Source organism: Hirsutella rhossiliensis, assembly GCF_020360975.1.
Source record: "Hirsutella rhossiliensis strain HR02 chromosome Unknown scaffold00004, whole genome shotgun sequence".
Taxonomy (NCBI): domain Eukaryota; kingdom Fungi; phylum Ascomycota; class Sordariomycetes; order Hypocreales; family Ophiocordycipitaceae; genus Hirsutella; species Hirsutella rhossiliensis.
The window spans coordinates 632,457-776,635 of NW_025408670.1; the positions used below are offsets into that span (position 1 = coordinate 632,457).

At 36.9% G+C, this 144,179-nt stretch overlaps 8 protein-coding genes across 8 annotated transcripts; 4 read left to right on the forward strand and 4 right to left on the reverse strand.

Annotated features, from left to right (window-relative positions):
* Positions 1 to 59,607: 59,607 nt before the first annotated feature.
* HRG_04239 (protein-arginine deiminase (PAD) domain-containing protein) lies at positions 59,608 to 60,759 on the reverse strand (the record flags this gene model as incomplete). Its single annotated transcript, XM_044862710.1, has 2 exons — positions 59,608 to 59,832; positions 60,649 to 60,759. The coding sequence occupies 2 exons, from the start codon at positions 60,757 to 60,759 to the stop codon at positions 59,608 to 59,610; spliced, it is 336 nt and encodes a 111-aa protein (XP_044721324.1).
* Positions 60,760 to 62,364: 1,605 nt separating this feature from the next.
* On the forward strand, positions 62,365 to 64,407 carry HRG_04240 (acyl-CoA dehydrogenase, middle domain-containing protein; the record flags this gene model as incomplete). The annotated part of the gene is made up of 3 exons (XM_044862711.1): positions 62,365 to 62,461; positions 62,539 to 62,755; positions 62,814 to 64,407. The coding sequence occupies 3 exons, from the start codon at positions 62,365 to 62,367 to the stop codon at positions 64,405 to 64,407; spliced, it is 1,908 nt and encodes a 635-aa protein (XP_044721325.1).
* Positions 64,408 to 68,696: 4,289 nt separating this feature from the next.
* HRG_04241 (nmrA-like family domain-containing protein) lies at positions 68,697 to 69,984 on the forward strand (the record flags this gene model as incomplete). The annotated part of the gene is made up of 3 exons (XM_044862712.1): positions 68,697 to 68,741; positions 69,021 to 69,687; positions 69,749 to 69,984. The coding sequence occupies 3 exons, from the start codon at positions 68,697 to 68,699 to the stop codon at positions 69,982 to 69,984; spliced, it is 948 nt and encodes a 315-aa protein (XP_044721326.1).
* An 812-nt stretch (positions 69,985 to 70,796) lies between these two features.
* Positions 70,797 to 72,623, reverse strand: HRG_04242 (adenosine/AMP deaminase domain-containing protein; the record flags this gene model as incomplete). The annotated part of the gene is made up of 2 exons (XM_044862713.1): positions 70,797 to 71,751; positions 71,809 to 72,623. The coding sequence occupies 2 exons, from the start codon at positions 72,621 to 72,623 to the stop codon at positions 70,797 to 70,799; spliced, it is 1,770 nt and encodes a 589-aa protein (XP_044721327.1).
* A 3,866-nt stretch (positions 72,624 to 76,489) lies between these two features.
* Positions 76,490 to 76,897, forward strand: HRG_04243 (uncharacterized protein; the record flags this gene model as incomplete). Its single annotated transcript, XM_044862714.1, has 1 exon — positions 76,490 to 76,897. The coding sequence occupies one exon, from the start codon at positions 76,490 to 76,492 to the stop codon at positions 76,895 to 76,897; it is 408 nt and encodes a 135-aa protein (XP_044721328.1).
* A 386-nt stretch (positions 76,898 to 77,283) lies between these two features.
* Positions 77,284 to 81,490, reverse strand: HRG_04244 (hydantoinase b/oxoprolinase domain-containing protein; the record flags this gene model as incomplete). Its single annotated transcript, XM_044862715.1, has 2 exons — positions 77,284 to 79,087; positions 79,203 to 81,490. The coding sequence occupies 2 exons, from the start codon at positions 81,488 to 81,490 to the stop codon at positions 77,284 to 77,286; spliced, it is 4,092 nt and encodes a 1,363-aa protein (XP_044721329.1).
* Positions 81,491 to 83,273: 1,783 nt separating this feature from the next.
* On the forward strand, positions 83,274 to 83,819 carry HRG_04245 (membrane-associating domain-containing protein; the record flags this gene model as incomplete). Its single annotated transcript, XM_044862716.1, has 2 exons — positions 83,274 to 83,546; positions 83,610 to 83,819. 2 exons carry the CDS (start codon positions 83,274 to 83,276, stop codon positions 83,817 to 83,819), a joined length of 483 nt encoding a protein of 160 aa, XP_044721330.1.
* Positions 83,820 to 86,328: 2,509 nt separating this feature from the next.
* Positions 86,329 to 87,153, reverse strand: HRG_04246 (uncharacterized protein; the record flags this gene model as incomplete). The annotated part of the gene is made up of 2 exons (XM_044862717.1): positions 86,329 to 86,815; positions 86,912 to 87,153. 2 exons carry the CDS (start codon positions 87,151 to 87,153, stop codon positions 86,329 to 86,331), a joined length of 729 nt encoding a protein of 242 aa, XP_044721331.1.
* Positions 87,154 to 144,179: the final 57,026 nt, after the last annotated feature.

Genomic DNA, 144,179 nt, shown 5'->3' on the forward strand with positions numbered 1-144,179 from the left:
CTAGCTTTATAAACTACTTTGCCTTTAAAAGGTTATAAAGCGTATCTAAGATTAAGGGTAAAAGGTAGCGGTCTAGCCTTATAATTATATTTAGAGCCCTATAGTTATAATAAAACTATATCCCGCCCCTTAGTTTATATATAAATAAGACCGGCGCTCTTACTTTAGAGCTACTTACTTAAATAAAACCCTTATTTAGGAGGTCCCTTAGTATCTTCTTTAATACTAATAGCTCCGCGTATAATATACTATATAGCGGTCTAAACGGTATAAGTAGTTTTTACCCCTTTTTATTAATATAGAGTACGATCTTATAGTCTACCCTTAGCTTATATAGGTTAAGCTTATCCGCTTCCTAGGACTTAAATAGTAGTAGGAGGTCGTAAAAGCGCTCTAGTATCTACTACTATAGCTTAAAGGGCGACTTTAGCTTCTTTATCTAAAGGGCCTTATCGATATCCGCTAAGCTAACTATATAGACCGCTACGTTAGCCGCTGCCTAGCCTTGCCCCCGCTCTACTTATTATATAGTTCTTATAAAGATAAAGGTAAGGACTTCTTATACTAAGTATAAAGCTCGCACGCTTAGTCCTATGCTTATAGAACTATCGTTATAGCGGACCTATTATTATATAAGCCTAAACTATAGCTTCCTTTAGTATAAAACTAAGTATAACTCTATATATAATAACTAAGGTTTCCTAAAGATTAAGGGAAATTCTAGTTAAGGGATTATATAGGCTATAATAAGCTTATAGTAACTATCGACCTCTATAGCTAGCTATATAATGCCCTTAATTACCGCACCCTCTATCGCGCTTAAGGCGCCCTTTACTTACCTTAAGGCGATCTTTTCTACTAGTACTTATATCTCTTATATAAGCGCCTCGTTAACTACGGCGTAGTACTAATAGCCCTCGTTTATAAGGGCAGTAATAAGTAAGGAGTTATTAATTATAACTTATATTAAAGTAGGCTCCTCTTTTATATAGGCGGATAATTCCTCCTTCTCCCTTACTAGTGCTAGTAATTAAGGCTCTAGAGCCTATCTTTGCTCTAGAGCTACTTTTTTTCCTCTAAGCTTAAGGGGGCGGAGTCCTCCTTATCGTCTAAGGCAAGGAGCGGTTCTATCTTTGCTACTTAAACCGCTATAGGCCGCTTAGCTAAAAGGAAGGGGCATTTTAATATAAAGTATATAAATACTCTATAACGTAGGCAGCGGCCGTTAGCCTTTTTCTTCTTAATTTCCTCGCTTATTACCTACTTCGCCTACTACTTAAATTACGGGGCAGTATAAAGGGTAGTCGACGGCGTCTTCTTACCGCGTTTAGCCCGGTCTATATAGGTAGCTAATATTAAGGTATCCCTATCTATATCGATAGCTAGTTATTTATCTTATAGAGGGGCGGTAATCTTATCGCCGCTATATAGCGTGCGCTTATAGAGCTTTTAGAAACGCGGCGTCTATTTATAGCCCTAAGCTACCTTTATTAACCGGCTTATATACTTACTATAGTTAGTAGGTATAATTATAGGAATAAGTAGCTCCTATAAGGCTAGCGTAATTAAATTCTATAGCTATATAAGCTTCGCGCTATCTTCCTATACTATAGTCCCCGCTACTTATAAGAGCGTCTCTTTAAAATTAAGAAGGAATTCGCTAAAGGTTTATCCGTCTCTTTACTTAAGGGTCTATAGCCTATCTTATATCTTCTCCCGCTCTTATACGTTGCCGAATATATATATAAGGTATTAAAAGAAGTCTTATAGGTCGCGTTTACCCCTAAGGCTACCCTTATCCTAGAATCCGGAGATCCGCTATCTAAGGCTCCGGTAGCATATAGAGGAGCGAATACTATACTATATCGCGATAGCTATTTAGGCCCTATTTCTTATCGGTTATAAACTTCGTCTATAGCCGGCTAAGGAAGAAGTAAAAGGACTCTAGCTTACCGTCCTAAGTTAGCTAAGGGAGCGGCTTCCGCGTTAGTAGTATCGCCGCTATAACTAGCGTTATAGAGGCTATAGGGGTAAGAGCTAGTCTCGTAGACGGCTCCCTTAGTATAGCGAGAACCTCGTCTTTCTCGCTAGCCGTCGCGCTTTTTATTGCTTCTAGGATAGCTACGATACTTCCTATCTATCTAGGGAAGGGCGGAGTACTTCCTTAAAGGGGAGGCGCCCTCTTTAGAGAGATATTTATTAGATCTATTAATAGATAGCTTATACTATTACGGAGTAGGCAGAGGTATAGGCGTAGGTGCCGTCTATAGGATAATATTAATAAGCTATATAGAGCTCTTTTATACGCGGCTAGCCCGCCCTTATACTTATAGGATCTAGCCCTCCGTACGTAACTATATAGCTTAAGCCGCGGCCTAAGCCTATTACCTATAATAGTTAAAGACTCTTATACCTTAATAATTAATATCCTAAGGAAATAAAGAATAGGATTTAAGGTTAGGTAATTTACTATTAGCGCCTAGGTAGTCTAGACCCTATCTATAGGATTATTACTTAAACAAGATTTCTTAGTATTAAACGAAGTTAATATCTTAAACTCTAAGGGAATAATATTTATTAGCTTATATAGTAACTTAATAGTTATAGCTTACTTAACTTAATAGGGCTACGCGATTTATTATTAGGTTATATACTAAGCTAATATTAACGTCCTTATATATAAGATAGAACGCCTACTAGTATAGATTAAGGATATACTAAGGGATTATAACTTAGTATTTTTTCTAAGAGACTTATTATTAGCTTATAACTTAATCTAAGGTATAACTCTAGTTATAGTAGTTAATACTACCGCTCGCCTCGTTAGATTTAAGAAAGGATATTACTTAGGAATATTAATAGACTTTAGCAACGAAACATAGTTTTTAGAGATCGACCTACTTAAGGTAACCCTAGCTAAGGTAACTCTAACTAAAGAGCCGGCTATATAAAAGACTATAAAGTATAGCGACCTATACTAAGATACTAACCTATTAGTAGAAACCTTAGAAGAAGGAAGTCCTAAGTCTACTAAAAGGGAACTCCCTTTATAAACGTATAAATAGACTCTAAACTATAAGATTAGGATTTTATAAGACTATAGCCTCTTAAAAATAACTACTTTAAAGGATATTAAAATCTATAATTAAGACCCTATATTTATAGAAAAGATCTAACGTATAGTCGCTTCCTTCTTAACCCTATAAAAGGACTAAGGTACTATTAAGGTTTACTTAAATTACTATATATATATTCCGCTAATAGAAAATTAATACTTATATAAACTAGCGTTTAAGGCTTACCTACTTAGCTAAAAGGATAAGGTATTAATTAACTAAACCTACGAGGACCTATACTAAAAGGGGCGTATAGAATAAGCTATAAAGGCAACCCTATTTACTTACCTTATATTTATAGTCTAAAGAACTATATATAGTAATAAAAAGGGCTAAATAGTAATAGACCTATACGCTCTTAATACTATAGCTATCTTAGACGCCTACCTAATACTGCTTTAGGAAGATATAATTTAAAAGCTATAAGGGAAACGCTTTGTTTCCGCTATAGACGCTCGGTCTTTCTTTTATTAGTTCCTTATTTATAAGGAGTATTAAGAAAGGTTTACGGTAATTAGCTATAGAGGCTTAAAATAAGTAATAGTAGCCTTAATAAGATATAAGAACTTACCTATATATATTTAAAGATTTATAGACTAAATCGTCTAAGAATATATAGAATATTCCTCTAAGTATATCGATAATATTATAATATACTTAGATATAGAAGATAACTACGTTTATTACCTTTAAGCTATCTTTTAACTCTTCGTAGACTATAACCTAGCCCTAGCTAGATCGAAATTATTCCTAAGCTACCTATCTATAGAACTATTAGGATTTCGAGTTAATAGTATCGGCCTAATAAATACTAAAGAATAAGTATAAGTATTATAGGATATAGAGTTTCTAAATACCCTATAAGTACTAGAAAAGTAGCTCGGCTTAGTTAACTAGCTATAGTACTTAGTAGCTTACTTCTCTTAAAGGGTAAAGGCGCTCTAGGTTTGGAAAACGGCGATACTTAAGGAAGTATAAGATAGTTAAGCGCTACTTAAAGGATCGGTAAGGAATAGATATACCTCTAAGGTAATATACTAACCTTTCTTAGTAAAGGAATAAGCCTTCTAAGATATTATAAACGCTCTTATAAAACTAACGCGGCTATACTATTTCGACCTATAATAGCTATTATTCCTATAAATTAACGCTAGCCGTAAGGTAGGCTTTACGGTAGTAGCCTTCTACCTTATACTAAGGGTAAACTAGAACCTAAGAAGGACCCCGCCCTAAACGAGTATCTAGCTAATCCTTTACCTTAGTAAACGCCTAACTAGCGGAGAACCTAGATACTAGCCTACTAAACTTAAAGTCGCTTATCTTTCTTAGGTATATCGGAAGCTCTAGTTATATATTATCTCTACCTTACTACTAAAGGTCGTTATACTAACTAACTACGCCGCTACTAGCGTAATCCTAAAGTAAATATCGCTATTTACTATTTATAAGGAACGGTATTCCTACTATAAATAAAGCAGCTATAATATACTCTCCCGATTATATAAGCTAATAAGTAGTATATTAATTATAGATAAAATCTTATCCTATAGAGTAAGAATCGCTCGTTATTTTATATGTTATTATATATTAAACGGGTTACCGGTTATTATATAATTAGGAATCGAAGGAATAGAGCTAGCTTAGAATGCTAGCTAAGACCTCTTAAGAATACCGGCACGACTAACCTCCTTTAAACACGAATATTAGTAGAACTAAGACACTTTTAGATTTACTCGAGGTATCACGGAATTCCCTAGTCTTAGGGCTATACGGCAGCTTAAATCTAGTCCTAAAAGGTTCTTCTATTTAGCTATAATAATCTATATAAAACAGTATATCTACTAGTAGATAGATAGAGAATTATTAACTTTAATACCTCTTTTATATACTAATATATTACTAATAAATTCTATTAAAAATCCTACCTTATACTCCTTCTTCCCCTCTATTACGTAGTCTTACGTAATTCCTTAATTTCCTAAAATTCCGCTTTTGCTTATATACCTTAAGAGGTTATAAGCCCGGCTTACTCTTTTTAAGCTAGGAAATTAACTTATACCTTTGAAATTCCTTGTCGAAATACCCGATTAAAATTCCTTTCGAAAATCCCCTTATCGACTTCTTCTACCTTCCTATGCTCTTAAACTCCCGCCTAGACTTCTCGATCCCTATAAACGAAATAATACCGAATTTATATAAAATAGGTAGATAGAAAGAATATAAATTCTCTAGACTTAAGGGAAATTTAAATTATACTCTTTAAACTATAAGGATAAGAGCTATCCTTACTAAGGAAAAGCTTATTACTACCTTAGAGTAAGAAAATTATATAAAGACTATAGAAGCTTTATCCTAGATTTTTCTTTAAGTTAAAGATAGCCCTTTAATATAAATTAAGCATTTAATAAATACTAAAACTACTTAGGATAAGCTTATAAAGCTATATAATCCGTCGAATTTCTCGTCGAATTATTTACTTATAAAGCAGCTCTTTAATCTTAGTCCCTTAGGCTCTAATTTAGAGAAATACCTTTATAAGGTAAAAGAAATCTATAAGGATTTAAAATCCCGTAATATAGAAATTCTAGAAGTTATCCTTATAGCATAGATTCTTAATTGCCTTAATAAGGAATTTAGAAGCTATATTATAAATATTACGTAGAGCCTTAGGTATAATTCTACGGCGTTTACCCTCGAATCCCTAATAGCTAGTCTTTTAGATAAAGCTAGAAGAATAGAGGATATAGATAAATCTTCGGAGAAAGCCTTCCTAATACGAAGGAAGCCTTAGAAATCCTATAGAAATTCTATAGATACTCCTTATTATAAGGAATATAAAAATCTAGGGCATTTTATAGTAAATTGCTATAAATTATACCTAAATAAGGCTCCTACTTATTAGGTTTTAAATAAAGGAAAAAAGGATAATAGGACTCGAATTTCTAAGAAGAGAAAATCTTCTTCTTTATCTTCTTCTTCTAGGAAGAAATCCCCTTTTAGTAGTGTTTCTACTACTAATAAAAGAAGGAAGGCTCGAATTATAGAGTTAGAGTCTAATTTAGACGATAGTAGTAAGGTCTTAAATATAGCTTCGTAAGAAAATATAGACCTAGATATCGACCTTATAGACCTTTCTAGGGCTCCGACCCCTATATAAACGTCTAAGGATTTAAAGGTAATTTTAACCTCTATAAATATCCCTATAGTAGAAGCTAATAAAGACTCTCTTTTAGGACCTCTAAAAGCCTCGATTCCTAGAATAAAGGAATTAGTTTTAAAGGTAAGAGAAGGAGGATTTCTTAGTTATAAGAATAAAAGGATCTTTAATTTTATTTATAATACTAAAGCTACTAGGTATATAGTATCAAGTAAAGATTTCCTTATTAACTATAAAGAAATTAAGTCTTAAGTTTACTAGGGAAAAGCTTCTTTTATATTAGTAAAAGGAAAGAGGGACTTAGTATTTAAGTTCCTATATAATAGTAAAAGGTATATCCTTTAAGACTTCTTTTATATACCTAAATTAAGGGTAAATATACTATCCTAATCTTATTTTAATAATACCTATGCCTTAATAAGAGGAAATAAAGTCCTTTTATTAGATAATAAGGCTAAGGTCCTTACTAAAGGATTTCTTAGAAATAAATTATATTATATTCTTATAAAACCTTTATTAGAAAGCTAATTAATCCTTATTACGTCTTTAAATATAAATAATATAGAGTTTTATACTTAGTACTTACGCTTAGGGCATATAAATAGTAGGGCGATTTTAGAAATATTAAAAAGAAATAATAAGGATATAAAAATACCTTTAAAAGAGGAAAATAAAATAAGGTAATACGAAATATATATTAGAGCTAAAGCAACGAATAAGGTTAATAAACAACCTTCGTATAAGTCTTATACCTTTTTAGAAAAAATAGTATTAGATATTTAAGGGCTAATTAAAGTGCCTACTTATAATAAATATTACTATTATATTTCTTTCCTAGACGTAGGAACCCGATATTTAAAAATATACCTTCTTCGAAAAAAGGGGGAAGCTTTAGATAGGTTCCTAGAATTTAAAAATAGGGTAGAAAATAACTATAAAAATACTAGGATTAGAGAAGTATTTTCTAATAATACTAAAGAATTTATATATAAAATAAAGCTCTATTACGAAAAAAAAGGGATTACCTTTAATTCTAGTCCTCCTAGGACGCCGGAATCTAGCGGTAGAATAAAAAGAATAATTCGTACTATATTTAAAAAAGTACGAGCTCTTTTATTTATTGCTAGGCTTCTTAAGTATCTATAGGGAGACGCTGTTTTAATAGCTACCTATTTATATAATAGATTACTGTATTCTACGATAGGATTTAAAAGTCCTATAAAAAAGAGGGATAATATAATACTACCCTTTAAGACCTTAAATAAAATTAAGACTTTTAGAAGCCTTATATATTATAAGAATAAAGACCCTAAAAATAAGCTAGATAATAGAGCTTTTAAAGGAATAATATTAAGCTATTTAGAAAATGCATATAAAATCTAGGATTTTTCTAAGAGAAAGATTACTATCTCTAGAGATATTACTATACTAGAAAATAAATTTATAAAAAATCTAGAAATCTCTAGTAGTAATAATACCTTCAATTTTAATTCTATTCTAAATAAAGATAAGCTAGAAAGCTATATCCCTATAGAGGAAGCTACTAAAGAACCTAGAGATAAAAGTCCCTCGCCCTCTATAAAAGAAGAGTCTCTAAATAACGATCCTATTCCTACTACTAGTAAAATAGTAGTAGAATTACCTAAGAAGCTAGAAGGGTTCGATTCTAACTATATCGAATACCCTAACGTTAATTTATTTCTAAACTACGATTTTATAAAGTTAATTCTAGCTAGTATAGAAAATTAGGATCTAAAAATTCTAAAGACCTATAAATAGGCAATAAATAGCCTTAAAGTAGTATTTTAGAAAGAAGCTATAATTAAGGAAATTAGCTTACTAATTAAATATAAAACTTAGGAATTTTCCTACCTCCCTAGGGATAGGGAGGCTATAGGAGGCCGCTAGGTCTATACTATTAAGAAGGATAGTTAAAATAATATAATAAAATATAAAGCCCGTTTCGTAATATAGGGATTTAAGTAGATCTATAGCTTAGATTTCCTAGATACCTTCTTAACTATAGCTAGACCTAAATCTATTAGAATTCTACTTATTTTAGCTATTATCTACGAATTTAAAGCTTTATAGATAGATATAATAAATGCCTTTATATATACCGATATAGATAGCGAAGTATATATTAATCTTCTTATAGGCTACGAAGAATACGCTCTTAAAGAATATTATTTAAAATATAGATTAGCTTATAGAGCTAAAGGAATTAAATTAACTAAATTCCTAGACCTATATAAAACCGGTTAAATTAAAGCAAAGCTAAAGAAAGCATTATATAGCCTAAAAAAAAGTCCTAAGCTCTAGTATAATCATTTAAAAATTATACTAAATAATCTCGGATTTCTTCCTCTTTTAATAGATAAAGGAGTATTTATAAATAAGGACTATAGTATAGCCTTAGTAATTTACATCGACGACTTTCTTATAAGAGGGACCTTTAAATCTATAATAAAAGAAAGAATATTTAAAGAATTATCTAAATTCCTAGATTTTACTATCTTAGGAGATATAAAAGACTTCTTAGGTCTAAATATTATAATAAACCGAGAAAATAAAGAGCTATATATATCCTAAGAAAATTATACCTTAAATAAATTAAAGGAATTTAATAAAGAAGGTTTAGGAACTTTAAATTTACTTACTATAGTAGGCTTTAAGCTTATAAAAGCAAAGGAATTACCTTTTAAGGAAGATATATTATAATTTTAGAAAGAAATAGGATCTCTATTATACTTAGCCTTATTTACTAGGCTAGATATCTTATATTCTATAATTTCCTACGCTAGATTCGCGGCTAAGCCTAACTAGACGTATTTTAAGGCTTTAAATATAATTTAGAAATATTTAAATAAATTCCCTAGCCTAAAGATTAAATATAATTATAATATCCCTTTTACCTATCTATATATAAAGGGTTTTACCGACTCTAGCTAGGCGTCGGATTTAATAGACGGAAAATCTTTTTCTAGTTACTGTTTTTATATATATAATAATATAATAAGCTAGGCTTGCTCTAAGTAGAAAGCCGTTGCCCTCTATACCTACGAAGCAGAGTATATTAGCCTTAAGGAGGCAAATAAAGAAGCTGTTTATTTAAATATACTTTTTAAAAATATTACTAAGGATCTATCTATTAAGATTCCTAATACTATACCTCCTATTTTAACGGTATAAGAAGGTATAAGCAATAAGCATAGAATCAGGTAATCGATAACGTAAGCGGAAAGATCGGTCGAAGGAGTATAGGGTAGGATTTCGTCCGGATTTTATAACGAATATATAAGGGGCTGAATAATATATTAAAAGAATAGCGTTGCAAAAGATATATATAAACTTACTTATTCTATCTACTACTCCTAGGGAAATCCTTCGTCTTTTATAGACTATTGCTCGCCTACTAGTAGACCAATTAATTAGCTTTCTAGTATATTCTATAGTGCTTAAAAAGCTCTATCTCTAGGATATCTTCCTAACTTAGTAGGTGGTCTAATTATAGCGTGATAGTTAACGTAAGACTATAGGTTCTAGTATAAGTAGTAGATTTAACTAGAATGTTCTATGCCCTACCTATTCTCGTATCGCGGATATCGTCGGAACCGCTAGGCTAAAATAGGCAATAGGGTATCCGTTCTGCTCGTAATTAACTTATGCAATTTATGCATATTTCTATTTATAAGGATAGGCTTAACCTAACCCGCCTTTCCTAGAGGAAGGTATAGATATCTAGTAGAGGTCTTTATCTTTTAAGGGTTATTTCCTTAGACTATATTATAGAGCCTCTTTTTACTAGCTTATTCTATAAAGCCTCCCTATGGCTATTATTTCTTTATAATAGTAAAATAGGAATATAAGGGTATATTCTTATAAATAGATAATACTACTACTATTAAATTAATAGAAAATCTAGAATTTTATAAAAGGTCTAAGTATATAAGATTAGCCTATTACTATACTAGAACTAGTATAAGAGAAGGGGAAATTAGAGGTTTTTATATTAAATTAAAAGATAATATAGCTAATATTTTTATAAAGGAATTAAGACCTAGATTACTCTATAAATTTAAAGACGGTCTATCCTTAATATAAGTTCCTAAGTAATTAAAAGGGGTTTTTAGATATTTCTTATACTTTCTATATCTTTCCCTTACTAGGTTTTTCCTTTTTAGGTTTCCTAGAGAAATATTTACTAGGTTTTTATCTATTAAGATTTTCCTAGTAATAATAGGTTTTACCTTATATAAGGTTATCTTATAAATAATTATTATAACTATAGATTTTTCCTACTATAGGTTTTTCTATTAGTATATACCTAAGGATATCTTTTCCTAAGAAAGAATAGGTTTTTATATATCCTATTAAGGTATAAGAATGGTTTTCCTAAATTAGTTTTTTACCCTATATATATACTACTATAAATAAATTAGTTAAGAGTATATAAATCTACTCTTTAAAGGAGGCTATAAGGAACGGTGTTCCTACTATAAATAAAGTAGCTATAATATACTCTCCCGATTATATAAGCTAATAAGTAGTATATTAATTATAAATAAAATCTTATCCTATAAAGAAAGAATCGCTCGTTATTTTATATGTTATTATGCATTAAACGGGTTGCCGGTTATCGTATAATCGGGAATCGAAGGAATAAAGCTAGCTTAGAATACTAGCTAAGACCTCTTAAGAACACCGGCACGACTAACCTCCTTTAAATACGAATATTAGTAGAACTAAGATACTTCTAGATTTACTTAAGGTATTACGGAATTTCCTAGTCTTAAGGCTATACGGCAGCCTAAATCTAGTCCTAAAAGGTTCTTTTATTTAGCTATAATTATCTATATAAGATAGTATATTTACTAATAAATTAATAGAGAATTATTAACTTTAATACCTCTTCTATATACTAATATATTACTAATAAATTCTATTAAAAATCCTACCTTATACTCCTTCTTCCCTTTTATTATATAGTCTTACGTAATTCCTTAATTTCCTAAAATTCCGCTTTTACTTATATACCTTAAGACTATTAGTATAAAGTCTAATAATTAGCTCGTACTCGCTTTATAGTACCTTAGCTAGTTTCCCTTAGAGGTCTACTATATTCCTAGAACCGCTAATATCCTTATTAATATACTATCTCGACTACTATCTATAATACCTAGGAAATATAAACCTAGGGAATTAGACCGCGTTTAAGAAGATAAAGCGCTAGTCGAATACGTATATATAGTTATAGAATCTTTTATTTAACTTAACCTACGCTAGAAGATCTAAGAAGTATACGTAGAAGAACTAAGGTAGGCCGGTATACTAAAGTAGCTTAGAAATAATAAATCCTAGGTCGGTCTCTTATTTATTTAGCGGAATAGGTTACTTTACTTAGTTAAGTCTAAAGGTCGTTATTAGCTTTATATCCCTACTATCTACGCTAAGGAAATTATCGCCGACGATTATATATATAAATTTTACCTTAGATAGTAAAGGATATAAAAGGAGTTATCCTCTATATTCGCTATTACTAGCCTTAAGAAACTTATTAATAGCTTTATCGATAAGTATAACGCTTACTATAAGAACTAAACTAACTAGTTAAAGGCCCTTAGTAAGTTAGTTCCGATTACGTTCCTAGCCTTACCTTTTTATATAATTACTATAGATTTTATTATAAGACTCTTAAACGTCCTTATAGACCGAACTCTATAGATACTACTTATTAGGGTCTATTATAATATACTACTAATAATAACCGATAAGTTCTTAAAAATAAGGCTCCTTATCCTAGGCTATAATTAGTTTACTATAGAAGACTAAGCTAAGGTACTATTTACTAAGTTAATACGCTATAACTAAGGGATTTATACTTAAATTATCTCTAACTAAGACCCTAAGTTCCTTTTAGTATTTTAGAAAGGACTATAGATAGCGTATAGGTCTAAGTTACTAGTATTTATAGCTTAGTATCCTTAGACTAATAGCTTATCGGAATAATATAACTAAGTAGTTAAAACCGCGCTTTAGTTATTTATAACTAACTTCCTATCCTATTAATAGGTTAATACGTTACTACTACTTTAATTTACCTTTAATAACTCTTACTCCGCGGTAATTAATACTTTTCTAAGTAAGCTATAAACTAGGATATAGATAGACGATAGTAAGCGATACCTTAGAGAAGGCCCTTTATAAATAGATAAAGAGATACTCTAGGACTAAGCTAGGATCTCGATCGCTTTAGCTTAAGTAGGAATAAAAAAGCGGTATAACGTAAAGTACTAAGTACTAGAGTTTAAACTTAGAGACTAGGTATAGCTCTAGCTAGGGAAAGGATATAGTATAGCCGATAGATAGGTAGTAAAGTTAAAGGAGCGCTATATAAGACCGTTTAAAGTCCTTAAGCGGATTAGCTATTTAGCCTACTACCTCGACCTAGCCGGATCCCTAAATATTTATAACGTCGTTTCTATTATATAGCTATAGCCGGCTAAACGACTAGACGCTTAACCTAGCCTAGAACCTAATACTAACTACTAGGAAGTTAAAAGAATCCTTAACTCTAGAACTTATAAATATAACTAAGGGACTACTTATATAGAATACCTTATTAGCTAGAAAGGCTAGCTAAGTAGCTATAATTCCTAGGTAGCCGCTAAGGATATCGTTACTAAAGACCTTATTAAAGAATTTACTATATAGTAAGGAGTATTATAAGGTCGTATTACCTATACCTAGAAGCTTTACGCGCGCGCTATATAATAGTACGAGCCGCTATAGCTAAGGGAGAAATAATAGTATATAGTACGCGCCGTTATTATTTATTCTCTTAAAAGTCTAAGGATAGGTTAACTAGCTAATAAGTATTAATAGGCCGCCTATAGCGAATAGTAACTTAATTTTATATTTACCTATATTTATTTTTATTTTAAGAACCCGATTTCCCTATCCTTTTACGCTCCTTTTTTTATACTAAACCGCGCTCCTTTTATACTTATATTTAAGGTTCCCGCTATCTAAGGCTATAAGTATTATAGTAAGGACCTAGTATTTCGCTAGTATTTCTCTAACTAAATCTACTACTAACCGCTACGCTTAAGCCTTAAAGGATTCCGCTAAGTAGTTTAATTATATAGGAATAAAGCAGAGCTCCTCTATAACCTTAAGTTTAATATAGCTATATTTACTAAGTAGAAATAGGATAATTATAGTATATATATTAACTACTATAACCTCCTTATAAGAGATAGGTACGATCTTAACGTAAGCTTAGTAAAAAATAGTATATACTATACCCCTCTATCCCTTTCCTTAGCTAAAGCCCGTAATCTATATAAACGTAACTAACTATACTTCTCTATACTTTATAGTATCGCCGCCCGTTATATTACTACTATAACTCTTATAACTACCTAAACTAAGGTAAACGTAATATTAACTATCTAACTATAGTAGGTCGGCGCTTCCTATTACCCTATTCTTAGTACTTTATTATATATTTACTTTAATAACCGTGCCCTATCGCTATTAAGCCTTAGTAATTCGTTTAGCGACTCGCTACCCTTAGTTTTAGGTATTATAGGGAAAACCCCTAGTACCCCTTAAAACGCCCGCGGGTAGTTTACCCTATCGTTTAATAAGGACGAGCTTCTTCCCTTATTACTATACGACCTAAATAGAGCTATCTTCCCTAATAAAACTAAGAGGATAACTAGCGCCCTTAGAACCGTATAGATTACTACTATCTTAGCTAACGTTATTAATAAGCTCCTATTTTAATAGGTAGCCTTTATAGACGCCGAGATACTTAAGATCGTCGCTACTATTACTAGTATAAAATGCCTCCCCGCTTATCTTAAGATATTCGAGGCCGCCGCTATAGAGGAGCGTAAGGCCTCTAGTATACTAAGAACTTATAAGTTTAAAGAGACCCTTAAGCGTACCCTAGCTAAGACTAAAGGATCTAGTATAGTAGACCTTATATTTAACGAGCTATTAAGGAGCCCGTTTACTAGATACCTACTTACCGCCGCCGCGGCCCTGCCTTTTACTCCCTCTTAGCGGGCGAACCTATTCGCCGAGGAATAGGCCCCGATACTAGTCTAATAGAAGCTTAACCCCTTCTAAGTTCTAAGCCGCGGAAAGCCTAGACTATTCCCTATTATACCTTTCGTAGTATACTATAATAACTTAGGCGATACTAATAGCTATATAGGTATTATCTACTCTAGGTTAGAAGCGCTAGTTTATAAAGCTCTAAACGCGGCCGTAATCTAAGTAAATCTATTCGCCGCTATATATAAGGAGGCTAACGCTAACCTCTCGCTTAGCTAGTACGCTGCCCTTACTAAAGTGCCCGCTAGCTTTATTTATTAGTTTACGTTCGCCGCTTACCTCTTAAACGACTCGCCTAAGCTCGCTATAGCTTATTAGAGAGCCGCCTATATTAGCCCCCTATATATGCTAGCCGCGGCCCGCCCTTATATAGCTAACGTAATAGCCTATTTTAACTTATTAAACTAGAAGTTTACTAATATATACCTAGGCGGATTCTAGAACCTAGGCTTAACTATATAGGCATTAGTAGTAGTAATCTATAACTAAATTCTAGCCTCTTATAATAGACTAGCTATAATGCTCCTAGTAAAACTAGCCCTAAATAACGCCTATAGCGTGCTTATTTATAGAGCCTCCGATATATAGGATACCCCGGCCGATATACTAATAGGCCTTAAGGAACTAATAGAGGAGGAGGCTAAGGAGGAAATCCCTTGCCCTACCCTTACCCCCGCGGTATAAGACGGTCGGTTACCGGGTTAGCCTTATAGTATCCCTAGCCCTATTTATTTTATTACCGGCTTAGCTATAGAGCGCCTTTAGTTATAATTAGTTTTCCCTAGCTTAGCTATATTATACCCCTAGCCCTACTTATTTATTGCCTTAGTTTAGCTACTTAGCGCCCTTAGTCTTAGTAGTATTTTACTCTTAGCTTAGCTGCCTCGCGCCCTTAATATTAGTTATACTAGGTTATATTCTAGATAAAAGACGAGTTATTCCCTATACTAACCTTAGAAATCTATATAACTCTACTATAATTCCCTATCGGCGCGACTCCCGCTTAAATACCGCGGGAGATTAATAAGGACGTTAGTTAATTCTTTCGCCCTAGGTATTTATTATAGGATACCTTATAGTCGATAATCTAGGTACTTATAACGATATCGGCCTCCCTCCTTAAGGCTCCCCGTAAAAGAAGGAACTTAAAAGCTATTAGGTAAACTCTAGGAAATTACCTAGAAATCCTAGAAATAATAACTAAGTAGATTATATAGATATTTTATAGAGATTTCCCTTAAGGATATATTATATAGGAAATATACTACGATTTCCTAAGTAATAATAGTTCCTTAAGGATTATATTAATATTTCCCTAAGAAGTTACTATAAGGATATAGTAGGGAAATTATAGAGAAATACCTATACTTACCTAAGGAAAATACTAGGAAATACCGCTAATATACTATACTACTATTATATAATTATAAGGTTAAGATATTACTTAGTTAAAGCCCTAAGTAAGGTCTTACGCTCGCTATAGTATATATAGAAGATAGAGAACCTATTAAATCTTAGGCGGGTAGAGAAAAATATAGATAGTTATTACTACTCTTACTTTAATCTTATAAGACTAGTAGCTAGTCTGTATTTAATATATATAATAATATATAGTAGCTAGTTTATATAATACGTTTAATTATATATAGTAGCTAGTTTATTTAATTACCCGTTAAACTTATACTAGATCTAGGTAAACGGTAAGGTTAACGTACTAGCCCTATACTAAGGGACTAGTATATAATAGCTAGGGCCTTAGAAAGGGTCTTAGCTAAGGCTTTTACTAGAGCCTTAGCTAGGGCCTTAGCTAGGGCCTTAGGCGCTTTCTTTATAGTAACCTTAGCTTACGAGCTCGCTTAAAGGTTTCCTTAGGTAGCCCTAGGCTACTAAGCGGCCTTAAGCTAGTATAAGGGCTATTATAAGGGCTGTTAGCGGTCTAGGGTCCTTATAGCTGCCTTCTTAAGCCCTTTTATAAGGGTCTTATAAAAGGGTTCGATTTTTTAAGCTTCCTTAAAGGCCTAGAGGGCCTACTAAAGGAAGCCCTAGGCCCGGTCCCTAAGAAAAGGGTACTAAGGCTAGGGCTAGGTCTATTATAAGCGTTAGAATATAGGTTAAATAAGTATAGGGCTAATAAGGCTATTAAGCGTAGCTCTCTTTTACCCCTTTACTTACTTTAAGGGATAGTTAAGCTAAAAGTAGCTAGCTTAAAGTAAGGCTAGACTAGGCCTAAAAAGGCTAGTCTTTAATATAAGCTAGGTATTATCTTTTATCTTAATATCCTTTAAGTCTTAGTCTTAGGTCCTAGGCCTTTCTTCTAAGGTCCTTAGAAGGTATTAGCTTTTTAAAGCTTCTTTTAAGTAGGCCCTAGCCTTTAAGGTACTTATTTTAACCCTTAAGTTAAGGGGGGGGGGGGTTAAAGTTAAAGGGGCCCTCTTTATATTTAGGCTAGGGTCCTAATTTAGGTCTAAGCTTAGTCCTATTAGCGGGGAGGGTATATACCTTTAGTTAGTAAAGGTAAAGAAGAGTTTTCTACTTATATAAAGGAGAACCTTACTTAATTTATAATCTTTAGTAGTATATTATATACCTACTAGTAGCTATATAAGGCTATACTTAGGGGGGCGTAATACGCTATTTATAACGGTTCTAAGTATATGCTTTTTCTATATTTTAAGCTTAGTTTCGAAAAGTTAGCTAAGAAGATATAATAATACTTTTTTCTATAATTATTAAGTAGCTCTAAGGTTATCTTCTTTAACTTTTATTATTAAAGCCTAAAGTTTTTTCTTAGGAGCTAGGTAGCTATTTCCTATATAGTCTCCTTAAGCTTTAATCTTTTATATATATCTTTATTAACTATTAAGGTCGTAGTTTAAAAGGATTTTACTATATTAACCTTATTTAAAAGCTCTTATTTAATAGCTCCTACTACTAGTATAACTACTTAAATAGTACCGATTTAATATTTAACCTATATATCGCTATTCCTTAAAGAATAATTAAATAATATATACGCGGCTTTAATAAATAATATACTTAGGATAAAGGGAACTAAGACTCTATTTAACGTAATATAAAGATAGATTAGTATCTAGGCTATACTTAGATAAAGATTAGTCTTTACCTCCTTAACTATATCTATAAAGGACCTAGTATATACCGTTATTAATACTCTTATTAATAGGATTTTAAGCTTATATACGTTTATATATCTTTTAATAATAAGGTTTCCTTTAAACTTAGTATTAATTAAAGTGCTTAGAACTTTAGCTTTCTAGCTACTAAGCTATACTTAAATGTAAGGTAGGTTTTATATATACTTAAGCGAGTAGAAAGGTATAAGGACCGTATTTATATATATTATAGGAATCGCTATAAGGTTCTTTAAAGTTATCTCTTAGTATCTTATTAAGAGTACTACTTTCTATATAATAAATTTATCTTTCTTTAGTCTTATTACCTCTAGAGTTTATTAATTAGATAGTCCTTAAGCTAGTTACGTTATACTAATCGTATTAGTTATAAACCTAACTTCCTTTAATACTTATTAGACTTTAAGGCACTTATAATTTAATTCTTTATAAGTAAGGTAAGTAAGCTTAATTAGTTTAACTTAGTATTCTTTATCTTATTCTTTAACTTATACTAAAGCTACTATAAGTTTTCCTTATAGATATTTAAGGAAGAGTAAACTACTCTTTATATTATCTTTAGCTACTTTTATAACTATTATTATAGCTTTATAAGGTCTTATATTACTCTTTACTTTCTTTAAGGTCTAGAATTTAGTGTTTTCTATACCTTAGGCTATATTTATATATCTCGTACTAAGTCTCTTACTTAGTTAGGGAATAAAGTTAATTAAGTAATTTAAAGGGATTAGGATTCTTTTATATATAATCTCTTTAACGATTTTATTTATAAGTCTATCGAACTTTTTATCTAAATCTACTTTATATCTATAATATATAAGGATAATCTTTAAGCTAGTTTTTATTATTCTTATTATCTTAATTTCCTTTATATTCTTTTTAACTCTTTATCTTTTCCCCTTATAAGTATTAATCCCTATTATAGTTATATAAATTATCTAATTATATATATCGCTTTATTATATATTATCTATAATTATAATAACCGATATCCTTCTTACTTTTTTTCTTATATTACTTACTTTTAGATTCCTTAGCCTTTACTTATATAGGCTTCTATATCTTTAAAACTAGTCTAAGGAACTAAATTCTCTTTTACTAGTAGCTTTATTTAAGTAAGATAGTATAACTATAGCTTTAACCTATTTTATAAGTAATAATATAAAGGAGTTTAGCTATATATCTACCTAGTATATAATAAGCCTTTAAATATATATACCTATTTAAGAAAACCTATTAGTAAGTACTAAGGGAATTACGCTTTTATTATCTTTTCTTTTAAGGTAAAGAGTCTTATTTACTACTTTATATATTATAAATCCGATCTTATAGTCTTAAGAGTATACCTTATACTTATTAAAGTAGTATCCTTCTTTTTTATAATAAAAGTATCTCTTAGGCCGGTTAAAAGCATTAACCTAAAACTATATATATTAATTAGATAGGTATTAAAATCCGATAGTATTTACGCTACCTCCTTATCTATAACTTAAAGAGTAGCCTCTACTACTAACGCGTTTTTATTCCTTATTAAGCTAGTTAAATATCTACTTTTACTAGTAAGTAAGGTTAATCTATTATAACTATAGTTAGCGGGCTATAGGAGAGCTAGCTATATTTATATAATAAGGCGGCTTAGAATAATAGTTAGGATAAGAAGTTACTTAAGCTTAGCTTACCTAGAATATATATAAGCTAAGTAAGCTTTATATAGATAGATTACTACTTAGGAGTATAGCTTATAAGTAAGCTATAGTAAGCTATAAAGGGGATTATAGCTAGGACCGTAATCTAAGGATAGTCTTTATAGGTATATATAGCTACCTACTTTTACTCCTTTAAATAGATAGCTCTCTAGCTTTTAATATAGATCTTTATTATAATTCTATCTTTAATTCTAATTACCTAGTTATAGTCTATAGTCTATAACCTCTAACTTATTACTAACGTAATATATATATTATTACTTAGACCACGCCCTATTATATCTACTAATATAAACCCCTTAATAGGTTTATCCCTTAAGAATAATACCGGTCGTTATATAATCTTTATATCTTTTACTAGCTATCTAGGTTTCTTATTTATTTTCTTTAACTCTTTAAGAAGTTTTTCTTTACCCTTATTAGATTTAGCTTCTTTTATTACTTTATTAATTTCCTTAAAAAGCTAGTCTTTCTTTAAGTTCTTAAGCTTTTAATTATAGACTTTAAATACTATATTTTATTACTTAATATCTTAGCGAGGTACTAAGTAGTTATTAATTATATAGATAAGGCTTTTATATAAGAGTTTTAAGATAACTTTAGATATCTTCTTATTTCTCTTTATAACGTTAATAATAAGCTCCTTTAGTATTATATAGTAGATAAAGTATAACTAAACTATAGATTCTTCCTAGCTATTAAGTTATACTTTATACTATAGGTATAAGTAAAAACTAAGCTATTTTATAACTTTTATAATAGTCTTAGGCTTTTTAGTATTATAATAGTTTAAGCGGTTATTAATACCCTTATAGTATAATAGTTATATACCTAGGAAGCCTACTAGCTATAACGCTAGAGTCGGTTTAAATCCGGCCGGGGGCATAATTAATTTTTAGTCGGACTAGTAAACTACGCTAACCTACTTATTAATTAGCTAATTAGCGCTTCTAGAAGCGCTTATAAATATACTAGTAGTCTAGCCCTACTATAAGTAGGCCGGCCTAGACCTTACCTACCTAGACCTAGCAACGAATTCGTTAAGACCTCCCCTTAACCCTAGTCCGGGCCCCCTAACTAGGAAAATAAAAACCCGGGGCCGATACTAGTAACTCGATAAGTATAGCGCGAAGCCGGTACGATAACCCGACTATCGGCCCGGCTAAAGGCTGGTATTAATAAAAAATAGCCCGCTAAGCCTTACGGCGGAAAAAAAATAAGGTAGAGCCTAAGAAGATATTATTATAAGATAAGGTTAGAGATAATTATATAATTAACCGTTAACTAAAAACGCTCGTACTACTAATTAACGCTATATACCCAGCGTATATAAAGGAGTTACTTTCTAAGGTTACTTTATAGCGGGGCTAATATAATTCCGACTAACTATAACGATACCTAAGATAGCCGGTATAAGATTCCTATATATTATAACCGCGACCTAGTATAAGAGCGGACTAGCTATAAAAGAAGAAAGGGTTTTCCTTTAAGTACTTTAGTTTTTCCCTCCTATTTTAACGTTAAAGTTCTAAATACCTCTAGATAGGTTACTAGTATAATCTTAATAATAATAATAATAAGCGGTTATTAATAGTTTCTAGTTATTTAATATTATATATATAGTAGTATTAAAGGAGTCTCTTCTTTACTTCTTCTTAAGTAAGTCTATTTATAAGAATTTTAATAGTAGGGGCTTATATAAAGGAGATATAGACTTTAAGCTAGTTTATTTTATCCTTATTATAAATATAGTTAATATATATTTCTTATTCGAACTTCTTAAGGAATTTAGTTATATTTTTAGCGTTAAATTTACTAATAAGTAAGAGTTATAGTTAGTAGAGTCTTCCTATAAAGTTATCTTAGCTTCTAGTAAGTATATCTTTAAGTTTATTAGTAATCTTATTAATATCTACCTTAATTTTCTTTATATCGCTAGTAGTAAGATTAAATAATCCCTCTTAATAGCTAGCGTTTTAGATATAGTATACTTATAGATTATAAGGTTACGAAATTTAAAGTTAGAGTTTTTAGAGTTAAAGGATATCTTATTATAACTATCTTATTACTTACTTTCTTATTTATTAGTAAGAGGTAAGCGTTCTTTATAAGGTACTATATAAAAGAAAGCTAAGGTTAAGGTTATTAAGGTATCCCTTATTAATATCTATATTAGTATTATTAGTATATATATAAGTAAGAGGTCTTAGTAAGGTTCTAGAATAGTTTAAATTATACTATTATCGTTATTTATATCTTTTAAAGTATTATATAAAGATTATAGTTTCTTAACTAAGTCGCTAGTATTAAGGGTTATAAGGCTAATAATAAGAGCTTAAGGTTTTTTAGTATTAGCTTATTACTTTTCCTTTACTACTAGTAAAGGTATTATCTAATTATTTATTTCTTAGTAAGTCTATTACCTTATTAAGTCCTTAACTCTAGCTATTAAGGTAGTTACTACTTTAATTATTAAATCCTTAGATTTTATTTTTTTCTAAATAGTACTATTATCCTTAAAGTATTCTTAGCTTTATAAAGCTACTTATCGCTATATAAATAAAATAGAATAATAAGTTTATACCTTAGAGACTAGTTTTAATAAAAATAAGGGTATATACTTTAATAAGGATAAGGGTATATACCTAAAGCATTAATTTTTTATAGCTAAGGATTAATAGAGTAATTAACTATATAATTATCTAATTATCCATCCTATATATAGCTTTAAGGGCCTTAGGTTATAAATATAAGTCTTAGAGATTTCTCTACTTTATACCTCTTTATCTTTATTAGAGTCGCGTAACTAGCGGTATTTACTTTAAAAGGGAAAAACAAAAATTTAAATTAACTATAGTTAAGGAAGATACTTAATTAGATAATCGAGGTCTTTATAACGCCTTTAAGTATACTTAAAAATAAGTTAAAAGGGGAGTACTAAGGGTCTTATCCCTCTAATAGGCTAATATCTATAAGGGGTACGATCTTACTTATTAAACTCCTTCTTAGTAACTTTCTAACCTAAGATATTAATAGAAAGGGCGCGATAATAATAAGTAAGGCTCTCTTCTTAAGTATATAAGTAAGTAAATAAACTATTAATAGAACTTTTCTCCTTTACTATAATCCTTTCCCTTTATATCCTTTATTCCTCCCTTTACCTATAAGCTACTTATTTAGCTCTTTCCTATTTTTACTCGCGTACTTCTTTCTTTAGATAATTATCTACTACCCCCTATATACGCTCCTAAGTATTCGCGCTTATTATTCCTAAGGGCGTTAGGGAAATAAAGTAGTTATTATCTTTACTAGTCTATAGCTTTAGGTATAGCTAGATTAAATAAGCTATAAAGTCTTATAAGCTAATTATTATTACGTTATTAGTAGTCTTATATAAATATATAGAATTATAGTCGTTAATATCTAAGTAGTAGTTTTAATATATTCCTAGGTTTTTAACTCCTTTAACCTAAGAGGGTTTAAAACCTAGTATAAACCTTATAAGGACTATAGCTAGAAAGGCTATTACTATACTTCGTTTCTAAGGAGTAATAGGGCGTACTATAAGCGTTACTAAAGTCTTTAGCCTTAGGGAAATTAACCGAGCGCCTAGTAATTTTAGAGTCCTAGGGCGAGTTAGTAGTCGGGCTATCTACCTTTCTTCCCTACTAGCTTCTTATTAAATTATCGGCGGGGGTATAGTTATAAGTCTTTCGCTCCTTTATACGTTTAGAGGAGTCGTTAATAGTAGGCGAGGTATAGGCCTAATTAGCTATATATTAAAAGGGGAGAATAAAAGCATCGTTTCTATATAGATAAAGGGACTAGTAAGGGCGCTTAGCTCTCTCCTTTATAGGCTTTAAGGTAAGGATCCTATCTTAAGGTTACTTAAGGAAAAGCTACTTAGTTTAGATAAGGAGCTCGATTCGGTTAACGCTTAAGGTAATAAAGGACTAGGTCTATTCTCGATTCCTATTAGCGTAATTAGATAGTTAGGGGTCTTTTTAAGGAGGAGTTTTATAAAGAAACCCTATATAGCTTAAGCGATTAGGTTAGGTTGCTCTATAAGGGTAGTAAGCGTAAATAGCTCCTTTCTCGCTTTCTTTACTATATAAGCTAGTTTTATATCTCTTTAAAGTAGTAGTCTCTATTTAATAGGCTTATTTAGGAGGTTAACTACCTCTAAGACTTCCTAAAAGTCTTATTCTTCTTAGTCTCCTAAGATAATATAGTTATATTAGTAAATCCGCTTACTCCTAGGAATCCTTATAGGAAAGACTCCGCTAAAGGTTATTAAACTATAATTAAATAGTATTCTTTATAGCCGTTTAACCCCGCTATTAAACTACTAGGAAACTCTACCGCCCTATAATATCGCTTATATATAATTAAGCTCGTTCGCTATAATAGCTTAGATTCTATATATTAGCTTATTAACGTAGCCTTTTATACTTATCCTCTTATCTAGCTTAAAGAAATACTAGTCTTAGTATAAGATCTTATCTATTTATAAGGCTTCTTACGTTACCCTATACCTTTACTCTAGAATTACTTTAACTTTTAAGTATTACTGTTTAATTATCTTAAGGTATAGCTTAACTATACCTTTAACTTAGTATTAGATTATTATTAAGGCTAAGTAGCTATATTCCTACCTTTCTTACTAAGCGGTATAAGGAACTAGCGTATAGGTAAAGTTATAAGGAACTTAGAGGATATGAAGAAACTACTACTATACTTATAAGAATATATAGAGTTTAGCGTATTATCCCTTTTTCTAAGTATTAAAAACGATAAGGTTTCCTTCTCTATAGTCTTAAAGGAACGCCCCTTAATAAAGTCCCCCTTTATTTATACCTACTAAAAAGTTAATAACTCTAGTTATATACCTTTATTTATATATAAAGCGATTAAGGTTAAAGGTAAGAGCGGTAAACTTAATTAGATACTCCTTATTATTTAGGCATTTATAGTACTTTTTATATCTATCTTCTATATCTTTAATAGGTTCCCCTTAGTAGTCGGTATAAACCGATAGTAAGTAAGGTAAAGGGTATACTATATTCTTAATACCTCTTATTATAATTTTAATTATCGCGCTAAGGCTAAAGCTTATAGCTTATTATTTATCGATAGCTCTATAGAGAAATTTATATATATCGACGATATACTCTTCTTAGTAGGCCTTATTTCTAGTAAATCCGTTTATCTTTTTAACGCTCTTATATATTATCTAAGTATCTTTAAGGGTAATATCCCGCCGATTAATAGGGCCCGTTAGTATTAAGTACTAACGATCTCTATAAATATACTAAGGAGGTTACTTCTACCTATAAATATCTTATTAGTCTTAGTCTATAAACCTTTCTTTATCTTTAGCGTAAAAGCGCCCTTCGCCGCTTTTTACTTTAACTTTACTATAGTAAGTAAGCAAAATAAAGCTCTTACTCTTAAATAGTAGTATGCTAAAGAAGATAGCGGTATTCTTAGGGAGGACTATAGCTAGGCCTAGGATACTATTTAGGTTCGCCGCTATATCTTAGGAAAGGGTAGAGTAAGTAAAAGAAAGGGAGAAGCTAAGATTAGATAGTTAAGGTAAGTAGTTTTAAGTTATAACGCTAAAAGGCTAAGAGGGTATTATATATATATATAGGAGTTATATTAGTAAAAGGGAACGTTATAAGTAAGGAAGCGTATAGAGTATATATATATATATAAAAGGAAGAAGAAGGAAGGAAGAAAGAGGGTATAGTAAGAGGAATAAATAGTTATTAAAGCACGCGGTTATTAGTTACTTTAGCCGGCCTCTATAGTAGTAAGGTCTTAGGCGTATTTAAGAGTTATACTTAAATAGCTTCTTTTACTAGTTATCGATTAAGGAGCTATTTAATCTCCGCCCCTTTCTTCTCCTTTTTACTCTTTTTATTCCTCTTCTTCCTCTTCTCTCCTTTATCTTCTTTATTTCTCTAGACTACTACCTCTTATCTTCTCCTTTTACGACTACTTCTTCTTCCTTATTATATCTTATAAGACCGCTAAACTTAAAACTAAAGAGCTACTAAATATTATTAACCTCTCTTTAACTACTCTTCTACGACCTTCCCTTATTACTACTACTCTTCTTACTTAGAATTATCGTACTAAGGTCTTTCCTCTTTATATAAAGTACTTTTAAGTAATAACTATCTAACGTATTTAATCTCGCTTAGCTTATTCTAACTATCTTTTTCTATAGATCTATAGTTACTTTAAGACCTAGGTCTATAATAGAAATAATATCGGTTATTAAGGGTTTCTAATTTATATAGAAATTACCTTTTAGTTATAGGTTCCGTTAAAAGCTCTTAATATTATTAGGATTAAAGCGCGCGGTCGCTCTCTTCTCTCTTACTTTCTTAAGAGTATACTAGGTTAATATAATTAAATTATCTTCTATACTCTTTATTATAAACGTCGGCTAGTAACTTATATCCCTATAGAAATCGCTTATCTATATAAATACTCTTTTTCTTAGCTTAGTTTAAGGTAGTAAGAATACTCTTAAGTAGTCTTAATTACTTTATATAGAACTTATAATCCTTGCCTTTATTAAGGGTATATTTAAACTTATTAAATAACTATAACTTCTATTTATAAGTATATTATATTTCCTTTTTATAAGTATATCTTTCTTTTAAGCACTATTAGTTCTCGTAAAGAGAGATATAAGAAGTATATATAAAATATATAAAGGTAAAATTAAAAGTAAGGGGTCCGATAGGTAGGGCAGAGAGTTTTAATTCTTATAAAAGCAGTAATAAATATAGGGGAGTAATTATTATATTGCCTTAATTATCCTTCTTTCCTCTATCTAACGTCCCTCTTTATACCCGTTTAGTATCTCGATTAATAAAGAAGATCCTACTTAAAGAAGCTACTAATATCCTTTCGACTACTAAGCTTTTTACCGGTTTTTCCCCTCCTTTCTAGCCGTTACTAGTATATCCGTCTTATCTCTCGCTACCTCTATAAGAAGCTATCGCTACTTCTACTTCCCCTCTTACCCCTACCCTCCTCTCTATACCTCCTTTTAGCTCCTTCCTTAAAACCTATTTTTTAGCTTCCTAGGTCCCTTATACTAAGGGATATCTCTAAGAACTACGAAATCAAGCTACGCTTCGCGACACACCCCCTTAGCTATAGCCTGCCCTTATAGAAAGGGTAAAGCTAAATACCTAGGCCGGTAAGCGTATAGAGGAGGTCTTAGTCTATACTTATCCCCTACTCGAGAAATCCGGGTTTTAGCCCCGGGCTCTTTTAGACCTACTTTAGGAAAAGGGGCCTTAAGGAGGAAATTAAGTCCTATAAGAAAGGGGGGCTTCTCTAAGGATAAGTCCTTAAAAGGGGGCCTTTAAGAAGAATAAGTCCTAATTAAGCTAGGGGCCCTCCTTTAGGATAAGTCCTAATTCCTCTCTTTAGCTATAGACGTCTCCTTCCTCCTATATGCTATTAGCTCCTCTCGTAGACTCTTAAGGCGGGTTTCTAAGGACAGCTTCTCTTAAACGTCTTCTAGCCTAATTTACTATAAAAAGATAGCTAGCTTCTACTTCGGTAGGGGCTTCGTAAGACCGTCGGCTTTTATTAATACCGTTAGAACCTAATAGACGGAAATAAGTCCCCTTTAGACCTCTTAGCGTAACTAATGCTAGTAAATATCGATATACTATAGCTAGGTCGATAACTTACTATTTTCCGTAAGAATTTATATAGTCTATGTGTTATCGTATTCTATAGCTAATAGGGTTGGAATTTATAGTTGTAGAGATATTAGTAGCCGGCTAAGGAAAATCGCTTCTTTTAACGCTTCTAAAAGAGCTAGTAGCTCTGCCTCTATACTAGAAGTCGTAACGGTAGCTTGCTTCGAAGCTCTCTAAGCAATAGTTCCTCTAAAAAGGGATATAATATACCCTTATAAGCTCTTTCTATCTAAGGAATTATCCGTAAAGGACGAATCGCTCGAATAAAGGAAGATTTCGGCAGCTAATTTCCTTCCCTACCCTCCTAAGCATAGACTATATAATCTCGTTAAATAGAGATAAAGGATAGCTCTATCTGCTACTTCTTAATGCCTAGGGCTAGGATTCTAGTTATGCCTAGCTAGCCGGGAGACCGTAAAAGAGATATCCGGTCTAGTAGAAATAGCTAAAAAAAGCAGGGCGCCTACCTTCTATTAATATTAGTGTTTCTCTTACTCCCTAGCTTAAAAGGACAGATTAGGTAAAAGCTCTTCGTCTAATATAGGCGTAGAAGGAAGCTTCTTATCGAGGGAATTAGGGAGGAATTTATAAGCGACCTTATCGATATAGGCGTCCTAGGTAAGCTAGATAGTCCGTTAGGACCTATTCTAAAGGATTCGTATCCCTAGGAACTACTTTAGCTCCCTTAGCCTAGTTATCTTATACCTTTCTTATAGGCCTTTTATAGCCTCCCTAGTAGTTACTTCTTCCTCTTTTAAGTAGGCCTAGATAATATCGTCGACGTAGAAGAAGACCGTGATTTTACCCTTCTATACTATATACGGTTCCTAAGGGACTTTCTTAAAGCCTAGGGCTTCGAGGGAACCTATTAAATACTATTGCTAAAGAAAGGGTAATCTTTATAGTCCGTATAGAGCTTTCCTAAGCCGTAGAACCTTTCCTAGCTATTAGAAACTAGGAGGAAGTCGTATATAGATAACTTCTTTTTCCTCGAGAGGGCAGTTAACGAAGGCGTTAACTATATCTATCTAATCGAGCTCGAGGTCGAATTCTACTACTATAGCTATAAGGGTCCGAAAAGACATCCCTGCTAGGGTGGTTGCCCTAGTAGGTAGATCCCCTTTTTCCTATTAATTCCTATAGATAACTAGCTAGGCTTTATACTTTTAAAGGAAGCTATGTTTATTAGTCTTATAGATAAAGACCTACTTATAGCTAAGGACCTATTTTCCCCTTGCCTTTTCCTTAAGGACCTCTTCGAAAGACCCTATTTCCTCGTATAAGGTTAGGTAGTCTTTCTAGGCCTAGAAAAACTAGTCTCTAAAGGGGTGTTTTTCTAGCTGCTCTTAGTTTGCTAGTAGGTCCGGGAGGTCTCTTTTATATACCTTCCTTACTAATAGCTATAGCTTAAAGAGCCGGCCTACTATAAATGCTCTATAGGAACCGTCTTCTATAGGCGTTAGATAGAAGTCGGAAAAACGATCGAAATAGGGGAGTAGTTAGTCTTCTTTAGTATCCGTATCGGGCCCTATACCTTCCTTTGCTTCTCGAAGCAGGGATAAAAAGGCAGCCGGGTAATCCTTCGAGAGAGGTGCCTTTCCTACCCCCTTAGGGGTCGAGACGGGAAGACTAACTAAAAAAGCTACTTTTAGATCTTCTTCTTATTCCGTAAGAGGAGGCGTAGGGAGGTAGGCGTATTCTAGCTCTACTACTTTCCTATAGTCTCCTTCTTCGTCTAGATCATCTAATCTAGTGGCTTCCTCTTCTTCTTCGAAGTCGGCGTTGTCCTTAACTACTTCGACGTCGGTTTCTTCTTCCGTTTCTTTATCTAGGACCTCTTCTTAAGACTATTAGGAAGGGGGGATTTAAATCTTCTAAATTAGCTAACGTTAAGAGAGTAAGAAGGGCTATTAATCCCTCTTTCTATCGAAGAAGCTAGATTCGTCGAAAATTATATCCCTAGTCGAAATAACCTTCTATAGAAAAGGAATCTAGATCCGGAAGATATTTATAGAATTATAACTAACGAGGTAACTAATAAAGGCTCTCGGATTAAGCTTTCTTTTCTTCTTCCTTTTTAGCTATACATCGGTAGTTATTATATATGCCTTATAGCCGTAGGCACGAAGGTAGGCTAGCGAGGCCCTCTTCTTCGTAAAGAGCTCGAGGGGGGATTTCTAGTCTATTCCTTAGTTTAGTTCCCTAGGGTCCTTAGGGTCCCTAGGGGTCCGGTTCTAAAGGTAATAGGCGGTCTTAACGACTTCCCTTTAAAGGTTATATAGAAGCCTTATAGTAAGTCTTATCGTACGGGCCCTTTCTATTATAGCACCCCCTAATCTTTCTGCCCCTCCGTTCTAGGCCTAGGTATTCGGTGCTAACGGGAGGGGTAAAATGCCCCTTTTTCGAAGCTAATTTAAGATATCCTTCGTAAATAGCTCTCCGTTAGACCGTATCTTCTTTACCTCGTAGCTAAAGTAGGATTTTATCTAGTTAACGAAGTCCTAGAGGGCAGACTAGTTATACTTACTTAAGTAGGTCCGTAAGAAATAGGGGAAAACTATCCCTAAAAAGGCATCTATAAAAAACATTACCCTAACGAAGCTTTCCTAATCCCTAGAGACGTCGGTCTAGTCGACCTAAATTTCCTTATACGGCTAGTCCGGCCGTATTAGGGTCTGTCTAGAAATTCGTCTCTTAGTCTTCCCTTAGCCGTAGTATTCGCATTCGACGGTCTTTAGGCCCCTTATTCGTACGCCCTATTATTGTCCTAGCTTATATAAAGCTAGGGGGCCCGGGTAACTAAGTCGTGCGTGCTAAAGAAGACCGTCTCCTTAGGCTGCCGGAAGAGGGTCCTTTAAACCTACCCTCCTTTAAGCAGGGAAAGCTAACTTCTCGAGAGATTCCTTCCTAAGGATAGGTCGGAATTCGAGAATAAATTAACCGAATTTCTCCTCGATAAGCCTAATAGTCTAATTCTTCTAGACTAGCCTCGTAGGCTTAGACGTCGTATCCTAGAAGATCCCTTCCTTTCGAAGAAGGTAGAAGGAAATTAGGCTCGTTAAAAATCGAGGGTAAAAAGCTGCCCTTTTTCGTCGAAGAATTTATATAGTCCCGTTAGGTAATTTTATCGTAAAATTTACCCTTCTATACCCCTCTATCCGTATAGTTAATTCCCCGGCAATAAGGTATTCCCTCTATACCTTCTTAAAGGACCGGAATCGTAAAAGTATATTATAGATATCGAGGGAAGCACTAGAGTTAAGGATAGCTAATTTTCGTAGGGGATAGTCGGAGGGTCCTAACGGTTAGTCTTAGCCTTATTAATCTATAGGGAAGACGAAGGCCGGATTTACTATACTAACGATTTTTCCTCGAATTTACGGTAGCGGCGTTAGTTACTATTTCTTAGTAACCCGAATCTCGTCTATCTTCTTCTATAGCGAGGGGTCCTCCTTAAGAGACTATTATATCGTTTCTTATAGCCTCTTTAAAGGGTTAAATCCTTTAGGTCGGTTTTTCTCGAAGACCTACTAGTATTATAATAATCGATGGCCTAGGGATTTATAGGCTAGGCAGCCGTTTCGCCTAGTCTTTCGTTTCTTCGAGGAATCCTCGTCTCGATCCGGAAGGTCTGCTTAAAAACCTCCCCTTTTTACCCTTTATTGCTAATTTTAACGAAGAGGTTCGATTTCGACTAGTTCCTTAATTTTTCGACTAACGGACTAAAAGGTCTATTAGGGGACTAGTCGGGCCGGTCTAACTAACGGGACCGGGGACGGGCCCGGAGTAAGATGCGGAGCCGGGGCCGGGGCCGCAGCTATAGTTAACGACGGCGTTAAGGCTCTCGAGGGAAGAGGAGCCGAAGGAGCAACAGCCGCAACAGCAGCAGCGGGGGCCGCAGCAACAAGGGCTATAGCAGCTATAGGTCGAGCCGTCTAGGTCGAGTGCTAGCCGCGAAGGAATAAGACTGCTTACTGTTATACTCTAGCAGCCTCTTTATTTAGTTCCCGGCTAGCTTCTCGAAAGATAGTCGAGTAACCGTTACTAATAGGCTTTATTAGCAGAGATATATCCTATAGCTACTAGCCGGAAAGAGCTTCTATAAGGAAGTATTAGTTAGCTTCCTTAAGGATTTCTTCCTACTTAGCTAGCTATAAAGAAGCTAGTAGGTTCCTAGTAGAAAAAGCTCCTAGGTAGGCCGTATAGGTCTTCCTAATACGGTTAGTTATATAACCTCTCGAGGGAGCTATTAAGGTCTCGAGCTTTAAAAGCTACTACCTAGGAGTCTCTTCCTCTCGAAGAGTGATTAGCTTTGCTGCACTAACGGATTCCGTTATTACCGTGCGTATAGTAGTTAGTAGCTTCGTCTCGTAAAGGTATTCCTTACGGTGACTCTCGTAGTTACCTAAGGTAGCAGAAAAAGCTCTCTGCTATACGGAGGTTAGCTCGGAGAAGAGGGATGCTCCCTCTATAAATTCCGTTGCCTTAGGACGAAGAGGGGGCTCGAGAGGGTCCTGCTTATTAGAGAAGACCAAATTATAGATAGTTCTATCTATACGAGCCCGTAGCTCCTTTACCTACTTATCTTAATCTTAGGGCTCTATAAGAATCGTCCTACGGACTATAAGGACGGTAGAGGAGTCGGTTTTCGTTATTATTACGGGGAAAGGTAGAAAAGTCGGTTAAAAATCGGCTTTTCTAGTAAGAGGGGTAAAAGGAAGCTATGAGGGATATAAGAAAGGTGCCTTTTATAGCAGCCGGAAGGTATAGGAATTCTATTCCTCCCGGGCTTATAACTCTCGCGAAGAGAGATACGAGAAGTATATATAAAATATATAAAGGTAAAATTAGAAGTAAGGGGTCGGATAGGTAGGGCAGAGAGTTTTAATTCTTACGGAAGTAGTAATAAAGGTAGGGGAGTAATTATTATATTGCCTTAATTGTCCTTCTTTCCTCTATCTAACGTCCCTCTTTATACCCGTCTATTATCTCGATTAATAAAGAAGATCCTGCTTAAAGAAGCTACTAATGTCCTTTCGACTACCGAGCTTTTTACCGGTTTTTCCCTTCCTTTCTAGCCGTTGCCGGTATATCCGTCTTATCTCTCGCTACCTCTATAGGAAGCTATCGCTACTTCTGCTTCCCCTCTTGCCCCTACCCTCCTCTCTGCACCTCCTTTTAGCTCCTTCCTTAAAACCTGTTTTTTAGCTTCCTAGGTCCCTTATGCTAAGGGATATCTCCGAGAACTACGAAATCAGGCCACGCTTCGCGATATTAGTAGCTCTTATACTAACTACGTTTAGGATTTAACTAAGGCACCTATTTATAAATAGCGGTACTTCCCTAGATACTATAAAGCTACTTATAACCTTAATAGATTCGCTAACTATATATACGGTTATAATTTCTATACTAACCTTAAGACTAATAAATTTTATAACGAGTATATTAGTAATAAGACCGCCCCTTATCTACTTCGTAATATCCTTAATCCTTTTAGTCCTACTAAGGATTTAAAGGAAGGGGAGGAAATTAACCTTATGCCTATTTTACTTAGAAAGAGATTATATAAGTTTAATAAACTCTCTCTTAAGTAATAATTAGATAGTTTTTAAGTTCGCTTTATAGTAGTCTATAATAGGTTTACTAAGAGTAAGTAGTCTTACTTAATCGCTATCTTTAGCGGTAAAAGTTTTTTCTCTTAAGGTTATATATATTTAATTTAGTAAGTCGAAAATATATTAAAATTTATCTTATAAGCGCGTTTATTTTCGCTATAGTAGGTCTCCCTCTTTATAATAAAGAATAGACGTCCCTATCTATAAAGTAAAAAATCCTATTTTTAAAGGAGGTAGGTAATAAGAATATTTATTTTCTTACTTTATTATTTAATTATATCTCTATTTATCTTCTTTAAGGTAGTAGAGGGTAGGTTATTATTAAGGAAAGGTAGGAAATATTATCTTTATTTACTTAGGGAGCTTTAAGTAGAAAATTTAAAATAATAAGGTAGTTAGTAAAGCGCTTATAAATATCTTAGGTACTATAGTCGTCCTTTAATTAAATAGTTAGACGGTGCTTTAGTTACTAGTTAGGTTCTAGTATACTTCTTATAATAGTTATAGATTTTTATCTTTACCGCCTCTTCCTCCTTAGCTCTTTTTTACCTTCTCCTTTTCTTATTAGATTAGCGTTTTTAGGGCTCCTATATAAAGGTCCTTTTTTACTTTACTAAATTATAGTAGCCGAACCTCGATTATATACCTTAGGCCTTTCTTAGGTATCTATAGTTACTCTTCTTCTTCTTCCTAGCTTTAATCCTTCTAAGGTTTATTAAGGAGTCGTTATAACTATAATACTATTTAATCTAAGGCTTCTTTACTTAGTAAGAGTAGTAAATTATCTACTTTATCCGTTATTTCTTCCTTCTTCCTCTTATCGAGAGTAATCTTATCTTAGAGTAACTAGTCGTCCTTAGTAAAGCACTACTAACCTTCCTTATCCTTTTTAAACTTCTTTAAATACTCTCCTAAGATTATCTTATTAAGTACGATTCTATCTAAAGTCTTAATCTAATATACCTTAAGCTACTCTAAGCGCGATACTACTTAAAAGGGACCGTTCTACCTTATTTAATACTAAGCTTACCTCCCTAGATTATTTAATCGTCTTATATCGAATAGTAAGATAAGGTCTCTAGGTTATAAGCTTTCTTTCCTTATTATATACTTATTAGCTTTATCCGTCCTCTTTATTAATCGATTTTAATATCTTATTACTCTTTTCTTAGCTTCTTTTATATCTTTTTGTTTCTTTTTTAAAACTTATACTTATACTTTAAATAATTCTTCTCTTATCTTTACTTTATCTTAGTTAATTAGTCGCTAAGTTAAGTATTCTACCTTAAGAGGTAGTACCGGTTCCTATTTATATAATAAGTAGAAAGCTAATATTCTATAAGTCTCGCGAAGAGAGATGCAAGAAGTATATAAAAATGCACGAAGGTGAAATTAGAAGTAAGGGGTCGGATAGGCAGGGCAGAGAGATTTGATTCTTACGGGAGCAGCAATTACGGCAGGGGAGTGATTATTATATTGCCTTAATTATCCTTCTTTCCTCTATCTAACGCCCCTCTTTATACCCTTCTAGCATCTTAATTAATAAAGAAGATCCTGCTTAAAGAAGCTACTAATATCCCTTTAACTACCGAGCTTTTTGCCGGTTTTTCTCCTCCTTTCTAGCCGTTGCCGCCATATCCGTCTTATCTCTCGCTACCTCTATAGGAAGCTATCGCCACTTCTGCTTCCCCTTATGCCCCTACCCTCCTCTCTGCACCTCCTTTTAGCTCCTTCCTTAAAACCTGTTTTTTAGCTTCCTAGGTCCCTCGTGCTAAGGGATATCTCCGAGAACTGCGAAATTAGGCCACGCTTCGCAACACACCCCCTTAGCTATGGCCTGCCCCTTAAGGGCATAGCTAATACGGCTTCGGGCTAGTGAGCGTATAGAGGAGGTTCTTAGCTCTGCACTTCTCCCTTTACTCGAGGAAAGCAGGGGCCCTTTCGGGTCCCTAGGCTCTTTTAGACCTACTTAAGGAAAAGGGGCCTAAAGAGGGGAAAGTCCTATAAGAAAGGGGGAAAAACCTAATTAAAATAGGGGGCCCTCTAAAGGGAAAAACCTCTTCCTTTTCTTCGGCTATAGACGTTACCTTCTCGTACGGGCCATTAGCTCCTCTCGTAGACTCTTAAGGCGGGCCTCTAAGGACAGCTTCTCTCGAACGTCTTCTAGCCTAATTTGCTATAAGAAGACAGCTAGCTTCTGCTTCGGTAGGGGCTTCGTAAGACCGTCGGCTTTCATCGATGCCGTTAGAACCTAACGGACGGAAATAAGTCCCCTTTAGACCTCTTAGCGTAACTAATGCTAGTAGATATCGATATACTATAGCCGGGTCGATAACTTGCTGTTTTCCGTAAGAATTCGTATAGTCTGCGTGTTATCGCATTCTATAGCTAATAGGGTCGGAATTTACAGTCGTAACGCTATTAGCAGCCGGCTAAGGAAAATCGCTTCTTTTAACGCTTCTAAAAGAGCTAGTAGCTCTGCCTCCGTACTAGAGTCGTAACGGTAGCCTGCTTCGAAGCTCTCTAAGCAATAGTTCCTCTAAAAAGGGACATAATATACCCTTATAAGCTCTTTCTATCTAAGGAATTATCCGTAAAGGACGAATCGCTCGAATAAAGGAAGATTTCGGCAGCTTGTTTCCTTCCCTGCCCTCCTAGGCGTAGACTATATAATCTCGTTAAATAGAGATAAAGGATAGCTCTATCTGCTGCTTCTTAATGCCTAGGGCTAGGATTCTAGTTATACCTAGCTAGCCGGGAGACCGTAAAAGAGATATCCGGTCTAGTAGAAATAGCTAAAAAGGCAGGAGCCTACCTTCTATTAATATTAGTGTTTCTCTTGCTCCTAGCTTAAAAGGACGGATTAGGCAAAAGCTCTTCGTCTAATATAGGCGTAGAGGGAAGCTTCTTATCGAGGGATTTAAGGAGGAATTTATAAGCGACCTTATCGATATAGGCGTCCTAGGTAAGCTAGATAGTCCGTTAGGACCTATTCTAAAGGATTCGTATCCCTAGGAACTACTTTAGCTCCCCTAGCCTTATTATCTTATACCTTTATTATAGGCCTCGTATAGCCTCCCTAGCAGCAGCTTCTTCCTCTTTCGGGTACGCCTAGATAATGTCGTCGACGTAGAAGAAGACCGTGATTTTACCCTTCTATATTATACACTGTTCCTAAGGGACTTTCGTAAAGCCTAGGGCTTCGAGGGAACCTATTAAATGCTATTGCTAAAGAAGGGGTGATCTTCGTAGTCCGTATAGAGCTTTCCTAAGCCGTAGAACCTTTCCTAGCTGTTAGAAGCCTAGTAGAAGGCGTATATAGACAACTTCTTCTTCCTCGAGTAAGCAGTTAACAAAGGCGTTGACTATATCTATCTAATCGAGCTCGAGGTCGAATTCTACTACTATAGCTATAAGGGTCCGAAAAGACATCCTTGCTAGGGTAGTTGCCCTAGTAGGAAGATCCCCTTTTTCCTATTAATTCCTATAGATAACTAGCCGGGCTTTGCACTTTTAAAGGAAGCCGTGTTTATTAGTCTTATAGATAAAGACCTACTTATAGCTAAGGACCTATTTTCCTCTTGCCTTTTCCTTAAGGACCTCTTCGAAAGACCCTATCTCTTCGTATAAGGCTAGGTGGTCTTTCTAGGCCTAGAAAAACTGGTCTCTAAAGGGGTGTTTTTCTAGCTGCTTCTAGTTTACTGGTAGGTCCGTGAGGTCTCTTTTATATACCTTCCTTGCTAATAGCTGTGGCTTAAAGAGCCGGCCTGCTATAAACGCTCCGTGGGAACCGTCTTCTATTAGCGTTAGGTAGAAGTCGGAAAAACGATCGAAATAGGGGAGAAACTAGTCTTCTTTCGTATCGGGCCCTATACCTTCCTTTACTTCTCGAAGCAGGGATAAAAAGGCAGCCGGGTAATCCTTCGAGAGAGATGCCTTTCCCACCCCCTTAGGGTTCGAGACGGGAAGACTAACTAAAAAAGCTGCTTCTAGATCTTCTTCTTATTCCGTAAGAGGAGGCGTAGGGAGGTAGGCGTATTCTAGCTCTACCGCTTTCCTATAGTCTCCTTCTTCGTCTAGATCATTTGATCTAGCAGCTTCCTCTTCGAAGTCGGCGTTATCCTCGACTACTTCGACGTCGGTTTCTTCTTCCGTTTCCTCGTCTAGGACCTCTTCTTAAGACTATTAGGAAGGGGGGATTTAAATCTTCTAAATTAGCTAACGTTAAGAGAGTAAGAGGGGCTGTTGATCCCTCTTTCCGTCGAAGAAGCTAGATTCGTCGAAAATTACATCCCTAGTCGAAATAACCTTCCGTAGAAGAGGAATCTAGATCCGGAAGATATTCGTAGAATTATAACTAACGAGGTAACTAATAAAGGCTCTAGGATTAAGCTTTCTTTTCTTCTTCCTTTTTAGCTATACATCGGTAGTTATTATATATGCCTTATAGCCGTAGGCACGAAGGTAGGCTAGCGAGGCCCTCTTCTTCGTAAAGAGCTTAAGGGGGGATTTCTAGTCTGTTCCTTAGGTCCTTAGGGTCCGGTTCCGAAGGTAATAGGCGGTCTCAACGACTTCCCTCTAAAGGTCGTAGGGAAGCCTCGCAGTAAGTCTCATTGTATGGGCCCTTTCTATCACAGCACCCCCTGATCTTTCTGCCCCTCCGTTCTAGGCCTAGGTATTCGGTGCTAACGGGAGGGGTAAAATGCCCCTTTTTCGAAGCTAATTTAAGATATCCTTCGTAAATAGCTCTCCGTTAGACCGTATCTTCTTTACCTCGTAGCCAGTAGGATTTTATCTAGTTAACAGAAGTCCCTAAGGCAGACTAGTTATACTTACTTAGGTAGGTCCGTAAGAAATAGGGGAAAACCATCCCTAAAAAGGCGTCTATGAAAAACATTACCCTAACGAAGCTTTCCTAATCCCTAGAGACGTCGGTCTAGTCGACCTAAATTTCCTTATACGGCTGGTCCGGCCGTATTAGGGTCCGTCTAGAAATTCGTCTCCTAGTCTTCCCTTAGCCGTAGTATTCGCATTCGACGGTCTTTAGTCCCCTTATTCGTACGCCCTATTGTTGTCCTAGCTTATATAAAGCTAAGGGGCCTAGGTAACCTAGTCGTGCGTGCTAAAGAATGCCGTCTCCTTGGGCTGCTGGAAGAGGGTCCTTTGTGGTAGACCTATTCCTCCTAGCAGGGAAAGCTGACTTCTCGAGAGGTTCCTTCCTAGAGATAGGTCGGAATTCGAGAATAAATTAACCGAATTTTTCCTCGATAAGCCCGATAGTCTGATTCTTCTAGACTAGCCTCGTAGGCTTAAACGTTGTATCCTAGAAGATTCCTTCCTCTCGAAGAAGGCGGAAGGAAATTAGGCTCGTTAAAAATCGAGGGCAAAAAGCTACCCTTTTTCTTCGAAGAATTCGTATAGATCCGTTAGGTAATTTCATCGTGAAATTCACCCTTCCGTATCCCTCTATCCGTACGGTTAATTCCCCGGCAATAATATTCCCTTCGTGCCTTCTTAAAGGACCGGAATCGTGAGAGTGTATTATATATATCGAGGGAAGCACTAGAGTTAAGGATAGCTGATTTTCGTAGGGGATAGTCGGAGGGTTCTAACGGTTGGTCTTGGCCTTGTTGATCCGTAGGGAAGACGAAGGCCGGATTTGCTATACTAACGATTTTTCCTCGAATTTGCGGTAGCGGCGTTATTAGTTGCTATTTCTTAGCAACCCGAATCTCGTCTATCTTCTTCTGCAACGAGGGGTCCTCCTTAAGAGACTATTGTACTATTTCTCGTAGCCTCTTTAAAGGGTTGATTCCTTCGGGTCGGTTTTCCTCGAAGACCTGCCAGCAGTCCTCTAGCCGATGGGGCTTTTTGCACGCTTAGTAGGTAGGTCGATTCCTCCTCGTACGTTGTTTCTTCGAGGAATCCTCGTCTCGGTCCGGAAGGTCTGCTTAAAAACCCCCCCTTTTTACCCCTTATTGCTGATTTTGACGAGGTTCGATTTCGACTAGTTCCCTGATTTTTCGACTAACGGACTGAAAGGTCTATTGGGGACTAGTCTGGCCGGTCTAACTAACGGGACCGGGGCCGGGCCCGGAGCAAGATGCGTAGCCGGGGCCGGGGCCGCAGCTGCAGTTAACGACGGCGTTGAGGCTCTCGAGGGAGGAGGAGCCGAAGGAGCAACAGCCGCAGCAGCAGCAGCGGGAGCCGTAGCAACAGGGGCTACAGCAGCTGCAGGGGCAGCAGGTCGAGCCGTCTAGGTCGAGTGCTGGCCACGAAGGAATAAGACTGCTTGCTGTTGTACTCTAGCAGCTTCTTCGTCTAGTTCCCGGCTAGCCTCTCGAAAGATAGTTAAGTAACCGTTACTAATAGGCTTTATTAGCAGAGATATATCCCGTAGCCACTGGCCGGAAAGAGCTTCTATGAGGAAGTATTAGTTAGCTTCCTCGAGGATTTCTTCCTACTTAGCTAGCCACGAAGAAGCTAGCAGGTTCCTAGCAGAAAAGGCTCCTAGGTGTGCCGTATAGGTCTTCCTAATACGGTTAGTTATATAACCTCTCGAGGAGCTGTCGAGGTCTTGAGCTTTAAAGCCACTGCCTAGAGTCTCTTCTTCTCGAAGAGATTAGCTTTACGGCACTAACGGATTCCGTTATCGCCGTACGAGCAGCCGTTAGTAGCTTCGTTTCGTAGAGGTATTCCTTCCGGTGACTCTCGTAGTCGCCTAAGGCAGTAGAAAAAGCTCTCTATTATGTAGAGGTTAGCTCGGAGAAGAGGGTAGCTCCCTCTATAAAGTCCGTCGCCCTAGGACGAAGAGGGGGCTTAAGAGGGTCCTGCTTGTCAGAGAAGACCAAATTATAGATGGTTCTGTCTATACGAGCCCGTAGCTCCTTTACCTACTTATCCTAATCTTAGGGCTCTGCAAGAATCGTCCTACGGACCGTCGGGACGGCAGAGGAGTCGATTTTCGTTATCGTTGCGAAAGAAGAGGGGGGGCAGAAAAGTCGGTTAAAAATCGGCTTTTCTAGTAAGAAGGGTAAAATAAAGCTACGAGGGATATAAGAAAGGTGCCTTTTGCAGCAGCCGGAAGGTATAGGAATACTATTCCTCCCGGGCTTATAACTCTCGCGAAGAGAGATGCGAGAAGTGCATAAAAATGCACGAAGGTGAAATTAGAAGTAAGGGGTCGGATAGGCAAGGCAGAGAGATTTGATTCTTGCGGGAGCAGCAATTGCGGCAGGGGAGTAATTATTATATTGCCTTAATTGTCCTTCTTTCCTCTATCCAACGCCCCTCTTTATACCCTTCTAGCATCTTAATTGATAAAGAAGATCCTGCTTAAAGAAGCCACTAATATCCCTTTAACTACCGAGCTTTTTGCCGGTTTTTCTCCTCCTTTCTAGCCGTTGCCGGTATATCCGTCTTATCTCTCGCTACCTCTATAGGAAGCTATCGCTACTTCTGCTTCCCCTTATGCCCCTACCCTCCTCTCTGCACCTCCTTTTAGCTCCTTCCTTAAAACCTGTTTTTTAGCTTCCTAGGTCCCTCGTGCTAAGGGATATCTCCGAGAACTACGAAATCAGGCCACGCTTCGCGATAATAAGACTCTTTAACTACTATTTAGTTTATAAGGATTACTTAGTTAAGGTATTTAATCTACTTACCCTTTTTCTCTGCTATTTTTATAAGTACTATTATTAACCTTTAGTACCCTTATTTTACTACTATATTTACCTTTAAATTATATACTAAAGTTTAAATAACCTTAACGCCTATATCTTCTAAGATATACTTAAAGTCTTTCTTTATTTTAGGCCCTCTATTAATTATAGTATATAGTATTACGCTATACTTATAAATAATAAAGAGTATAAATTTAGTTATAGCTCTTATAGTAATTTCTTTAACTAGGGTTACTTTTACCTATTTAGTAAGGTCGTCTTATACTTTTATAAGGTATAAATACCTATAATTAGATAGTATATACTAGCTATCGAAGTAAATCTTACTTATAGGGTAGCTAAGCGCGGTCGCGGTTATAACTTCTTAGGGTCTCTTAGTCGTAAAGTATTAGTATTCTTTATAGGAAGAGATTATACCGTAAATATTATTTTAAAGGCTAGCCTACTAATACTTATTCTTTATAAACGTATATATAACTTATTATCCTTTATATCCTATTTACGCGTAGTACTTTACGATAATCCTTTTCCGTTCTTTTAGGTCGTCTACGATAAGTATAGGTCCCCTTTCTTCCTTCCTAGGGAGTCGCTAAAGCTTTTAATCTTTAACGTAGAAATTTAGACTCTTTAAATATAGCTTCTTATAGTCTTATTTAAAAAGGCCCTCCGGCCGTTTTAACGTTTAAAGGAAGTCCGTAATTATCCTTAATTCCTTTAAGTAGTCCCTTTATAGCTTAGTCCCTTATACTACGTTTAAGTAGAAGTCTATAAATTCTTTAATATCGCCTTCTATTTCCCTATTTAATATATTAAAAGGTCCTTTAAGCTTTCCTAAGAGTCCGTTAGCTATACTATTCTTCTTACCTTTAATATATTATATAGTAAAGTTAAAGAGGAGAATATAGCTTATCTAGTAAGTTACTATAGCTTTAAAGACGTCTTTAAGGGCACCTTTTAGTTAATTAACTAAGACTTATACGTTAGTTTCTAAGATAAAATATATACTATATAGGTATATTCTTAGTCTCTTAAGCGTACTTAATATAGCCCTATACTCCCTCTTTATTATATTATATTTAGTTTCTACTAGTAACTACGTTTTACTTTCGAACCTTATAGGGCGCCTCTTTCTATTAACGATTTATATTAAGACTACCCCTTAGCCGAGTAAACTAGTATTATATATTAAAATAAGATCTCCTTTTCCTAGGCTAACGTTAAGGGATACTAGAAAGACTAGATTAGTAATAGCTTCCTTAAAGGTAGCTATCGCTTTTATTTATTTATCTCCTTATTCTTAATAGACTTCTTTCTTTAATAGGTCTATAAGGGGTTTTACTAAGATAGCGAACTATTTAATCTAGATTTAATAGTATCCTATAATACTAAGGAAAGCTTTAATATACGTTATATTAAGGCATCTTATTTATTCCTTAATTTTAATAACTTTAGCTTTTATAGAGCACCTTTTATTTATTTTATAAATATAACTAATAACTTTAGTTACTTACTAGTAGAATTTTAATTTAGCCCTTATAATTATATAACTAAAGAGTTCGATATTAACTAGGACTTTATCGAGGTTAATAAGGTATTTAAAGATAAATCTCCTTACTCTTAGCGCTACCTCTTTATTATTATACGTTATATTAGGCCCCTTAATACCTATATTATTAAGGAAATTCCTATAGATATTTAGTATAAGGTTTTATAGGATTCTTTATATTATCCTTATAAATTAGCTAACTAAGTTTATAGCCCCTTAAGGAAGTATATATATATATAAGAGGCTAATAGGTATTACGAATATTATTAAGTTATAGCTTTTAATATTAAGAGGGATCTAATTATAGCTTAAAAAAGGGTCTAGGAGGGAAAGGATCTTATATATTAAGAAGTAGTCGCTAAACTTATTTATATTTAATAGTAGGTTTATATCTCTTATTATAATAGTATTTATATATATAGCGGAGTTAATTAAGCGTAGTCCTTTATCTTTCTTTACTACTAAGAAAAAAGGGTTCTTATAGGGCTTATACCCTTCTTTAAGGACTCCTATTTTTAGTTTAAATTTAAGGATATTAATAACTTTCTACTTTATCGCTTTTAAGATTAGGATTAAGGCTACTTACTATACCTTATATTTTATTATCTTAATAACCTATAGTAAGGCTATAGCTAGGTCGACTTTACCTCTTTTTATAAAGTCCTAGGATAATACTACTTCCTTATTAAATAGAATACTATTAAAGATCCGGATTTCTACTTTTATAAGAAAGCCCTTAAATTATTTATAAATTACTTTAAGTCTTTCTTATATTAGCCGCTTTCCTTTCTATATACTTAAGAATTTTCCTATTAAGTATTCTAGGTAGGGTCTAAGCTATATCTTATCTTTAATAGTATTTTATTTAGTCTTCTTTTAGTTAAGGTCCCCTTTTAGTATTAAGCCGTTTAATAGAGTATTATTAATAGGGTTAATCTTATTTACTTTTCTTTTAAAGAGAGTATTAACTCTTAGATTATATAAACTAATAGGTTATTTCCTCCCTATCTTAACTTTAACCTTCTAGATCTTTTTAAACTTCTTTCTAGCTTTAATAATGTTTTTCTTAAATTCTCCTATAGCCTCTATAACTATAACTTTAATAATCTCTTTTACTATCTTAAATCTAATAGCTAGAATCGCTTTATCTCCTTTATCTATAATTAATTATTATTATACTAGTGCTATTAAGGGCTTATTTACGCTAGTATAGGCTAGGTTAAGGACTTAGTTAGTACCTCCTCTATAACTAAGGATCTTACCTCTTAGTAAGAGAATCTTAGCCGTTAGGGTATCTATAAGGGGTTCTCTCTATAATTATTAGGTAGCTCTTAGGTTATCTTCTTTAACTTCTATTACTAAAGCTTAAAAAGAATTTCTTAGGAGCTAGGTAGCTATTTCCTATATAGCCTTCTTAAGCTTTAGTCTTTTATATATATCTTTATTAACTATTAAGGTTATAGCTTAAAAGGATTTTACTATATCGACCTTATCTAAAAGCTCTTATTTAAAAGCTCCTACCGCTAGTATAACTACTTAGATAGTACCGATCTAATATTTAACCTATATATCGCCGTTCCTTAGGGAATAATTAAATAATATACGTATAGCTCTAATAAATAGTATACTTAGGATAAAGGGGACTAAGACTTTATTTAGTATAATATAAAGATAGATTAGTATCTAAGCTATACTTAGATAAAGATTAGTCTCTACCTCCCTAACTATATCTATAGGGGACCTAGTATACGCTATTATTAATACTCTTATTAGTAGGATTTTAAGCCTATATATATTTATATATCTTTTAGTAATAAGGTTTCCTTTAGACCTAGTATCGATTAAGGCGCTTAGAACTTTAGCTTTCTAGCTACTAAGCTATACTTAAATATAGGGTAGGTCTTCTATATACTTAAGCGAGCGGAAAGATATAAGGACTATATTTATACGTATTATAGGAATCGCTATAAGGTCTTTTAAAGTTATTTCTTAGTATCTTATTAAGAGTACTACTTCTTATATAATAAATTCGTCTTTCTTTAGTCTTATTACCTCTAGAGTTTATTAATTAAATAGTCCTTAGGCTAGTTATATTACGCTAATTATATTAGTTATAAACCTAACTTCCTTTAATACTTATTAGACTTTAAGGTACTTATAATCTAATTCTTTATAAATAAGGTAAGTAAGTTTAATTAGTTCGACCTAGTATTCTTTATCTTATTCTTTAACTTATATTAAAGCTACCGCGAGTTTTCCTTATAGATATTTAAGGAGGAGTAAACTACTCTTTATATTATCTTTAGCTACTTTTATAACTATTATTATAGCTTTATAGGGTCTTATATTACTCTTTACTTTCTCTAGGGTCTAGAATTTAGTATTTTCTATACCTTAGGCTATATCTATATATCTTATACTAAGTCTCTTACTTAGTTAGGGAATAAAGTTAATTAAGTAATTTAAAGGGATTAGGATTCTTTTATATATAATTTCTCTAACGATTTTATCTATAAGTCTATTAAACTTCTTATTTAGATCTACTCTATATCTATAGTATATAGAGATAATCTTTAAGCTAGTTTTTACTATTCTTATTATCTTAATTTCTTCTATATCCTCTTTAACTTTTTATCTTTTCCCCTTATAGGTATTAATCCCTATTATAGTTATATAGATTATCTAATTATATATATTACTTTATTATATATTATCTATAATTATAATAACTGATATCCTTCTTACTTCTTTTCTTATATCGCTTACTTTTAGATTCCTTAGCTTTTATTTATATAGGCTTTTATATCTCTAGAACTAGTCTAAGAAACCAGATTCTCTTTTACTAGTATCTTAATTTAGGTAAGATAGTATAACTATAGCTTTAACTTATTTTATAAGTAGTAATATAAAGGAGTCTAGCTATATATCTACCTAGTATATAATAAGCCTTTAAATATATATACCTATTTAAGAAAACCTATTAGTAAGTACTAAGGGAATTACGCTTCTATTATCTTTTCTTTTAAGGTAAAGAGTCCTATTTACTACTTTATATATTATAAATCCGATCTTATAGTCCTAAGAGTATACCTTATACTTATTAAGGTAGTATCCTTCTTTACTATAATAAAAGTATCTCCTAGGCCGGTTAAAAGTATTAACCTAAAACTATATATATTAATTAAATAGGTAGTAAAATCTAATAGTATTTATACTACCTCCTTATCTATAACTTAAAAAGTAGCTTTTACTATTAATACGTTTCTATTCCCTATTAAGCTAGTTAAATATCTACTCTTACTAGCGAGTAAGGTTAATCTTTATATCTTTAAAGGCTTTTATTAGGTCTAAGATCTCCTTTATAGGCTATCTAGGTTTCTTATTTCTTTCTTTAACTCTTTAGGAAGTTTTTCGTTACCCTTATTAAATTTAGCTTCCTTTATTACTTTATTAATTTCCCTAAAGAGCTAGTCTTTCTTTAGGTTCTTAAGCTTCTAATTATAGACTTTAGATACTATATCTCGTCGCTTAACGTCCTAGTAAGGTACTAAGTAGTTATTAATTATATAGATAAGGCTTTTATATAGGAGTTTTAAGATAACTTTAAATATCTTCCTATTTCTCTCTATAACGTTAATAATAAGCTCTTTTAGTATTATATAGTAGATAAAGTATAACTAGACTATAGATTCTTCCTAGCTATTAGGTTATACCTTACGCTATAAGTATAAGTAAAGACTAAGCTATTCTATAACTTCTATAATAGTCTTAGGCTTTTTAGTATTATAATAGTCTAAGCGGTTATTAGTAGTTTTTAGTTATTTAATATTATATATATAGTAGTATTAAAGGAGTCTCTTTTTTACTTCTTCTTAGATAAGTCTATCTATAAGAATTTTAATAGTAAGGGCTTATATAAAGGAGATATAGACTTCGAGCTAGTCTATTTTATCTTTATCGTAAATATAGTTAATGCGTATCTCTTATTTAAACTTCTTAAGGAATTTAGTTATGTTTTTACTATTAAATTTACTAATAAGTAGGAGTCGTAGTTAGTAGAGTCTTCCTATAAGGTTATCTTAGCTTCTAGCGAGTATATCTCTAAGTCTATTAGTAATCTTATTAATATCTACCTTAATTTTCTTTATATCGCTAGTAATAGGATTAGATAATCCCTTTTAATAGCTAGCGTTTCTAGATATAGTATGCCTATAGATTATAAGGTTACGAAATTTAAAGTTAGAGTTAAAGGAGTTAAAGGATATCTTATTATAACTATCTTATTACTTACTTTCTTATCTATTAGCGGGAGGTAGGCGTTCTTTATAAGCTACCGCGTAGAAAAGAGCTAAGGTTAAGGTTATTAAGGTATTCCTTATTAATACTTATATTAGTATTATTAGTACGTATATAAGTAAGAGGTCTTAGTAGGGTTTTAAAATAGTCTAGATTACGCTATTACTATTATTCGTATCTTTTAAAGTATTATATAAGGATCGTAGTTTCTTAACTAAGTTACTAGTATTAAGGGTTATAGGGCTAATAATAGGAGCTTAGGGTTTTTTAGTATTAGCTTATTACTTTTCCTTTACTATTAGCGAAGGTATTATTTAATTATTTATTTCCTAGTAAGTCTATTGCCTTATTAGGTCCCTAACTCTAGCTATTAAGGTAGTTACTACTTTAATTATTAAATCCCTAGATTTTATTTTTTCTAAATAGTACCGTCGTCCTCTAAGTATTCTCGGCTTCGTAAAGCTACTCGTCGCTATATAAATAAAACGGAATAACGAGTTTACGCCCTAGAGACTAGTTTTAATAGGAACGAGGGTATATACCTAAAGCACGTATAGTATATAGCTAAGGATTAGTAGAGTAATTAACTATATAATTATCTAATTATCGGTCCTATATATAGCTCTAAGGGCCTTAAGTTATAAATATTAGTCTTAGAGATTTCTTTACTTTATACCTTTTTATCTTTATTAAAGTCGCGTAACTAGCGGTCTTTACTTTAAAGGGGAAAAATAAAAATTTAAATTAACTATAATTAAGAAAGATACTTAATTAGATAATCGAGGTCTTTATAACGCCTTTAAGTATACTTAAAAGTAAGTTAAAAGGGGAGTGCTAAGGGTCTTATCCCTTTAATAGGCTAATATTTATAGGGGTACGATCTTACCTATTAAACTAGCCTTAAGAAACTTATCGATAGCTTTATTAATAAGTATAACGCTTACTATAAGAACTAAACTAACTAGTTAAAGGCCCTTAGCGAGTTAGTTTTAATTACTTCCTTAGCTTTACCTTTCTATATAATTATTATAGATTTCGTTATAAGACTCTTAGATATCCTTATAGACCGAACTTTATAGATACTACTTATTAAGGTCTATTATAATATACTACTAATAGTAACTAATAAGTTCTTAAAAATAAGGATCCTTATCTTAGGCTATAACTAGTTTACCGCGGAAGACTAAGCTAAGGTACTATTTACTAAGCTAATATACTATAACTAAGGGATTCCTACTTAGATTATCTCTAACTAGGACCCTAAGTTCCTTTTAGCGTTTTAGAAAGAACTATAGATAGCGTATAGGTCTAAGTTACTAGTATCTATAGCTTAGTATCCCTAGACTAATAGCTTATCGGAACGATATAATAAAGTAGTTAAAACTATACTTTAGTTCTTTATAACTAACTTCCTATCCTATCGATAGGTTAACGCGTTACTACTACTTTAATTTACCCTTAATAACTCTTACTCCTTAGTAATCGGTACCTCTTTAAATAAGCTACTAACTAGAATATAAATAAATAATAGTAAACGATACCTTAGAAAAAGCCCTTTATAGATAAATAGGGAGATACTCTAAGACTAAGCTAAGATCTTAATTACTCTAGCTTAGGTAGGAATAAAAAAGTAGTATAACGTAAAGTACTAAGTACTAAAGTTTAAGCCTAGAGACTAAGTATAGCTCTAGCTAGGGAAAGGATATAACGTAGCTAATAGATAGGTAGTAAAGTTAAAGGAATACTATATAAGACCGTTTAAAGTTCTTAAATAGATCGGCTATTTAGCCTACCGCCTTAACTTAGCTAGATCCTTAAATATCTATAACGTTATTTCTATCGTATAGCTATAGCTAGCTAAACGACTAAACGCCCGACCTAGCCTAGAACTTAATACTAACTACTAAGAAGTTAAAAGAATCCTTAACTCTAGAACTTATAGATATAGCTAAGGGACCGCTTATATAGAATACCTTATTAGCTAAAAAGGCTAGCTAAGTAGCTATAATTCCTAGGTAGCCACTAAGGATATCGTTATTAAAGACCTTATTAAAGAATTTACTATATAGTAAGGAGTATTATAAAGTTATATTACTTATACCTAAAAGCTTTACGCGCGCGTTATATAATAGTACGAGCCGCTATAGTTAAGAGAGAAATAATAGTATATAGTATATACTATTACTATTCGTTCTCTTAAAAGTTTAAGGATAGGTTAACTAGCTAATAAGTATTAATAGGCCGCCTATAGTAAATAGTAACTTAATTCCTATATTTATTTTTTATTTTAAGAACCTAATTTCCTTACCCTTTTACGCTCCCTTTTTTATACTAAACCGCGCTCCTCTTATACTTATATTTAAGGTTCTTACTATCTAAGGCTATAAATATCGTAGTAAGGACCTAGTATTTCGCTAGTATTTCTCTAACTAAATCTACCGCCGACCGCCGCGCTTAAGCCTTAAGGGTTTCCGCTAAGTAGTCTAATTATATAGGAATAAAGTAAAGCTCCTTTATAACCTTAAGTTTAATATAGTTATATTTACTAAGTAAAAATAAGATAATTATAGTATATATACTAACTACCGCGACCTCCTTACTAAAAAAGGGTATAATCTCGATATAGGCTTAGTAGAAAACGGTATATACTATACCCTTTTATCTCTTCCCTTATTTAAAGCCTATAATCTACGCGAAGGTAACTAGCTATACTTCTTTACGCTTTATAATACCGCCGCCTATTATATTACTACTATAACTCTTATAACTACCTAAACTAATAGAAACGCGATATTAACTATCTAACTATAATAGGTCGACGCTTCTTATTACCTTATTCCTAGTACTCTATTATACGTTTACTTTAACGACTATACCTTCTTACTATTAAGCTATAAGGAACGGTATTCCTACTATAAATAAAGCAGCTATAATATACTCTCCCGATTATATAAGCTAATAAGTAGTATATTAACTATAGATAAAATCCTATATTATAGAGTAAGAATCGCTCGTTATTTTATATACTATTATATATTAAACGGGTTGCCGGTTATTATATAATCGGGAATCTAAGAAATAGAGCTAGCTTAGAATACTAGCTAAGACCTCTTAAGAATACTAGCACGACTAACCTCCTTTAAATATAAATATTAGTAGAATTAAGACACTTCTTAATATACTTAAGGTATTACTAAATTCCTTAGTCTTAGGGCTATATAGCAGCTTAAATCTAGTCCCGAAAGGTTCTTCCGTTTAGCTATAATTATCTATATAAGATAGTATGTCCGCTAGTAAATAGAGGGAGGATTATTAACTTTAATACCTCTTCTTATCGCGAAGACTATTGCGCTACGTAAGTAAAAGTAGAACGCGCGCTCCGATAAGTACGCTGCAATTAATATATATAACTAATAACTGCGTTTTCCGATACTTTTATATACTAATATATTACTAATAAATTCTATTATAAATCCTACCTTATACTCCTTCTTCCCTTATATTACGTAGTCTTACGTAATTCCTTAATTTCCTAAAATTCCGCTTTTACTTATATACCTTAAGATAAGCTTTAGTAATTTATTTAGTAACTCGCTACCCTTAGTTTTAAGCATTATAAGGAAAACCCTAGGCACCCCCTAAAACGCCTATAAGTAGTTTGCCCCTTTATTTAATAAGGATAAGCTTCTTCCCTTATTACTACGCGACCTAGATAGGGCTATCTTCCTTAATAAAACTAAGATAATAACTAGCGTCCTTAGGCTTATATAGATCGCTACTATCCTAGCCGACGTCGTTAATAAGCTCCTATTTAAATAGGTAGCCTTTATAGACGCCGAGATACTAAAGATCGTCGCTACAATTACTAATATAAAGTACCTCCCTACCTATTTAAAGATATTTAAGGCTACCGCTATAGAGGAGCGTAAGGCTACTAGTATACTAGGAACTTATAAGTTTAAAGAGAACCTTAAGCGTACCCCGGCTAGAACTAAAGGAACTAGTATAGTAGACCTTACCTTCGACGAGCTATTAAGGAACCTATTCGCTAAACGCTTACTTACCGCCGCCGCGGCCTTACCCTTTACTCCCTTTAAGTAGGCTAACTTATTTACTAAGGAATAAGCCCTAATACTAGTTTAATAAAAGCTTAACCCCTTCTAGGTTCTAAGCTATAGAAAGCCTAAACTATTCCCTATTATACCTTTAATAGTATATTATAATAACCTAGGCGATATAAACGGCTATATAGGTATTATTTACTCTAGGTTAAAAGCGCTAGTTTATAGAGCCTTAAACGCGGCCGTAATTTAAGTAAATCTATTTACCGCTATCTATAAGGACGCCGACGCTAACCTCTTACTTAGCTAGTACGCCGCCCTTACTAGAGTGCTTACTAGCTTTATCTATTAGTTTACTTTCGCCGCTTACCTCCTAGATAACTCGCTTAAGCTCGCTACGGTATATTAAAGAGCCGCTTATATTAGCCCCCTATATACGCTAGTAGTAGCCCGCCCTTATACGGCTAACGTAATAGCCTAATTTAACTTATTAAACTAAAAGTTTACTAACGTATACTTAAGCGGATTCTAGAACCTAGGCCTAACTATATAAGTACTAGTAGTAGTAATCTATAATTAAACTCTAGCTTCTTATAACGGACTAGTTATAATACTCTTAGTAGAACTAGCCCTAAATAACGCCTATAGAGTACCTATCTATAAAGCCTCCGATATATAAGATACCTTAGCTAACGTACTAGTAGGCCCTAAGGAACTAATAAAAGAGGAAGCTAAGGAGGAGATCCCTTACCCTACCCTTACCTTTATAGCGTAAGATAGTCGGTTACTAGGTTAGCTTTATTATATCCCTAGCCCTATTTATTTTATTACTAGCTTAGCTATAGAGCGCCCTTAGTTATAATTAGTTTTCCCTAGCTTAGCTATATTATACCCTCGGCCTTACTTATTTATTACCTTAGTCTAGCTACTTAGCGCCCTTAGTCCTTAGTAGTATTTTACTCTTAGCTTAGCCGCCTCGCGCCCTTAATATTAGTCGTACTAAGATATATTCTAAATAAGATATAAGTTATTTTTTATACTAACCTTAGAAATCTATATAACTTTACTACGATTCCCTATTAGTATAACTCCCGCTTAAATACTATAGGAAACTAATAAGGATATTAGTTAACTCTTTCGCCTTAGGTATTTATTATAGGATACCCTATAGCTAATAATCTAGGTACTTATAACGATATTTACTTCTTTTAAGGAAGTTACCCTTAACTCCTTAAAGCTCCTTATAAAAAAAGGAACTTAGAAGCTACTAAGTAAACTCTAGGAAATTACCTAGAAATCCTAGAAATAATAATTAAGCGGATTATATAGATATTTTACGGAGATTTCCCCTAGGGATATATTATATAGGGAATATACTATAATTTCCTAAGTAATAATAGCTCTTTAAGGACTATACTAAGATTTCCCTAAGAAGTTACTATATCTTAAGGTATATAAGCAAAAGCGGAATTTTAGGAAATTAAGGAATTACGTAAGATTACGTAATAGAGGGGAAGAAGGAGTATAAGGTAGGATTTTTAACGGAATTTATTAGTAGTATATTAGTATATAGAAGAGGTGTTAAAGTTAATAATTCTCTATCTATCTACTAGCGGACATACTATCTTATATAGACAATTATAGCTAAACGGAAGAACCTTTTAGGACTAGATTTAGGCTGCCGTATAGCCCTAAGACTAGGGAATTCCGTAATGCCTCGAGTAAATCTAGAAGTATCTTAGTTCTACTAATATTCGTGTTTAAAGGAGGTTAGTCGTGCCGGTATTCTTAAGAGGTCTTAGCTAGTATTCTAAGCTAGCTCTATTCCTTCGATTCCCGATTATACGATAACCGGCAACCCGTTTAATATATAATAATATATAAAATAACGAGCGATTCTTACTTTATAGGATAAGATTTTATCTATAATTAATATACTACTTATTAGCTTATATAATCGGGAGAGTATATTATAGCTACTTTATTTATAGTAGGAACACCGTTCCTTATAGCCTCCCTTAAAGAGTAGATTTATATACTCTTTACTAATTTATTTATAGTAGTATATATATAGGTAAAAACTAATTTAGGAAAACTATTCTTATACCTTAATAGGATATATAAAACCTATTCTTTCTTAAGAAAAAAGAATCCTTAGGTATATACTAATAAAAACCTATAGTAGGAAAAATCTATAGTTATAATAATTATTTATAGGATAACCTTATATAAGGTAAAACCTATTATTGCTAGGAAAATCTTAATAGATAAAAACCTAGTAAATATTTCTCTAGGAAACCTAAAAAGGAAAAACCTAGTAAGGGAAAGATATAGAAAGTATAAGAAATATTTAAAAACCCTTTTTAATTGCTTAGGAACTTATATTAAGGATAGACCGTCTTTAAATTTATAGAGTAATCTAAGTCTTAATTCCTTTATAAATATATTAGCTATATTATCTTCTAATTTAATATAAAAAACTCTAATTTCCCCTTCTCTTATACTAGTTCTAGTATAGTAATAGGCTAATCTTATATACTTAGACCGTTTATAAAATTCCGGATTTTCTACTAATTTAATAGTAGTAGTATTATCCGTTAAAATAGGAGGTATAGTATTAAGAATCTTAATAGATAGATCCTTAGTAATATTTTTATAAAGCATATTTAAATAAACAGCTTCTTTATTTGCCTCCCTAAGGCTAATATACTCTACTTCGTAGGTAGAAAGGGTAACGGCTTTCTACTTAGAGTAAGCCTAGCTTATTATATTATTATATATATAAAAACAGTAACCGGAAAAGGATTTTCCGTCCGTTAAATCCGACGCCTAGCTAGAGTCGGTAAAACCCTTTATATATAGATAGGTAAAAGGGATATTATAATTATATTTAATCTTTAGGCTAGGAAATTTATTTAAATATTTCTAAATTATATTTAAAGCCTTAAAATACGTCTAGTCGGGCTTAGCCGCGAATCTAGCGTAGGAAATTATAGAATATAAGATATCTAGCCTAGTAAATAAGGCTAAGTATAATAGCGATCCTATTTCTTTCTAAAATTATAATATATCTTCCTTAAAAGGTAATTCCTTTACTTTTATAAGCTTAAAGCCTACTATAGCGGGTAAATTCGAAGTTCCTAAACCTTCTTTATTAAATTCCTTTAATTTATTTAAGGTATAATTTTCTTAGGATATATATAGCTCTTTATTTTCTCGGTTTATTATAATATTTAGACCTAAGAAGTCTTTTATATCTCCTAAGATAGTAAAATCTAGGAATTTAGATAATTCTTTAAATAATCTTTCTTTTATTATAGATTTAAAGGGCCCTACTATAAGAAAGTCGTCGACGTAAATTGCTAAGGCTATACTATAGTCCTTATTTATAAATACTCCTTTATCTATTAAAAGAGGAAGAAATCCGAGATTATTTAGTATAATTTTTAAATAATTATACTAGAGCTTAGGACTTTATTTTAGGCTATATAATGCTTTCTTTAGCTTTGCTTTAATATAACCGGTTTTATATAGGTCTAGGAATTTAGTTAATTTAATTCCTTTAGCTCTATAAGCTAATCTATATTTTAAATAATATTCTTTAAGAGCGTATTCTTCGTAGCCTATAGGAAGATCGATATATACTTCGCTATCTATATCGGTATATATAAAGACATTTATTATATCTATTTATAAAGCTTCGAATTCGTTAATAGAGGCTAAAACAAGTAGAATTCTAATAGATTTAGGTCTAGCTATAGTTAAGAAGGTATCTAGGAAATCTAAGCTATAGATCTACTTAAATCCCTATATTACGAAACGGGCTTTATATTTTATTATATTATTTTAACTATCCTTCTTAATAGTATAGACCTAGCGGCCTCCTATAGCCTCCTATCCCTAGGAGGTAGGAAAATTCCTAAGTTTTATATTTAATTAGTAAGCTAATTTCCTTAATTATAGCTTCTTTCTAAAATACTACTTTAAGGCTATTTATTGCCTATTTATAGGTCTTTAGAATTTTTAGATCCTAATTTTCTATACTAGCTAGAATTAACTTTATAAAATCGTAGTTTAGAAATAAATTAACGTTAGGTATTCGATATAGTTAGAATCGAACCCTTCTAGCTTCTTAGGTAATTCTACTACTATTTTACTAGTAGTAGGAATAGGATCGTTATTTAGAGACTCTTCCTTTATAGAGGGCGAGGACTTTTATCTCTAGGTTCTTTAGTAGCTTCCTCTATAGGGATATAGCTTTCTAGCTTATCTTTATTTAGAATAGAATTAAAATTAAAGGTATTATTACTACTAGAGATTTCTAGATTTTTTATAAATTTATTTTCTAGTATAGTAATATCTCTAGAGATAGTAATCTTTCTCTTAGAAAAATCCTAGATTTTATATATATTTTCTAAATAGCCTACTATTATTCCCTTAAAAGCTCTATTATCTAGCGTATCTTTAAGGTCTTTATTCTTATAATATATAAGGCTTCCGAAGGTCTTAATTTTATTTAAGGTCTCGAAGGGTAGTATTATATTATCCCTCTTTTTTATAGGACTTTTAAATCCTATCGTAGAATGCGGTAATCTATTATATAAATAGGTAGCTATTAAAATAGCTTCTCCCTATAGATATTTAAGAAGCCTAGTAGTAAATAAAAGAGCTTATACTCTTTCTAATATAGTACGATTTATTCTTTCTATTCTACCGTTAGATTCTAGCGTCCTAGGAGGACTAGAATTAAAGGTAATTCCTTCTTTTTCGCAATAGAGCTTTATTTTATATATAAATTCTTTAGCATTATTAGAAAATGCTTCTCTAATCCTAGTATTTTTAGGGTTATTTTCTACCCTATTTTTAAATTCTAGGAACCTATCTAGAGCTTCTCCCTTTTTTCAAAGAAGGTATATTTCTAGATATCGGGTTCCTACGTCTAGGAAAGAAATATAATAGTAATATTTATTATAAGTAGGCACTTTAATTAGCCCCTAAATATCTAATACTATTTTTTCTAAATAAGAATAAGACTTATATAAAGGTTATTTATTAACCTTATTCGTTGCTTTAGCTTTAATATATATTTCGTATTACCTTATTTTATTTTCCTCTTTTAAAGGCATTTCTATATCCTTATTATATCTTTTTAATATTTCTAAAATAGCCCTACTATTTATATGCCCTAAGCGTAAGTACTAAGTATAAAAATCTATATCCTTTGCTTTTAAAGACGTAATAAGGATTAATTAGCTTTCTAATAAAGGTTCTATAGGAATATAATATAATTTATTTCTAAGAAATCCTTTAGTAAGGACCTTAGCCTTATTATCTAATAAAAGGACTTTATTTCCTCCTATTAAGGCATAGGTATTATTAAAATAAGATTAAGATAGTAAGCTAGCTTAGAATGCTAGCTAAGACCTCTTAAGAATACCGGCACGACTAACCTCCTTTAAATATAAATATTAGTAGAACTAAGATACTTCTAGATTTACTCGAGGCATTACGGAATTCCCTAGTCTTAGGGCTATATAGCAGCCTAAATCTAGTCCCGAAAGGTTCTTCCGTTTAGCTATAATTATCTATATAAGACAGCATGTCCGCTAGTAGATAGATTAAGAATTATTAACTTTAACACCTCTTCTATATACTAATATACTACTAATAAATTCCGTTAAAAATCCTACCTTATACTCCTTCTTCCCCTCTATTATATAGTCTTATATAATTCCTTGATTTCCTAAAATTCCGCTTTTGCTTATATACCTTAAAAGAAGGTAAAAGAGGTTAAGGGGAATTTCGAAAGGAATTTTAATTGAATATTTCGACGAGGAATTTTAAAGGTATAAGTAGTTAATTTCCTAGCTTAAAAGGAGTAAGCCGGGCTTATAACCTCTTAAGGTATATAAGCAAAAGCGGAATTTTAGGAAATTAAGGAATTATATAAGACTACGTAATAAAGGGGAAGAAGGAGTATAAGGTAGGATTCTTAATAGAATTTATTAGTAGTATATTAGTATATAGAAGAGGTGTTAAAGTTAATAATTCTCTATCTATCTACTAGCGGATATGCTGTCTTATATAGACTATTATAGCTAAACGGAAGAACCTTTCGGGACTAGATTTAGGCTACCGTATAGCCCTAAGACTAGGGAATTCCGTAATACCTCGAGTAAATCTAGAAGTGTCTTAGTTCCACTAATATTCGTGTTTAAAGGAGGTTGGTCGTGCCGGTGTTCTTAAGAGGTCTTAGCTAGTATTTTAAGCTAGCTCTATTCCTTCGATTCCCGATTATACGATAACCGGTAACCCGTTTAATGCATAAGGATATATAAAATAACGAGCGATTCTTACTCTATAGGATAAGATTTTGTCTATAGTTATTATACTACTTATTAGCTTATATAATTAGGAGAGTATATTATAGCTGCTTTATTTATAGTAGGAACACCGTTCCTTATACTATAAGAATATAGTAGGGAAATTATAAAGAAATACTTATACGTACCTAAGGAGAATACTAAGAAATATTACTAATATACTATATTACTATTATACGATTATAAGGTTAAGATATTACTTAGTTAAAGCCCTAAGTAAGGTCTTATACTTACTATAGTATATATAGAGGATAGAGAACCTATTAAATCTTAGGTAAGTAAAGAAAAATATATATAGTTATTACTACTCTTACTTTAACTTATAAGACTAGTAGCTAGTCTATATTTAACGCGCGTAATACTATATAGTAGCTAGTCTATATAATATATTTAATTATATATAGTAGCTAGTCTATTTAATTACCCGTTTAACCTATACCGGATCTAGGTAGATAGCTAGGTTAAAGTGCTAGCCCTATACTAACGGACTAGTATATAATAAAAGCTATTTTAAAAGTTAACTATAAACTTTCGCTACTAATAATAATATAAATATACCTAATATTTTATATCTTATTATTAGAACCAGCGTTATAAAATAATAAACTATAAGAAAAGATTAAAGTTAATAACGATTAAGAATATAAAGCTAAATAAATCCTAGACGTTTAAAGATAAGGTTGGTAATAGGAATACCTAGTAGAATAGAAAGGATATAGACTAGAGGAAAATATATAGGAACCTACTAAATATCTAACCTATTATAGTTCGCTCCTTTAATAATTTAATTAATAAAGATTAACCTCTTAATAAAATAGGATTTTCCGGTACCGACGAATCCCTAAGTAACCTAAATTAGGCTAAAATAAAAGGAGATAACGATACCTAGGAGTATAAGGAATCCTAATCCTTAACGAAGTCTAAAGGTAACCGATCGTTATAAGGGGTAAGCGGCCGCGCCTCCTCTACCTATTACCGCTCCTTCTCGACCTCCTCTTTCTCGATATACTTTAACTCCTTAACGTTATCGATACTATAAGAGATCGCTTATATTATTTTCTCGAACTATAGTTTCTTTTATTTTTAAAGATAAAGGACCTTTATCTCTACCTCCTTTAGCTCTTATTTAAACTTAATATATTAATTAGCGATATTATATAGCTAAGAGGATAATACGCCCCCGATATTATAATAAGAAATATTTTAGCGTACGTATATAATATATTGTTCGGAGTTTAGCGCTACCTAATAATTATTAAAGCTATAGCTTCTATAAGTAGAGTATATAAGAAGAGTTATAATCGTAGGATTTAAGAGGATCGCGTATAATAGAGCGTTACGACGTTTAGTAGAACGAGCTTTCGGTTTCTATTTAAGAACTTAGTTAGGCGATATAACGGGCTATAGTATAAAGAAAGGAGAAGAATATACTTATAAGAGGAAGTCTAGTCGGAAGGTAGTAGGGCGGCTAAAGTAGGTCTTAAGGATAAGACTAAAAAGAGGGGAGACCTTATATTACGAACCGACTAAGTATTAGTTATATAGGACCGTGCTATTAGTAGAAAGGTATAGGATAGACGTATAATAGGCCGGTTATATTATATAACCTATAAGGTAATTATTTAGATTACTAAGTAATTAAGGTAATTAAGGTAAGTAAGGTAATTATTAATTATTAAGGATAATTAACGATCTATAAATAGTATTACCTTATTTACTAAATAATCTACGAAAGACTACTAGGTATATAAGGACGCTTAATTTTACTCCTTTAAACTAAATAGCTCGATAGCTTTTAATATATTATAATTATTACGATCTTTATTACGATCTTATCTTTAATTCTAATTACTTAATTACTTAGTTATAGTCTATAGTCTATAACCTCTAACTTATTACTAACGTAATATACTTATTATTACTTAGACCACGCCCTATTATATCTACTAATATAAACCCCTCGATAGGTTTATCCCTTAAGAATAATACCGGTCGTTATATTAGGGCCTTCTACTAGACCTTATAGCGATCGAATTATAGCTAGAACCTTTTCTTAAGGTTATAAAAGGAGTCCTTTATATCCTAGTATTGTTTATTATAGCCTATTTACCCTATAAGGAATATAGCCTTAGTTTTATCTTCTTATTAAAAAGGTCTCTCTTTAAGGTTAATAATAAATTACTCCTAGTCTAGCTATTAGGGCTATTTAAGCTCCTTTATACCGTCTAAGTTAGTATATTCCTAAATCTTATAAGTCTAGGCCTACGATTTAATCCCTTTAATCTATAGGGTCTAATTAAGGCTTTCCTTTAGTCTTACGATATAATTATCCCCTCTTACTTCCTTTAACGTTATCTAAGGAAAATTAAAGGTTCTAGCTTAATAAGTAATATCCTTCTTTAAGGGATATATAATTTATATAATTCGTATATTTCTAGTAGTGCCCCTTAGTATAGCTAGGTTCCTTGCCTTAATACTATAATTTAAGCGTTATAACGGCATTAATAGCTCGTAAATAGCTTTAAAGGTAATATCGGCGGGCAAACGATAATCTAGCTATATAGACCGGGCTTATAACTCTTAAGCAGGGGCTTAAGAGCATAGTAGAAGAAGTAGGGGCATAGAAAGGTAAATTTTATAATGCATATCTTAGTCTATCTATTAGGATAAGGGAGGGGCTTATATAGGTATAGTAACTATATATAGCTAGCTAAAGGAGGGCATTAGGATATTCCTATACCTAAGTTAAGCCTATATAATGTCCTTAGGCTAGGGGAGTTATATTAGTTAGGCAGGCTTCCTTATGCATAACTATTAGGTCTACTAGGCATAACTATGGCCTCTTATGCCCACTCTCCTCAACAGTAACTGTTTAGGGCTGAAAGCCTTGATCTCGCCATAGCCATCTTGCTGCGCTCTCTGCAGTATGGCGTGTCCTTTACGGGGATCCTGGACTGCCATTATCCAGCCGCGGTCGTTTGCGGCGGGAAGAAACTGTATAAATTCGTCCACATGTCCGACGTAGAGCCGTCACACGTCCACCTCAAAGGGCTCCCATTCCTCCTGGGCCTGCAAAAAGGCCCCGATGGCCGGCGTCTCCTCAAGCTTTAACCCCATGATGATGCGTCCCGCGGGATAAGACTTGCCGTCGTGGGTATAGGACGGAAGCGTCTCCAGACTGCCCAATGAGTCTGCGTTGTCTCCCCATTGACCGGTCAGGTATTGAACAGCTCCGACATTGTCAAATCGAAGCTTCTGAGATCTCAGACGACCGGCCTAGCGTTGAGCTTGGGAAGACCTAATTATGATGCGCAGGGCAAAGGGACAGTCGGGGCCAGGGATACTTATATAGCCAGGTTCGAATAAGTCTTGTATGAAGTAGTCGTTGCAGGCGTCTAGCTGATAGATGGGCGTCTCTATCCTAGCACCGCGAGTGATATTTCCAAGGTCTTAGTTAAACTTAACTTGTAGCGTGTTCGTGAAAATGTCGTGATGCTTTGTCTCTAAATCATATGACTTTAGTTGCGAAGCTGACGTGAACACTTGCTCGGCGAGTTGGCCATGATGGTGTGTCACAACAGGGGCAACCCGAAGCGCGACCGAGTCCTTGGCCTCTCTATCCCCATCCTTGACCGTAGGGAATACCATGACTTTGCCATCTCATCCCTCCGGATGGCGAACGTTACGGGCATCAATGCCGAGCTCAATATCGGCTTAGAGATTAGTCGAAGTAAAGGTATAGTTGGGGGCTGGGCAAACCCAGTCTTGCCAGACCTTCTAAAATATAAGGATTTTAGAGGCGGCTACTTCGTCTAAGATAGCAATAGAGCCGGTAGCGATATTGCTTAGTTTAGGGTAAGGGATAGTTGAAAGCGGTGGGAGGTATTTATGGTTGCGCAGCACGTCGTCCGAAGCGTCGTGGCATTTATCGAGATCTACATTATCCGTTGCGGACTCGATCTTAGATGAGTATCGGCCATTAGTATCGACGATGCTAGCAAGAAAGAGCGCGCCGGAGTATTTTGTCTATGTCTCCTTGCCTGCCTTATCTGTATCGCCGGTTATGTCGACCCTGCCATCACGATTGGTATCTACGAGAATGGTGACTCTCAAGTCGTCAGTGGCGCCCGAGGATTCGCCTACTGTAGTCGTCTCGGCCGACCGATTCGCGATGGTGCTCATGGGAGTGGAAGTGATGCATTGGCAGGCCAAGTTCACTACATCTGGTCGGTAATTGCAATGCTGGTCTAATACGTCGCTCTCCTCTGGTGTCACAAGCTGGGAATAGTCCTTCCCATTACGTAGTATATCTTGACAGAAAGTATGAGCGCGACCCTCGAGGAGTTGACGGATGCGGAGATAACATTGATCTGTTCGGCAGGTGTTCTTGATAATTCTGGAGGGTGAGGCAGCGGCGGCGCTGAATATACTGGGGGTTATGACGCCCTGAATAAAAAAGCTCTTCGTTTTTGCTGTTATTCGTGCTGCTGACTGCTGGTACCATGTAGAACGGGACAAAGAGAGTGGTTGAGGCTCTCGAGGGAAAACTCTTAGGGAAAGTGTTGGGAGCCTATAAGGAATGTAAATATATAGGGGGGCTAGGCAAACTATTTATGCATAATAGATATCAAATACATCCACTGCGTCGAAGAGGTCATCCGCCTCATAGTGGGCTTGGAATTGGAGATATTATCCAGCATGAACATCACTTTCCACCAGGCACGGCCTTGCATAGGGTTGTTGGATCATTCCCTTTTTCGTGCCAGCCTTACGTGGATGACCGACCAGGCAATTAATTTGGAATACTCAGCCTTTAGGGAGGTAGGTACCTTATGCGCACACTGCTTCGTACCCGTGCCACGCCTCACTTTGACTCGAACAACCAAAAGCGGGGTGTGGGCGTTCTCAGTTAACATGGCCTTGGCTGAAGATTGACTTCTAGTATAGCTTGCCTGGAACTAGTTGATAAGGGGAGGGATCGGAATATTCGAGCATGGGTGGCTGCTTATGCATTGTATCGGTGACCAGCCTATATACGGGCATGTCCCTTTTAACAGCAGCATGGCAGCCGCCCCTGAGCGCATCAACCAGCGACCAAGAGCCAGAAACCAAGCACAGCCGCCGCTGAGAGCTTCGCCAAAGCGGAGCCAGCAACCAACCAGGGCCATCGACCGAGAGCCACCAGCCGGTTGCCTGAAGTGAGCATGTCGACCAGAGGACAGCGACCGAGAATAGCCATCGCGCCAGCGACCAAGCGCCGCCGGCCACGGCGTTTGCGAGCCGACGCCGTGTCTCTGTGGGTCAAGGGCCCTTGGTCAGCAATTCACTGACGACCGAGGTTCATACCTCGGATGAAGTCTCAGCTTCCCACCTGCATCCATCCTGCAGAAAAGCGCGCTCCGACTCCCTCCCCAACGGCCCCCTCTCATGATCCCAGGCGTTTGAAAACAGACTGCCGTCACAGGCCGCCCAGGCCGCAGAGTCCCGCCTCTCGTATAGCCCGTGATACCGCATGATGCGTCGACCGTCGCACCCAGAGACCCTGTGCGACCTCTCCCTCCCCGCCATGCCGGAATCGTTTCCGTCCTTTGCTGGCGTGCCACTCGATCTGCAGTAGCATCAAGCATACCTACCTCGGCTGCAACCATAATCGCTCCCGAGGATACTGCCGCCAGTGCGGAACCCTTCCCGCGATCCCGTAGACTGTATGGCTATCGAGTCCGCTACAAAGCCTCGTGATCCCCGGGCAAGGCGACACCAGCAGGTAAGCGATGCTCTCGATTCATCATGCAGTCCTCTAGTGCTGATAAGGGCTTCTTCCAGAAGCCGCCTGTCCTCGTCAACCAGTTCCACGACGATGTTCCCTATCGCCGATGCTTCCGGCGTGAGTCTCCCGCGCGGACACGGACGTCACTTACACCCTCCTGCCACTCAGGGCCGGGCCATCACTAACAAACACAGTCTTCCTGCCCGCCGACATAAGGGCTGAGACAGAGGCGGAAGTTGCTGCCCTCGGCCACGAGATCCTCGCCGACCACGTCTTCGCATGGATCACCGACGCCGAACGCAACAAGCCCTACGTCAAAGGCAGCGGCCGTGACGTCTTTGGAAGACGTGCCGGGGAGCTCATTACCACCGAAGGATGGCGGGAACTCCAAAATTTTGGCATTGCCAAGGGGCAAGTCAAGCAGTCCATCACCGATGCACAATCAAAGCTGACCATGATGCTGCTACAGGATGGTGGCTTGTGGCTATGACACTCCGTACGGGGCCTTTTCGCGACCTCTTCAGTTCCTTCGCACCCATCTCTGGGTGCCTTGCTGCGCCAACGTAGGATGCCCCTCGGCCATGCAGGATGGAGCGGCCAGCCTCCTCAGGAAGCACCTCACGACGCCTAGCCATGCCTCGCAGCAGACACAGGAGCAGCGCCAGGTGCTGGAAGATGCCTTTCGCCGACTCACATCTCGAGATCCGTGCTTCGCATGGACCAGTGGCCAGTGGATGACGGAGCGGGCCGGCGGGAGCGACGTGTCCCAGACGGAAACGAGGGCCGTCTACAAGCCCGGTGAGGGCGGCGGCCTTGCCTCGAAGCAGCAGAAGCTCCGCCTTGGTCCCTGGAGTATCAACGGGTTCAAGTGGTTTTCGAGCGCCACCGACTGCCGCATGGTTGTGCTGCTTGCCCAAACTTCCTCGGGCCTTTCCGCCTTCTTCGCCCCCTTGCACAAGCACGATCCGTCGGCCACTACCATGACCGGTTTGCCAAACCCCGACGGTGAATGCCTAAACGGCATGCAAATCTCTCGACTAAAGAACAAGTTTGGGACCCAGTCACTCCCCACGGCGGAGCTGGTCCTCGAGGATATGCGCGGCTGGCTTCTTGGCCAGGAAGGCAGGGGCATCCACGAGATCAGCTCCGTCTTGAACTTGACCAGGATCCACTCGGCCATAGGAGCCGTGGGAAGCATCGGCCGTGGCCTGGCCATCGCAAGGGCGTACGCAAAGGTGCGTCAGGTCGGAAGCGGCAAGGGAGCAAGGACGAGTCTCGTCGACAGCTCTCTGCACATGCGCACCCTGGCCAAGATGACGGCCGAGTACCACGGCCTGATGCTTCTCAGCTTCTTCGCCACTTATGTCCTCGGCCTCACCGAGCACCCCTTGGAAGACGCACCTCCCACCCCTGCCCTGGCAGCCCTGACGCCCCGGGCCGAGCAGGCGGAGCCGCTCCTGCGTGTCTTGACCCAGCTCACAAAGGCCTATGTCTGTAAGGCCTCGGTCCCCCTCATGTTCGCCTGCATGGAGTCGCTCGGCGGCGTCGGGTACCTCTGGAACGAGGAGCAAGAGTATCTCAACGTTTCCAGGATCTTCCGCGACCTGTGTGTCGGGCCCATCTGGGAAGGGACAACGGATGTTCTGTGCACGGATTTCGTCCGGGCCATCAAGCACCCCAAGGCCGGCGCCGACTCGCTGGCCGCGCTGGACGACGTCATCACCAAGGCGACTGCCTTTCAAGGCAAGCAGGCAAGGCCGGCTGGCTGGCACCCTGCCCAGCGCTGGGCCGCTTGGAAGGATCGCGTCGGCGGCACGTCGGCGGCCGACTTGATGAGCGAGGCGAGGGAACTCGTATGGGGAGTGTCTGATACCCTGGTGTCTGTACTTTTGTATGTCGACGCAGGCAGTGACGGGGACCCGGCGGCGGCGGACACTCTTCACCGCTTCCTCGAGGGCAGGAATTGGATGGAACGGCGGGCCAGAGGAAGCACGGAGGACGAGCTGAGAAGGGACCAGGCCATTGTCTACGGCATCGGTGATTGCTCTGGCCCGAAGCTTTGAGTGTTATCTGTTAGGGTTGTTGGATAAATATCCTCAAATCAACATAGGCACACTTCCTCCTGCGCTTGGAAGGAAGAAATGTCGAAATGATTGTGACGACTTGCAAGATGTGCTCAGTTCGGCAACACGGATGGCGCGACAACAGTGGAACTAACTCGAGCGGATGCAAAACGGACTTTCCGCCTCACAAGCTGGTGTTTCTTGTTTCGACCGACGTCCCATCATGCCTCCGTCTCCCTTCTCTAGCTCGTAGGGAGGCCTCGAAGGTGATTGCGCTCCAGTACCCATCCGCGATGGGTGCCATCTTGTGCGAGAGCGAGATATCAGTTGGGATGCCGGGCGTCGATGGATCTCTGTACTCGAGAGGGCAATGACGCCAAACCTCGAAGCAGGAGTCGCCTCCGAAAGCGTGAGAGGCATCTAAAGCTCTCGTCTTGGACCTCTGTCCTCTGACGATCTCGTCCTCTCGTTTACGTCGTCCTGCTGATTTACCTTCTCCTTGACGTCCTCCCGCCCAATCACCTCGCCGTGACATCTTCCTACTGGCCATCCCATCCTTGTCGTCCCCTCTTGGATAGCATCCCCTTTCGCTTATTGTTCCTCTCCCTCACCGCAAGCAGGCTTCCCACTCCATCACCGCCGTTGCTTCCTCTCATTCCCCTCCGGCCTCGGATTGTACTCCTTGGCTCATGCTTTCTGCTTTTCTTTGACCCACTCTCTCTGGCTGTATTCTCCCCTGGCTCTCGGCTGCCTTTATTTGTCGTGAATTCGAGATTCCAAGCGTCGCCGCTCTTCCTGACATCATCAAATATGGAGAATGCGCGGCGCTTGCGGTTTGCCAATTAATCATCGCCTTGTCTCTTGCCACCATCGCCGAACTACGCGGGGGGCACTGGGCGTGTTGGGCATCCAGATCATGGCCACATTTGGCTTCAAATCAAGCAGTGCCGGGGGGCAAGCGGCGACAAGAAATAGTCACCCTCTGGCCGGCTTCTTCTCCATCCGCTAAGCCGCGCACGAGGCTTCTCATCTGTCTAAATGCCAAGCTCTCATACCCGAACATTCAATGGTGACCCGTGCCCTTGGAGACATGTCCCTTGCAGCCGTTGTCCAACTTTGCAGGAAGTCTTCGGCATCCTGTGCTTGACGACGATAGTGCTCTCCAAGTCAGGCTCGGGTCGTGGCGGCGCTCTCGACGTCATGGTCGGGATGGATCCTGTCTTGGACAATTAAGCACACCGCGTGCCAAGGCACCCAATTCTCAAACACATTCAGGCAACAACACTTGTCAAGTCTAGCATTGCTCCATGCCTGGGGGGCATTATTCGGACCTTTGGACGACCCCGTCATCGGTTGCGGAAGGTTGCGGACCATGAAGACTGCATTCCGGAGCTTTTGATGCTGCGTCTGCGCATTCGACTTTGAAACGGCCAGACGGGCAACATCGTCTAGCCACAAGCACTCGCGGTTTGATCGTTTGAGTATTTCCATTTTACTGAGGCAATGGCTTATGCACTTGCGTTGGATGGACATGGATCGATCACTCCTTGACCATCGCCTGGCAACAAAAAGAGCCTTTTTAGAGAGACACACGGCTGTCACCGGCTTCAGGAACACTCAATGCTTGCTGACATCCATGCCAAAGGCAACCACTACAAGGTCTGTAGGTTTGTTAGGGTGGGAAAACAAACCGCCCGGGTAATACTTGCCATCAACGAAACAGTCTACGAAGTGATATGTGAAGCATGGATCCTTCGGGTCGGAGCAGGTACCTGCCGCAACAAGACAATTGTGCACTGGGCACTGGAGAAGCAGCCAGATGAAGCCGGACCGAGGAGGGAAGCGACCGTTAATGCTCCAAGAAAGGTGGCGGCGATCCAATTGCATGGACGGATCCAAATTTCCGGCGGGAATACATTTAAGTTGTCGCCTTCCCGTCGGACTAGTTGGGATCTCAATTATCGTGGTCAGGCGGGCTTTTCTTGAGACGTCCGACCAGTCAAGAGCTGAGCGGGTATGAGATGCCTCACCTTAGGGAAACAAGGTGGTGCTATACAACCAGCCAACATGACAGCATCGCGTTTCTAATGAGTGATGGGCTTGGAGTGATGCAAGCAAGTGAGGTGAAGCTGAAAAGACGTGGTATTGGATAGAGGTGATGAAGAAAGCAAAGGAAGACCAGATGGAGGAGAGAGAAGGACCTCAACGACTGTAGATCAAGACTGTTGCTGCCCGTCTGACAAAAAGACATGATGGGAGTGGCTGAGGAAGGGGAAGCAGCAGCAGAGAAGACCGAGACTGGCAGGTGGCAGCTGGGCTAATGTACCCGAGCAAGTTCATTGAACCGCGCGCGGCGGGACCCGTTTGCCTGGAGCTCGACAATGGCTGTCGACGATAGACCGAGGGAGGATTACCTTGAGGCGTTTGCAACATGCTATCTGGACAGCAACAAGAAGAAACAAGCGAGACCCGGGCTGGAGGGAACGGCCGGCAGAGGCACCTCAATAGGTGGTGCCGTTGGCCCCTTTCTACCAACCTCGAATGTCAGCTGAACGCATCATGGCTTGCAACGTCTCAGAAGCCGTTCGGCACTCCTTTCCCCTCTTAAGTGGAGAGTTGCGTCAGCATCTTTGTCCCATCAGCACATAGTCAGGTCAGCCCTACGAGGCGAATCTCTCTCTCTCTTGGTCAGGGTTCATTTGGCCCCCAAGCCGAGAGCCCTCTTTACCTGGGGGAAAGCCGCCACCCACTGCCCATGAACCCCAGAGAAGGCCCCCTCTGATTCGCATATGCCTTGCGTTAGCCTTCCATTCAGGGGTCCTTGCCCCAGGAGGGGAAGCACTGCATCCCGTGCATCTGCATTTTGCACCATCGCCAACGACACACGCACACCGAAAGCAGGCCGCTTGGGCGCACCCCCCCTCCACCCTCTTCTCAGGGGCAGCCTTTTCCCCCTTGGCCCTTTCTTCATCCATTGCACAAGGGAAGAAGAAAAGGGGAAAACATGCATACCAGAAACACCCGATGACAGGACCCGCACCGTGACCCATGTCCGAATCTGACACCGCCCGCTAGTAAAAAGTCGTCGGCCACAAGACCAGTACCGGTTCCGGATCTGGGGAAGCTTAACGAGATCGGCCGAGGACCAGGCAGCGAGTGATAAACAACGAAATATGCCTCGGCCGCAACGATTGAGGCTGTCGCCTGCACAGCGTCGATCGGTGCTTGCGAGCGAGCAGCACACCCCGGTCCATCCTCAGCCTCACCTCTCCCCCCTTGTTGTCGGCGGCGGCACGCTTCTATCCGACTTGAATTTGTGGCTAACGGACAGGGCGGGAACGTCATTGGTCAGGACGGAAAACAATCAAGTTCAAATCAGGCATCCATTCGGCCGTCTCTTTCGTTTTCTCCCCCTCTCACAGTCTCATCTTCCCGTGTACATACACACCTCGTCAGTACGTGACTGCCAACTGCCTTGCAAGGCTGGAAGAGACAGGACAGGCATGCCCCCGTCGATTGCTGCATGCAGGCGAGGCGATTCGAGCGCTGGTTGGCCTGGCGCATGGAGCCCAGTCCAGCTCATTCGGACCGTGCCGCTCGTGTTGTGGGCGGAAGGGTCGCTCGCCCGGCCGGCATCAAGGGCGCTCTCCCCGTCGGGGCTCGAGTCCGTTGGGGGTGCATCGTAGACTCGGCCGGATTGTGAGACGGCTGTTGGGTAAATTCGACACATGCGAAGTGCGCGTGCTTACGGACTGACTAGCCTCACGAAGCAGCTCCCGTCATTCGTTGGTCTGAGGAGGGTTCCTCGACAGCAAAGGGGAGTATCTCGACACTCGTCGTACCCAGAGACCCTCGGGGTCGACATGGATGTCTCAGTCCAGACCTCGACGTCAAAGCCGAGTGGCCCCACTCGAGCAAGCATGTCTCGACGGGTGAAGCCAGGCCGTCATATGCAGAGTGCAGACAAGCGAGAAGCCACTGTCTCTCGGGACGCGGTTCCGCACAGAGATGTCCCCCCCCCCTCCCAGATAGCCCGGCCCGACCTCCCAAGCGTGGCTTTGCTTGGTAGCCTGGCCCTCTTTCCCGGTCTGGTCGCGAGGCAAAGGCCGCTGCCTTATCGGCCTGAGGCGCCTTTCCGTGTGGCGTCTGTGCCATGCCATGGGGGGTGGGCGTGTCTCCATAGTGGACGCCTTTGGACTTTGGGCCCTTTCGCGCATTTGTCGGTAATTGCTTAGCTGTAGGTTTGACCTGCGAATGTAACGTCAGTGAACCCCCTCCCACGGCTCGTCATGGCTCTAGATACACTCCGTATATATATCGCCCATATATACGTTGTATGTACTTTGTCCACCAGGACCAAGGCTTGCGAAATCGTCGCACCGCTCGACGACGAAAAACAGGCCACCAAGGGCGGTGGTGAACGACGGGAGACCGACGACCGAAGACAAAAAGAGGAAAAAGACGACGAAGAGCAAGGTCAAGAACAGGACAGAGGGGAAGAGGGAGACGACATCCGACTAGGTGGCCCGCCGTGGCCAGCGGTCCTCCAAGTCCTCATGATGAGAATCGTCGTCGCGGGCGGAGGGGGCTTCGGGTACTTGCTGGCGATGCAGCTATCGCAGGCGGCCCACGCCGTCGTGGTGCTGTCTCGACAGGCCCGGCCCGAGTTCGCGCAGCTCGACGTGCAGCTGCACGTCGTCGACTACGACGACCTGGAGCGGCTGGCGTTTGCGCTGCAGGGCGTCGACGTGGTCATCTCAACCATCTCGGGCCAGGAGCAGCTCAACCTGATCCAGGCGGCGGTGGGGCGGGTGCGCGTCTTCGTGCCGTCCGAGTTCGAGGGCAGCCTGAGCCGGCGGCCGACGCACGGCCACGACGGCAGCGACCCGTCCGGGCTGGACCGCGGGTCGGCGGCGGCGCTCGAGCTGCTACAGCAGTGGGCGCGGCAGTCGCGCATCCGCTACACCGTCTTCTCGTGCGGCCTCTTCATGGAGCGCTTCCACCCCTGGGGGCTCGGCTACCTCAACATCGGGCGCGGGTCCGGCATCGCGAGCGCGGGCGACTACCTCGTCGACATCAACCGGGCGACGGCCGAGTACGCCGAGCGGGACGCCCGAGGCCGCTCCGTGCGCGTGTGTCTGTCGTCCGTGTACGACGTGGCGCGCTTCATCGTCGCCGCCATCGACCTCGGCACCGAGAAGTGGCCCGTCGAGTTCACCATGCGCGGCGACCGCATGACTCTCTCGGAGCTCGTCGACACTTGCAGCCGCGTCCGCAACGGTTCGTCCCCTTCTCGTCTACTGGGCCCGCGGGAGCGCTAACGGAGAGATCTCAACGTCAGTCGTCTTCTACCGCCAGACGCGCTCCTACGCCGAGCTGCAGGCGTACCTGAGTTACTGCGCGCATAGCGGCGACGTGCAACGCGTCGCCTACTATCAGCGGCTGCTGGCCACGGCCAACGGACGCTACGACTTTAGCCGCGCCACCCTCAACGAGGCCATTGAGCGGAGCGACCTCGTCGACGTCCAGCCCTTGAAGCTGAGCCAGTGGCTCATGAATATGTTGCAGTCGGTGTAATGTTCCTGGGGGTCGGGCTGGGTTGCGAAGAAGCAAGCTCAAGGACAAGCGAAGGGGAAGAGGGAGGGGGGAAAATGTCTTCGAGGCTGGCCTTGCAGAGAGGGAAGAGAAGGAGGGGGTGGGTGGGATGGGCAGCTGGAGTTTAAGGGCGCGCTTCTTGCTTCTCTATACCCATTTTTTCGGTTTCTGTTTTTTTCCCTCTTCACCTTTCTCTCGCCTCTCCTCTCCTCTTGCATTTGCCGCTTCTGCTTCCTCTCCGCTCCCTCCTGTTGATTCTGAACGACTCGCATCCCAGAGGCCGCCGTTTCGACACCGTTTCCCGCCTCTCGTGAACCATCCATACGAGACTCTGGAGGGCACGAGTCATGCTTACTGCGGCCTCGATGTTACTCTTCACCAACAGGGACACAAAGCATAATCACGCCTCGGGTCACCGGAACACGCCGTCTCCTCCTCGGCTGCTGAGGCAGACAACGACGGTGCAGGTGCCCAAAAGTGCGTCAGCGCCTGGACTGCGTTGGCGTCGGATGGGGTCCGGGCAAAGACGACCCCCTCTTCGGCTATCATGGCCAATCTGACGCCACTCTTGCTACGGACCTTGCCCTCGACTCTACGTACGGCTCGTCTTTGCGCCAGGCACACGGCTTGCAGCTCAACTGCGGTTTCTTTGTCTTGTCCAACTTCTGAACAGCGCACCTATAGACTCACCACACCATCTACGCGCTTTGGCCTTTTGGTGTTGAAGCAACATATCGAGTCGCAGGTCCCAACGCCACCTTCCGCCCCCGTACATAATTCTCCGACCGCCCAGCCTATTGGCTCTGCGCCTCTGCCGGCGACTCCTTGGGGGCCTGATCTGCGATTTCCTCGTCGGGGTCAAACTCGTCGCCGAATTCCGTCACAATCCAGAGGCAAAACTTTTCCCACTCGATCAGCCATTCCTTCAACCGCTGGGCCTTGATTCCGGCCCCCAAGCTCGCCTCTCTGACGCCCTTGGCCCACTCGTCTGGACCCTGATCCTCAAACGCCGCCCATCGGACGCTGTTCTCGGCCAGGCTGCCCAAACCGGCAAGCCCGAGGTTGCCCCAGCCTTGCAGCGCCTGCCAAAAGTCGTGGGACATGCCCGCAGTGTCTTGGCCCAGCATGGCAGGGTCGTCGTTGCACAGGCTGCATGCGACTCCGCGCGCCAGGAGGGCGGGGAGCGGGTGTGACATGATGGAGCCGCATAAGCGGAGCACCTCGTTGGACACGGGGCACGATTCGATGAGAATGCGCTTCTTCTTGACCATTTCAATGAGCAGTGGGTGCTTGTACAGGCTGAATCCGTGGCCGATGCGCCTCGTGCCCAGCAAGACGGCGTCAAACAGGTTGCCATCGGTGCTGGAGCCGTCGCCAAGCGTCTCGCCTGCGTGGAAGAAGAAAGGGATGTTGACGCCCTCCTGCGAGCACTGCTTGCGGAACCAAAACAGTTCCGGCAGCAGGTCGACGAGCGATCTGCCAAGGTCCTCAGGGCCGACGAGGTCGTAACCGGCGATGAGATGGGGAAACTCCATCTTGGAGGTGATGCAGTGGTCCATGTTCTCAATGATGCTTCTGGTGTCGACGCTGCGTATGGTGGTCCAGATGGTGGTTAGCCCCCAGAAGCCCTGGCCCCCGGGCGAGTCTTTGAATCGAGCGACTTCCTCTTCCAAGACGGTGAGCATGTGGCTGTAGTCCTTTTCAGGCTCCTCCTGGCCGTCACGGCAGTAGTCGAGAGTCCACGTGAATCTGCATCGAGGTCAGACTTGGGGGCACGGCTGTCACGGCAAGGGGAGAGGGCGGTACCGCAGCTCGGCCCAGGTGACACCATCGGCCATGAGAAGATGCATCAGGCGGCGCAGGAAAGAGCGGAACATGGGCTCATAGTGGATGATTGTCGCGACGGTGGAGAAGCACTTGGCAAACTTAGTCCAGATGGCGTCGATGCCATGGTGTTGCTCGTGACAGTCGGCTTCGGAGAGGACGCAGCGGCTTTTGAGCCAGTCGAGGAAGCCGGGTCTGCCTCGGTTGGGGAACGAGTCGGCTACCTGGGTGAGAAGGATGAAGCTCTTTGGCTGGTATGCCTGTTGCCAGACAGAGCCGTGGACGACTTGGTTGGCCCTGAATCTAAAGGAAAGGTTTGCGTTTTGGAGGGCTTCGTCAGAGTCCAGGGCGCGGTCGCTCGACATGTGCATGCCGGGCATCTCGAGCAGCTCGTCGAGGAGAAAGTCGAAGTCGACCATGGCATCCATATGGGCGTGCAAGAGGCAGCCTTTGGGCATGCGGCGGATAATCTCCCAGAGCTTGGTGCTCTCCATGCGCTGCTTGGCCATCATGAACATCATGCCGGGATAGACGCACTGGCGCGCATCGACGGAGCTGTCATGGCCCAGGTCCGGGGCCCAGACCGTCTCCTTCTCATGGCTACGAATGCGGTCGACGATGGTGCAGGCCCGCCGGGCAATGGGGGAGAGAGAGCTCCGAAAGGACGCATCCGAGCGACTCGTCTTCTCCTGGTTGATGAGATCGTCCCGCCCGGCCAAGTACTGCTGGAGAAAGGGGTCGGATGCGGAGGGGACGTCTTGGGAGACTTCGTCCCAGATGTCGTCGGGCATGGCCATGGCTGCGGGCCAGGGTTTCGACGAGCCGAGAGCCAAGCGAGGTTGGGCCAGCCCAGTCTCAGTTGAGCGGCGCAGCAGAGCGAAATGTCTGGCCTGAAGATTTCCCCCTTTTTTCTTCTTCCTTGTCCCCGTCTTTTCCTGCCGTCTGCAAGGGCCAGCAGTTGAGGCGTGGGTGGCTTGACGCAAGCAACACGTTTGTTCCGAGCTGCTGAGTGCAGAAGGGGGATCGCAGGTGACTTGGACAGCCTGCTAGTCAGACGAAAAGACCGACATCGGCATTGGGGGCCAATTTGTGGTGACCCGTGTTCGGAGTCGATCGATGCATCTGCATGGGGATCGAGGAGGCAACAGCCCACGCGGTGCCTTGGCGCCCGTTGGTTCCGACGGGGAGCTTGCTTTTCTCTCACGTAAACTCGGTGCAACGTCCGCCACAGCCAGAATGCTACGGCGGGGATGGATGTGATGCTGGATGGCGGTCAATCTGGATTCTGGAGCATCACGTCAGTTCTGCGCGAGGGCGGGGCATTCCAGGCTGCCCACGTGACCAGACATGTTTACCCCAACGGCCCAGTTCTGCTTTGGAGCTTTGGACGACAAAGTCTGCATCTCGCTAAGTCAATGGCTCTCGCAGTCTGAAGCGCGTGCTGCCCCGGCATCGACGAGGCGCTCAACCAATTGTTACTGGTGGACATGGTCAACGCCAGCGTCGTGCACCCCGAAACTCTTCCTATTGGCGAGCACCAGCTTTGAACCAGCCGCTTAGGGCTTCGGCAAGCAACCCGTGGAAAGAAGAAAGAGGACAGGGACGACGTGAAGCCTCGTCTTCGGGCTGGTTTGCGGTCATGGATGACTTATCTTGACGGCAGTATATCCATCCCTCTGCTTTGCTTTCCATCGCCGTCCTGGTTTGGCGAGGAACCAAGTCTCAAGCGAGTCGGCCAATGCCTTCCCCTAGCACACGTGGATATACACCTCCAGCGCTTGTCCTTGTCACGTTGTCGATATTTGCGATATTTGCCCCTTACTCCCGGCAAGACTTCTCACCCACTGCGGTACTGTGAAAGCTTCTACATTCTGTCGTCTCGCCGTGATGGACCCAAGCCCCGGTGACATAACAGGTATCCCTCTCGATCATAGTCCTTCCTGTTTCTTGTTCCTTAGAGACAGTGGACACATTTCCCTTTCGCTGCATCTTTTCGTACAACGAACAGCAGAAAGTCGGCAGTATCCATTGGACTATAGGTATGTATATTGTGCCCTTCTCGTCAGCAACGCCGCGGTCCAGAAATGGCGGGAATGAGTAAAAGTTGTCTGAGTGCCACGCAGAAAACGAGCCCCGCACGAAATGATCGGTAGAAGATCTAAATAGAAACCTTTCCCCGTGATGATTCCTCCTGTCTTCTGAAAATCTCCAAATCTCACCAAGGTCTTTCATAAACCCGACCTGCCGCCTGGGATATTTCTCATATAGAACTGCGCAAACCTTGTTGCCGCCGAACTGTCAGATGCCTTGTTCCTTGAGGATGGGAGCTCTGAGAAGTCCTACGTTTACAAGACCTTGAGAATTCTGTCCAGAGGCACGAGGATTCAGATTGCCCGAGATTCCAGGCGTTACCATAGAAGCACGAGTGACCAGAGGACCGCCAGCTTTCCAGAAGACGTGCCCAGGGTTATCCGGAGCATCATTTCCCGGCTTTCGCGTGAACTGATTTCCGAAAACAGGCTCTAATGGGGTTCCATAGCTCGTTTGCCAGGCTCGGACGGTGTTGATGAGGGGAGAAATCAACGGCAGCTCATCATGCTCCATCCGCTCTTGGGCACAGGTCAGTACTCGGTTCTTTCCTCGCGCATGCCACCCGAAACGAAGAATTTCCCAACAACGCGCTTGGGTAGTCCATCTGTCACCACGTAGCAGCGAGATGTTCAACCCTAATCCCCTAATGCAGGAACTGCAAGAGAAACGACGGCAGTAAAAACCGTGAACAGGCGTAGCATTGTCGAGACTGGCAAGCTCTGGTCTGACCGAGAAAGTATACCCAAGGAATGAAGGGAGATACAACCTTAAAAGTGAGCCGGCTTTTGTGTTTAAAATGGGTTCTTGATAAATTCAAATCGAACGGAGTAAGCTATTTATTTGCGAGGGAGAAGGCCTAATCAACCAGGCGGCTTAGAACTACCCGGATTCGCATGTGGTAGGCTCCGAGTCACGGGAGACTCGGCCTCACGGACAAGTTCAGCTATGTAAGAACCGGTTGTAAAGCGTGTCGAGTTCAAATGCCGACGACTATCTAGAAACGGAAAATAGGCTGGGCTTGGCAACCGAGACTGCTTAGAGACGGCGAGCGAGGTAACGGGGCCTCTGCCGTTCCCCTAGAACGCTGGATGTTCAAGGAAGCCGTGCCTCGTTTATACAACCTTGTTTGTAATTATATCGGTCTGCTACCTCGTCCAGGAAGGAAGGGAGCCATTACATATAGTACGTGTAGAGTCTTTACCGAGATAGATGGTTTGTTCACATCATAATCGAAGGTGTAGGGATCTATAGGAGAACTATAAGCAGCATTCGGCTATTTAAAGCTCAGAAGGACGATACTACGATAGGTATGCCGTTGAACTCTGTTAATATCGTAAGCGAAAGATGCCGAATATATTATGGCTTCCCATTTATAGGACCCTGCTCTGTCCCTATAAACACGATATACACAAGAGCTGCTACCTTACCCGCCCGGATGGTCGGATCTATACTCTATTATTGTGTCTACTATAATAAGCTATAAAGCAAACGAAGGCTTCATGTTGAGTATGCCGGAAAGTAGTAACAACAACTGACGACTTTCTCGTAATTAGCTCTAAGATTCAATGCATTTAATTCCCGCTCCAAACCAAGTAGTCGCGAAAACATTTCTCGACATAGAAAGAAGCCCAGTAGAATTTACCAAGACCTCGATCGAAGCAGGCCGCGGCCGCTTCTTGCTCGTTGCCACGTCAAAGTGACAACTTAGTACATACATCGAAGAGGGTCCTCGTGAAAGATTCCCGATGTCTGCCAGGGCAAGGCTAATCACGGACCTAAGGTAACTACTGGGGATCTCCTGGAGATTCTTGCCTTGCGCCACAGGATCCTCAGGCGCTAGACACGTACCTCCGCGATTCGGCCTGATTTTTCACGGGTTGACAGACACTACATATTATAGTCACCCCTTAAAGTCCAAGACGCACGTGTGGTTGACTAAAACTCGCAAATTCCTTCTTCCCAAACACCAGGCGCTAGTCTCTGCAGGTCCTGGTATAGCTGATTCGGCCCCCTGACGGTGATTATCCGCTACCGTGCTGAGAATCATGGTCCCGAATCATCCGCGGTGATGGCCTCTTCGTCACTTGCATGACATGTCTCAGGCGCCAGCGCTTGCATGCTTCCATTGTCCATGTACTTACATGCTTACCTTACATGTGCAGCGTGCGTCCCAGTTTCCAGGACATCTTGCATCTGCATCAACGCCTTGTGGTCTATCCCTCAACAATGCTGGCAGCTCATTGCCCCTCTGGGATGGCGGTCCGCACTACGTCCCCTGACGGCAGAAGCTTGTCCGCCAATGACAGCGTGTAGCCGTGGCCTTTGCTCGTCACCTCTACCCTTAGCCTGTCAGCCCTGCCAAGCTTTTCTGGGGAATCCCACAGTCTCGTGAGCACGCTTCCTTCTGCCTCGGGATGTATATGATAGAGACCCCCCGCGAACCCTCCCCTGATCATTCAAGCCCTCCCAGATCACCCCGATGATGGCAATGTTGACGATACACCTAATCTCACTTCTCTGCACCCTCGCGGTAGCATTGGCTCTTCCTCAACACCAAATTACACAGACGGGCATGTGCTGCTTTACCCTACACGACGCCAGCAGCGGCGAGATTCTCCAACAAGACACGCAAACCGGCTTCTTGTTCCTCAACTCTCCCCAGCCAGACGGGCGGTACTGCCTTCACCGCCCCGACAATAACAATGTCCTCCGAGACGTCATGGACAACGCCTGTATCATAAACTCGGCTCTCAAGTTCCAATGCCTCGATCCGACCCCTGGCTTTAACAGGTGGTCCGTCCAGCAGAGCGGCGGCCGGGCGCTGCTCGCTGTCGACGGGTCTACTTCCTTCAAGGCCTGCCCCGCCGGCGCTGGCGCCGAAATGGTCTGGAGTGCTCGCAAGAGCGGGGGTCTGGGCTGCAGGGACATGCGTATCGTGGCGAACGGCCTCGAGGGAGCGTGCCGTGGGCTTGATGGCTGACCCCAGATATCTTGCGAGGCGAGGCCGGCTGGCTCCGGCAGGTCCTCATGCCCTAGTCTTTTTTGCTTTGCGACAGGTAGGCGTTATTCAGGCCACGGCCGCGGAGTTTACATAGATGTCTCGAAATGCGCCCAAACACGAATACCACCAAGACGTTAATAAGGCGAGCCAGTCCTAAGAATATATGTTGACATATCTGGCCAGTCGAGCCTTTGGTCCCAGCTCTCGCTTTTAGCGGTAGAACTGCCGGTACCACGAGATGTGAAAAGCGGCTACATGTACCCAATCGTTGTCCTCATTTAATGCCCCTTTCCCTCAAATCCATCACACAGTCCCTCGCCTGGTCCTTGCCTGCCTTCTCTCCGTTCTCTTACGCCGGCCTCTCCTTACGCCTGCAGCGCTGTCTCCTCTCTCGCCGCAACGCTCCCCTTCCGCCAGCCGTCCGTGTGATCGAGCCGTTTCTGGGCCACGCTCGCCTCGCCCGCGGCTCCCCAGCCCCCTCCGCCGGGCGTACACACGATGATGCGATCGCCGGCCTTCATTGCCGCGCTGTTCTTGGCACCAAGGTTGATGTGACGCTCCTCGTACTCCTTGCCCACCTCGTCATCGTCTTTGTCGCCGCTGTCGTGGAACCGCGCGAGCGATCGGTCCCAGTCGGTCTTTTCCACCTTGCGCACCCAGAGATTCAGGCCGCAGGCGCCGTCCTCGCCGCCGTTGAGGCCGTATGGGCGATACACCCGGCGTTCCGAGAGGATGGAGACTTGAAGCGGGATGCGGAACTCGATGTCGCGGATGACGCCGTCGCCCCCGCGGTGCTGGCCCGCGCCTCCGGAGCCTTTGCGGATGGAAAACTCCCGCAACAAGACCGGGTAGCGCCGCTCGAGAATCTCCGAGTCGGTGATGCGGGTGTTGGTCATGTGAACGTGGACGCCCGACGCGCCCTCCCAATCCGGTCCCGCGCCGCTGCCGCCCGCAATGGTCTCGTAGTAACCGAAGCCCCTGACGGCCTGCTCGCCGGACTGATTCCCGCCGAAGCCAAAGGTTAGGTTGTTGCAGCATCCCTGACTGGCGGCACAAGCCTGGAATGCTTTGAAGATGACGTCGGTGATGCGCTGGCTGGTCAAGACATTGCCACCGACCACCGCGGCGCCCGGTGACGGCGAGAGGATGGACTTGTGCGGGATCTTGACGTTGATCGGCTTGAGACAGCCTTGATTAAGGGGAATGTCCTCGGAGACGAGACAGCGGAGGCAATAGATGATGGCGCTATACGTGATGGCTTGGGGCGCATTGATATTGCCGTAGACTTCCGGGCCGGTGCCCTCAAAGTCGAATTCGGCGCTGCCGTCGTTGGGGTCGATTTTGATACGGAGCTGGATGGGAGATCCGTCGTCCATGTAGTCAACGCCAGAGAGGTCTCTTCCCTCGAAGCGTCGATGCACGTCCTTGAGGAGCTTGCGGACGCACCGTTCAGCGTTGTCCTGGATGTTGATCATGTAGAACTGGACCGTCTCCTCCCCGTATTCGTCTATCAGGCCTTCGATCAACGAAATGCCCTTTTGGTTGGCTGAGACCTGAGCGCGCAGGTCGTTGATGTTGTCCGCGAGACAGCGCGTGCCGCTGCAGCCAGAATACTTGGCAGGCTCGTCATAAAGGAGCTGGACGACGCGCTGCTCGTCAAACTTGCCGCCGCTGACGAGCTTTTCGCTGCGGATCGCGGCGCCCTCCTGGAAGAGCTCACGCGAGTGCGGGGGCATGCTGCCGGCGGTAATGCCGCCAATGTCGGCGTGGTGCGCCCTCGAGGCGGCGTAGAACAGTACGTTTTCGCCCCGGGCGTCAAAGGCGGGCATCACGAGCGTAATGTCAGGCAAGTGAGTGCCTCCATATGATGGGTGGTTGGTGATGATGACGTCTCCCTTTCGGAGCCTATCCTTCCATATCTGGGCCTGCGTCCTGACACACGTTGACATGGACCCGAGGTGGACAGGCAGGTGAGGCGCATTGGCCACGAGGGCTCCTTGGGCGTCAAAAATGGCGCACGAAAAGTCTAGACGCTCCTTCACGTTTGTGCTGACGCTCGTCTTTTGCAGAGCGCGGCCCATTTGTTCTGCAATGGCCATGAACCGGTGCCCAAAGATGCTAAGCATAATGGGGTCGACCTTGCCGGGGCCGGACTCGTCCTTGCGGGATCTGAACGGCGGGGTCAGCTTTTATCTTCTTCTCGTTTGACGTTTCACGAGAGCGGGAGGGGGACCTTAGTGGGGTTCAGGCTCGGGTCTTAGGCTTGCCAAAGGGGCCATCTTACTCGTCCTTTGAGTTCTCATGCTCTATGTCGATCACGACGTGCGTCTCGATGATGAGAGCTTTGGTCTTGGGAGTCACGATAATGGTCTGCGTCCCGTCTGCCAGAACAGCGGGGCCGCTGACAACATCGCCAACCTCGAGGTTCTCGAGCTTGTAGATTGGAGTCGGGAGCCTGCCGCCCTCAAAATAGACGTCCTGGGCGCCGTGCTGCTTTCCCTCTACCACCTGGCGGCGCTCGACCCTCTTGAGCTGCTGGTCCACCGTCGGCTCCTGATGGCGGAAGCTCTTGCCGATGCCACGGACGCGCACGTCGTCGACGATAATGTCCCGCTCGTCCAAGGTAAAGCCAAACTCGTAGCGGTGGTGCTCGACAAAGGCCTTGCCAAAATCCCATTCGGCGGGGGTGGATGGCTTGACAATCATGAGGGCAGACTCAGTGCCGCGGTAGCGCATGTTGAGGTATTCTTCAAATTCCACCTCGCCGTCGTCGAAGCCCTGGTCCCGCAGCGCCCCGCGCGACTTGTCCTTGAGTCGCTCCATTTTTCGTCGCAACTTGTCGACGACACCGCCCCCATCCTCCCAGACGGCCGAGTCTGGTTCTTGGCGCTCGTCGACCACATCGGCAAGGGCCATGCCGTAGGCCGAGAGGACGGATGAGTGGCGGTGCAAGAGGATCTGGCGGATGCCCAGCGATTGCGCGATTGCTACGGCGTGCTGGCCTCCGGCGCCGCCAAACGTCGCCAACCGGTGCTTGGACGAGTCGTGACCCTTGGCCTCTGTGATTGACCGGATGGGTCTCGTCATGGTCTCGTTTGCCACAGTCAGGAATCCGTAGGCGACCTCGTCTACGGTCAGATTTTGGCCCGTCTCCTTGTTGACCTGGTCCGCCAGCTCCTGCAGCACGCGTTTGCTTGCTTCGGGATCTAGGCCCTCGTCCTCGTTCTTGCCAAAGATCCTTGGGAAGAATTCGGGCAACAGGCGGCCCAGATAGAGGTTAGCATCGGTGACTGTTGGGGGCCCGCCTTTGCGATAGCATGCCGGGCCGGGGTGGGCGCCGGCCGACTCAGGCCCGACGGCAAAGAGGCCGTTACGGAAGAAGAGGCGAGATCCGCCCCCAGCGGCGACGGTGTTGATGTCGAGCTGGGGGGACTGCACGGTAACCCCGGCGATAGTCGTCTCGAAAACATGCTCATAGCGGCCCTCGCCGTAGCGGGAGACGTCGGTCGAAGTCCCCCCCATGTCGAACCCGATAATAGGCGTCTTGGTCTCTTGGTCGTAGGAGGTAATGGCATAGCCGACGACCCCACCGGCCGGCCCGGAGAGAATGGCCTTTAAGCCCGTGAACTTGTCCACGTCGACGAGGCCGCCGTCGCTCTGCATGAACTCGCACCGGGCGCCTTTAAGTCCTTCTGATTGCGCCACTCCACGGGTCCCGAGCCCGCCCTCGAAACCGGCCTGGAACCCGTCAATGTACCTCCTGATCGCCGGGGTCAGGTAGGCATCTGCGCAGACGGATGTGGCGCGCGGCACCAGCTTGACCATGGGCATGAGCTCGTGGCTGAGTGAGACATGGGTGAAGCCTATCTGTTTGGCAATGCGGCCGACACGAGCCTCGTGATCCGGGAAGGTGTAGCCATGCATGAGACAGACGGCGATGCTCTGGATGCCGCTGTCGTAGACATGGCGTAGTTTCTGGCGGATGTCGTCGTCGCTTGGCCTCTTGAGGATGCGCACTGTCTCGCCGGATAAGCCACGGACGAGCTGGACGCCGTCCTGTTGTGGCTCCCCACCGGCAGCGGCCTGGGCTTGAGGCTGTGTGGTTGTACGCTCAGGATCTTCGGCGTAGTCCTCGAGAGTGACGCGCTCATCAATCTCGACGACCGTCTTGTAAAGAACATCGGGCTTGCAGATGGCGAGGTCAAAGATGCGAGGGCGGGACTGGTTGCCAATGTTGAGGCAGTCACGGAAGCCCTTTGTGACGACCAAGGCAATGTCCTCGCCCTTGCGCTCGAGCAGGGCGTTGGTGGCGACGGTGGTGCCCATACGAATCGAGTCGATGGGAGAGGTATCGAGAGGCTGGCCACGGGGAAGCTCCTTGCCAAGGAAGTGACTCAAGATGCGCCGGATCCCCTCGAGAGGAGCGTCGACATACTTGCCCGGGTCCTCGGAGAGGAGCTTGATGACGAGCTCTTTGCCATTGTGCTCGCCGACGCAGTCGGTAAAAGTCCCGCCCCGGTCGATCGAGATGCGAATTCCGCGTGCCTTGGTCGAGGCTGGTGTGGCCGCCATGGCCAGATATCGGGGGGGGCGGAAACGCAGCTGTTTGCGAGGCGGAACCTTCCAGGGTGTCCTCAACGATGATTGATCATGCCCAGTCTCCACCGGCAAGCAATCCTCCGCTTTCTCTCCTCGGCGGGACACGGGATCTTGGCCGTTTGATCCGCAGCGGAACAGCAAGCTCGCAGCAGCGCGAGGTTGTTTCTGTTCCGGGCAGCTGGTGCTTGCAGCGGTTGATGGCAGCGGCAAGACGAGGTCGAGCGGCAGGGAGAAAGATGACAACTTGAAAGCATGACCTCATATCATACAGTGTGTGGTGGAATGGGAGGGCACTGTAAATTACAAGCCTTCAGCGCTTAGAAGGTACTGAAACAGGCGGCCCCAGACTAGCCCGGTACTCCCTCCGTTACTTCCGTAGCTTGCCGCACAGTGCCGAACCGGAATCCGCAAAACGGGGCGGGCGGGGACAGCCGCCGCTCCGGCTGAGGATGAATGCCCTCCCCCCTCAGCGGGTTTTTCCCCCACGTGTTGATGTGGCACAAGGACCTCTCTTGCTTGAGGCGCTCCTCCGGTCATTCCCTCCCCGGCTATTCCATCTTGGTCTATTCGATGTGGAAAGCGAGGAAGGCCATCGTCGTCAAACATCATCACCACTCGCCCTCCCTGTTCGCTCACGGCCCGAGATGAATCGTCCGTCGGTGCCTCCCGAGGTTTGTCCGTATAAAGCCGGCCATTGTTCAGTTCAACGCCGTAGCGCAAACACGTGGGGGCTTCTGTCGGGCAAGGCAGAAAGGGTTTGATTGAAACATTTCTTATTATATCTCTTCCCTTTGGGCAAGTCGTTGTAATGAATGACGCCAACGAGGATCCGCAGTAAGCGTACGTACGTAGAGTCTGCGCCACCGGCCGAGCGATGGGTGAAGAAGCCTAGCGGCATATCCCAAGCGTGGCTTTGCTTACGTCGTCAACCTTTGACTGTCGAGTATCAGGGATGGATGACGTTGCCTCGTCCAAAAAATCTCCACATATGACACCATCCCGTCCTGGGAAGGAACAGCCAAAAGAAAAGAGAGGAGAATCTGATAATCTACTGTCAGTATAGTGGCGGTCACGTCCAGCCACGCCGCCAAGGCAACTTACGCATCATCGCCCACCCACCAGCCCCGATCGTGGGGGTGTGGGAGGCCGTCGGCGTGTCCGCCAAGCCCGACCCAAGACCAAAACAGGTTCCGCGCTTGTCGGTTCTAGACAATCTTTTGCTCCAATGGTTGCCGGCTGTCTAGCCCATGCTGTGTAAGACACCTTGCGTGGCCTGATCACCCGGCCACCAGAGGGGGTATCAACATTTGTCGTCGGACGCCGTGATGCTGGGCAACCCACATACAAAACATGACATGCCCCCTCTCCACTCTTTTTCTTCTTGTCGCGCTCTCAGCCCAAAGGCCAAGCCTCACATCCCTCCCTGTCCCGAGCCGCTACGCGGACAAGCCCCCGAGTCGTAATCCATCGTGGCGTTTCTCTTGGCCCTCTCCAGCCTCAGCTTTGATAAACGTTATATATAAAGCCCAACTGTCCAAGGGTTCGAGAACGACTACCATACTGCTTTATCACCAGCCTATTTCACCAACATCTGCTTGTGGTCTCGGACTCTCGTCTCGTTCCGTCCACTTCTCAGTTCCTCAACCACGCTAAAAAGAACGCGCGTTAATCCGATCGATCACCGATTAAAGGGAAACAACCACGAACAAGGAATTAAAAGACAAAACGAATAAATAAACAATAGAGAGTCGTCACCATGGCCGCCCTCGACCGCATCGTCAGCATGATACTTCGCGCAGCCCAAATCGGGTTTGCGGTTATTGTGGCCGCAATCATCGGTGCACACCTGCACCGGGCTGATTCAAGTGCCTGGAGCATGGCCCGCCTTATATACACAGAAGTTGTTGCTGGAATTGCAATCTTCCTTGGCCTAATCTGGCTGCTGCCCTTTTCCAGCACCTTCACCCACTGGCCCGTCGACATTTTCGTCAGCGTTCTGTGGTGGGTCGCCTTTGGACTGCTGGTCAACGTAAGTTCTGCTTCACTCTACACCTCTCGTCCGGAGTCCCAATTTTTGTGCTCGTTCACGTAGCTAATACATATCCAGCTCGTCGGAACATCGTGCGGTGCTGTCTTCGACTGGCAAAATGTCTCCCCACGCGGAGACCGTTGCGGCAAGTTCAAGGCCAACATTGCCTTTGCCTTTCTCTCCGCCGTTGTCTGGCTTGCCTCTGCGGGCATAGGTCTCTTCTGGGTTAGCCGGCACCAACGCCGGGACGCGTCCGCCAGAAGCCGCGTCTAATGAATCGTGGCACGCGCGTTTTTCGCTTGCAGCCACCCCCATGGGCCGGTACTGGCATAGTATTTTGTTTTTGGAGTGATTAGGAGAATGGACTTTGGTTGGCTGGAACTACGGAACCGGCCGTGATGGAGTTGTGGACTCTATTATGACTGGGGCGACGGACCACGTGGCGATAGGGAGTGTTTGGAGTAATGCTGTCCGAGATCGTGTGAGATGAGCCGACCGCTTGTCTCCAAGTATCCTGAGGTCTAAGTTCTTGATCCTTTCTTTGGGAAGCATGAGAGCACAAGCGATTCTCGAGTTGGAGGAGTTTCTGCAGGAATAATTTGCGGTTTGGATTCCACGTCGTGTTTCAACAATTTCGTGTTGGCCTATTGCCGCTCCTGGGCTACTGGACAACCCAGCTAGACCATTATAATAGACGGCGGTGTCTCAAATCCTTTTCGACGTGCTCCCCGTTACAACCGATCTTAATGATATGGATGCTGAAGTGGATAGGATGAGTACACGTTCTGATTTTGTGACAAATGCATGGACTCCTCCATATCCCTCGCTCCTGGGTCGTGCCTACAACCAACCGTCATCGGGGAAGTGTTGCTCTGGAAGTTAGCATCAATTCCCGATCGAGGGGGAAGGAACTGTGACCAGCTCCTCGCAGGTAGCCAGTCAATGCCCTGCGCCCGCGGCCTTCCATCTCGTCTTGGTGACGGATGTAAAGAGTCTTGACATGGCATATTATGAGAATATTTTACCGGTGTTGTCGAACGCTGCGCCAAGAGGGGAATCCATATGACTACATGTAACGTCATCTCTTCAACAAGCCATATGGCATCTGTGATCCGCATATGCCTTGCGTTAGTTCGAGGCGCCTTCTTCCAAGAGCCCCCCTCATACAGCACTTGAAAGCCACCGGCGGCCGGATATGTAGTCGTGATCTACACAAGCTAGCTGCGACGTTTACCTTTTGACCTTCACAGGCTGACTTTATGACCCTTTGGCTCTCTGTCCCCATACAGCGGCATTTCCCCAGTGATAGCCCGTCATCTTTGTGTCTATCTTAGACCAAAACGGGAGATCGCTTCGTTTCTTTTGCATTCGAGCCCGCCATCTCGCTGGATTATTTCACTACTTTATTTCGTGATCCGAAAATCCTGTTATATCGAAACCAGCAGTAGGAGCATTTTTGGTCCACTGCGCACTCATACTCGGAATTCAGTCTCTCCAGGCTGAACGTGCCAAGAATAGAAGCACCCAAAGACCTGGTACACTTGAAAGCGAAAGCTCAATCGCCTGCATCGGTATTTCCTTGCTTAAGGACGGAATTCCGGATCATGTCTCAACCCGCCGAAGTCGTCTTACGGCAGCATCCTTGCCGTCACACTCACTCCTTCTTGCTCAGAATGAAAAACACGCTCCAATCAGCCAAGTCCTGCATGGTTAGCCGGCAAATGAAAGAAATGAGTTGATGATGCTCCTTATCTTGCCCCAGGTGGAAATCTCAGCACTTGTCACCGCTCCAGACTGACCCTTTCAGTCCCCTCGGCATGTCAATCATTTCAAATCTTGATATCATCATCGTTGGAGACGAAGCTGTAGGTTCTTTATTTTCATGCCGCGCCAGGCTCGTCCTACGTCCCTAACCGAAACCAACTGAGATTGCTTGCGTATAACGCGGTGGTTTGTTCTGCTTTCTCCGTCAGTCGCAGTAAGAGCATGAAGCCCGTGTAAATACCGCTCTGGGGAGTTTCACTCTCCTTTGTCATTTGGTGTTCTTCCTTCTCTTCTTCGACAAGTCCTTTCACTTCCCAATAACTGCCGGCCAGGCTATAAATCAATGTATGTTCTTGTTCGACCGGTTTAACAAGGCGATAACCTGAAATGGTCGTGGCTCTCGCCTTCCACATGGCGTCGACTGCCCCGGTCAGGTCATTATAGACGTGCTAGAGTGACGTGGCCAGCACCGATTTATCATTTGCGTTGACTCGCCATTATCCCGCGCTTCGGCTTGCAGCCCATAAAGAGCTATATAGCAGGAGTAGCAGCCCAGCTTGCTAGTTCCCTGAAAAATCCGTCGCCGGAACTCTTTAACGTACCTAATTAATGCCTGCTATAATCATGTCCCTAGAGTGCGTGCGTTCATCAAAAGTGCTGTCCACATGCATGGACAGAGAAGGAGTGAGAATGATCTTGTTGTTGATGATGTCTCTCTAGCTATAGATAGGAGTGGAAGACTGGATCTTAGACATAGCTGGACAGGGGCCCACCTAAGTGTAGAATCTTGTAGAGACAACCAATTTCTTCCAAGAAGAAGCCTTCTCTCACTCACCCAGAGAAGGGCGAAAGGCAAAACCCTACTGCAAGACGTTTTCCCATTGCGGTGCGGCACGAGGACCACGTCGCATAATTTGGTTGGCATCCAGCTCCAGTTAGGGTAGACTCTGAAAGCGGGACTGTTCTGCGGTATAGGCAAATTCCCCAAGAGGAAGCCTGACCCAAGTCGTATCCTCGGTCATAATTCCAGCACTGCCAGCGTAAATGGCAGAGAGGGCGCAGAGAACGGAAAAACGCCACCGGCGCGGTTGACCCGGCGGGCGGCGGTTATATGGGTCGTTGAGATAAATTGGGCGATACTAAGGAATAGGTATGTAAGGGCAAGGAGGCCAAGGACGACAAGAACGGCGATATTGGTGCGGAGGGCGGCAATAAAGAAGACAACAGTGAGGAAGCACCAGATGATTAGAAAGATGCCAAGGGCGAAGCTATAGGCGCGCTCGTCGCCCTTGTAGGCTTCTTTGATGCCGAGGGAAGGGACGAGAAACATGGCAAAGGCGAGCCAGAAGGCACCGTAGGAGCAATGAACCGTGGTGCCAAACGTGTTCCCCACCCGGAACTCCATGATTCCAGCGACGAACTGGGCGGTTCCACCACAGAAGAGGGCGAGGCCGAAGACGGCCTGGTCTGGACCGACACTGCCGAACGAATTGGAGTCGGGGAGACTGAGTGCCAGAAGTTAACAGCGAGTGAGGAAGGCTGGGGGGGAGAAGACAAAACAAAGACAAGGTCAAAATTGTCGGGAAGAGGCATGCACTCACCCTGCACCGCATAGGTAGAGACCGAGAACAAAAGAGGTCATGGCGAAGCTGATGAGGCCCAAGGGACCGGGGTTGGCAACCTTGAAGAACTGCGGGTCTCTGACTTGGGACACGGTGGACTGGTGAGGCCTGCTGTGGGACACGCCGTTGCCAACTGCCGCCCCTCTTTCAGTATTGTGGTAGCCGTCTATGTAGGCCTTCTCATCACCATGGACGGGAGAAGTTCCAGTTGTCGAAGCCATGATGGTCGTCAGCTAGCCTGCCTGCCTGCTGATACAATGGTGGCCGGCACGCAACCCAGCAAGAAATGTGAAGAGAAGTTAGACTGTACTGGGCTATGGGCTTGGTCAGTCACGATCCGGTGAGAGAGCAGGACGGACTGGACTCGGCGACCGCTTCTTATACGCCTTGACTAACTGGTGCACGGCTCTGCTTAACCAGCAGGCGCGGGGAATCCCAGTTTTGCGTGCGTTGGTTCAGGCAGATTCGTGTGCCGGTTAGTCAAGGCGAACAACGGCGGGGGCACAAAGCAAGGACGATAACTCGTCAGTTCTCGAAGCCGAACACTCCATGTCGCCCGAACCTCTCGAGCGGTGTTCACGCGTGAGGATCCGTCCCTCAGGCCCGCTTCCCGCGGCTGAGAAAACAAGCTTGTAAAGTGGCTGCTTACATGGCGCCGCTTTCCCTTGACCGACCTGAAGTGTCAACGAAAGGGGGCGGGACGGGGGTCGAAAAAGAGTCCCGAGGTCGTGGTCCTTGCTCAAGTGCCGGCGTCAACGGCGTGGGGGCGGGACCAATGGCAGCGGCTGTCACCCCACACTCCTGTCGGGGCTACGGCCATAGCCAGGAGGCGCAAAACAGAGCCAATATCGTGATAATGAGAATTTTGTCGGCCTGTACGGCCGTCGACTTTGCAGGCTCGGTCGTAGTACAGGGGCTTACAGTGGGCTCATATGGGGAACTTTTGAGATGCCTTTCTCTCTCCCTCTCTCTTTCTCTCTCCCTCTCTCTCTCTCCCCTCTCTCTCTCCGTAAGCTTGAAGAGTACGCGGAGTGCTCTGGAGCAAAAGGCGGTACCCGGAGCAACACGGAGTCTTCGGTCACCTGCGCCCCACTCTCCACTTCCCAGTCCTGCGGATATCGCGCAACTACGTCCACGTAGGCGCCCCTACTCGCCAGATTTACGTAAAATGGGATCGGTCTCGAGTATTTGTTACCTAAGTATTGCTGTCTCTTCGTGCACTAGCTCTCCTGCCCGCTGCTGCCGCTTCTTGCTTACCAGTCTACCTGATGCCTGCGGCCTGCGTGACCTCGCCGTATATGACATGGTGTGACGTCTCGCCGAAGTGAGATACAGGCACTATTAGGCAATCTACCGGATTCCGACAATGGCTTGCTCGACTTACACGGACTCGTAAGCTCCACGTCAATGCAAACTAATCAACGACCGGGCATAATCTTCCGAAATCTACAAGACAAAAAATAAGATGGTATTAAGTCGATTTGCAGTCTTCTAGCAATCGCTATTGGCTGTTAATCCGCCGCAGCCGCCCGGCACTTCGACTTACCACTACCATCTCCCGAGCTGCCAGTCCAAGATGAAAAGTCGTGGTCGATGAAAGAATGATGAATTGTTAAATTTTTTTTAAGAGGGTGTGGTTGCTTTGCCTCTTCAATGCACACATGAGACTGCAGGACCCCAAGCTTTCCAGCATATCCATCGACAAGACCGTCTCTTCGTTGCGCCTACTTATGGCCTCCTTTATCTGATCTCGCAGGCCTTCATTGCGAATTTTCGGGCTTCGTTTCTAGTGCAGTTAGGGACATATGCTATCTATAAAATTCTTCCAAAGACACTGCCATTGCCTAAGAGATTTAGCCAAGACGTCTGCACCCATCTATGCAGTCAGAGCCCACCGGCGCGGACTTGGATACTCTTTGCCCGGCATTTCGGGCGTAGCCAAAGCTGGTGGGTATTAATGAGCAATGGATCTTGGATCTGTAGGCCTAGCTCTCTAAGCTGCTGGCTTGCAAAAATAGTTTCTTTGCCTACTTCTGATGGCGCCGGGAGCTCTGCTTCTGTGCTGGAGGCTGTGACGGTTACCTTCTTTGAAGTTTCGTTGCATGCCTGCCATAAATTTAAGCACACCAGGGTTTATAGATCTCCGTCTGTCGAGGGAATGCAAGTCTAGTAGGACCTTGAGGCGAAACCAACTCAGCCGAATCGTTCAATGAGCCCGGCGCACAAGAGGCTATACCGGCGTATCCTTGCCGACAATGTCACCTGACAGATGAAATGGTCTTCGAGGTAGCCCCTGGTGCAATTCCAGTCCATGGTGTGGCTTAGCACATCCAGGCCGAAAAGCCACCGCCCATCGACGGGGTATGCTTGAACCTCGTACCGCGGGGGACGATCTTCAGGTTACCATCGACAGGCAACCAAACTACAATGCTTACGGTGCCTAACAATTATGGCAGGCCGATAATTAAAGCATGTACATACCTTTTTCTGCCACATACAGGGCCGTAAGCAGCCCGGTTTCTCTGTCAGGACTCTGGCGCCCGTCCCTGCCCGACCTGGGCAGGACATCGAGCTGCCGCACCTCACGATGAGGGGGTTGACGCCAACATTGGACGGCTTGCACGGCTTACGGCTCACTCCTGCACCCCTCTTGGCAGTTCCCGTTACATAAAAGATTCGCAGGTAGATACTCTAACTTCGACTTTGCCCTTTCACTTGCCGCCGTTTCCTTGTACGCTTGCATCTTGCAACCGCTAGTTAGCCGCCGCAGATACGCTGACAACAACCTCATCCACGTTGTCCCTTTTTTCGAAATCATTTTGATACTATTTACCACACAGGCCACCCGGGAAATCCAGACAAGTCGTCGCATCAACGTCGACGGCACGTTGACGCCATCTTGCCGCGTCGACCGGACCCTGTCTTCCACTCTTGTCCTCTGGGACAGCGTGAATCGATCTCCATACCAGAAATTCCCAAGTTGTTGGCATCGCCGCCGCTGCCGTTCTGCTATCTTCAAAGGCCGAGTCTCCGGGGTGTTTGCCGCACAGCGGCTGTCTTCCTCTGGGGTTCATTTCCTAAGATGAATGGCATAACAAACGAGATGACCGTCGACAACGAGCTAAGCCTTCCCGGGTGGGACGATTCAGACAATTTATTCGACTCCTTATTCGACTCTGCACAGGAGAGATACCAGAGTTCGAAAGTCTCTACCCGGGACAGGGTCTCCCACGACGCCCAGCAACCCAAAAGAAAGGGCGGCCGCAAGCCTGTGAGTTGATTTCCCTGCCCTGAACTGGGCGTCCGCCCCAATTTTCTTCAGCAAAGTCCCACAATAGGCATGAATTTATTCGCCTTACCAATCAACTACGTTATGCCATTCTCACGCACATGAGAAACACATGGGGACTGAGATGATGGTCCTAGATTTATGCTACCTCAGAGGAACGCAAGCAGAGGAACAGGCGGGCTCAAGCCGCTTTCCGGGAACGCCGCACCGAGTATATCAAGCAACTTGAAGAGACGCTTCGTGTCCAAGAGTCCAGTCTCCCTAAGCTCCAGACAGTCCATCAGACTGCGGCGAAGGAGTGCCGAATGCTTCAATATAAGAACTCACTGCTTGAATGTATCCTTCTAGAGAAAGGTTTCCGCCCCTCCGCGTTATTTACTTTATTAATATAGTCGACTAATATTCTTATTAGGCATCGATGTTCAAGCAGAACTTTACGCTAAGACGGACAGTCCTAATCTAGGGTTAACCCAAATACCCGTAGACTTAGTCCAACCAGCTCCGATTCAGAGCGCCACCATAAACAGACACCGTCAACCATACAAACACTGTCAGTTATCCAAGTCAGTTTCTAGTCGCTTAGAAAACAGAGCTTGGGGTGACGATGCTATCCCGAGCGTTGTTGCCTTATATATCTGCTTTGTCCCCGAAGAACCGACCTATCTCTTACGTGCTAACTCATCCCCTTCACCTCCTTAGCCTTTTCTCCCGCCCCGCTAGATAGTATCTCGAAGGGCAGATCAATAGCGGAGCTGCCACAACGGCTAATACCAACATCGACAACAAAACCAACCGCGAGATCGTATACGATGCAAGCTTCAGGAGGCCGCGGGCCCTTGATTGGCAATGGGGCATCCTTGTACACCACTCCTGCTTTACAACTTGGTAGGCGCACAAGCAGCTGGCCAGCCGGCTTCCACGTTTGGCAATTACACCTTGGAACTAAAAAAAGAAATTGGCTTAGAGAGCGAGCATTGCGGGTCAAGCAACACAATAGATGATACCGAAATGGATTATCCTACTGGGCAGAGCCTATACCCTTCAGATTTTACCAGCGACATGCTGTCTTCGCTTACCTCCCCTGTTCCAGGCCACCATATCTCGCCGTCACACGAGCTGGTCCAACGAGCTTCGGTGTCAAATCAATCGCTAGCTCCTATGACGCAGTTACTGGACCACAACATGGATTGGGATCCTACTGCATATCACGACTACTGGTACCTGCTGTCTTGAGGAACGAAAAGACGAACGGTCCTTTCTCCCATGCCCTGGGCGGGACTACTACCGCGCCACTTCCCCTTCGTTTCTCCTTCGTCCTTCAAACTACTGGGTGGCGGTCCCCGAGGGGATCGGTGTCGTGTGTCTGAACACTGCCCGTCATTGCGCCACGGTTTCGCCACTGCTTCGCTGCAACGATCAGGGTATATATTATTACACGAGCGTGTGTATGCGAGCCTTGCTGTTTTGTTCTTGACATGACTTTCGTCAATTGACTGGTGCTATCTAGATTGCTTGCTAGGCTGCCGCTGTGAGCAGGGTCAAAGACTAAGCACTCATCATTCCTGACTCCCATCGTCATGCGTAAACTATGGCCTGCACGTCGCACACAGGACCACATCCGTGCTCCGCGTGTATTATAAGCGAAGGGAGGCTCTATAAAGTTTAACTAATTATACGACGAGTGACAGTCGCGTTTCGGACCCCCGGGAGGCCATACGGTATAGCAAAGCGGCTAAAAAGGCTGGACGATCGTGAAATGGAATAAGATATATTCCACATTTACATATTTAATCCATTGATCGTAATGGCTCGTCATGAAAGAGTTCAATGGAAAAGCTGCCCTCCCTTGATTATATCAAGTCCATGGCGACAACTCTGGGTTCTTTATCTCTCCCTGCCTGTTTTCTCTCGGTATGGTCGAAACAAGCTGAAGAAACAAGCTCACCCAACTAGCCGGAGAGAAAGTTCTGAGAAAGGCGGGGTGAAGACGGCACTCGTCACATGCTCGCAGGTCGTAGGAGGGAATGTCATCACGTACAGAATACCTATCATTACAAGCCAGCTGCAGCAAGTTCCGAAAAAGGCGAGCTAGAGACAGAAACTCGTCACACACTCCAAAGCAATACGAGAGGGCATAACCACGTACTGTACTGTCATAATTGACCTGTCAGTACTGGCTAGTAAAGCTGCGGCTGCGGTCAGCGTCAAAGGGTCTGCGGGGAAACCGGCCTCCGTATGCTGCAGGGGCTTTCGTTGCACGGCAGGCGACCTTCCGTCACAAGCGTTTCGTAGTTTCAGAAAAGCAATTAAGTAGCTGCATTCCAACGAGACGGCACAGCTTCTTGAACTTCCGTTACCGTTATCTCATTTCTGCCTGTTTCCCACGTGCCATCCGATCGATCTAGCTATGAGGACTTTGATTGTTCTTGCAACCGTCCTAGCCGGGCTAGGAGTCGCGAGAGTAGCGCCGGAGAAGCAGGTGCCATTGGACAAATAGGTGGAGACAGAAGTAAGGATCCTTAAGCAACTTCAAGTTCTGCTCACGTTATGCTGATATAGCTCTAGGCAGTAGGATAATAGCCTTCCGTTGCGACTCGGTGGTCTCTGGCTGACTAACCACTATAGTGTGTAAGGAAAACATCTATCAATAATAAAGAATGCATTTGAACGCTAACGCAGTAACTATAGAACGTGAGTTCTCACCACGTTATTACAAAGGCATAGGGAAGGACACAGTGCTTGACTGCTCTGCTAATATGGCAGACGGCTATATAGATTATGGGTTCTTGTTCTATTAAAGTCGGTCTGACTGGCGGCACGCTGAGTTAGCGTATAGTGTGTAGTCTGGAACACGCTGGTGCCCCCGCCGGGTATAGTGGCATCCCCGATCGGATAAGGTGCCTTCTTACGTGCCCCACCCGGCCCCGCGCCCGTATAAATAGACCGACGTCTATCTTCCTCGTCGACGTATACTCTAGACTTCTCTCCTCCCTTTCCCTCTTATAGGCCCCTTATTATTAGCCGCTATCCTCTTACTAAGCACCCTATTACCTTATATTTCTACCTATAACTAATCCTGCCTTTTATAACCTAGTTATTTCGCGCTAAGATAGCTTATTTCTCGTTATAAGAGCGCTACTAGGAGGTACGGGCTACTAAGAGGTACGGGCTAATAAAGCACTTAGGTACGTAGTACTAATATATCGGCAGGGTATCGGCGGGGAATCGTGCCTACCCCGCTCGTAAGTTATAGACTACTCGCTACTTCGACTAAAGAGGAGAAATTCCTCTTCTTATAAGCTTTAGTCTTATAATAAGGAGAATATAATATATAGAGCGTAGTACCTCTAGCTATCTCTACTACCTAACTAATCGTACTATAATATATATTCCCTTATAATTTTTAAAGCTTCCTTTTTTAGTTACTTAATAGAGATAGCTACTTAAAGAAGACTATATAACGCTCTTATAGCGTAACGTAGTAGTTAACTAGTTAAGGCCTCTTTATTATATATATTAAGTATCTACTTAGGATATATAAAATAAGAAGATATATCCTTAAAATAGACCTTTACTATAAATAGTATTATAACTATATTAAAGATATTACTACTTATAAGTATAAGATAACTATCTTATAAAGAAAAGCTTATAGCTTTATAAGCGCGTATTAAAGAGCTAAATATAAGAGTCTTTAACTATTATAGGTTATAGGCTTAGGCTATAGCCTAAGCTATATAGTTATATATAGAGGGCTAGATCCTATATATATATATATAGGCTAGCCGCGTATAAGAGAGCTCTATATAGCTTATTAATATTATCCTATAAACGGTACCTACGTATACGCCTTTACTTACTCCGTAATAGTATAAGCTATTAACTAATAGATCTAATAGATATCTCTCTAGAGAGGGTACTACCTCCTCGAGGAAGTACTCTACCCCTCCTTAGACGGATAGGAAGTATTATAGCTATCCTAGAAGCAATTAAAAGCGCGACGGCTAGCGAGAAGGATAAGGTTCTCGCTATACTAAGGGGGCCGTTTATAGGACTAGCTTTAACCCCTACGACCTCTATACCGCTAGTTACGGCGGCGATATTATCGACGTAGAAGCCGCTCCCTTAGCTAACTTAGGATAGTAAGCTAGAGTCCTTTTACTTCTTCCTTAGCTAGCAATAGACGAAGTTTATAACTAACGAGAAATAAGGCCTAAATAGCTATCGCGATATAGCGTAGTATTTGCTCCTCTATACGCTACCGGAGCCCTAGATATAGCGGATCTCTAGATTCTAAGATAAAGGCGGCCTTAAGGGTAGATACGACCTATAAGACTTCTTTTAATACCTTATATATACGTTCGGTAACGTATAGGAGTAGGAGAAGGTATAAGATAGACTATAGACCCTTAAGTAGAGAGACGGATAAACCTTTAGCGAATTCCTCCCCGATTTTAAAGAGATACTCTTATAAGTAGTAGGGACTATAGTATAAGAAGATAGCGTAAAGCTTATATAGCTATAGAATTTGATTACGCTAGCCTTATAAGAGTTACTTATCCCTATAATTATACCTATTAACTATAGTAAGTATATAAGCTAGTTAATAAAGGTAGTATAGGGCTATAAGTAAACGCCGCGCTTTTAAAAGCTCTATAAGCGCACGCTATATAGCGGCGATAGGATTACCGCCGCTTTATAAGATAAATAACCGGCTATTAATATAGATAGGGATACCTTAATATCGGCTACTTATATAGACTAGGCTAAACGCGGTAAGAAGACGCCGTCGACTACCCTTTATACCGCCCTATACTTTAAGTAGTAGGCGAAGTAAGTAATAAGTAAGGAAATTAAAAAAAAGAAGGCTAGCGGCCGCTACTTATATTATAGCGCGTTTATATACTTTATACTTAAATGCCCCTTCCTTTTAGCTAAGCGGCCTATAGTAGTTTAAGTAGCGAAAATAGAACTACTCTTTACCTTAGACGATAAGGAGGACTCCGCCCCCCTAGGCCTAGAGAAAAAAGAGTAGCTCTAGAGTAAAGATAAGCTCTAGAGCCTTAATTACTAGTACTAATAAAAGAGAAAGAGGAATTATCTACTTATATAAAAGAGGAGCCTACTTTAATATAGGTTATAATTAATAACTCCTTACCTATCGCCGCCCTTATAGATAAGGGCTATTAGTACTATACTATAGTCGACGAGGCGCTTATATAAGAGATATAAGTACTAGTAGAGAAGATCGCCCTAAGGTAAGTAAAGGGCGCCTTAGGCGTAATAAAAGGTATAGTAATTAAGGGTATTATATAGCTAGCTATAAAGGTCGACGGCTACTATAAGCTTATTATAGCCTATATAATCCCTTAACTAGAGTTTCCCTTAATCCTTAGGAAACCCTAGTTATTATATATAGAGTTATACTTAGTTCTATATTAAAAGAAGCTATAGTTTAGGCCTATATAATAATAGGTCCGCTATAATAATAGTTCTATAAGTATAGGACTAAGCGTATAAGCTTTATACTTAGCTTAAGAAGTCCTTACCTTTATCTTTATAAGAACTATATAATAGGTAGAGCGGAAGGATAGCTAGGTAGTAGCTAATATAGTAGTCTATATAGTTAGCTTAGTAGATATTAATAAAGCCCTTTAAATAAAGAAGCTAAAGTTAACCGCTAAGCTATAGTAATAGATATTAAAGCGCTTCTATAACCTTTTACTACTATTTAAGTCCTAGGAAGTAAATAAGCTTAACTTATATAAGCTAAGGGTAGACTATAAGATTATACTCTATACTAATAAGAAGGGGTAAGAACTACTTATACCGTTTAGACCGCTATATAGTATATTATACGTAGAGCTATTAATACTAAAGAAGATACTAAGGGACTTCCTAAATAAGGGTTTTATTTAAGTAAGTAGCTCTAAGGTAAGAGCGCTAGTCTTATTTATATATAAACTAAAGGGTAGGATATAGTTCTACTATAATTATAGGGCTCTAAACGTAATTATAAAGCTAGACTACTACCCCTTACCCTTTATCTTAGATACGCTCTATAACCTCTTAAAGGTAAAGTAGTTTATAAAGCTAGATATAAAATAGGCGTTTTATAAGGTATAGATCTTAAAGGGTAATAAGTAAAAGATAGCGTTCTATATATACTATAGCTTATTTAAGTAGCTTATAACGCCCTTTAGCTTCTTAGGAGCGCTTACTACCTTCTAGCGTTATATTAATAATATACTTTAAGACTTCCTTAATAAGTTCGCCTTTATATATATAGATAATATCCTTATCTATACGAGCGGCTCCTATAAGGACTATATATAGAAAGTATAAAGGGTCTTAGAGCGCCTTTAACTTTATAGGCTTTACCTTAACCTAGATAAGTACGAATTCGAGGTTAAGAGGGTTAAGTACCTAGGCTTTATTATCTATATAGGTATAGGTATATAGGTAGATCCTATAAAGATCTAGGTAATTTAGGACTAAGTAGCCCTAACTATATAGATAGGTATATAGAGCTTCCTTAGGTTTAAGAACTATTATAGGATATTTATTAAGGGCTTCTCCTATATTATAATACCTTTAAATAAGATTACTAAGGAATAGACCGCTTTTTATTAAGGGCCTATATAAAAAGGAGCGTTCTATATACTTAAGGACTTATTCTTATAAGCCCTAGTACTACTTTAATAGGACTTTAACTAGTTTATATTAGTTAAAGTAAACTATAATAGTTAGGTACTTAAAAGAACGATCTCTTAAGAGGTAGGTAGGCGGAAGTAACTAATAGCGTTCTACTCCTATAAGCTCACCTTAGTAGAGCGGAATTATACTATTTATAATAAAAAGATACTAATAATTATTAGCTACTTTAAGTAATAATAAGTAGAGCTCTAAAGCTATAAGAGCTTTAAGGTTCTTATAGACTATAGGAACCTTAAGTACTTTATAACCTACTAATACCTCTCGGAGCGGTAAGCTTACTAAGTAAAGTATCTCTTATACTTTAACTTCTCGATTAAGTACTAGCTAGGGTAGGACTTTATAGTCTTAAATATACTTTCTTAAAGAGATTAGGACCGGCTAACGGGAGCGGATATCGAGGCCTAGGATCTATAGCTTATCCTATAAGAGGCGCTATAAACTTATATAGGAGCTTTCTTAGTAAAGGGAGGCGCGGCGCTAATAAATAAGCCTTCCTTTATACCTTTACCTTAGTTTAGCGAGGAGGGATAGACCGGCCTAAGGGCGCGTATAGTATAGGTATTCTAAGATAAGGTCCTTTAACGCTTATAGGATAGGATATCGTCTTTAGACTATACTTATAAGAGCGTACGCCGCGCTATTAAGTCTAGCGCTTAACGCCTTAATCTAAAGCTAAAGCTAAAGGTATAAGTAGCTAACTATTATATCGACCTATAAGGGCATTTACGTTAGCGGGGGAGACTATAGGTACTAAGCGCGCTATATACTATAGAAGCTAAGGAGAAGGATAAACTGCCGGAGCTAGATAAATAGAACGAGCTCTAAGGGAAGCTAGTCTAGCTTATTTATAACTCTAGTATCGTAGGCTACCTAAGTTAGTAGGGCATAGTAGTAGGCCTCGCGAGGGATTTCTACTAGCCCTTCTTATAGTACTACGTTCGCCGCTTTCTTTATAACTACGATATCTATAGCTATACTAAGATTTAAAAGGTATAGCTTAAGGGGCTACTTAAGTAGCTTCTAGTTCCCGACCGGTTTTATATATATATATAAATAGACTTTATAATAGACCTCCTACTTATAGAGAGTAGTAACCGCTATATATAGGTAATTAAGGACCGACTTAGTAAGTTTATAGTATTAAAGCTAATACTATCTATAGATATTATAAGAAGGTATAAATAATAAGTATAGAATCGGGTAATCGATAACGTAAGCGGAAAGATCGGTTAAAGGAGTATAGGGTAGGATTTCGTCTAGAATTTATAACGAGTATATAAGGGGCTAAATAATATATTAAAAGAATAGCGTTATAAAGGATACTTATAAACTTACTTATTTTATCTACTACTCCTAGGGAAATCCTTTGTCTTTTATAGACTATTACTTGCCTACTAGTAGACTAATTAGTTAGCTTTCTAGTATATTCTATAGTACTTAAAAAGCTCTATCTATAGTATATCTTCCTAACTTATTAGGTAGTCTAATTATAACGTAATAGTTAACGTAAGACTATAGGTTTTAGTATAAGTAGTAGATTTAACTAGAATATTCTATGCCCTACCTATTCTCGTATCGCGGATATCTTTAAAACTACTAGGCTAAAATAGGCAATATAGTATCCGTTCTACTCGTAATTAACTTATGCATTTTATATATATTTTATTTTATTAGGATAGGCTTATCTTAACCCGCTTTTCCTAAAGGAAGGTATAGATATCTAGTAGAAGTCTTTATCTTTAAGGGTTATTCCCTTAGACTATATTATAGAGCCTCTTTTTACTAGCTTATTTTATAGAGCCTCCCTATACTTATTATTTCTTTATAATAGTAAAATAGGAATATAAGGGTATATTCTTATAGCCTCCCTTAAAGAGTACTAAGTAAATAGTGCTCTTTACTAGCTATTTCTTTTATAGTAGAATTATCCTTATTAAGAATAAGGTATATAATAGGAATATAAAGGAAATTTTTTAAAACCCTTTCTAGGAAAAACCTTAGTAGGAAAAATCCTAGTTATAATTATAATTTTTTCTCCTCTTTTTAAGTAAACCTTTATAAGGAAAAAGCCTTATAGAGTTATTATAGGAAACCTTTAATAAGGAAAACCCCTATTTTTATAAGTTGTTTTTTATTAATAGGAAACCTTTTTAAATAAAAAAACCTATTAGTTATATATAGAGGAAAAGCTAAGAAAGCGAAAGATAGCTAAAAAACCTTTATTAAAGGGATATAAGCTTTTCTTTTTAAGGCTCTTTTAATTCCTTAAAGGAAAGAAGCTCTTAGAACTTAAAGAATTTTTCTCTTCTTAGTTCCTTAGTAAATATATCGGCAATATTATCTTCGGATTTAATATAGAAAATTCGGATCTTCTTTTCCTTAATATTTTCTTAGGTATAGAAGTAAGTAATATCTATATACTTTGTCTTTTTATAAAATTCCGGATTTTTAGCTAATTTAATAGCTACCTCGTTATCCGTTAAGATAGGAGGTATAGTATTAGGAATTCTAATAAATAAGCTATTATTTATCGAATAAAATAGCCGATTTAAATATAAAGCTTCTTTATTAGCCTCCTTAAAATTAATAAACTTAGCTTCGTAGGCTAATAAGGCTATAGATTTTTACTTCTAGCTAGCCTAACTTATAATATTTTTATAAATATAGAAATAGTATCCGGAAATAGATTTTCTATCTATAAGGTTAGACGCTTAGCTAGCGTTAGAATAACCTTTTATAAAACTATAAGTATAAGGGATATTATAGTAATAAATTATCCCTAAGTTAGGGTATTTATTTAAATATTTCTAGATAGTATTTAACGCTTTAAAATACGTATTATCTAGTTTAGAAGTAAATCTAGTATAGGAAATAATAGTATATAAAATATATAGCCTACTTATTATAGCTAGATATAATAGAGCCCTTATTTCCCTTTAGTAAATAAGGATTTCTTTTTATAAAGGCGTTATAATAGCCTTTTTAAGCTTTACTCTTACTATAGTAAGCGTATTAGAAGTCCCTAAGTCTTCTTTATTATATTCTTATATTTTATTATAAGTATATTTTTACTAGGATATAAATATCTCCTTTCTACTTTAGTTTATAATTATATATATTCCTAAGAAGTCTTTTAGTTTACTTAGAGGCTAAACCTTTATATAATCTACTACTTTTTTAAGTAGACTATTTATTATACCTTTATTAAGCCCTATTATTAGGAGGTTATCTATATAGATTACTATCGCAATTTTATATTACGTATTTATAAATACCCCTTTATCTATAAGAAGGGCCGAAAATCCTATCTTAGCTAATATAGAGCTAAGATAGTTATACTAAAGCTTTAGGCTTTATTTAAGGCCGTATAATACTTTCTTTAATTTTACTACTAGCCTTTTCTTTATATAGCTCTAGAAACTATAAATAGCTAATATTATACTTATACTAGTTTTTATTAAACTAGTCTTTAAGTATTAGCTCTTTATAGCCTATAGGGATTTTTATATAAATATCTATATCTATTTCGGTATATATAAAGGCATTTTTTATCTTATATTATAGTAAAGTATAATTATTAGAAATAGCTATTATAAGTAGTATTCTAATAGATTTAGGTCTTACTGTCGTAGAAAAGGTTTTTAAATAATCTAGGCTATAGACCTAATTAAATCCTTATACTACGTAGTAGGCTTTATATTTAATAATAATATTATTATTATCCTGCTTTATTTTATAGACCTAACGGCCGCTTAGGGCCTCCCTATCGCTAGGAAGAGGCTTTAATTCCTAGGTATTTTAGTTTAAGAGCTCTTTTATTTTTAGAAATATAGCTCTTTTTTATTCTATAGCTTCTAAGCTATTTATAGCCTATTTAAGTGTTTTAGGCTCTATAAAATCCTTATTTTCTAGTAAAGATAGAATAATCTCTTTACTTTTACTATTTAATATAGTATTTATTTCGGGGTATATAATATATATTATAACTATAGTTAGCGGCCGTAGGAGAGCCGGCTATATTTACGTAATAAGGCGGCTCGGAATAATAGTTAGGACGAGAAGTTACTTAAGCTTAGCTTACCTAGAGTATATATAAGCTAAGTAAGCCTTATATAGATAGATTACTACTTAAGAGTATAGCTTACGAGTAAGCTATAGTAAGCTATAAAGGGGATTATAGCTAGGACCGTAATCTAAGCATAGTCTTTATAGGTATATATAGCTACCTACTTTTACTCCTTTAGATAGATAGCTCTCTAGCTTTTAATATAGATCTTTATTACGATTTCTATCTTTAATTCTAATTACTTAGTTATAGTCTATAGTCTACGACCTCTAACTTATTACTAATATAATATACTTATTATTACTTAGACTACGCCCTATTATATCTATTAATATAAACCCCTCGATAGGTTTATCCCTTAAGAATAATACCGGTCGTTATATATTAAAAGCTCTTATTTAGTATAATACCGCGTTACTTTAAGTAATATCGTAACTATTAATATACCTATATAGTAAGCTAGATTAACTAACTCTAGAGCTACTATATCGCTTTAAGATATAATACGCGAGATTATTACCCTTCGATATAAGGTATAGTTACTTAAGAATAGAGGAGGTAATAGATAAGTTAGGGACCTTAAAGAAGTAGTTAAACTAAAATAGCTAGGACTATTCGACGGTACTTATAGCACGCTTCGAGACTTTCTTACCTAACTTAAGGCCTACTACTAGTTTTACCTTACTAAACTCTTAGACTTAGTCGAAAAGGTACTTTATATAGGAAATTATTTATTTAGAATAGTACTCGCTTAGTTTAGACTTATTATAAGGGACTTTCTTAATAACTAACTAGTACGATAAGATAATAAGATAGATAAAGTCTTTATTAGTTTCTAAGGATTTAAAGAAGCTATTATAAAGGTATTTAGAATAACTAATAAGGAATAAAAAGCTATATAAAAACTTTAAGAACTCTAATAAAGGATCTTAGTATTAGATTATACTATAAAGTTCTATTAAGTTACCTTAAAGCTTAATTAGGATAATAAACCTCTTATATTACGCTTTTACGATAAGCTTAAAGAAGAAGTTAAGGACGAGCTCTATAAGGAAAATCGACCTAATAACCTCTTAGACTATATTACTATAGTAGTATAAATTAACGATAGATAGTATATACGACGCTAAGAAAAGAAATATAGAAGAGGAAACTAAAACCCTTCCTATAAAAATAACTTTAACTAACGCGCTAACTATAAAAAGAAGCGCGAAACTCCTATTACCTATGCCTATATAACTAACCTAGGTAAGATAGACCTAAATATAATATAGAAAAGTAAAAGAAAGTATTTTAATTATAAGAAACTTAGATATTACTTTAAAGAATATAAATAACCTTATAAGGAGAAGAAAACCTACTAAGTACTAGCCTTAAAAGGTAAGAAATACTTAAACGCTATTAATAGATAGGAACTAAAGTATAAACTCCTTAGTTAGACTATATACTATAATAACGAATATATAGTATACTTAAGCGATAAGAATAGTACTAGATAGTTCTTAAAGCTATTAAAGAAGACCCTTATAATAATATAATAAAGGGATCTTAAAATAAAAAAATAAGTTAAATTCGTAAAACTAAAATACCCTTATCTTAAAGGAGTCTCTTAAGACTAGATTAAGAAGAATAATAAATAATTCTAAGAGGATATATAAAATAAAAATCGATAATAATAATAGGTAGTTTATAAGTAATATAATAAAGAAGATATAAATATAGCCCTTATACTTACAAAACTTAGATAATAACCTAAAAAGGAATAACGAAGTATCGACGATATAAGCTCTAAAGAATAAGAAATACTTAGAGAAATAGAAGATAAGAATAAACTTATACTACTACCCTTACTACTAAGGGAAAATACTACGATTAAAGAATACGCTTTATACTTTAAAGAATTTAAAGAAATACTTAAAATTAAAACCTAATAAATACCTTAAATTCTTATAGAAAACTAATAAGCTATATTAATTTAATATTAACTAGTACTACGCGAAGGAGACTAGAATATAGCTATTACTATAGTTAATACCTTTATAGCTCTATAATAAGAATAGTAGCTATAAGGAGAATTTAAAGATAATCTATAAATACTACTTACTTATAAGTACTATAAGTATATTTTATAGATATTATATATCTACCTAGATTATATAATATACTTTTAGATAAAGGTATAATATAACGCCTTCCTAGTTAGGTTTAAAGGATAAGTACTTTTGAAACCCTACTTAAGTATAGAACTAAACTACTAGAAAATTAATTAACGCTACTTAAACGACTAAGTTATATTATTAGAACCTAATTATAGTATGCTACTTAAATACTATAATAATTATAGTTTACTAATAAGATACTTTTTAGAGATATATAAAATCTATAAATACGCTAAAATAAAGGAATAGTATAGCGCTACTTACTCTAAAGTATCTAAACTATTAATCTTCTAAAGACTTATATAATAAGTTAAATATAATAAAGAAGATTATAATAAATATATATACCTAAACTATAGAGTTTATAAATATAAAAAAGTATAAGTATAATATAAATAATATAATAGTATACTAAAAGATTATTAGTAATATATATAAAGGCTATAAGCTATATTCGACTAAGGGAGAATTAATATAAAAATACTATATATAAAATAGAAAGATATAGAACGAAAACTTAACCTTTAGTATAAAAATAAATAAAATTATAAAGTATAGTACGTAATTAACTACGAAGTAGTATAATATAAACGATATAGCGTTAAGAAATAAGAAATCTTCGATTAGCTATAAGAAATTAGTCTCTTAAGCCTTAATATAATACTACGTAATAAAAGTATAAAGAAATAGTATTAATAATAAATTAAAGAAGAATACCTAAATAAAATAAAGGAGGACTAAGTAAAGAATAAGGTATACTATCTATAAAAAGGCTATAGACTAGCACGATATAATAAGAGCTAAGGACCCTATATATAGTAACGGTAAGCTATAGCGACTAAATAGTATTAGATATCTAAGTTATAGGATATTATATATATATACTTTTAGACTATAGCGCGATAGGTAATTACGTTTTACCTAAAGTTATTAATCGTTACCGACTTATATAAAGATATAAGAAAGATCTATATAAACTTATAAATATCGAAGGAGAGGCCTTTAACTATAATAATAGAATTATTAATATAGAGATTAATTACCTTAATATTAATATCTAAGGCTACGACGAACGAGTTAACTTTAATATTATAGATATTAAAGAATATAACCTTATATTAGGACTTTTATAGCTATAGGAGAGCAACCTACTAATTAACTAGAAAACTAGCTAGCTATATTAAAATAAAGATATAAGTTTCTAGGACTAGTAGATTTAGAAGAAAGTAAAATTTTATAATAATTTAGCTACTAAATAAGATAAAAGGGATAACCGTTTAAGTAAATTATTATAGGCTTTAGCGATATAAATAAAAATAGTAACCGAACTAGCGGATATAATAAAGTTAACTAATAAGACTTATATACTAATTAATATAGCTATATAACCTAGTATCTAATATAAATAGAATAAAGGATATAATATAAAGATCTAAAGAGTTATTACTACTTTAAGGAAAGACCTTAAATAAATTAATAAAGAGCTTAAGTTAAAAGGAACTAGCTCTTAAAAGAAAGAATAAAGCTTATAAGATAGAATAAAGAATATCCCCTAAGAATACTAGAAATATAATAAACTCTTTAAGGAAGAACTTAAGATAGGGTTACTTAAATATAGCTAATAGGACTATAAAATTTATCTTAAGGATAGAATAACGCTAACGTTTTATAAGATCTATAACCTAAACGAAAAATAACTATAAATACTATATAACTACCTTAACGAGAATCTATAAAAGGGATATATATAAACGTTAATATCTAAAGTAGGGTACCTAGTTATATTTATTTTAAAGAAAAATAATAAGCTATAACTAGTTATTAACTATAAACGCTTAAACGATATTATAATAAAAAACCGAATACTATTACCGCTTATATTAGAACTATAAGATCGACTATATAGTAAAAAATAGTTTATAGCCCTTAACCTTAAAGGCGCCTATAACTTAATATATATAAAAAAGGGATATAAATAGATAATAGCCTTTAGAATAAAATTTAAACTATTTAAATATCTAGTAATACTATTTAAACTTATAAATATACTAGCTACCCTTTAATAGATAATTAATAATATCCTATATAAATACTAAGATATCTTTATAGTAGTATACCTAGATAATATCCTAATCTTCTTAGATACCTTAGAAGAATATAAGGAATACGTTTATAAGGTACTCTATATACTTTAAAATATAAAGTTATTAGTTAAACTAAAGAAAAGTAAGTTTTATATATAAGAAGTAGACTTCCTTAGATATATAATCTTACTAAGAGAGATATAAATATAATAAGATAAAATTAACTTAGTTAAAGAATAGCTAACGCTAAAGAACGTTAAGGACGTATAAAGTTTCCTTAGATTTATAAATTACTACTAACGATTTATTAAAGATTTTAAAAAGATCGTAGTACTATTATATAACTTAATAAAGAAGGAAAAAGAATTTATATAGGACGATAAAGCTAACGAAGCTTTTAAATATATTAAAACTACGATTATATAAGAACTAGTCTTAACTACCTTTAATCTAAAACGATAAATCGAACTTAAAACCGATATATTAGACTTTACTCTAAGAGTATAAATCGGATAAAAAGATAATAAAAGAAGACTATAACTAATTATATTCTATTTAAAGAAGCTATATAGTATAGAACTTAATTACCTTATTTATAATAAAGAATTCCTTATAATTATTTAAGCTTTTAAGGAATTTCGATATTACCTTCTTAAAAGTAAGTATAAAGTTAAGGTTTATATAGATTATAAAAACATCTTATACTTTATAACTATATAATAGTTAAACGGATAATAGATCTAATAGGCCGAATATTTATCGGAATTTAACTATAAAATAATTTATAGAAAAGGAATAGAAAACGGTTAAGCTAATACCCTTAGTTAACGAAGTAACTACGATATAAGGGCACCTATAGCGAAAGGATAGCTCTTAGAAATTAACGAAAACGGGAACTACTAGCAATAATAGCTAAATATAATATTTAAAGTATAACTTAATAACTTAATATACTAAAAGATCTTAAAATAGATAAAAGAATATAAAGTATTAAATAGATATAATATAGAATATTTAGAAGTTCTAATATATAAAAATAAAATCTAGATACTACTAAAATTATAAGATAAAGTTATATAAGATATATATAAATATCTAATATATAGATACTAAGGAATCTAAAGAATAATAAAACGGATTAAACGATAATATAACTTTTTATAGCTTAAAAAAGTAGTATAATAAGTTATTAAAGAATATAAACTTTATATATAAAGTAAAGCTAAACGATATAAACTATATAAAGAATTATAACTACTACTAGTACTAGAGAAACTATAGGATTTAATAGCTTTTAATTATATTATAAAGCTACTACCGTTAAAAGAACCTATAACTAACGTTAAGTATAATAGTATATTTATTATTACTAATAGACTAATAAAGTATAGGTACTTCTTACTATATAAAGAAGTAAGTAATATAGAAGAGCTAGTATATATATTCCTACGAACTATTATTAGTAATTATAGACTACTAAACGAGATTATCTTTAATAGAGGAAGTATATTTATAGCTAAATTTTAGTAAGCTCTTATAGTATAATTAGGGACGAAATATAAGCTTAGTATAGCTTATTACCTATAAATAGATAGATAAACGGAACGACTTAACTAAACGCTTAAATAATATTTACGATACTATATTAGCTACGAATAAAACAATTAAGTTAAATAGCTACTAATAGCGTAACTAGCCTATAATAGCTTAGTTACAGAAATAACTAAGCTCTTACTAGTATACGCTAATTATAGATATAACTTAGAAGTATTTAAGGTTACTCGATAAGGACTATAAGTAAAACGAGCGATACTATAAGTAGATTAGCTATAAAAATTATATAAAGAAATATAATAAGAACTTTAATTTATTAGAAAACGAATATCTACTTACTATAATCGGAAAAGATTATAAGGACTAATCTTTTAAGAGGGAGATATAATCTACCTTATATAACGAAATATTAAAATAAAACGACTAAGTAATAAATTAGATTTTAAGAAACTTAGACCGTTTAAGGTTAAGAAAACTATTTTAAAAGTTAACTATAAACTTTCGCTACTAACGATAATATAGATATACCTAATATTTTATATCTTATTATTAGAACTAGTACTACGAAACGCTAAACTATAGGAAAAAATCGAAGTTAATAACGATTAAGAATATAAAGTAGAATAAATACTAGATATAAGAAAATAAGGTTAGTAATAAAAATACCTTATTAAGTAGAAAGGATATAGACTAAAAGAAAATACCTAGGAACTATTTAAGTACTTAACCTACTATAGTTTTCTACTTCGATAGTTCTATTAGTAAAATCCCCCTTAGGTATCGTAAAATCACTTAACGAACTAATAGCATTCTAATTAATTATATTAAATCTACCTATAGACTAAACATCGACTACCGCTTTAGATTCTTAGCGCTTAGCCTCGTTAAGGTTATTTAAGGAATAAAGGCCTTAACGGACTATCTTAGTACCTTTTATCTTTAGCTAGCGCTTTTAATAGTAAAGCTACGCTAAATAAGCTAAGGCTTTATTTAGGTCGGCTTAAGCTTTTAATATTCGCTCCTTAGTAATTTCTTCTTCTTTATTTAATCGATCGGACTTTAGATTTATTTAGGATACTAAGAAATATATTAGCTATAAATAATAGGTAGGATAATAAAGTTACTTATAAGAGCTAATTACTATGCCCGACGTATTATAGGAACGACCCCGCTATATATATTCGGTATACTTAGAAGATTTCTCTAGTATTTTATAATAGAAGCCGCGCGATAAATAGAAAGAATATAATATAACGTCGAAACTAAGACGATTAATAGACTTAGCTAAACGAATACGCTTAAGGGTCTTATAAAAACAATCCTTTAGTACGCGACTAAATATACTATTAGTAGTATATCCTAAGGGATAGAAAGGATAAAATAAGGAATATATATACGCGCGATAAGGGTATATTTATATACGGCGGCTAAAGTAGTAGTAGGTCTTATAGATAAGACTAAAAGGAGGGGAGATATTATATTACGACTATAGTTAGCGGCTATAGGAGAGCTAGCTACGTTTACGTAATAAGGCGGCTTAGAATAATAGTCGGGATAAGAAGTTACTTAGGCTTAGCTTACCTAGAGCGTACGTAAGCTAAGTAAGCCTTATATAGATAGATTACTACTTAGGAGTATAGCTTATAAGTAAGCTATAGTAAGCTACGAAGGGGATTATAGCTAGGACCGTAATCTAAGGATAGTCTTTACGGGTATATATAGCTACCTACTTTTACTCCTTTATATAAATAGCTCTCTAGCTTTTAATATAGATCTTTATTACGATTCTATCTTTAATTCTAATTACCTAGTTATAGTCTATAGTCTACGACCTTTAACTTATTACTAACGTAATATACTTATTATTACTTAGACTACGCCCTATTATATCTACTAATATAAACCCCTTAATAGGTTTATCCCTTAGGAATAATACCGGTCGTTATAATATAGTCTTTATAAAATCCGTTTAGCTTCTTAGGTATATTAATCTAGACTTTTAAATCCTTATTTAATCCTTTTTCTAAAAGAGGATTATTTCCCTTTTTTATAAAAGGGTTATCTTCCTTTTCTATATAAGGGTTATCTTCCTTCTCTATAAGAGGGTTATTTTCCTACTTTATAAAAGGGTTATCTTCCTTCTTTATAAAAGGGTTATTTTCCTCTTCTTTTAAAGAAGAGTTATTGCCTTCTTTATATATAGGTTCCCTTTATAAATAATTATCTGGACCTTATTTATAAAAGGTAAGGTATTAAAATCGAAGTCCTTTAGGTCTTTTTCTTTTTAATTATCTATAAATTTATTTTCTAAGATAATAATATCTTTAGAAATTATTACCTTTCTTTTCGAAATGTTATATATTTTATAAGCATTTTTAGTATAGCCTATAATAATACCCTTATAAGCTTATATTTCTAGCTTATCTAAGAGGTCTTTATTTTTATAATAAATAGTACTTCCGAAGGTCTTAATTTTTTCTAAGTCTTCTAAGGCTAGAGATTTATTTTCCTTCTTCTCTATAAGAGTTTAAAAGCCTATTATAAGTAAGGGGTCCTATTATATAAATAGGCTACTATTAAAACCGCTTCTCCCTATAAATATTTAGGTAGTTTTACCGTAAATAAAATAGCTCGGACTTTATTTAAAATAGTCCTATTAATCCTCTCTATTACTCTATTTAATTTAGGAGTCCTAAGAGGGCCAGTATAATATTTAATTCCCTTTCTTAAGTAGTAGGGTTTTAATTTATATAGGAATTCTTTTATATTATCTAAAAAGACTTCCTTTATAGTAATATTATCTTAGTTATTTTTAACTAAGGCTTTATATTCTAAGAATTTATCTAGGGCTTCTACCTTAGACTTTATTAAAGATATTTCTAAATATCTTATCCCTATATTTAAAAAGGATATAAAGGAGGTATATTTATTATAAGTAGGGGTCTTAATAGGGCCCTAAATATTAATAGTAACTCTATTAAGGTAAATATATACCTTATTAAATAGGGATTTATTCCTTTTATTAGTTGCCTTTACTTTAATATAAGCCTTGCATTCTTTTATTTTTATAATATCCTTTTTAGGGATAGTTATATCTTTATTATATCTTTTAAAGGTTTCTAGTAAAGCTTTAAAACTTATATATCCTAGCCTTAAATGCTATAAATAAAAGTTAAGGTCCTTTATATTATTCCTTATATTATTAATATTATATAGGAATGTCTTCTTCTTTAAGAAAGGAATTTCTAAAGAAAAGATATAAAGGTTATCTTACTATTTTCCTTTAGATATAATATTAGCTTAGTTATTTAGTAGGAAAATTTCCTTACTATTAATAAAGGTATAATTATTTTTAAAAAACAATTAGCTTATAATATTTACCCTTAATTTAGGTATAAAAAGGTAGTTTCTTAAGATAAATAGCTTTTTATTATTTAGAAATCTAAAAAAAAGATCTCTATAGCCTTTAATAACTATATAAGATGCCTTTCCCTAATTAACCTTAGTAGAGATAGTTTAAAAATTAATAAGGAATTTCTTTTCTAATACTATATACTTAGTAGTACCGGTATCGTATATAAAATTATAGAAATTTCTATTCTCTAAGGTTTTATAAGGGATTTCCTTCTCTTTTACCTTATATATAAGGTCTTTAATTCGAGAGGAATTTAAAGGTCCTATTTACCTATTATTAAATACGGCTTTTTAAGGATATTTAAAGAGATATATACCTTTGCTTCTTCTTTAGAGCTTTTATAACCTCCGGGGGTAAGGGGAGGAATAGAAAAATCGATTTCCGGTTCTTTATCCGTTTAATTATCGATTTCTATTTTTTCTACTTCCGATATATATAGAGAAGAGGGTTTTTCGTCTTCTTATTAATATAAGAGTCTAATTTAAATAGATTTCCTTCTATAAAAGGTTTTCTAGGCCTCTTAAAAGGTATTCCTTTATTTTAATTTTTTAAATTTTTAGAAAAGCCTTTAAGGGCCTTTTCTAGGTAAAGATAGTAGTAATCTTTAACTAAATACCCTTTCTTCTTATAGTAAGTATATTATAATATAATTTTTATCTTTTTCTAGGGCTTCTTAGTAAAGAAAGCTTACTTAAGGGGATTTTCTAGAGACTTAGTCCTCTTAAATTCGTTTATAAGACTACTAGAGAGAGACTCTAGATTAAAAGCCTCTAAGTTATTTCGAAGAGCTTACGTTATATTAGTTATATAGCTAGAAAGCGAGCCTAAAAGGCTATTTAAAATCTAAGCTATAATAACTACTTTTAGAATTATAATATTCTATGCTTTTAGCTCCTTAAATACCTCTTTTACCTTATTTAGGTAGCCTTCTAAGGATTCGAAATCCCTTACCGAAGTATTAAAAAGCTCCTTTATAAGTAGGTAATTTAAAGTAAAGGAAATAGGGTTTATAGGTTTTTTAACCTATCCTACGCCTCTTTAGTATTTATTATATAATTTATTTAGGTTAAAGGACTATCTTTAATATAAAGAAAAATTAAAGTAAGTACTTCTTCTATCTTTAAGTAATTTTCTTACTATATAGTAATAGAATACTTCTCCTTAACTAAAAGAGCCTATATTTAAATAGCCTAGAAGGTATAGTTAGAACTACCCTTAAGTTTAGTAAATTCGAACTTATCCCTAGAGCCTATTTTAGATAATTCGAGGTCGTATAGTTAGTATTAGAATTTCGAAGTTATTACCTAACTTATAGAGAAGCTAGGCTTATAACCTATAAGAAGGTATAAGTAATAAGCGTAGAATCGGGTAATCGATAACGTAAGCGGAAAGATTAGTCGAAGGAGTATAGGGTAGGATTTCGTCCGGAATTTATAACGAGTATATAAGGGGCTAAATAATATATTAAAAGAATAGCGTTATAAAGGATACTTATAAACTTATATATTTTATCTACTACTCCTAGGGAAATCCTTTGTCTTTTATAGACTATTGCTCGCTTACTAGTAGACGAATTAGTTAGCTTTCTAGCCGATTCTATAGTGCTTAAAAAGCTCTATTTATAGTATGTCTTCCTAACTTAGTAGGTAGTTTAATTATAATATAATAGTTAACGTAAGACTATAGGTTCTAGTATAAGTAGTAGATTTAACTAGAATGTTCTATGCCCTACCTATTCTTATATCGCGGATATCTTTAGAACTACTAGGCTAAAATAGGCAATATAGTATCCGTTCTACTTATAATTAACTTATGCATTTTATATATATTTTATTTTATTAGGATAGGCTTATCTTAACCCGCTTTTCCTAAAGGAAGGTATAGATATCTAGTAGAGTATATACCCTTATTTTTATTAAAACTAGTCTCTAAGGTATAAACTTATTATTCTATTCTATTTATATAGCGATAAGTAGCTTTATAAAGCCGAGAATACTTAGAGGATAATAGTACTATTTAAAAAAAAATTAGGATTTAATAATTAAAGTAGTAACTACTTTAATAGCTTAAGTTACGGACTTAATAAAGCGATAGACTTACTAAGAAATAAATAATTAAATAATACCTTTACTAGTAGTAAAGGAAAAGTAATAAGCTAATACTAAAAAACCCTAAGCTCTTATTATTAGCCCTATAACCCTTAATACTAGCGACTTAGTTAAGAAACTATAATCCTTATATAATACTTTAAAAGATATAAATAATAATAATAGTATAATATAAACCGTTTTAAAACCTTACTAAGACCTCTTACTTATATATATACTAATAATACTAATATAGGTATTAATAAGGGATACCTTAATAACCTTAACCTTAGCTCTCCTTTATATAGTAGCTTATAGAGAACGCTTACCTCTTACTAATAGATAAGAAAGTAAGTAATAAGATAGTTATAATAAGATATCCTTTAACTTTAAAAACTCTAACTTTAAATTTTATAACCTTATAATCTATAGGTATACTATATCTAAAAATACTAGCTATTAAGAGGGATTATCTAATCTTACTACTAGCGATATAAAGAAAATTAAGGTAAATATTAATAAGATTACTAATAGACTTAAAGATATACTTATTAAAAGCTAAGATAACTTTATAGGAAGACTCCGCTAACTATAACTCTTACTTATTAGTAAATTTAATAGTAAAAATATAACTAAATTCCTTAAGAAGTTTAAATAAGAGATATACATTAACTATATCTATAATAAGGATAAAATAGACTAGCTCGAAGTCTATATCTCCTCTATATAAGCCCCTACTATTAAAATTCTTATAGATAGACTTACTTAAGAAAAAGTAAAGAAGAGACTCTTTTAATACTACTATATATATAATATTAAATAACTAGAAACTACTAACAACCGCTTAAACTATTATAATACTAAAAAGCCTAAGATTATTATAAAAGTTATAAAATAGCTTAGTCTTTACTTATACTTATAGTATAAGGTATAACTTAATAGCTAGTAAGAATCTATAGTTTAGTTATACTTTATCTACTATATAATACTAAAGGAGCTTATTATTAACGTTATAAAGAGAAATAAAAAGTTATTTAAAGTTATTTTAAAACTCTTATATAAAAGCCTTATCTATATAATTAATAACTACTTAGTACCTTACTAAGATATTAAGCGATAAGATATAGTATTTAAAGTCTATAATTAGAAGCTTAAGAACCTAAAGAAAGACTAGCTCTTTAAGGAAATTAACGAAGTAATAAAAGAAGCTAAATCTAATAAAAGCAAAGAAAAACTTCTTAAAGAGTTAAAGAAAATAAATAAGAAACCTAAATAGCCTATAAAGGAGATCTTAGACTTAATAAAAGCCTTTAAAGATATAAAGATTAACCTTACTCGCTAGTAAGAGTAGATATTTAACTAGCTTAATAGGGAATAAAAACGTATTAATAGTAAAAGCTACTCTTTAAGTTATAAATAAGGAGGTAGCGTAAATACTATCGGATTTTACTACCTATTTAATTAATATATATAGTTTTAGGTTAATACTTTTAACTAGCCTAAGAGATACTTTTATTATAGTAAAAAAGGATACTACCTTAATAAGTATAAGGTATACTCTTAAAACTATAAGATTAGATTTATAATATATAAAGTAGTAAATAAGACTCTTTACCTTAAAAGAAAAGATAATAGAAGCGTAATTCCCTTAGTACTTACTAATAGGTTTTCTTAAATAAGTATATATATTTAAAGGCTTATTATATACTAGGTAAATATATAGCTAGACTTCTTTATATTACTACTTATAAAATAAGTTAAAGCTATAATTATACTATCTTACTTAAATTAAGCTATTAGTAAAAGAGAATTTAGTTTCTTAGACTAGTTTTAAAGATATAGTAGCCTATATAAGTAAAAGCTAAGGAATTTAAAAGTAAGCGATATAAGAAAAAAAGCAAGAAGGATATTAGTTATTATAATTATAAATAATATATAATAAAGCGATATATATAATTAGATAATCTATATAACTATAATAGGGATTAATACTTATAAAGGGAAAAGATAAAGAGTTAAAGAGGATATAAAGGAAATTAAGATAATAAGAATAGTAAAAACTAGCTTAAAGATTATTGTTATATATAATAGATATAAAGTAGATCTAGATAAGAAGTTTAATAGATTTATAAATAAAATCGTTAGAGAAATTATATATAAAAGAATCCTAATCCCTTTAAATTACTTAATTAACTTTATTCCTAAACTAAGTAAGAGACTTAGTATAAGATATATAGATATAGCCTAAGGTATAGAAAATATTAAATTCTAGACCTTAAAGAAAGTAAAGAGTAATATAAGACCTTATAAAGCTATAATAATAGTTATAAAAGTAGCTAAAGATAATATAAAGAGTAGTTTACTCCTCCTTAAATATTTATAAGGAAAACTTATAGTAGCTTTAATATAAGTTAAAGAATAAGATAAAGAATACTAGGTCGAACTAATTAAGCTTACTTACCTTACTTATAAAGAATCGGATTATAAGTACTTTAAAGTCTAATAAGCACTAAAGGAAGTTAGGTTTATAATTAATATAATTAATATAATATAATTAGCTTAAGGACTATTTAATTAATAAACTCTAGAGGTAATAAAACTAAAGAAAGACGAATTTATTATATAAAAAGTAGTACTCTTAATAAGATACTAAGAGATAACTTTAAAGGACCTTATAGCGATTCCTATAATATATATAAATATAGTTCTTATACTTTTCCGCTCGCTTAAGTATATATAAGACCTACCCTATATTTAAGTATAGCTTAGTAGCTAGAAAGCTAAAGTTTTAAGCGCCCTAATTAATACTAAGTCTAAAGGAAACCTTATTATTAAAAGATATATAAATATATATAAGCTTAAAATCCTATTAATAAGAGTATTAACGACGGCGTATACTAGGTCCCTTATAGATATAGTTAAGGAGGTAGAAACTAATCTTTATTTAAGTATAGCCTAGATACTAATCTATTTTTATATTATACTAAATAAAGTCTTAGTCCTTTTTATCCTAAGTATACTATTTATTAGAGCCGCGTATATATTATTTAATTATTCTTTAAAGAATAGCGATATATAGGTTAAATATTAAATTAGTACTATTTAGGTAGTTATACTAATAGTAGGAGCTATTAAATAAGAGCTTTTAAATAAAGTCGATATAGTAAAATCCTTTTAAACTATAACTATAAGGGAATATATATTACGGTATAATTAGTTAGGTAGTAGAGATAGCTAGAGGTACTATACTATATATATTATATTCTCCTTATTATAAAACTAAAGCTTATAGGAAAAGGGATTTTTCCTCTTTAATTAAAGTAGTAAGAGGTCTATAATATATAAGCGGGGTAGGCATAATTCCTTACTAATACCCTACTAATATATTAGTACTACGTACCTAAGTACTTTATTAGCCTATACCTCCTAGTAGCGCTCTTATAATTATCTCCCCTCTTATATAGACGTCTTAGCTATATCTTTAATATATATTACTTTCGCTATACTATATATATTTAGTTAGGAAGAGAGGTAGTTTTAGTTATATATCGCGCGTATACGCCTATATAAGTATATATTAGTCTATACTCTATAACGTTAATAGTTATTATACTAGCGGTTACCGCTAAGTAACTATTATAGTATCGCCTATATATTAGCTACGTAACTATAATATAAAAAGCGTTCGTATATATCTCTTACTTCTTTTATTTTCTTTTCTTCTTTAACTCTTTTACTTATAATTATTATAGAGTTTTACGCTTTTTTTTATTAATCCCTTATACCTTTTTATATTACTTTTTATTAACGATTTATTAATAATAATACCTTTTACGCTAAAGAAGATAAAGAACTATAACGCCGATTTCTTACGCTATATATAAGAGTAGGTAGCGGCGGGTTCGCCCTTAAAGTATAAGCGATTAGCTTAGAAGTCTTATAGTAACGCTAGTTCCCCTTTAGCGAAGAAAGCTAAGAAAGGTATAGGGGAATCTTAGTTTTAGGAGACTTTTAGTCTAGGACCTAACGTTAGCGAGGGTCGTGCCCTTATTACCCCGCTAAATACCTTAACTCCGGCTATCGATAAGCTTACCTTTATAAGCTAGGAAACTTATAAGTCTATTACCCCTATTAGCGATACTAATATTAATAAGGAGATCGTGCCTAGGCGCTCTTAGGTAAGTGCCGATAACTTAGCTACTTTATCTTAATAGGGCGGCTCTAGCTAATAGGAGATTATCGCCTAGGCCGCTCCTTAGAATAAGTAGGCCGATATTAATAACGAGGCCTAGCTAAATAAGGGCTAAAATAATCTTAATACTTAGCTAAATAAGGGCTAAGATAATAATAATAGTAATAATAAAGACGGCCGCGATCTAACTCCTCCTACTAACGAACCTAAGAATAGCGGTACTAGAGATAAGGGCACTTAGGCGGCGGCATAAGGCGGTCGCGCTCTTATAAAGAAGCATACCTAATCTAAGGCTAAAGCCCGCCTAGTTAAGGCCTATAGGGTTATCCTTTATAAGCTCTAGTATATATATTATTTTAGGACGGTCGTTAAGGAGTATAGTATAACCGAGCTTAAGCTTATTAAGGTGCTCTTAATTAGCTATATTTTCTTAAGGGTTTCCTCGACGTACTATAAGTAGTACTATAGATATACCGCGACCTATAACTAAGTAAGTTTCCCTTTAACTTTAAATATTATAATTAATAAGCTAATCCTTCTTAAGGCCGCTACTCTTATATTTAGTAACTAGGCTAATATAGTTACTATTATTAAGTACCTATATAAGCTTAATAAGCTAAAGACTAATAACGAGGATACTAAGGACGATAGCTTAAACGTAGGCGTGCTTATTTTTAAGGAGGCTAATTAGCGCTATCTCGCTATTACGGTATAGTATTTAGCTAAGGCTTTCGATACCGCTAAGATAGCCTATCGTAAGTCCTTTAAGACTATAGGTATATAGAAGTCTACTATTATAAGTTTTATTTAACCTATTTATTAGCGACCGCCTAATAATATACTAGGTTAAGTATACTAACTATTATACGCTAATTAATAAGCGCCGCGAGCTTATTATTTACCTTAACCCCGCGCCCTTATTCGATATCGCTTATATAAGCCTAGAGTACCGGGCCTAGGAATCCTAGTTAAAACTCTACCTTATTAATAGCGATATAAGCTATACTTCGTAGTAATACGCTTTACTATTTACTAAGGCTAAGGTAAGTACTATACTAATAGAGATAGGTCTTAACGTGGAGGATAAGGAAGGAGTAAAGGATAGGGTAGTTCTAGTATTTCTAGAGGTATTTAGTATAGTAAAGGGGGCGCCTTAGTTAGTTCCCGCTATACTAGCGAAAAAGAAAGGTAGTTAAAAGTAATAGATAGGTCTTATCTTTCTTTTATTTAGCTATAACTATCTTTCTCTCCTTTATTATTAAGGCCTTAGTAGAGTTATAGTTTAGTTTTATTTTCCTTAATAATATTTAATAGGTAGTATAAATAGTTTTCCCTTATTCTCTTATTTTACTATTTTATATATAGTTATAGGACGTTTAAGCGTGCTAATACGTTAATAAGTTAGTAGCGATTTAATAGGGATTCGTTACTAATTTAGTAGCGTCTCCCTACGCTAATAGGTTTCCCTACCTTACTTAGTCTTACGCCTCTTTTTCCTAGTTAAGCGAGTAGTATATTCTTTAATAAGGTCTTAGCTATTCGCTATATTTTTAGCATCGACCTATTAGTTATACTTAGCTAGCTATCCTTTCTATATAATAAGGAAAAAGGTATTACCTTTAGATCTCTTTTAGTCTTTAATCTCTTAGACTTCTTATTCGCCTTTATTATCCTCTAAGTTTAATATTAATAGGGTTTTGCTATCTTTATAGGTGCCTTTTCGCTCCTTTTATAGCTCTAAGAGATTAATATAAAAAACATTATAAAGGCGTAAGCACTTCTTAGAGAGTATAAAACGATATACTTACTTTCTAATAGCTTATAGGACCTAAAATAGTTTAATATACTTAGGTAAGAGTTTTCTTTTTTTATCCTTAAAGCGTAAATTCTTTATCGATAATACTATAAGGTCTCTTACTTTTAATATAAGCGGTTAGTACCTTAAATCGTAGTATTTTACTTACGATTTAATAGCCTTTTTTTAGTATTCCTTAAGCCTCTTTTATAGCTCTTATAGCCTAGTAACTCTTACTCTTACTTTAGGTACCCCCCTTTAAATAATATCGTCCTTAATATTAATATAGAAGTTTAGTTAGTAACTTATTAACGCTTTATTAAGTAATAACCTAGTTATCGCGTTCTTTATATTATTATATATAAATTAAGTAATATATAAGAGTAACGCTTAGTTAGTTTATTCTAAGTTAGTAAAGTATCTTAAGTAGTACTATATAGCTTAGTATTACGACCACGGCTACTAGGCCGCTAACGGTCGACCGCGTTAAGCACGTAACACGGTCTAACGGATAAATAGTCGGCACGACTATCTAATAGATATAGGATCGAGGGGATCGCAGAGATCTAAGTAATCTAAGATCAACGAGATCACTACGCTCTATACGATCTAACGTTAGGGATTATAGCTAGGCCTATAATCTAAGGACAGTCTCTATAGGTATATATAGCCACCTACTTTTACTTCTTTAGATAGATAGCTCTCTAGCTTTTAATATAGATCTTTATTACGATTTATCTCTAATTTTAATTACCTAGTTATAGTCTACGGTCTACGACCTCCGACTTATTACTAACGTAATATACTTATTATTGCTTAGACTACGCCCTATTATATCTACTAATATAAACCCCTTAATAGGTTTATCCCTTAGGAATAACACCGGTCGTTATACGTTAAAAGCTCTTATTTAGTATAATACCGCGTTACTCTAAGTAATATCGTAACTATTAATATGCCTATATAGTAAGCTAGATTAACTAACTCTAGAGCTACTATATCGCCTTAGGATATAATGCGCGAGATTATTACCCTTCGATATAAGGTATAGTTACTTAGGAACGGAGGAGGCAACGGATAAGTTAGGGACCTCGGAGAAGTAGTTAAACTAAAATAGCTAGGACTATTCGACGGTACTTACGGCACGCTTCGAGACTTTCTTACCTAACTTAAAGCCTACTACCGGTTTTACCCTACTAAACTCTTAGACCTAGTCGAAAAGGTACTCTACGTAGGAAATTATTTATCTAGAACGGCACTCGCTTAGTTTAGACCTATTATAAGGGACTTTCTCGATAACTAACTAGCGCGACGAGATAACGAAATAGACGAAGTCTTTACTAGTTTCTAAGGATTCGAAGAAGCTATTACGAAGGTATTCGGAACAACTAACGAGGAATAAGAAGCCGAATAAAAACTTTAAGAACTCCGATAAAGGATCTTAGTATTAGATTATACTACGAAGTTCCGTTAAGTTACCTTAAAGCTTAATTAGGACGACGAACCCCTTATATTACGATTTTACGACGGGCTTAAAGAAGAAGTTAAGGACGAGCTCTATAAGGAAAATCGACTTAATAACCTCTCGGACTATATTACTATAGTAGTACGAATCGACGATAGATAGTATACGCGACGCTAAGAAAAGAAATAAGGAAGAGGAAACTAAAACCCTTCCTACGGAAATAACTTTAGCTAACGCGCTAACTATAAGAAGAAGCGCGAAACTCCTATTACCTACGCCTATATAACTAACCTAGGTAAGATAGATCTAGATATAATATAGAAAAGCAAAGGAAAGTGTTTTAACTATAGGAAACTTAGATATTACTTTAAAGAATATAGATAACCTCGTAAGGAGAAGAAAACCTACTAAGCACTAGCCCTAGAAGGTAAGAAACACCTAAACGCTACTAATAGATAGGAACTAAAGTATAAACTCCTTAGTTAGACTATATACTATAACGACGAATATACGGTATACTTAAGCGATAAAAACGGTACTAGATAGTTCTTAAAGCTACTAAAGAAGACCCTTATAATAATATAACGAAGGGATCTTAAAATATAGAGATAAGTTAAATTCGTAGAACCGGAATACCCTTATCTTAAAGGAGTCTCCTAAGACTAGATTAAGAGGAACGGTAAATAATTCTAGGAAAATATATAAAATAAAAATCGATAATAACGATAGGTAGTCTATAAATAATATAATAAAGAAGATACGGACGTAGCCCTTATACTTACGAAACTCGGATAATAACCTAAGGAGGAATAATAAAGTATCGACGATATAAGCTCTAAAGAATAAGAAATACCTAGAGAAACGGAAGACGAGAACGAACTTATACTACTACCCTCGCTACTAAGGGAAAATACTATAATTAGAGAACACGCTCTATACTTTAAAGAATTTAAAGAAATACTTAAAATTAGAACCTAATAAATACCTTAAATTCTTACGGAAAACTAATAAGCTATATTAATTCGATATTAACCGGCACTACGCAGAGAAGACTACGCTATAGCTATCGCCGTAGTCGATACCTTTATAGCTCTATAACGAGAATAGTAACTATAAGGAGAATTTAGAGACGATCTATAAATACTACTTACTTATAAGCACTATAAGTATATTTTATAGATATTATACGTCTACCTAGATTATATAATATACTTCTAGATAAAAGCACGATATAACGCCTTCCCGGTTAGGTTCGAAGGATAAGTACTTTCGAAACCCTACCTAAGTATAGAACTAGACTACTAGAAAATCGATTAACGCTACCTAAACGACTAAGTTATATTATTAGAACCTAATTACGGCACGCTACTCGAATACCGCGATAATTACGGTTTATTAATAAGATATCTTTCGGAGATATATAAAATCTATAGATACGCTAAATTAGAGGAATAGTATAACGCTACTCGCTCTAAGATATCCGAACCCTTAATCTTCTAAAGACTTACGTAATAAGTTAAATACTATAAAGAAAATTATAACGAATATATATACCCAAACTATAGAATTTATAAATACGAAAAAGCATAAGTATAGTATAAACGATATAACGGTATACTAAAAGATTATTAGTAGTACGTATAAAGGCTATAAGCTATATTCGACTAAGGAAGAATCGATATAGAAATACTACGTAAAAAACAGAAAGACGCTAAACGAAAACTTAACCTTTAGTACGAAAACGAATAAAATTATAAAGTATAGTATATAATTAACTACGAAGTAGTATAATATAAACGATATAGCGTTAAGAAATAAGAAATCTTCGATTAGCTATAAGAAATTAGTCCCTTAAGCCCTAATATAATACTATGCGATAAAAATATAAAGAAACGATATTAATAATAAATCGAAGAAGAATACCTAAATAAAACGAATAAGGACTAGGTAAAAAACGAGGTATGCTATCTATAAAAGGGCTATAGACTAGCACGATACGATAAGATCTAAGGACCCTATATATAGTAACGGTAAGCTATAGCGACTAAATAATATTAGATATCTAAATCGCGGGATATTACGTACGTATACTTTTAGACTATAGCGCGATAGGCAACTACGTTTTACCTAGAGTCGTTAATCGTTACCGACTTATATAGAGATATAAGATAGATCTATATAAACTTACGAATATCGAAGGAAAGGCCTTTAACTATAATAACGGAATTATTAATATAGAGATTAATTACCTCGATATTAATATCTAAGGCTACGACGAATAAGTTAACTTCGATATTATAAATATTAGAGAACACGACCTTATATTAAGGCTTCTATAGCTATAGGAGAGCAACCTACTAATTAACTAGAAAACTAGCTAGCTGCGTTAGGACGAAGACGTAAGTTTCTAGGACTAGTAGATTTAAGAGAAAGTAAAATTTTACGATAATTTAGCTACTAAATAAGATAAAAGGGATAACCGTTTAAGCAAATTATTATAAGCTTTAGCGATATAGACGAAAACAGTAACCGAACTAGCGGACATAATAAAATCGACTAATAAGACCTATATACTAACTAATACGGCTATATAACTTAGTATCCGATATAAATAGAATAAAGGATATAATATAAAGATCTAAAGAGTTATTGCTACTTTAAGGAAAGACCTTAAATAAATTAATAAAGAGCTCGAGTTAAGAGAAACTAGCTCTTAAGAGAAAGAATAAAGCCTATAAGATAGAATAAAGAATATCCCCTAGGAATACCGGAAATACGATAAACTCTTTAAAGAAGAACTTAAGATAGGGTTACCCGAATATAGCTAATAGGACCACGAAATTTATCTTAAGGATAGAATAACGCCGATATTCTATAAAATCTATAACCTAAACGAAAAGCAATTATAAACGCTACGCGACTACCTCGACGAGAATCTACGAAAAAGATATATATAAATATTAATATCTAAAGTAGGCTATCTAGTTATATTTATTTTAAAGAAAAATAGTAAGCTATAACTAGTTATCGACTATAGACGCCTAAACGATATTATAATAAAGGACCGAATACTATTACCGCTTATATTAGAACTACGAGATCGACTATACGGCAAAAAATAGTTTATAGCCCTCGACCTTAAAGGCGCCTATAACTTAATACGCATAAAAAAGGGATACGAATAGATAATAGCCTTTAAAACGAAATTCGGACTATTTAAATATCTAGTAATGCTATTTAAACTTATAAATATACTAGCTACCTTTTAATAGATAATTAATAATATCCTACGCGAATACTTAGATATCTTTATAGTAGTATATCTAGATAATATCCTAATCTTCTCGGATACCCTAGAAGAATATAAGGAACACGTCTATAAGGTACTCCGCGTACTTTAGAATACGAAGTTACTAGTTAAACTAGAGAAAAGCAAGTTCTATATATAGGAAGTAGACTTCCTTAGATATATAATCTTACTAAGAGAGATACGTATATAATAAGATAAGATTAACTTAGTTAAAGAATAGCTAACGCTAAAGAACGTTAAGGACGTATAAAGTTTCCTAGGATTTATAAATTACTACCGACGATTTATTAAAGATTTCGGAAAAATTATAGTACTACTATACGACTTAACGAAGAAGGAAAAAGAATTTATATAGGACGATAAAGCTAACGAAGCTTTCGAATATATTAAAACTACGATTACGTAAGAACTAGTCTTAACTACCTTCGATCTAGAACGATAAATTAAACTTAAAACCAATATATTAAACTTTACTCTAGGAGTATAAATCGGATAAAAAGATAATAAAGGAAGACTATAACTAATTATATTCTACTCGAAAAAGCGATATAGCGTAGAACTTAATTACCCTATCTATAATAAAGAATTCCTCGTAATTATTTAAGCTTTTAAGGAATTTCGATACTACCTTCTTAGAAGTAAATATAAAGTTAAGGTCTATATAGATTATAAGAATATCTTATATTTTATAACGACGTAATAGTTAAACGGACGATAGATCTAATAGGCCGAATATTTATTAGAATTTAACTATAAAATAATCTATAGAAAAGGAATAGAAAACGGTCGAGCTAATACCCTTAGTCGACGAAGTATCTATAATATAGGGGCACCTATAGCGAAAGGATAGCTCTTAGAAATTAACGAAAATAGGAACTACTAGTAACGATAGCTAAATATAATATTTAAAGTATAACCCGATAACTCGATATACTAAAAGATCCTAAAATAGATAAAAGAATATAAAGCATTAAACGGATGCGATATAGAATATTTAGAAGTTATAATATATAAAAACAAAATCTAGATACTACTAGAATTATAAGATAAAGTTATATAAGATATATACGAATATCTAATATATAGATACTAAGGAATCTAAAGAATAATAGAATAGATTAAACGATAATATAACTTCCTATAGCTTAAGAAAGCAATACGATAAGTTATTAAAGAATACGAACTTTATATATAAAGTAAAGCTAAACAATATAAACTATATAGAGAATTACAACCGCTACTAGTACTAGAGAAACTATAGGATTTAATAGCTTTCGACTATATTATAAAGCTACTACTATCGAAAGAACCTATAACTAATATTAAGTACGATAGTATATTCGTTATTACCGATAGACTAATAAAGTACGGGTATTTTTTACTATATAAAGAAGCAAGCAATATAGAAGAGCTAGTATATATATTCCTACAAATAATTATTGGTAATTATAGACTACCGAACGAGATTATCTTTAATAAAGGAAGTATATTTATAGCTAAGTTTTAGCAAGCTCTTATAATATAATTAAGGACGAAATATAAGCTTAGTATAGCTTATTACCTATAAATAGATAGATAAATAGAACGACTTAACTAAATGCTTAAATAATATTTACGATACTATATTAGCTACGAATAAAACGATTAAGTTAAATAGCTATTAATAGCGTAACTAGCTTATAATAGCTTAGTCACGCAAATAACTAAGCTCTTACTAGCATACGCTAATTACGGATATAACCCTAAAGTATTTAAGGTTACTTAATAAGGACTATAAGCGGAACGAGCGATACTATAAGCAGATTAGCTATAAAAATTATATAAAGAAATATAATAAGAACTTTAATTTATTAGAGAACGAATATCTACTTACTATAATCGGAAAAGATTATAGGGACTAATCTTTTAAGAGGGAGATATAGTCTACCTTATACGACGAAATATTAAAATAAAACGACTAAGTAATAAATTAGATTTTAAGAAACTTAGACCGTTTAAGGTTAAGGAAACTATTTTAAAAGTTAACTATAAACTTTCGCTACTAATAATAATATAGATATACCCGATATTTTATATCTTATTATTAGAACTAGCGCTACGAAACGCTAAACTATAGGAAAAAATTAAAGTCGACGATAATTAAGAATATAAAGTAGAATAAATACTAAATATAAGAAAATAAGGTTAGCAATAAGAATACCTTATTAAGTAGAAGGGATATAGACTAGAGGAAAATACCCAGGAACTACTTAAGCACTTAACCTACTATGGCTCTTTACTTCGATAATTTTACTAAAAGGTTTAAGAGGGATTAAAGGACTAAGATCCGTAAACTCCTTACTAACACCGAACGAGGACTAATTCGCTTTATTAGGAACGCCTAACGATTATAAGTTATTTACTACCTAATACTTATACGCATCGAGCGTAGGTAAAACGCTATCCTCGGTATCTACTTCTTAGATACTACGACGAAATAACTTAGAACTCTTTTCCTTTATACGATTCCGAATCTTCTAGATATAAGCTAAACGATTAACGGCGATAGATATTTACGACTAAAGATTCGTAAGCTATGCCTAAAGCTCTAATAAGGCTTCCCTAGCTTCCTCCTCTTCGGAATATAGCCTACGCTACTCCGCTAATAATTTAGTTACTAAAAGAAATACGTTAGCTACCACGCGTAGAAAGAATTAGAAGATACCTATAAGAAGAGGCTACTAAAACACTATTATAATAGGGACGACCACTAGCAATATAATTATTATAGCGCGAAGAATTTTCGGCTATCCGATAATTCGTCTTCTTCGCCTTAAAGCATTAAGTGCACGGTATATCGGTAAGATCTCTACTTAAGTCGATATATTCGGTAAGAGTAGCGCGCTTAAAGGCTTTTCGGGAACGATTTTTTAGTATACGACTAGACATACTATTAGCAGTATATCCCGAAAGGATAAAGAGATAAGGAACGATATACTTACGCACGACGCGATAAGGGTATATTTATATACGGCGGCTAAGGCAGCTATAGTAGGTCTTACGGATAAGACTAAAAGGAGGGGAGATATTATATTACGACTACGGCTACTAGGCCGCTAACGGTCGACCGCGTTAAGTATATAACACGGTCTAATAGATAAATAGTCGGCACGACTATCTAATAGATATAGGATCGAGGGGATCGCAGAGATCTAAGTAATCTAGGATTAACGAGATTACTACGCTCTATACGATCTAACGTTAGGGATTATAGCTAGGCCTATAATCTAAGGACAGTCTCTATAGGTATATATAGCTACCTACTTTTACTTCTTTAGATAGATAGCTCTCTAGCTTTTAATATAGATCTTTATTACGATTTATCTTTAATTTTAATTACCTAGTTATAGTCTATAGTCTACGACCTCCGACTTATTACTAACGTAATATACTTATTATTACTTAGACCACGCCCTATTATATCTACTAATATAAACCCCTCGATAGGTTTATCCCTTAGGAATAATACCGGTCGTTATACTTAGTTTATTTATTTTATTTACTTATTAGTTTATAGGTAAAATACTATCGATAGCCTATATTTTACTTATAAGATAAAATAGAGATCTAACTAGAACTTACTTATAAATAAGGACCCTCTATTTAAGATAATGCCTTTTAAAGGTTTATATACTAATTTAACTTAGTAATAAAATAATTCTACTAGCTCTAAAACTATTATTATCTTAGAGATAGGAAAGAAGAGGTAATACTTAGTATATCGGTCTACGATTACTAAGATTATATTAACGTCTTATTTATTATACTATACTTTAAGTAGACCTATAGTAAAGTCTATTAATAATTCTTCCTATAGTTATATAGGATATAGTAACGATTATATAGTACTATAAGGGCGATGCCTCTTAGATACTATACCTTAATATACTAAGTATAACTAAATATATTTATTTATATCTTTTATTATTTTATCTTAGTAAAAGTTCCTTACTAATAGTTCGCTAGTATATTAAGAGCTAAAGTATCTTACTAATAGATCGTTATAAAAGAGCTATATTAGCTCTTACTATAAGGCTGCCTTTAAAGGCACTACGATATGACCCTTTTATAGTAGTAGTCTATCTAAGCGTACTAACTAGAAACCCTTCCCTTTTAAGAAGTCTTTAGTCTCCTTTAGCCTACTAATCGCTACGTTAACCGACTAAGTACGTTTTAATAACTTTAGTAATAGTTCTAGAACTTCTACTATATAAACCTTTATATAGTAGGCCGCTTCTTTAGCGGTCTTCCTTAAGAGTAACTATTTATAACTAGCTCTCTCTTTAGCTTAATCGGCTAATCGTTTAAGTCTCGCGCCTAAATTATTATAGTTTCGCTATAGATAAACTTATATATTTTCCTTATATAAAGGCACTTTACTATACTTATATTAACTTAAGGTTAAGCGTTTCTTTACCTATAAAAACGCCTTATTATTTCTTTATATAAATATAGTATTAATAGTAGCTAGTTTCGCTTATAGCTCTAGTAATAGTTTTATAAATAAGGGCTTCTCGCCCTTATATCTAGGTATTTTCGATAGCGCGTCCGCTAGGTTAGATTTACCTATATAATACTTAATTATAAAGTTAAATAGTACTAAATATATATACTATCTTACTTACCTCCTATTTAGGGAGGTCTAGTATATAAACGTTTAAAGGTTATAGTAGTCTAATAATACCTTTACTTTATACGCTGCCCCTTTAACGTAATATCGCTAGTATTTAAATAACTTAATAATAGCGAAGAGTTCTTAGTTTAAAATACTATAATTAAGTTTAGCTTTAATAAACTTCCTTAACTAAAATATAATTAGATAGTAACGCCCTTCGTTATTAGGTTAAGAGATAATCCTTACTATCGCGAATTACGATATATCTATTTCGATATAAATATATCTTTCTAGATTATAATATTAAAGGAGTAAGGCTCTTTAAAAAGTATCCTTAAGAGCTTAAAACGCTGCCCTTTTAGTAAGGTTTAGCTCTATACTTCCTAGCTTCTTTTTATTCTTACTCCCCTTTAGTAATATAGTTAAGGGCGCTATAACCCCTAAGTACTTATATATAAATCGTCGGTAAAAATTATAAAACCTAAGGAAAACCTAAATATTATAGTAGGTTATAGGTTTAAGCTATTAAGCTATTGCCTCTACCTATTAAGGGTCTATTAATACCCTATCGATAGATAATATAAACCTAAGGAACTTAACTAACTATTAATAAAAGATATACTTTAATAGTTTTATATAAAGCTCTATAGCCCTTAGCCTTTCTATTACTTATCCTAAGTATTTAGTATATTCTTCTCTTATCTTAGAGTATATAAGGATATTATTAAGGTAGACTACGTAGATTATATTTATAAGCCCCTTAAGCGCTTAATAGATATAGCTCTAAAATATAGCTAGTATATTAGTAAGTCTAAAGGGTATTACTAAGTATTCGAAATATTTATAATGCGTTTAGAAAGCGGTCTTTTATTTATCTCCTTCTTAAATTCGAATATATTAATACGTATTTTATATATTAATCTTAGAAAAATACTTAGCTCCTTAATAGCAGTTAATAATCTCTAAAATAAAGGGTAAAGGGTACTAATTCTTTTATATAACTTAGTTAAGTCCTCGGTAGTCTATATATAGCTATAAGGTACTATTATTTTTTAGAACGAAAAAGATAAGCGCCCTAGCTAGGCTCTTTAACTCCTAGATTATTTTCCTTTTTATCGCGTCTTAGATCTAGTTATATAGTACTTAGAGTTCCCTTTATAATAAAGGGTAAATCGGTCTATAAGGAGGTTCTATATTAAGGATTAAATTAATTAAGTAATCCGTTCCCTTTCTAGCTAGTAATAAATTAGATTTATTAGCTAAGAAAGTATCTTTAAACCGGTAAAAAGTTAGTAGGATTTCGGCCTATTCTTCCTATAAAATCCTTTTATCCTTATCTTTATTTAGTAGCGGGATTAGCTTAGGATTAAGCGCTATTATATATACCCTTACCTTATTTTTATATTCCTAAAGGAATCTATAAGGATTTTATAAGGTTTCGCTACCTAGTTAATACTTAAACTACTACTATCGTTTCTATAGGATAATATAAATACGTTTATCCTCTAAGGTAGTAACTAATAAAAGGATTAGTACTTAATCGTTTAGCGTTAACTTATTAGTATTAATATAGAAATAAGTAATTATCTTTTCGGTGCTTTTTATATCTATTATTTAAAGTAGTACTAACTATACTCTATACTCCCTTACCCTACTATTACTAAGCCTTAATAACTTAGGGTATAATAGCGCTACTTATAGTAATCCTTACTATTAAGTAAAGTATATATTTATAAGGTTAATAGTACTATAAATATCTAAGTATATAGGGACTTTAGTAGGGTTTCGCCTTAATATTATTATAAGAGTTTTAAGTAACTATTCTATAGGTATTAAGTTTACTAAGGGAGAGGCGTTTACCTTAATATCTTACCTTTTCCTTATTTTATAGTATTAAGTTTAAGAGTCTTTACTAAGGTTTCTACCTTTAAAGAATTAGTATATTCTATAGATAGGTATCCTAGCTTATTATATTAAAAATATATAATTCTTAATTAAGTAAAAGATCCTCTTTCTTAATAACGTCCCTTAGTTTAGCCCTTAGTAGGTATATCGCTAGCTTACTAATTATCGGTTAAATCGGTAGTATTTCCTTAATAATTCGGCCTAGCTTATTAGCCTTTTTAATTCCTTCCCCTATATATACCGCCTTAAGGTATAGTACTACGTTTATTCTTAGTTTTTTTAGGGGTAGAAATAGTATTAATATATCGCCTCTTATTAGTAGTAGTATCTTAATATCGTTAAGCGACTTATATAAGCTCTTTTTATTAGTAGGTATAAATAGGTATTAAATAAAGGTTAATTTAGTCTTAAAGTTTTAGCTCTAGCTTAGCGAAAAACGTAAGAGCACGCGCCTTTTTTAATAGGCGTTTAAAATACCTCTTTAAGGAGTTAAGGTATAAGCTAAACTCTAAGGGGGACTAGCCTTCTTATTAGCGAGCCTCCTTTAATTATATCGATAATAGTATCTCTTTATTTATAGTATCCTTAATTAAGATAAGTATTTATTCCTTAAAGTATACCTAATCTATACTATATTTAGTTCGGTCGATTAGCGTTTATTCTTATAGGTATCGGCGCTATCTTACTTTATAGTCGCTATATATATAATCTACTATATAGAGGATCTTCGTTTCGTCGCAATAAAAGCGTTTAGGCGCTACCTTAAAGGCGTCCTTTAGATCGTAAGTTTAGTTTAACGTTTCTATATATTAGTAGGTTAAGATAATTAAGCGATATTTTTAATCTTAACCTCGCTACCGCGACTACCGTCCGATTTAAGGGAGTAGGACCGTCGACGCTTTCCTAAATAGATAGCGATAGCGCCGGCACGTTTAGTAATTTCCTCCTCTAATTATATAATACGGTCTTATAGGCGTTTCGTCTCCTCTAGCTACTTAATATATACTTATAGGGCTATAAGCTTTTCTTTATAAGTTAACGGTCTTATGCCTATAGGTAGTAATATCTTCGATATAGTTAGAATATCGTCTATAATAAGGGTCTATTCTAAGGATATATCTTCTAGTTCTTTATCTCCTAAGTAGATACCTAATATATATAATAAAGAGGCCTCGACTAGTTAACTACTATATCGCGCTATAGGAGCGTTATATAGTCTTCTCTAAGTAGCTATCTTTACTAAGTAACTAAAAAGGGAAGCTTTAGAAATTATAAGGGAATATATATTACGGTATAATTAATTAGGTAGTAGAGATAGCTAGAGGTACTACGCTATATGTATTATATTCTCCTCGTCGTAAGACTAAAGCTTATAGGAAGAGGGATTTTTCTTCTTTAGTTAAAGTAGCGAGAGGTCTATAATATATAAGTAGGGTAAGTATAATTCCCTGCTAATACCCTACTAATATATTAATACTATATACCTAAGTACTTTATTAGCCTATACCTCTTAGTAGCGCTCTTATAATAACCTTAATTATTAATAAAGATATATATAAAAGACTAAAGCTTAAAGAGACTATATAGGAAATAGCTACCTAGCTCCTAAGAAATCTTTTTTAGGCTTTAGTAATAAAAGTTAAAGAAGATAACTTAAGAGCTACTTAATAATTATAGAGAGAACTTATTATAGATACCTTAATAGCCGAGATTCTCTTACTAAGAGGTAAGATCCTTAGTTATAAAAGGGGCGCTAACTAAGCCCTTAACTTAGCTTATACTAGCGTAAAAGAGCCCTTAATAGTACTAGTATAATAGTAATCAATTATAGATAAAGAAGATAAAGCGATCCTAGCTATTAGATTTAAAATAGTAAAAGAGATTATTAAAGTTATAGTTATAAAGGCTATAAGAGAATTTAAGAAAAATATTATTAGAGCTAGAAAGAAGTTTAAAAAGATCTAAAAGGTTAAAGTTAAGATAGGGAGGAAACGACCTATTAGATTATATAATCTAAGAGTTAATACTTATAAGAAGGTATAAGTAATAAGCGTAGAATCGGGTAATCGATAACGTAAGCGGAAGGATCGGTTAAAGGAGTATAGGGTAGGATTTCGTCCGGAATTTATAACGAGTATATAAGGGGCTAAATAATATATTAAAAGAATAGCGTTATAAAGGATACTTATAAACTTACTTATTCTATCTACTACTCTTAGGGAAATCCTTTGTCTTTTATAGACTATTACTCGCCTACTAGTAAACTAATTAGTTAGCTTTCTAGTATATTCTATAGTGCTTAAAAAGCTCTATCTATAGTATATCTTCCTAACTTAGTAGGTGGTCTAATTATAACGTAATAGTTAACGTAAGACTATAGGTTCTAGTATAAGTAGTAGATTTAACTAAAATATTCTATGCCCTACCTATTCTTATATCGCGGATATCTTTAGAACCGCTAGGCTAAAATAGGCAATAGGGTATCCGTTCTGCTCGTAATTAACTTATGCATTTTATATATATTTTATTTTATTAGGATAGGCTTATCTTAACCCGCTTTTCCTAAAGGAAGGTATAGATATCTAGTAGAGGTCTTTATCTTTAAGGGTTATTCCCTTAGACTATATTATAGAGCCTCTTTTTACTAGCTTATTTTATAGAGCCCCCCTATACTTATTATTTCTTTATAAGAGTAAAATAGGAATATAAGGGTATATTCTTATAATACTCTCTTTAAAAGAAAAGTAAATAAGATTAACCTTATTAATAATACTTTATTAGATAGCTTAACGCTAAAAGGGGACCTTACCTAAAAGAAGACTAAATAAAATACCGTTAAAGATAAGATATAGCTTAGACCTTACCTAAAACACTTAATAGGAAAATTCTTAAGTATATAGAAAGGAAAGTAGCTAATATAAAAAAGACTTAAAGTAATTTACGAATAATTTAAGGGCTTTCTTATAGAGGTAGAAATCTAGATCTTTAATAGTATTCTATTTAATAAGGAAGTAGCGTTATCCTAGGACTTTATAAAAAGAGGTAAAGTTAACCTAGCTATAGCCCCTTTATAGGTTATTAGGATAATAAAATATAAGGTATAGTAAGTAGCCTTAATCTTAATCTTAAAAGAGATAAAGTAAAAAGTTATCGATATCCTTAAAATTAGACTAGAAATAGGAGTCCTTAAAAAAGGGTATAGGCCTTATAAGAACCCCTTTTTCCTAGTAGTAAAGAAAGATAAAGGACTACGCTTAATTAATTCCGCTATATATGTAAATACTATTATAATAAGAGATATAAACCTACCGCTAAATATAGATAAGTTTAGCGACTACTTCTTAATATATAAGATCCTTTCCCTCCTAGACCTTTTTTTAGGCTATAATTAGATCCCTCTTAATATTAAAAGCTATAACTTAATAATATTTATAATACTTATTAGCCTCTTATATATATATATACTCCCTTAAGGGGCTATAAACTTAGTCGGCTAATTTATAAGGATAATATAAAGAATCCTATAAGACCTTATACCGAATATCTATAGGAATTCCCTTAATAATATAGGTATTAAGGGGCTTAATATAACGTATAATAATAAAGAGGTAGCGCTAAGAGTAAGGAGATTTATCTTTAAATACCTTATTAACCTCGATAAAGTCTTAGTTAATATTAAACTCTTTAGTTATACGATTATAAGGGCTAAATTAAAATTCTACTAATAAGTAACTAAAGTTATTAGTTATATTTATAGAATAAATAAAAGGTGCTTTATAAAAGCTAAAGTTATTAAAATTAAGGAATAAATAAGATACCTTAATATAATATATATTAAAGCTTTCCTTAGTATCGTAGGATACTATTAAATCTAGATTAGATAGTTCGCTATCTTAATAAAACCCCTTATAGACCTATTAAAGAAAGAAGTCTATTAAGAATAAAGAGATAAATAAGTAAAAGTAATAGCTACCGTTAAGGAAGCTATTATTAATCTAGTCTTTCTAGTATCCCTTAACGTTAGCCTAGGAAGAGGAGAAATTATTTTAATATATAATACTAGTTTACTTAGCTAGGGGGTAGTCTTAATATAAATCGTTAACGGAAAGAGGCGCTTTATAAGGTTTAAAAGCAAAACGTAGTTACTAATAGAAACTAAATATAATATAATAAAGAGGGAGTATAGGGCTATATTAAGTGCGCTTAGGAGACTAAGAATATACCTATATAGCGTATATTTTATCCTAGAAACTAACGTATAAGTCTTAGTCGATTAACTAAAAGGTGCCCTTAAAGACGTCCTTAAAGCTATAGTAACTTACTAAATAAGCTATATTTTCCTCTTTAACTTTACTATATAATATATTAAAGGTAAGAAAAATAGCGTAACTAATAAACTCTTAAGAAAGCTTAAAGGACCTTTTAATATATTAAATAGGGAAATAGAAAGCGATATTAAAGAATTTATAGACTTTTACGTAAATATAGTATAAAGGACTAAGCTATAAGGGGACTACTTAAAGGAATCGAGGATAATTACGGACTTTCTTTAAACGTTAAAACGGCTAAAGGGCCTTTTTAAATAAGACTATAAGAAGCTATATCTAAAGAGTTTAAATTTCTACGTTAAAGATTAAAAGCTTTAGCGACTCCCTAGGAAAGAGGAAAGGGGACCTATACTAGTTATAGACAACTTAAAAGAATAGAAAAGGATTATCGTAAAGTACTATATATAAATAAGATATAAAGGATAATAAGTTATATATACGTTTATAAAGAATAAGTATTAATAAGCTAGCCTTTATAATAATATTTATAGCGTAATCTCTTTTTATAAAGAATACTAATACTTTATAACTAAGAGACCCTAGGAAGTTATAACCGCGACCGCGCCTAGCTACCTTATAAGTAAGATTTACTTCGATAGCTAGTATATACTATCTAATTATAGGTATTTATACCTTATAGAAGTATAAGACGACCTTACTAAATAGGTAGAAGTAACCCTAGTTAAAGAAATTACTATAAGAGCTATAACTAAATTTATACTCTTTATTATTTATAGGTATAGTATAATACTATACGCTATAATTAATAGAGGGCCCGAAATAAAGAAAGACTTTAAGTATATCTTAAAGGATATAAGTATTAAAGTTATTTAAACTTCGGTATATAATTTAAAGGCAAACGCGGTAGTAGAATAAAGGTACTAAAGGTTAATAATAGTACTTATAAAAATAGTAAAGAAAAAAGGTAAGTAGATTAAATACCTTAACTAAGTAATCCTTATAAACTAAATAGTAGTTAAAGAGTCTTATAGAATATTAGCTTTCTACCTACTATATAGATAGGAACTAGTACTACCTCTTAAGGTAGTATACCTAACTTAGCGACTAATTAACTAAGATAAAGTAAAGATAAGAAAAGAATTATTTAAAGTATAAGTATAAGTTTTAAAAAGGAAAGAAAAAGGTATAAAAAAAGCTAAGAAAAGAGTAATAAGATATTAAAATCGATTAATAAAGAAGATAGATAAAGCTAATAAGTATATAATAAGGAAAGAAAGCCTATAACTTAGAGACCTTATCTTACTATTTAATATAAGATAATTAAATAATTTAAGGAGGTAAGCTAAGTATTAAATAAGGTAGAACGGTCCCTTTTAAGTAGTATTACGCTTAGAGTAGTCTAAGGTATATAGGATTAAGACTTTAAATAGAATCGTACTTAATAAGATAATCCTAAGAGAGTATTTAAAGAAGTTTTAAAAGGATAAGGAAGGTTAATAGTACTTTATTAAGGACGACTAGTTACTTTAAGATAAGATTACTCTCGATAAGAGGAGGAAGGAAGAAATAATAAATAAAGTAAATAATTTACTACTCTTACTAAGTAAAGAAGCCTTAGATTAAATAGTACTATAGTCGTAATAACTCCTTAATAAACCTTAGAAGGATTAAAGCTAAGAAGAAAAAGAAGAGCGACTATAGATACCTAAGAAAGGCTTAAGGTATACGATTAAGGTTTAGCTACTATAACTTAGTAAAGTAAAAAAGGATCTCTATATAGGAGCCTTAAAAACGCTAATTTAATAAGAAAAGGAGAAGGTAAAAAGGAGCTAAGGAGGAAAAGGTAGTAAAGATAAAAATCTATAACTATTATAAGAAGCATACTAAAACCTAACTAATAACTAAGGCACCGTTTAACTATTTAATCGAAGGACGACTATAATAGCTAAGATATTTATAAGCGCTTTACTTACTACCTTATCGTTTTAAATTTTCTATTTAAAGCTCCTTAAGTAAATAAAGATAATATTTCCTACCCTTCCTTAATAATAACCTACCCTTTACTACCTTAAAGAAAACGAATAAAGATATAATTAAATAATAAAGTAAGAAAATAAATATTCTTACTACCTACCTCCTTTAAGAATAGGATTTTTTACTTTATAGATAGGGACGTTTATTCTTTATTATAAAGGGGGAGACCTATAGTAGCGAAAATAAACGCGCCTATAAGATAAATTTTAATATATTTTCGACTTACTAGATTAAATATATATAACCTTAAAAGAAAAACTTTTACTATTAAAGATAGCGACTAAATAAAGCTACCTACTTTTAGTAAACTTATTATAGACTACTATAAAGCGAACTTAAAGACTATTTAATTATTACTTAAGAGAGAGCTCGTTAAACCTATATAATCTCTTTCTAGGTAAAATAAGCATAAGGTTAATTTCCTCCCCTTCCTTTAAATCCTTAGTAAGACTAAAGGGATTAAGGATATTATAAAGAAGATAAAAGGCGGTCTTATTATTAATATACTTATTATAAAATTTATTAGTCTTAAGGTTAATATAGAAATTATAACTATATATATAGTTAGCGAATCTATTAATGTTATAAGTAGCCTTATAGTATCTAAGAAAGTACTACTATTTATAAATAGGTGATTTAGTTAAATCTTAAACGTAGTTAGTATAAGAGCTATTAGTAATACTTAAAAGAGAGATATACTTATAAAAAGGAAATATAATATACTTATAGGCGGAAGTTATAGTTATCTAATAAGTTTAAATATACCCTTAATAAAAGTAAGGATTATAACTTCTATATAAAGTAATTAAGACTATTTAAGAGTATTCTTACTACCTTAAACTAAGCTAAGAAAAGAAGTATCCGCGCGGATAAGCGATTTCTATAAGGATATAAGTTACTAGCTAATATCTATAATAAAGGGTATAAAAGACGATTTAATTATACTAACCTAGCGTGCTCTTAAGAAAGTAAGAGAGAGGAGAGCGACCGCGCGCCTTAATTTTAATAATATTAAGAGCTTTTAATAGAACCTATAACTAAAAAGCAATTTCTATATAAATTAGAAACCCTTAATAACCGATATTATTTCTATTATAGACCTAGGTCTTAAAGTAATTATAGATCTATAAAAGAAGATAGTTAAAATAAGCTAAGTAAGATTAAATAAGTTAGATAGTTATTACTTAAAAGTACTTTATATAAAAAGGAAAGACCTTAGTACGATAATTCTAAGTAAGAAGAGTAGTAGTAATAAGGGAAGGTTATAGAAAAGTAGTTAAAGAAAGGTTAATAATATTTAGTAGCTCTTTAGTTTTAAGTTTAGCGGTCTTATAAGATATAATAAGGAAGAAAAGGTAGTCGTAAAAGGAGAAGATAAGAGGTAGCGGTCTAGAAAAATAAAGAAGATAGAGGAGAAAAGAAGAAGAAAAAGAATAAAAAAAGTAAAAAGGAAAAGAAAAGGGTAAAGATTAAATAGCTCCTTAATCGATAACTAGTAAAAGAAGCTATTTAAGCGTAACCCTTAAATATACTTAAGACCTTATTACTATAAAGGCCGGCTAAAGTAACTAATAACCGCGCGCTTTAATAACTATTTATTTTTCTTACTATACCCTCTTTCTTTCTTCCTTCTTCTTCCTTCTATATATATATATATATATATATTTTATACGCTTCCTTACTTATAACGATCCCCTTTACTAATATAACTCTTATATATATATATAATACCCTCTTAGCCTCTTAACGTTATAACTTAAAACTACTTACCTTAACTATTTAATCTTATCTTTTCCTTTTCTTTTACTTACTTTACCCTTTCCTAAGATATAGCGGCGAACCTAAATAGTATCCTAGGCCCGGCTATAGACCTCTCTAAGAATACCGCTATCTTTTTTAGTATACTACTATTTAGGAGTAGGAGCTTTATTTTACCTACTTACTATAGCGAAGTTAAAGTAAAAGGTAGCGAAGGGCGCTTTTACGCTAAAAATAAAGAAAGGTTTATAGACTAAGACTAATAAGATGTTTATAAGTAGAAGTAACCTCCTTAGTATGTTTATAAAGATCGTTAGTACTTAATATTAACGGGCCTTATTAAATAGTAGGATATTACCCTTAAAGACGCTTAGATAATATATAAGGGCGTTAAAAAGATAAATAGATTTACTAGGAATAAGGCCCGCTAAGAAGAGTATATTATCGATATATATAACTTTCTTTATAAAGCTATCGATAAATAATAAGCTATAAGCTTTAGCCTTAGCGCGATAATTAAAATCTTAATAAGAGGTATTAAGAATATAGTATACTCTTTACCTTACTTATTATTAGTTTATACTAACTATTAAGGGGAACCTATTAAAGATATAAAAGATAGATATATAAAGTACTATAAATACTTAAATAATAAGGAGTATTTAATTAAGTTTACCGCTCTTACCTTTAACCTTAATCGCTTTATATATAAATAAAGGTATATAACTAAAGTTATTAACTTTTTAGTAAGACTAAATAAAGGGGGACTTTATTAAGGAGCGTTCCTTTAAGATTATAGGGAAGGAAACTTAGTTATTTTTAATACTTAGAAAGAAGGATAGTATACTAAACTTTATACGTTCTTATAAGTATAGTAATAGTTTTTTTATATCCTTTAAGTTCCTTATAACTTTACTTATATACTAGTTCCTTATACTACTTAGTAAGAAGGGTAGGAATATAGCTACTTAGCCTTAATAATAATTTAATACTAGGTTAAAGGTATAGTTAGGCTACGCCTTAAGATAATTAAGTAGCGATACTTATAAGTTAAAGTAATTCTAAAGTAAAGGTATAAGGTAATATAAGAAGCCTTATAAATAGATAAAATCTTATACGAGACTAGTATTTCTTTAAGCTAAATAAGAGGATAAGTATAAAAGGCTATATCGATAAGCTAATATATAAAATTTAAGCTATTATAGCGAATAAACTTAATTATATATAAGCGATATTATAAGGTAGCGGAGTTTCTTAGTAGTTTAATAGTAGGGTTAGATAACTATAAAAGATACTATTTAATTAAGGTTTAACGACTTTTAGTAGAGTCTTTCCTATAAGGATTCCTAGGTATAAACGGATTTACTAATATAACTATATTATTCTAGGAGATTAAGAAGAATAAGACCTTTAAGAAGTCTTAGAGGTAGTTAACTTTTAAGATAGGCCTAGCGGATAGAAACTATTACTTTAAAGAGATATAGAACTAGCTTATATAGTAAGAAGAGCGAGAAAAGAGCTAACTATACTAGCTACCCTTATAGAGTAACTTAACTTAATCGCTTAAGCTATATATAGTTTCTTTATAAAACTCCTCCTTAAAAAGACCCTTAACTATTTAATCGTATTAATAGGAATTAAGAATAAGCCTAGACCTTTATTACCTTAAGCGTTAATTAAATTAAGCTCCTTATTTAAACTAAGTAGCTTTTCCCTAAGTAACCTTAAGATAGGGTCCTTACCTTAGAATCTATAAAGGAGAAAGCTAAGCGCTCTTACTAATCCTTTTATTTATATAGAAACGATGCCTTTATTTTCCCCCTTAAATATATAGCTAATTAAGCCTACTCCTCGCCCGCTACTAATAACCCCTTTAAATATATAAAGGAGTAAAAGACTTATAACTATACCCCTACTAATAGCCTAATAAGAAGCTAGTAGGGAAGAAAGGTAGATAGCGCGGCTACTAACTTACCCTAAGACTCTAAAATTACTAAGCGCTTAGTTAATTACCCTAAGGCTAAAGACTTTAGTAACGCTTATAATATACCTTATTACTCCCTAAAAATAAAGTATAGTAATAGCCTCTCTAGCTATAATCCTTATAAGGTTTATACTAGGCTTTAAACTATCCTAGGTTAAAGGAGTTAAAAGCCTAGGAATATATTAAAACTACCGCTAAGATATTAACGACTATAATTCTATATATTTATATAAGACTACTAGCGACGCGATAATAACTAGTCTATAAGACTTTATAGCTTATTTAATCTAGCTATACTTAAAGCTATAGACTAGTAAAGATACTAACTACTTTATTTCCTTAACGCCCCTAAGAATAATAAGCGCGAATACTTAAGAGCGTATATAAGGGGTAGTAGATAATTATCTAAAGAAGGAAGTATATAGGTAAAGATAGGAAAGAGCTAAATAAGTAGCTTATAAGTAAAAGGAGGAATAAATAATATAAAGGGAAAGGATTATAGTAAAGGAGAAAAGTTCTATTAATAGTTTATTTACTTACTTATATACTTAAGAAGAGAGCCTTAACTATTATTATCGCGCCCTTTTTATTAGTATCTTAGGTTAAAAAGTCACTAGGAAGGAGTTTAATAGGTAAGATCGTACCCCTATAGATATTAGCCTATTAAAAGGATAAGACCCTTAGTACTCCCCTTCTAACTTACTTTTGAGTATACTTAAAGGCGTTATAAAGACCTTAATTATTTAATTAAGTATTTTCCTTAATTATAGTTAATTTAAATTTTTATTTTTCCCTTTTATAGTAAAGACTACTAGTTATATAACTTTAATAAAGATAAAGAGGCATAGAGTAAAGAAATCTCTAAGACTTATATTTATAACCTAAGGCCCTTAGAGCTATATATAAGACCGATAATTAGATAATTATATAGTTAGTTACTCTATTAATCCTTAGCTACGTACTATATATACTTTAGGTATATACCCTCGTCCCTATTAAACTACCTAGGCTAATAAGCGCGGGGATAATAAGGCTAGTAAGGCTAGTATAATTAACGGGAGAGGGTAAGGTAGAGCTAGTAGTATAGGCCTAATAGTACGGAAGCTATTAATTAGGTAGCGCCGCGCCGCGCTTAAGAGAGGGTATTATATAAGAGTCTTTAACTATTATAGGTTATAGGCTTAGGCTATAGCCTAAGCTATATAGTTATATATAGAGGGCCGGATCCTATATATATATATATAGGCTAGCCGCGTATAAGAGAGCTCTATATAGCTTATTAATATTATCCTATAAATAGTACTTATATATATACCTTTACTTACTCTATAATACTAAAGAAGATAAAACGCTTATAAGATTACGTTATATAATTAAAAGAGGAAATTACTAAATACGCTAGTACTATTACTATTTATTTAAGAAAGTATTAATAGTCTTACTCGCTTAAATCGGACGGTAGTCGCGGTAGTAAGGTTAAGATTAAAAATATTACTTAATTATCTTAACTTATTAATATATAAAAATATCTAAACTAAACTTACGATTTAAATAATACCTTTAAAGCAGCGCTTAGATATTTTCGTTATAATAAAATAAAGATCCTTTATATAGTAGATTATATATATAGCGATTATAAAGTAAGATAGTACTAATACCTTAAAGAATAAACGCTAATTAACTAAAATAAATATAATATAAATTAAGTATACTTTAAAGAATAAATACTTATCTTAATTAAGGATATTATAAATAAAGAGATACTATTAGCGATATAATTAAAGGAAGCTTACTAATAAAAAGGCTAGTCTATCTTAGAGTTTAGCTTATACCTTAACTCCTTAAAAAGGTATTTTAAACGCTTATTAAAAAAGGCGCGTACTTTTATATTTTTTACTAAGCTAAAGCTATAACTTTAAAACTAAATTAACCTTTATTTAATAATTATTTATACCTATTAATAAGAAGAGCTTATATAAGTCGCTTAATAATATTAAGATACTACTATTAATAAGAAGTAATATATTATTATTAAAATTATACTAGGGACCTAGCTAAAGGTATCTAAAACTTCGTATTAAATAGGAGGGAAAAACTAAAGTACTTAAGAGAAAACCCTCCCTTCTTTTAATATAGGTCTACCTTAAAGAAGGTCGTAGTTATAGTATATAGGAAATTTACGCCGGCTACCGCGGGCTTCTCTTATATATTTACTTTTTAGCGTAGGCCCTCTCGGGCTATAGCCGCTACTATCCTAAGCGGCCGCGGCCCGGGCTCGCTAGCCTAGGCCTAGGGTTATAAGTAGTAGTCTCTCTCTAAGGGGGCCCGGCTTATAAGCGCCTTTATTCTCTACGGCTCCCGCGCTACTACCGCGTAGCCGCGGTAGCGGCCGCGTCGGCCTATCGGTCTATTAGTTAGTAGGGTAGGTAATATCCGGTTACCGGGCTAGGCGCTAGTATAGGTCGCTCCTAGGTAGGGCCGGCTAATTAAAATTCGGTCGGCCGGCTCCGCTAATCGAAAATCGGTTCCCGTCTAGCTACGTAACTTCCCGATTAAGGGCGCGGTAGCTTATATTTACCGTCTATCGTATAGTTACTAATTATACGCGCCTAGCTTATATATATATATACCTACCCTCCCCCTATAGTTTTATTCCTATCTCCTCTTACCTCTTTATTTATCCTCGCTTATATAGGCCCTAGCTCCTTACCTATATTATTTCTATATCCTTAGTTCTCCTTTATACTATATTTAGTTTATTTACTATTATATTGCTATATTTAACTAAGAAGCCGACTTAGGTAATAGCGGCTTACCTCCTTTAAAGGCCCCTCCCTATAAGAAAGTCGCTACTATAATAGGATCGGAACGCTCTATCCCTTATTTTATATATATTAAGCGCCTTATTAGCGAGCTTACTTATAAGTCCTTTACTAGCTATTAAAACTAGTCCTATAAGTATTAGTCTTAGTCTTATCTTAGGTTAGTCTTACTTTTAGTACTTTTTACTAACTTTATTAGCTATAAAGGCTAAAGCGTATATTGCTTACGCTAACTTTAACTAGTCCTATTACTAAGTAAGTAACCCCGCCCTACTATAATACGGTCTAAGTTCGGTGCTAATCTAAGTTTTAGATTACCTTTAAGGGCGAGGCGGCCGCTTATACCCTTTACTAGGTATAGTCTAAGGTCGATAGCCCCTCCCTTATAAAGGGCTTAGTATAGGAGCGCCTTTACCGTACTACTTTAGAAACTTATATACGCGCTAGTTAGAAGGCCCCCGCCGCTAAGGGTAAGGGCGCGTTAGGCGAGTCCGCCCTTAGTCTAGTAATAGTCGCTAAAAATATTAAGACTCTCGCCTTAGCTTTTACCCGTTTTATAGATAATACCCGCTATATATATAAGTCCTTAGAAAAGTACCTAAGAGAGTTTAGTAATACTATTAAGACCTTAGCTTAGGTTAGGCCTAAGTCGCTCTTAGTTATTTAAAAGACTCTTATAGCGGTTAACGATCTCGCTAACTATTTCTATCTTATTATTAATAACGACTATAATAGTAAAGGTAGCGGTTTTAACCTTACTAGGCCTAATCTAGCCTTAGCCTCTTTTAATAAAGGAAAGGGCAAGGGTAAAAGTAAGGGTAAGGCGGCTATTATATCTAAAGGTCTATTTAAGGCTAAGGCTAAGGAGTCCGCTACTATTATTATACCTATAGTTATCTTAAAGCTAATATAGAAGACTACTACGTCGCCCCCCCTTAGCTCTAACGCTAAGTCTTAGCTTAGTAGTTCTCTTAGCGCTAAGCCCGCCTTAAAGCGCCCCCGTTTTATATCGCCTATCGACCCTACTAACGCTCCCGACTTTATTTAGTAGCGTCTTTATAGCCGTCGCGGTTTAGTCTTAGCTAAGATCGTTGCTAGTCTTAACCTTAAATAGATCTATAATTATAGTATAGGCTATAGTAAACGCCTCTACGCCGCCGCTAGTATAGGTCTTACTTATAAGAGTCTTTAACTATTATAGGTTATAAGCTTAAGCTATAGCCTAAGCTATATAGTTATATATAGAGGGCCGGATCCTATATATATATATATAGGCTAGCCGCGTATAAGAGAGCTTAGTATAGCTTATTAATATTATCTTATAGATAGTACCTATACCTATACCTTTACTTACTCTATAATAGTATAAGCTATTAACTAATAGATCTAATAGATATTTCTTTAAAGAGGGCGCCTCCCCCTTAAAGAAGCACTCTACCCTTCCTTAGACGGATAGGAAGTATCGTAGCTATCTTAGAAGCGATTAAAAGCGCGACGGCTAGCGAGAAGGATAAGGTTCTCGCTATACTAAGAGAGCCGTTTACGAGACTAGCTTTAACCCTTATAACCTCTATAATACTAGTTATAATAGCGATACTACTAACGTAGAAGCCGCTCCCTTAGCTAACTTAAGATAGTAAGCTAGAGTCCTTTTACTTCTTCCTTAGC